General features: G+C 57.1%; 7 protein-coding genes across 21 annotated transcripts; 3 read left to right on the forward strand and 4 right to left on the reverse strand.

Annotated features, from left to right (window-relative positions):
* Window positions 1-1065: 1065 nt before the first annotated feature.
* PFKL (phosphofructokinase, liver type) lies at window positions 1066-22730 on the forward strand. Of its 3 annotated transcripts, XM_087818454.1 has the most exons (22): window positions 1066-1179; window positions 5187-5260; window positions 9791-9868; window positions 10490-10679; window positions 11414-11579; window positions 12037-12081; window positions 12316-12424; window positions 12664-12759; window positions 13347-13439; window positions 15239-15364; window positions 16285-16349; window positions 16681-16744; window positions 18030-18176; window positions 18474-18544; window positions 19037-19124; window positions 19384-19536; window positions 19974-20138; window positions 20517-20578; window positions 20798-20909; window positions 21570-21669; window positions 21757-21862; window positions 22185-22730. In XM_087818454.1, the coding sequence occupies exons 1-22, from the start codon at window positions 1095-1097 to the stop codon at window positions 22330-22332; spliced, it is 2343 nt and encodes a 780-aa protein (XP_087674580.1). In that variant the 5' UTR covers window positions 1066-1094; the 3' UTR covers window positions 22333-22730. The 3 variants fall into 3 exon arrangements, with proteins under 3 accessions (XP_087674580.1, XP_087674579.1, XP_087674581.1); XM_087818453.1 differs by having other exon boundaries at window positions 21570-21862; XM_087818455.1 differs by lacking the exon at window positions 19974-20138.
* A 1466-nt stretch (window positions 22731-24196) lies between these two features.
* CFAP410 (cilia and flagella associated protein 410) lies at window positions 24197-31999 on the reverse strand. Its single transcript, XM_016213523.2, has 7 exons — window positions 31878-31999; window positions 30506-30524; window positions 29120-29166; window positions 27961-28190; window positions 26945-27107; window positions 26218-26302; window positions 24197-25597 (listed from the first exon to the last, which is right to left on the reverse strand). Exons 1-7 carry the CDS (start codon window positions 31952-31954, stop codon window positions 25469-25471), a joined length of 750 nt encoding a protein of 249 aa, XP_016069009.2. The 5' UTR covers window positions 31955-31999; the 3' UTR covers window positions 24197-25468.
* Window positions 32000-41874: 9875 nt separating this feature from the next.
* Window positions 41875-81557, forward strand: TRPM2 (transient receptor potential cation channel subfamily M member 2). Of its 5 annotated transcripts, none has more exons than XM_087817946.1 (32): window positions 41875-42227; window positions 43003-43091; window positions 45509-45674; window positions 46932-47112; window positions 47724-47890; window positions 48827-49007; window positions 50271-50332; window positions 51411-51611; window positions 54102-54204; window positions 57336-57457; window positions 57697-58050; window positions 60347-60484; window positions 61685-61814; window positions 61997-62142; window positions 62928-63040; window positions 63533-63746; window positions 64406-64524; window positions 65003-65135; window positions 65492-65663; window positions 69288-69471; window positions 70755-70936; window positions 71205-71337; window positions 73338-73485; window positions 73907-73994; window positions 74632-74789; window positions 75509-75585; window positions 75883-75984; window positions 76849-76935; window positions 77481-77586; window positions 78344-78445; window positions 80641-80757; window positions 81215-81557. In XM_087817946.1, exons 1-32 carry the CDS (start codon window positions 42063-42065, stop codon window positions 81338-81340), a joined length of 4566 nt encoding a protein of 1521 aa, XP_087674072.1. In that variant the 5' UTR covers window positions 41875-42062; the 3' UTR covers window positions 81341-81557. The 5 variants fall into 5 exon arrangements, with proteins under 5 accessions (XP_087674072.1, XP_016068973.2, XP_087674074.1 ...); XM_016213487.2 differs by having other exon boundaries at window positions 73398-73485; XM_087817948.1 differs by lacking the exon at window positions 75883-75984 and having other exon boundaries at window positions 57697-57870; window positions 57928-58050; window positions 73398-73485.
* Window positions 81558-90171: 8614 nt separating this feature from the next.
* On the forward strand, window positions 90172-95163 carry LRRC3 (leucine rich repeat containing 3). The gene is made up of 2 exons (XM_087817949.1): window positions 90172-90257; window positions 91067-95163. Exon 2 carries the CDS (start codon window positions 91202-91204, stop codon window positions 91973-91975), a length of 774 nt encoding a protein of 257 aa, XP_087674075.1. The 5' UTR covers window positions 90172-90257; window positions 91067-91201; the 3' UTR covers window positions 91976-95163.
* Window positions 95164-99593: 4430 nt separating this feature from the next.
* On the reverse strand, window positions 99594-133187 carry TSPEAR (thrombospondin type laminin G domain and EAR repeats). Its single transcript, XM_016213520.2, has 11 exons — window positions 132968-133187; window positions 119292-119530; window positions 116977-117067; window positions 115537-115690; window positions 114126-114257; window positions 113220-113446; window positions 111416-111602; window positions 110077-110306; window positions 105121-105308; window positions 102494-102595; window positions 99594-99815 (listed from the first exon to the last, which is right to left on the reverse strand). Exons 1-11 carry the CDS (start codon window positions 133064-133066, stop codon window positions 99662-99664), a joined length of 1803 nt encoding a protein of 600 aa, XP_016069006.2. The 5' UTR covers window positions 133067-133187; the 3' UTR covers window positions 99594-99661.
* Window positions 121103-121843, reverse strand: LOC148092966 (uncharacterized). Its single transcript, XM_087818013.1, has 2 exons — window positions 121221-121843; window positions 121103-121157 (listed from the first exon to the last, which is right to left on the reverse strand). The coding sequence occupies exons 1-2, from the start codon at window positions 121841-121843 to the stop codon at window positions 121103-121105; spliced, it is 678 nt and encodes a 225-aa protein (XP_087674139.1).
* LOC107537452 (uncharacterized) lies at window positions 129218-130033 on the reverse strand. 9 transcript variants are annotated; one of them, XM_087818010.1, is made up of 3 exons: window positions 129868-130033; window positions 129590-129747; window positions 129218-129511 (listed from the first exon to the last, which is right to left on the reverse strand). In XM_087818010.1, exons 1-3 carry the CDS (start codon window positions 130031-130033, stop codon window positions 129218-129220), a joined length of 618 nt encoding a protein of 205 aa, XP_087674136.1. The 9 variants fall into 9 exon arrangements, with proteins under 9 accessions (XP_087674136.1, XP_087674135.1, XP_087674134.1 ...); XM_087818009.1 differs by having other exon boundaries at window positions 129218-129285; window positions 129394-129721; window positions 129800-130033; XM_087818008.1 differs by having other exon boundaries at window positions 129218-129435; window positions 129490-129691; window positions 129755-130033.
* Window positions 133188-136047: the final 2860 nt, after the last annotated feature.

Consider the following 136047-nt stretch of genomic DNA (forward strand, 5'->3'; position numbering starts at 1 on the left):
GAGCTACTTGTTCACTGTCCATCTCTGATCCAGACCCTGTCACCAGGGGCAGGTACATGTTGCTGACGGTGCGGAGCCCCGGCTGAGCAAAGCCAGGCACAGGGGCCACTGGCAGACACTTCTAGAATAAGTGAGAAAGACTGAGAGTGAAGCTAACGTCCGTATTCAAGGAACATTTGAAAAATGTTATAGCCACAGACTGGGGTGTTAGCCAGACAATAAGAATTGACACACACAAGCCTGATGGGTAAACATACATTATTACATTATATTTATTTATATAATACCTATGTGTGCACACACAGTGTGTATATATACATGTAGAGAGAGGTGTGTATAGCCTACCTATGTGTAAAGAAAATGTGTGTGTATGTATACATTTATATATACATAAATATAGAAACAAAGACGTATGTACTTTGTCTACTGATTTATAGAAGAAAAACTGTATAGTTAGTATATACAGGGTGGGGCAAATATACAGGGTTAGTATATACAGTGGTGAGTGCTGGAAAGCTTATTCTCGTATATTTATTATTGTATTGTTTTCCATAGGAACAGCCGTAAGCCTCCTTTCGCCCCACTCCGCATATGGAAAGGAGGGAGAGTGCATGTAAAGAGCATGTCTGTGTGCACATGTGTGTATGTGTACGCCTGTATACACACGTGTGTATGCCTGGGCGTCGGGCTGCGCCAGGGCCCAGCCGTTTCTAGCCCTGAAGAGCTCTGCTAGGCTGGGTGTGAGCTCAGAGCGCCTGGGAGATGGTGAAGCGGGCCTTCGATAAACGGGCGCCTTCGTCAGGCCGAACGGGTTTAGGACCTTAGAGCTGGCCGCGGTCCCCCGGGGCCGCAGAGCCCGCTAGTGCGGCGCTGCCCGGCGAGCTGCGGGTTCAGGCGCCCGGGCCCCGGGGACAGCTGCGGGGACTGTCCGAGCGGGGGCGCTGGACCCCTCTCGGCGCTCCGCCCGCGTGGGCAGCGGTGACCTCACGCGGGGGCGGGGCCGGCCGGGCGGGGGCGGGGCGCGGAGCTTGCGGCTCGGGAGCGGGCGCGGGCGCGGCGCAGGCGGAGAGCGAGCCACCAGCCTCGGCGGCGCCATGGCCACCGTGGACCTGGAGAAGCTGCGGATGTGCGGGGCCGGCAAGGCCATCGGCGTGCTGACCAGCGGCGGCGACGCGCAAGGTGGGCGGGACGCGGGACCTGTCGCGGGGCTGCGGGTGGGGCGGCCCCCCGTCCCCGGGCCCTTGCGCGCGACCTCGCCACCTTTGGCCGGGACCCGGGGTCAGCGCTCCCGGCCGCGCGGCGCCTCCCGGCCCCGGGCCTGCCCGGGGCGCCCGGGCGCTCGCCTACGTGCCGCGCGCCACGGCGTCCGCGCCCCGCCCCGCCCTCGCGCGCCCGCGGAGGTGTGTCTGCGCGCAGCGGTGGCGGGGACGCCGCGCGCGGGGCCGGCGCCCCTCCTGCCGACGCGGAGGCTCCCCGCGCGCTTTGCGGGCGGCACCTTTCAGGAGACCCGTTTCCCCAAGGCCGCGCTCGGCCGTGCGGGTCCCCGCACACCTTGAGAGCCAGGCCCTTCCTGCTTCTGAACCGCACGACCTGGGGACACTTTGACTCTCCCAAGCATGGCCTCCAGGGCGGCTCTGACGCCGCGCCCTCCCCCCAGCCTGGCTGGCTGGCAGGGGTGGGGTGGCACACCTACCCAGAACAGCCAGCCTCTCAGTCTAATGTTGAGGCCTAGTGAGGACGAGGGTACCTTGGGGGGGGGGGTGCGCTGTCTGGGGCTTGGGGAGTTTCCTTTTGCCCAGACTTGTTCTCATACCCTGTACAGGGGAAGCCCAAGGTGGTGGCCTGCCAGGGTCCTGCTGTTGGGCCTGGCAGAGCTGAGCAAGTGCCCTGCCTGGGGGTCTGTCCCAGCAGCCCCCCTCCTGGCAGGTTGGTCTTGTCCTGACTTTGGTTTTTCAGCGCCTCTGACCTGGGATGGCCAGTTTGGCACCTGCTGTGCTGGGCCATAGGGCTACACCCTGAACCCCAAGAGAGACCTCATGGAGATCAGGAAGCAGGACTGGAAGGGATGCCAGCACCTTCAGGCTGCACAGCTGGGCTTGGTCTGCCTCCCTCCAGGTCGGAGAGCGCAGACCCACACCTCCCCTCTTTGCCGCGGACCTGACTCTCATTCCCCACTCAGGGAAGGCAGAAAGAGTTGCCTCTGTGTCCTGGGCCTCCCTGCCGATTCAGGTTGAACCCTCAGGGCCAGGCTGGCTGGCAGTCAGCGTGCCCTTCTGCATGTCCACAGCGCCTCATGGCCAGAGCGCCTTCTACCTGTTTCTTTCTAGAGTGTGGCCAGTGAGCTCTGGCTGGGGTGAGGGGGCTTAGAGGGTGGCCCTGGGGGAGCATCACCCTGTGAGATTAGACTCTGAGAAAGGACACACCCTGAGAGGGCTGGACCCACCTCGCCAGCCAGGCACAGAGAGGCCCGTGAGGCCCCCAACTCCCATGGCTCGTGTAGGCAGAGCGGTCTCCACCCCAGGCTCCTGCCTGCACAGTGGAGACAACAGCAGCCGAGGGGGGGTTGAAGGGTAAATGGTGCGCGTTTAGATAGGGGTGTAAAGCCTGAGTTGTGGCCCTGGTGCCTCCCACAGAATGGGCAGCGCTTCCTGCTCACGGCTGGAGTGTGACCTGCAGTGCACCTGCTGGCTGACCGCATGCCTTTGTCTACAAGCGTCACCACTCCCCCAGAGCCCTGGCAGCCTCTGCTCCTCTCCTGTGCTCCCTCCAACCTGCAGGCATGGCAGCTGTGGTTTCTGGTTGGAGCTGCAGAAACGTGCCCAGTTCAGGGCTCTGCCAATGTGGCGAGGAAGGTGCAGGGCCAGTGGGTACAGTGCAGACCATAGCAGTTTAGGTCAGTAAGTGTGCCCCCCGCTAGCTCCCATCATGACTCCTGTGACCCAGCTCCAGACGTGGGTGCTCAGGTTACCCTCAGGCGCCCCCATGTCCTTCCAAGTAAAGGCCGACCTCATAGCGACCTGATAGTACCAGGTATCTGCCTTCCTGGGTCCCATGTGTGCCCTCTTCTGTCTGCTCTTCTTTGTTCTTTGTGTGCCCTCCCCGGCTGGTTGGCGCTGGGCTGACAGCAGCTGGGTGAGTGGGAGCCCAGGTGTGCACTCACCTCTCAGGTGCTACAGTCTAGTCTGCTTGTTGGAATGTGTGCAAACCAGCCAAGTTCACAGAGTGGAGGGCCAGACCTGGGGCCTGGCTGAGCCGGCGTTGACCAGCCGTGTGACCTGACTCAAGCACTTCCCTTGGGCCTCGGTTTCCCCTTTTGTAAACAGGCAGGAGGAGGCAAGACAGGCCACCTGGCAGGTTCCTTCCAGTAGCCTGGAAGCGGCCTCCTCTGCCAGCTTGAGGGCCTCTCCTGACCACAGCAAGTGTCAGTATGTAAGGGACAGCAGTTGTTCAAGGATGTCTGAGGACTTTGTACAGAAGTAACCAGAGACTTGTAAAATAGCCCAGCCCACCCACCATTCCACCATTCCTCGGTCGCCTCCTGTGGGTGCCCCCTCCCGGACCTAAGGAACAGTCAGGACCCGTCTTTTCCTGGTGGATCAGTAGGACACTGATGTCCTCCTGTATTTGCAGGTGGGGATTTACCTTCCTAACCCCCTGCCCCGTCTTCTGTGTCCCAGCCGGGCTCTGTGTCTACATGACACCTGGCAATGTAGTGTCGTGCTAAGGCTGGCGTCATCTCATGATCACCTTCTTCCACGTTTTTTTCCTGGGAGCGGACTGTGATAAAGTCACAAATGCATCCGCCTCACTTGGTTTGGTTGCATCGGGGGTTTCTTCCAACAGGAAGTCAGGGGATGCGCCTCCCTGGTCGTCTCGGAGGGTTCCGAGTCGCATGCTCCGTCCGCTGGCACACGCAGCTGCTCTCCTGCCCACTCTTCTCGCTGGCCCAGGGTTGGTTTTGAGGATGAAAAGCAGATTAAAGGGTCATTAAATGCCTTTTTAAGAAGGCTACTTACAGCCCTGGCCAGTGTGGTTCAGTGGTTACCTTCGGCCCATGCACCGAAGGGTCCTGAGTTCCATTCCCGGTCGAGGGCATGTACCTGGGTTGTGGGTTTGCTCCCTGCCCCAGGTCGAGAAGTGTGTGGGAGGCAACCAGTTGATGAGTCTTTCTCACATCGATATTTCTCCCTCCTCCCTCCCTCTTTCTCTGAAGAGCAATGGAAAAAAATATCCTGGAGTCAGGATTAACCAAAAAAACCCAAAACACAAGAAAAGCCTACTTAGAGCAGCTGTACAAGATAATCCATGCCCTCAGGCTGCCGGCTCCCTGGCATCCAGCTCTGGGCTGAAGTTCAAGAGTTTGCACGTAACGCTGCTTGGTGTTCTCCTGTGAAGGGCTGAAAGTGTTACCCTAACCCTGGGGTCCCTTGGGTCCACCGGGCTGGCTAGTGAGGTGGCCTTGGCCCCAGGTTGGCCAAGTCAGGGGCGGGTGACTGGAGAGACAGCCGGAATGGACGGTGGTCCTCGCCTCCACCCACTCTCCTCGCCCTGCCCCCAGCTGCTGGCCTCCCCCTGCCTGTCAGAGGTGGGGCTCGGACCTTAAGCCTGCAATGGGCCCAAAGTGGCCTCACCAGCGAGGGTGGCTGGGGGGGGCAGGTCCCCCAGAGTGAACCACCTGCTGCCAGGTCACGGCCACTGGGACGATGACTGAGGTGGAGAGCGGGAAGCTTTACTCCTGCCCCGTCTTCCTCAGTGCCCCCCACCCACACCACAGGGGGCGCTGCCCTCTTCCTGCCTCACAGAGCTCACCGTGGGGGGCGTGGGGCCGGGCTGATGGTCCCAGGGCCAGCGGGCACCGTGCTCAGGGCGCTCCCTGAGCTGTCCCCAGGGTTGTGGTCGGGAAGCACAGTGGCGGCTGTAGGGGAGCAGGGATGGGGTGCGGCCTGAAGCGATGGGATGTTTGCACACCCTGGTGTCCGCACTCAGCCTGAGTCAGGCCCGGTGGGAGTTCCCTGGTTTAACTCTGGGCGGCTTATTTCGACCGCTCAGAAGCTGAAATGACTGGGGTGCACCCTGTGATCTGGGGCTGGGCCCCCCACGCCTGGCTTGGCGCCCCCTGAAGAGGGTGGTCTCGGGTCCCGACACCGTGCACCTCCGCTAACGGCGTTGCCCTGACTCCCTCACAGGTATGAATGCCGCCGTCAGGGCCGTGACGCGAATGGGCATCTACGTGGGAGCCAAGGTCTTCCTCATCTACGAGGTAAGGCTGGGCCGGGAGGGAGACGCCTGCCCTGTCCCACCCACAGTGGTCGCTTGTTCAACTTGAGGCTCAGGCCAGAGGGAAGGGAGGGTGACAGGGAGGAGGAATGGGAGGGGGCCAGGCCCCTGCTCTGGGGTGTGGGTGAAGAGCCTTTCCCCCATTTGGGGTCCTGTGGGGTGGGCCATGTCCCTGGGGAGATAGGAGCGCATAAAGCTGCTGTCCTCTGAGGCGGGGACCTCAGCCCAACCTGTCGTCCTCCAGCCTGGTCCCCCTTCAACCCCAGCCCTCCTGTACCCCTTACACACACAAACCCTGGGTGACTCCCCCAGTAACAACAGCAAACAGCCCCCTTTGGAGTTGGTGTCCCCTTTGCCTCCCCCAGCCCCCAATCCCCGTGTCACATTTGGAGCAGGTGCACACACGAATTCCTCCACTGTTTTGTGGTTTTCTGGAGGTGTTGTTACTTTGTTTTCACTTTTTAGGCAAGAAGTAGCGACCCACAGCCTCTCTGCTCTCCATACCTCCCTCCTCGCCCCGTAGGCTGTCCCTGTCCCTGCCCCTGCCCCTGGCCCCAGGCTGGGCCGGGCCACACCCAGCCCTTGGCCGCAGGAAGGAATGAGCAGCAGTTTGTGGGCCTCTGCCTCCTGCAGGGCTCCGACCCTCAGACCAGGACTGGGTGGCTGGGACCCTGCAAGGCCCCAGGTTTTCTTTGGGGGGCAGATGTCCTGAGAGTCTCAGCTGCTGGGCAGGTGGGGCCCATGCCCTGATAATGGTCTAGAATCTTCTGGAGGACGGGAGATTCTCCAGGGGGTGGCCTGGGTGTGTGGCCTCTGGACAGGGAGAGGTGGGTCCAGGCCCTGCCTGAGGCTGTCCACAGGTGACAGACGCATTCCTTCACCTCCTTGACCCTCAGTGTCTCTTCTGTTAAGTAAGGGTGCCAATCCCATTTTGTGGGGATGTTAGGGCACAAAAGCCAGGGCAGTGTTGTGAGTTAAAGCACTTTCACAGCCGACACCGAGGAGGGCTCAGTGAGTGGGAATGGTTTTTGTTCACCCGGGAGCCAAAGCTGGACGTATGGGCTCAGAGTTGATATAGGAGAGCTGCCAGCGGTGCACTTGGCCTGCAGCCAGTTCTGGGGCTGCCTGGGGGCCTACCCGGGGGCCTACCCTGGGGATGGGGAAGGGAGAGGTACACAAAGTGGGGGGTGGTGTGCAGAGACATTTTAGAAGGTTCCCAGGCTAGGAGAGGAGGGTTGTATCTGTGAGACTTTTTTAAACTAATTTATTTTTCAATTACAGTTGACTTACAATATTGTATTAGTTTTAGGTGTACAACCCAGTGATTAGACGTTTATATAACTTACCCAGTGATCACCCCAGTGAAGCTAGTAGCCATCTGACACCGTACATAGTTATTACAATATTACTGCCTGCTGAGTCTGCCCTTGAGTGTGTCTCTCGCGGAGGTGGTTGGGTGGTGCCTTGGCGTGGTCCAAAGCTGTCCACTGGGTGCGCTAGCCCTGGGGCATCCTGGGAGGTGCAGGCCAGGGTCAGCTGCTGCTTGTGTCCTGCCGGGAAACACCCAGCATGGGCTAGTAAATAATCTGCACATGGCTGCCACTCGTGCTGGGGCTAGGAGGTGCCCAAGTGTGGCCAAGCTGTGAACCAAGGCTGGCTACTGCTAGTGCCCAGTGTGGGGCCACTTAGTGAGAAGTATGGGGCGCCACGGGGCCAGATGCTTGTTTAAGAGATTTTAAGAAAGTCTGCAACATGAGGCAAGACAGGCTGTTTGTATGGAAAAGTCACCGGAAATGGCTTGGATGGACCCGAAAGTTGGCTGGGGTGGGGTCTCAGGGAATCGCCAGGGAGGGGCGAACAGTATTAACCAGGTTATGGAGACTCCGGCATGGTGCTCTCCCGTTGGCTCTGTGGGAGTGGGGTGGGCGCCCGGCAGAGGAGCAGTGGCCTCTGCCAGCACTTCTGTCTGGGAGAAAGGTGCCCCTCTAGCTCTCACCCTGATGCCAGACAACTCAGTTCCTCCCTGTGTGTCCCCGGCGCCTGTGGAGCTGCTGGCCCAGCGCAGGAGCTCAGGGGGAGCGCATCCGAGTAGGTCCTTGCACCGCCGGCCTTTCAAGAGGATGCCTGGGACTCTAGCAGCCTCCGTCTCGCTCAGCCACAGTCCCCGCTGGTTTCCACAGCCCGAAGTTATGGGGACTTCTCTTCCCAGCACGGGGTCGTCGGGCGAGGGGATCTGGTATGAGGCTGGGACCCCTCCCTCCTCAGGGACCTCCTAGGCCGGGATATCCCTCCTGATTGTTAACTGCCGCGCCTGGGCGTGGGGCAGTCCTCCTACCGGTCTTGACGTGGCTTCTTTCTGTCCTTAGTTGTAGGACTTGTGTTCAGCGCGGTGTCAGGCGGTTCTGAGTGGCGGCTGTCCTGTAGCTCGGCTGTGATTCTGACGTGGTCGTGGGAGGGGGCGAGCACCGCGGTTCCCTGCGCGGCCGCCCTGACCAGAAGCTGCCGTCTCTCCTCTGCGTTCTGAATTCAGCAGAAGTGACAATCTGACTTACAGGCTGCATCAAAAGGAGCCTAAAGCTTTCTCTCTGGCCTCTTAGAAGGGATGTTTTGTGGGGAGCCGCCCCCCCGGGACGGGTCCCACTGCTCTGACACTGCTGTGCTGTGAGGGTAGCCCAGGCCGACCGGGCAGGGGAAGACCGATGTCTCGGCTCCAGCAGAGCTGGGTCTGTGGGACTTTGGTTGGAGCTGGCGCGCCGTGGGGCAGGGCCAGGCTGGCGCTGTGCGCGGGCTCCGTGCCTGGTCCTGGGTTTTGCAGACTGAGACCCGCCTGTTTTGTAGCTGCTTGCTTCCGGCAGTGCCTGCCGTGGGTTTTCAGGTCATTTTCCTGTTTTTTTACTAAGAGCTGGTGGTGGCAGGGCTGGCTTGTATCCTGGTGGCCACATTCCTGACCGGAGGGTGGAGGAGGGAAGGAGGGAGGGAAGGGAAAGACATAGCAAGGCTTGAGCCGCTCTGAAGGTAGCTTGGTGGTCCCCAGCCTGGGGGGCTCACTCCTCCTGTGGGCCTGAGAACCTTCTCCTAATTCTGATTTCTGATGGAATGGGCACCTGCCCTGCTAACTCGGGCTGGGCTGTGGGGCTGGTGAGGGAACCTGTTAGGTCCTGAGTTGAAGAAACATTCCTCCCTGGGACCTCACTGCGCCCTCTCATGTGTAGTGCCCCACCTCTACCCCCAGGGGTGAGAGCATTTGCCCTACCCGCCTCCAGGGCCTTGCTCCCAGGACCTTACAGACCTGGGTGACAGAACAGGGGTGGGACAGCCCAAAGGAAGGAGGCAAAGGGGGAGTAGCTGCCCTGAGCTAAGCTGGGCTCTAGCCCCAAGAAGGCACAGTGGCTCATCCATTAGTTCACTGGAGAGGCTGGAGGACTGCCTGGAGGAGGCAGCCCTGCTCATCTCAGCACAGTGGTGCTACATCTTTTCACCATTTATGAAGTGCACCTCTTCTCTATCCAGACTATATAAAGAATTCCTACTGCTAAGGAAGGAGTTAGTGACATGGTAGAGGAAATGGACAGGACACCTGACCAGGCATTTCTCATAGAGGCCCCCCAGATGACCAGTGGCTTATGTCATAGAAAACCAGCATTTGGTCACCAAGGAAATTCAACACACAGCCACCTGTAGGGACCCACATGCAGCCACCGGGGTGAAGACTGGCACAGCCTGGTGCTGTGGGGCAGAGCACCTGGAAGCCCGGCTGCATGGCTGGTGTGTGAGGAAGTTGACAAAGCACAGTGGGGGCCATGTGAGCCGCTGGTGGCTGCTCAGCACCCAGCACTCAGGAGCCCTCTTGCAGGAGACGTGTGTGTTCTTAGCAGCCTTATTTCTAATAGCCTCAAGCTGGAGGCCTCCCACAAGTCCATCATTGGTGGACAGATCATGCCTGTGGGGTGCGCATGGAGGCCCTGGGGACAGCAGCAAGCTGAGACACGGCTGTGCACAGCCACGTGGGGTCTCGCAGACACCAGGTTGAACGAAAGCCAGACTCAGAGCAGACACTGCTGTCATTTCTGCATCTGATCGATGTCCTTAGGAGGCAGGACAGTGGGTTCCTCTGGGAGGGAGGGTCCTGGAAGGGCAGAAGGCTGTTGGGCACCAGGCTTCTGTTTCTGATCTGGGCACGGTGACCTGGTGTGGCCTGAGGAACAAGCGGGACACCTGTGATGGACACATTGCCCTGTGAGTGACACTCTGTAACAAATAGATTTGCCAGCCCTGCAGAGGGGTTTCCGGAAGGCCCGTCTGGGTGCCCTGGCCTCTTTCCCCCAACAGCCTGTGACTCTTGGCCAACCCCGACTTCACCATCTAAGGCACTGGGGGCCTCTGTTGTCAGGATCCAGGAGCCTGCATCCTGCCGGATGGGGTTTTGGCCAGGCTCCCAGTGCCCTGCTTGCAGACGAGGGTTCTGTCCGGCTGCTGTGGGTGCCCATCTCATGCCTGTGCTCTTCGGTTTCAGGGCTACGAGGGCCTCGTGGAAGGAGGCGAGAACATCAAGCCAGCCAATTGGCTCAGCGTCTCTAACATCATCCAGCTGGTAAGGCCTGTGGTGAGCCCTTTCTGCCTGTGAGCATGTGTGTGCGCACAGAGACACACAGACACTTGGAGACACACAGACGCAGATAGAGACAGAAAGAGACAGACACACATAGATGCACACAGAGACACAGCGAGACAGACACGTGGAGACCCACAGACACAGATGCACGCAGACACTATGCACGGAAGCATACCCCGTCCTGTGCAGGCTCGGCTCTAGGCCCACCGCGTCACCTGGGTATGTGGGGTTGTGGCATTGCAATGGCCCCGGACGTCTCCACTACAAGGGCTCAGTCTGGCCTGTGCACACACACGTGTGCCCTCGTCTGTGTGTGTGTATGTGTGTGCACACCCATGCAGCCCCTTAGTTTTCAGAACCTGCTCATGTCGTTACCTTGTTTGAACTTCCCAAGACTGACAGGTAGTCACTGTCCTCATCGTATATTCCGAGAGAGAGGCCAGGGAGGGTGACACCTGCCCAGGCTCTGGAGGAGGCCCTGGACTTCACCCTCTCAGTCCTGCAGGGCCCACCAGTCCCCTGCTGCCCAGTAGCAGGTCCCCTCAGTGTCCTTGTGGGGACACTGCCTTGTCAGCCAAGGCCTCTGTCTTCTTTGCGCAGGGCGGCACTGTCATCGGCAGTGCCCGCTGCAAGGCCTTCACCACGCGGGAAGGACGCCTGGCAGCGGCCTACAACCTGGTCCATCGTGGCATCACCAACTTGTGTGTCATTGGCGGGGATGGCAGCCTCACGGGCGCCAACATCTTCCGCAGCGAGTGGGGCAGCCTGCTGGAGGAGCTGGTGAAGGAAGGTGGGTTAGCAGCCAGAGCCGGCTTGGAGTGGGCGTGGGTGGGGCGCTCAGAGGCCACGGCTCCTGCCTCGCCGTGCTAGGCGGTGGGAATGGGCAGAACGAGGGGAGGCGGGGAGACCCTGCCTGGCCCCTGGCTGGGAGGAGTGGGCCTCGCCCAGCCTGAGGTCACACGATTCCCGGCAGCTGCAGAAGCTGTCCGCTGGGTTTGGCTGGTAGTGACGCCAGTGTTTGAGCTGGAGCCCCTGGAACCCAGCATCAGGGACCCCCAGGCAGGGTGGGCAGCAGTCCCAGCTGACTCACTCCACGCCGTGTGGACAGTCTTGTCTGTGATTGATTCCTGGATGTGGTTTATAGGCTTTGGCATAGTTCGCAGAAGTGTAATCCTTAACATTTGATAACACGCAAGATACATAGTCCCAAGGTTGCCGGTCGGAAAGTGACCTCTTGGTGTTCAGTGTGTGCTGCTCATGTGGGGCCTGGAAATGAGGGGCACAGTTCAGTCTCTAAGACTGCCCTGGAGGCCTCCTGCTTGGGGTGCTGAGGCTACACTTAGCTTTAGGGGTTCAGCGGCCCTCTCACCCCTCAGGAGTCCTGCTGCAGGGCCTGGGTAGAGGGAAGCTGAGCCTTGGGACCTTCCTGGGCTGCTCTCCCAGGTTGCTGGGGGTGAGAGATGAGGTCTCTTGCCCCCTGTCATGGCCAATGGGGCCTCAGCTGCCCCCACTGCTCCTTCCCAGGCAAGATCTCGGAGAGCACGGCTCAGACTTACTCTCACCTGAACATCGCGGGGCTAGTGGGCTCCATTGATAATGACTTCTGTGGCACCGACATGACCATCGGCACGGACTCGGCCCTGCACCGCATCATGGAGGTCATTGATGCCATCACCACCACCGCCCAGAGGTGAGCGAGGCCTCAGCCCCTGCCAGCCCCACCCTGCCACCAGGTGGGTGAGCTGGGGATCCTGTTCCCCTGGCGAGGCTAGAGGCTGCCACTCTCGAGGGTGGGATGGTGCATCCCACAGGGGGGCCATCAGACTGCTGCTGGCTGGTGATGGCCAGGCCCAGGCCAGGTAAATGGCCTTTAGCCTTAGGAGAAGTCAGTGAAATGAAGCCTGGAAACCCAAGGTCACATTTTGCTCTGACACTTGCCCACCTTGGGAATAGGAAGGGCGGTCTGTCCTTCCTCTACTCAGTGTTTAGCGTGGCCTGGGCACTCCTGGGACAGAGCTGGGCTGTGGGTAGTGTGGCCTGGCCCCGTGGCTCGGGGGAGGTGGTTCTGCAGGCCTGTGAGGTCGGGCCTCGCAGTTCAGCTCCTGGAGGCCCGACACTGACGCCTTTTGCCTTCTCCGTGTCCACAGCCACCAGAGGACCTTTGTGCTGGAGGTGATGGGGCGGCACTGCGGGTAAGGGGGCTCCCTGGTCAGCTGGGGTGTGTGGGGGCTACAGGGGAGCAGGAGCCAGGGTGTGGCACCTCCATGGCACTGGGCACTGTGGGTGTGAGAGCAGGGGGTGGGGTGGGAGTCCGTCTCTGGGGCTGGATGCAGGGAGGACAAGGGAGGTGAGACTCAGGTGACCCGGGTCTGGGGTCCGGGGTGCTGGGTCCAGCCCTGAGCAGGTGGCCCCTCCCGCTCCAATAGGTACCTGGCCCTGGTGTCCGCCCTGGCCTCGGGGGCCGACTGGCTGTTCATCCCTGAGGCGCCCCCCGAGGACGGCTGGGAGAACTTCATGTGCGAGAGGCTTGGGGAAGTGAGTGGAAGGGTCTTCTCACCTGTGCCGTTTGCCCCGTCCCTGGCCTGAGGGCCCCCTTCTTCCCTGCTGCCCCCCAATTCCCAGGCCTGTGGCTAAGATCCCCCCCACTCTCCCCCCAGCCCCAGGAGGGCCATGGGTCCCTGTTGGCCCCTCCTCACTTGGGGGAGGGCTGGTGGGCGGCGGCTGTGTCAGGGCGCGTGTCTGAGGTTGCTCAGCCCTGGGTGTCTCTGACCCAGACCCGAAGCCGAGGGTCCCGGCTGAACATCATCATCATCGCCGAGGGCGCCATCGACCGCAATGGGAAGCCCATCACCTCCCGCTACGTGAAGGACGTGAGTGCAGGAGGGGCCCCCCAAGCTGCCTGGGTGGTGTGGGTGGGATGGGGTGGGGCCTTGGTGGGTCTGGCTCCCTTTATCTTCTGTCCCCAAGCATTCTTGCTGGGCTCCTTCCTCGCGCACAGGAGGCTCCAGGAGGGCTTCCTCGGTGACAGCCAGATGCGGGGCATGTGCGCTTGGGGCTCCCGGAGACGCTCTGGCCCCGGAGGTCAAGGCCCATCTGGAATTCCATGTCCACACAGTCACACAGAAACATACATAAACATACACTCTGTATACAGAAACACATCCACACTCACACGGAAACACACATGTTCACATACACAGAAACACCATCTACACACTCACATGGAAACACACATGGAAACCCACACTCGGGTACACAGAAACACATCCACACATTTACATGCTGTGGGCATGAGCCCTGAGCTGGCTCTATGGGACCGTGGGGCACTGACACCCCGGAATCCTCAAGGCCTGGCAGGGAGGGGTGAAGACCGGGGTTTGGGGCCTGTAGGGTGGTAGGGGGAGGGTGGGGGTGGGCAGTGAACCCAAGGACCCACTCATTCTTTCCCCATGAACAGCTGGTGGTCCAGAGGCTGGGCTTTGACACTCGTGTGACTGTGCTGGGCCATGTGCAGAGGGGAGGGACCCCCTCGGCATTCGACCGCATCCTGGTAGGTGGGGTGTTGCTCTGGTCCCTGTGTGTGTGTGTGTGTGTGTGTGTGGTGAGCGTGCCTGCATGTGTGGTGTGAATGAGCATCCCCTCCTGTGGGTGAGACTCAGTTATGGCCCCTCCGTTTCTCTGTGGGGGTGGGAAACGCAGACCTGGGGACCTGTGCCTCCTGGCCAGCCCCTATCCCTGCCCCATGAGTCAGCATCTCCCTACCCTCCTGGCAATGGCTGTGGCAGATCCATGAAAGGAGGGCAGGGTGAGCAGGGGCAAGGCCTGTGGCTCGGCCCTCGTGGGGCCCGATGCCTGGTGGTTCCAAGTCTGGCCTATAGCCCAGGCACCCCAGTCCTTATGCAGGGGGCAGCCAGGCACTGGGTGGGGGCGTGCTGGATTCTGGCCTGAGAGTGCCATTGTCATTCTGTTTACTGCTGGGTCTCACCTTGCCCCCTGCAAAATGGGAATCGTGTTGCAGACAAATGGAGACAAGGTCTTGGACCAGGGAGGGCCCATGGGTGGTAATGTGCCTGCATGTTAGGGCTGGTAACCCTGGGGGTTGGGGGCTGGAGACAGCCCGGGCAACTGTGCCTGAGTGAGGCCAAATGATCTGCTCAACCCTCAGTGAGCTGAAGCTGCTGTACTGCACTAAGCCTTACCAGGAGGCAGCCCACGGTCTCCTCAGTCCCCCACAGAGCAGTGGGGACATTGGCCTCACAGAGGGGCCTTTCCCACCTGGCTAGGCACCTCTGCATCCTATGTGAGGCCTTGGGCGCGCTCAGGACAGCCTCCTGAGCGTCCTGAGACAGGGCCCAGCACTGACCCTCCACCAAGCCTCGGCAGCAGAGATGTGCCAGGGTGGTCTGGGGTCTCCTGGGCTTGCAAGAGAGCAGGCTGGCTGCTATTTCATGGATGCTGGTGGAAGACGCGAGATGCCTGGGTCAGTTGTTAAAGCCAGAGCAGCAGCATTTTGTGCTGGTCCCTGAGCCCAGTTCCCACAGGGTAACACCTGCACACACAGTGTGTCAAGTTACAGGGGAGAAACCTGAGCTCAGGGAACCCCTGTCTTTGCTAATGAGCTACCACCAGTGCTCCTTGGGGGACAGGAACTTTCTTTTATGGCTGTTACTAAAACTAACCTGAGCAGTGGTGACTCGCTCACGAGGTGTGCAGAAAGCCACGGAGTTCCGGGGCACTGTCTGAGGGTGCATCCGGAGGCAGGGGCCCCACCTGCCACATCCCACTGAGCAGAGCTCAGCGACCTCGGGCCTTGCTTTCTTGCACACCTGTCCCTGCTGGCTGTGCCAAGACCTGCATTTGTGATTTGTCCCCAAGGAGGGCAGTCCCTAAATGAGCTGGCCCAGCCCGCCAGCCCACATCCATCATTTGCTCACATGCCAGGAAAGCCCTGACATGAAGGAGCCCCAATTGAGATCATAGTGGAAAGAACCCTGAGAACCTGGTTCTGATCCAGGTTGAGGGACCGTGGGTGAGGCCTGTCACTGCAGCCCGGAGGTCCGGGGCCGGGCCACACTGTCCCAGCAGGGCTGCGCGAGACCCCATGAAGTGGTGCCTGGATGGGCTGTTGTGAGTGGTGGTCATATTAAGTCACTGTTTCTGTCGCCATTTGTTCTGGAAGCTTTGACCAGCGTACGTGTGGGGAGCTCTGAAAGTTGAGGGTTCGCATGTGGAATGGGGGCTGGCTCAGTGCGGCCCCAGAGCAGGGAAGGGCCAGGAGAAAGCGTGCGTGCGCCTGTATGCGTGTGTGCGCACTCCGGGGGGTCGGCTGAGCCCTTCTCTCCCACTCAGAGCAGCAAGATGGGCATGGAGGCGGTGATCGCGCTGCTGGAGGCCACGCCCGACACGCCGGCCTGCGTGGTCAGCCTGTCGGGGAACCAGTCCGTGCGGCTGCCCCTCATGGAGTGCGTGCAGGTGGTGAGTATGTGGCCTTGCCTGCCGAGGGCAGTGCCCTGGGGGCCTCTGTGGCTCTCCCCTGCCCCCAAACCACCTGTCCTTCCAGGCGTCTCAGGGCTGCCAGCGGGCTGTCTGCACAGACCCCTCTCCCAGCCTCACCTCCTGTGTTATGTGTCCCGACCATATGGGTGTGTTGCTTCCCCCGTCCCCCCAGGCTCACCTCGGTATCTGAAGCCTGCAGTCCTGGGGAGGGGAGTGAGCATGTATGTACCCAATGTGGGGCGAGCTCCGAGAGAGGAGCTAAGCTAAGGTCAGCTCCCCAGAGCCAGTGGCTATGGACCTGCCTTGCAAACTGGGTGGTGGTGGTAGAATTTGGGGCAAAGATGGGAGGGAGGGGGAGGAGGGGTGGCTGGAGCCACTGCGTAAATTCTGGCAGATGGCGTGGGGGTCATTCGACGTGGCTGGAGCAGGGGCCCCTGGAAGGGGGCGTGGGAGGTGAGAGCAGAAAGGCTGAGAGGCTGGGTGTGGGGATACTTGCCCTGACTCCACAGGTTTGGGGAACCCTGCAGCTGGGGAAGGCTGGGTGGGTAGGCAGGAGGGAGTGGGAGATTGGGCCTCCCTGATGCTTATCTTGGGAGAACCTCCTGCCCTGACTTCCACCAGCCCTGCTTCTGGGTAGGCTGGGTGTTGGCTGTGGGTCTGGGGACCAGATGGGCCTCAGCCTCTGTTCCCAAGGCCCTGGTGGGGGCTGAGGAGTGAGGGTGGCTGGGGAGGACTATTGGCCAGGCCTGGTGGGGCCTGCTCAGCCTTAGCCAGCTTTCCTGATTGCTGGCCTTGACAGTGACCGCTGCTGAACAGGTCTGGGACAGGCCCACTGAGGCAGGTGGCTGCTGTGTGCTCCAGGCCTCCCCTTTCAGTCTGCGCTTCTTGTTTTCTTTAAGACAAAGGACGTGCAGAAGGCCATGGATGAGAAGAGGTTTGACGAGGCCATCCAGCTCCGTGGCAGGTGAGGGCCTCATGGGCTCGGGGTCCTTGGCAGACTCCTGGCAGCTTGCACACGGCTGAGACCCTTCCTTCCACGTGTGTGTGGCTGAGCAGTCCTCAGTTAGGTGCGGGGCCTCAGTTGGCGCAATGAAAGAGGGGAGGTGGGGTGCACCATGTCCAGCTCCTTCGTGGCTGAACAGTGGGCCACGCGCTGAGCTTAGTTGTGTGTCCATGGGCTGTGGCTGTGGGCTAGGGAGTGGGTTGGGAGTGGGCTGTGGTTTTCGGCTGTGGCCATGGGTTGGAAGTAGGCTGTGGGCTTGGGCTGCATGATGCATGACTGGCTTTCGTTCCAGGAGCTTTGAGAACAATTGGAACATTTATAAGCTGCTTGCACACCAGAAGGTCTCCAAAGAGAAGGTGAGGTCTTGTGAGCAGCAGAGCCCACGGGTTTAGGGTCAGTCCATGGGGTCTGCCTGCTGCCACCCACCCGGGGAGCAGGGAGTTTCAGCGGCCCCCCCTCCTGTGTGGGGTCTGAGCTGTGCGTTGTTGCTGGACCAGTGGGTGTCAAACAGCCAGGGTCTGGGCCTGGAGGTTATGGTGGCCAATCGCCTTTTAGACAGTTGCAAGAAATAAAGTCAGGCCTGTAGATTAGTTCAGGAGAAAAGAGAACCGACGTTTATGAGCCATTTAAAGACAGCAAAACCCTAGGAAATGGTTTAGCTGTCTTCAAGGTAAGGGCGATGATAGCAGGATTTGTTACTGAAGTCCTGGAAAGGGTCCCATTAACAGTGTTGGATGGTGGGGTCCTGGATCTGCTGCCTCTGGAGCCATGGCTGTGGGGGTGGAAGCTGCCTCTTGGTAGAGGCTGTGGTGGTGTTAAATGCCTATTGCTCTTGTCACTGTCCTCACCATTTTGAGGAGACCCCTGCAGTGTGTCTGTAGCCTGGGAGTGGTCATCACCCTCTCAGCATCACCTTTTGTGGTCCCTCTCACCAGCCCCCATTTTATTCCGCGCACAGCAGAGTGGTCTGCACACCCGCTTCCAGAACTGGCTGGGGTGTGCCCGCCTCTGGAGCAGTAGGGGATGTTACCAGGATCCGCTGGGACCACACTGCCTGGCAAACTCCTGGCCACGTGTGGCCATAGAGCACGTGGCATGAGGCCGGGTTCCAGGGACACAGTGTGCGAGATGGATGTGAAATAGCCTGTTAGCAATTTCCTACATTGATTCCAGGTGGAGGTGATGATATTTTGGTTATGTCAGGTTAAATTAACCCGAGAAGTGTTAATTGCTGCTTAATGTGGCTGTTAGGAAACTTATGATAGCAGTGGCCTTTCTCTCTGGTTCTGAACCACTCACCAAGGACTTTGGGGTGCCGGATGCTGACCCCTGAGTGTGGGGTGATTGCCGAGGCTCCAGGCAGGAGTGGACTCTGGCCTGAACCTGCCCTGCTGCCCCCGCAGGGGCACTGGGCCGCAGCAGCCACATCCTGCTAAGCCTGTGGCCAGTCCCAGCAGCGTGTGAACGGGGCCTGCACTGCAGCCCATTTGCTCTCCCCCAGAAGCTTGTGACATCACGAGGACAGATACTTGTCACTCCTGGAGGAGTCGGGCCGGTGGGAGGACCTGTCATTGACTTGTCTGGTCAGCGGTCTCTCCCCAGCCCCGTGCTCACGTTCCTGCCCCTGTCCCTTCTCTGAAGACCCAGTTCTCCCTGGCCATCCTGAACGTGGGGGCCCCGGCGGCGGGCATGAACGCGGCTGTGCGCTCGGCAGTGCGCTCCGGCATTTCCCAGGGCCACACGGTGTATGTGGTGCATGACGGCTTTGAAGGCCTGGCCAAGGGTCAGGTGGGTGCCGGGCAGCAGGGCGTGCTGGTCACTGGCTGATTTATTTCTCCCACCCCCCAGCTTACAAACAGACCAGGGGCTCATGTGGCAACACAGGGAATGGCCAGTTAAGACCATAAAGAAAACGGATCAGAGGAGGAGGGAGGGGGGTAGCTCCCGGGGAGGGGGGCAGTCCACGTTAGCCGCCCAGCCCAAGCACCTGGGACCCTGCTGTTGCCCTGTGGGCATGCTGTCCCTGAGCACAGGCCCGTTACCTGAGGAGGAATCGGCCAGCACCTCTGCCCCGTGTCCCTGCAGGTGCAAGAAGTGGGCTGGCACGATGTGGCCGGCTGGCTGGGACGTGGAGGCTCCATGCTGGGGACCAAGAGGTGAGTGGCTGGCAGCTGGCTGCTGTGGGCAGCTGAGAGATCCAGAGCGTAAGCTCAGCGAGGGGAATGGGGGGCTGCAAGGGGAAACCCAAACTGGGTCCTGGGCTAGGTCCCCCTTCTGGCTGGTGATCTGCCAGAGCGGGCTACAGACCCTCCTGCTTGAGCTTCCTGGCTGAGGGTTCACCTGGAGTCACCTGCATAGGGGAGGCTGCTAGGTGGCCCCACGCCTGCCAAGAGCTCATACAGGCCACAGGGGTGAGGGGCTCCTCCATCGCCTGGCAAGGGCACTGAGTGGGTGCCTGGCTGCCCCCCACCGGCAGGCCCCACATGCCTCAGGCACTGAGCCTCTGCTGCTGCCTGTAACCAGGAATTGTGCCCGCATAGGGCCTGCATTGTCCCGCAGTCAGGTGCAGGTCAGGCAGTGTGCGCGCTTCCTTCCAGCCTGCTGGTCTGTGCAGACGCTGAGCGTTCATCTCACTGTCTCCCTTGCAGGACGCTGCCCAAGGGCTACATGGAGAAAATTGTGGAAAACATACGCAAGTATAACATCCACGCGCTGCTGGTCATCGGAGGCTTCGAGGTGAGGCCACGGCAGAGGACCAAGGCTGTGGAGGGGACCTGAGAGCATCTCCCTCTCTTTGGGGGCTGAGGTGGCCCTTCCAGAAACCCTGTGTGCAGGGAGGTTATTGGCAGGGTCCAAGGAAAGTGATGCTTGGTTTTGGGAGGGTTTTTACCTCCTCCTGAGGCTTCGTGGTTCAGATTAAAGCTGGCAGCCCAGGCGCTGGGGGCGGGGGCGGAGCAGGGCAGCTCTGGCCCTGAGCCCCTGCCCGCCCCCACAGGCCTACGAGGGGGTGCTGCAGCTGGTGGAGGCCCGCGGCTCCTACGAGGAGCTGTGCATCGTCATGTGCGTCATCCCGGCCACCATCAGCAACAACGTGCCGGGCACGGACTTCAGCCTGGGCTCCGACACCGCCGTCAACGCTGCCATGGAGGTAGGGCCTCATGGTCCAGACCCCAATGACCCAGTTATTTTATTTCCTTTTGCTCAGTCTTCTATTTAATGTTGTAATTGATGATTATATGTCACATTGTCATTAGCATCTGAAGAGCACATGCCACCTGATTCCTTCTTCACAATGACCTACACTGGCAGCAGGGACCCTCCTGTTTACAGATCAGGGAGATTCTCTTAGCAGTGTCCCCGGCCTTCACCATTGTCCCCTGGGGGCAGAATCACTCCTGTTGAGGGCAATTCTGTGTGGCCTGTGGGGAGCTCATGGTGAGGGCTGCAACGCCCTGGGCAGGTGGGCGTGGGAGTGTCGTGGCCTCCTGCCCGCCCTCAGTCAACTTTGGGGAGAGAGCTGGTCTCCGCAGCATAGCGGGTCCCGTGGCCCATTGGGGAGGACCCTGACCACCCCTGGGCCCCCAGAGCTGTGACCGAATCAAGCAGTCGGCCTCAGGAACCAAGCGCCGCGTGTTCATCGTGGAGACGATGGGGGGCTACTGCGGCTACCTGGCCACTGTGACTGGCATCGCCGTGGGGGCTGATGCCGCCTACATCTTCGAGGACCCTTTTAACATCCAGGACTTAAAGGTGAGCTGAGCCCTCAACCTCCTCCTGCTGCGGGGCTGAGTAGGCCCCCTCCTGGCACAGAGCCTGGGCCTGGCCAGGGAGCCACGGCTCAGAGGGCTGGGTGCTCGCTGCCTGAGAGGGGACCTGGCCATGACCCCTGTGCCCCTTTCCTCCCGCAGACTCCCACTCTGTGTCCATGGCCTCATGGTCCAACTGATACCTCTCCACTCCCTCCTGCCACCTGCAGGCCCCCATGCCCCCCAGCAGCCCTTGGCCCCATTGGCTCCATCTATCTGTTAGTCTGGAATATTCCTGCCCAGACAGCCTGCCTCTGGCTGCAGCGGGGGCAGTGCTGGCTTCAGCCCCGACCCTGGCTTACCGTGTCCCCTGCTCCTGCAGGCCAACGTGGAACACATGACGGAGAAGATGAAGACGGAGATCCAGAGGGGCCTGGTGCTGCGGTGAGGCTGCGGGTGGGCCCGGGCGGGCGGGAGGGTCTGCCCCAGCCTTGGAGGGGGCTTCCAGACCCTGGGCAGTGGGTCAGAACAAGGTGGAGGGGCTTGGAGAGGGGTAGGTTGGGTCAGCGTTCCTGAGAGGCCTGTGGCCTGGCCCAGCGGACTCAGCATCAGGGGAGGCCTGAGGCAGCTCCCACTTCACAGTTTCCCTCTTTCTCTTCCCAGAAACGAGAAATGCCACGAGCACTACACCACGGAGTTTCTGTACAACCTCTACTCCTCCGAGGGGAAGGGCGTTTTCGACTGCAGGACCAATGTCCTGGGCCACCTGCAGCAGGTATGGCATGGGGGAGCGTGGTCCCTGGCCCCCTGCCTGTCTGCACCTGGCGGGGAGCCTAGGACACCGCAGATGAGGACCCTCTCTGTGCACATCTCTGTGGGGCGCCGGGTGTGGTCATTGGCTGCTTCATCCTCGCACCCCTGGGCAAAGTGCTCATTGTCCCATCACTCAGGTGGGGAGACTGTGCTCCTGTCTGCTGGGGCCTCCCCACTGGCTAGGAAGGCGTGGGGCCAGGACCCCTTTGGTCACCTCTACCCGCCATGTCCCCACTGTCTCAGCCTCCTAGTGGCCCTGCAAGGAGCTAGAGCTGTGGGGTTTCCCAGCCCGATGTGAGGGCTGTGTGCTCCCCGAGGACTCACCTCTCCTGGGGGGTTCCTTGCTCACTGGAGTGGGACCTGCCTGCCAGATGCATAGGCCCACAGGGGCCACCCCATCTGGTGACAGTTAACCCACTGCCTGGCCTCTGGAAGTGGCTTTTAGGTCAGATTTGAGGTGGAGGTAGGGGCCAGGGGTGCTGCAGGCAGAGGGGATTGGGTGTCAGAAACTGCTTGGAGAGCTCACCGCGGGGCCGGGTTTTGGGACTAGTGGGAACCGGGCCTGCCTCGGCTGGGTCTCCTCCCTACAGGCTGGACCGTAGCCTCACCTACTGTGTTTCAGGGCGGGGCTCCAACCCCATTCGACCGGAACTATGGGACCAAGCTGGGGGTGAAGGCCCTGCTCTGGGTATCTGAGAAGCTTCGGGCTGTCTACCGCAATGGTATGTGGGGTGGCGGTGCGGCTCGGCCTGGCCTTGCCCTCTGCCATGGCCCTGGGGGTGGGCTGCAACACGTGCCTGTGTCTACAGGGAGGGTGTTCGCCAATGCCCCCGACTCTGCCTGTGTGATTGGCCTTCGGAAGAAGGTGGTGGCTTTCAGCCCTGTCACTGAGCTCAAGAAGGACACTGACTTTGAGTGAGTCCCTTGGAACTGAGGGTGGACTGCTGGGCCCAGACCTCCCGGGCGGGCGTGCTGGGACGGGAGAGGTAAGGGGCCAGCTGGACCATCAGATCTGAGTGCACACGCTCCCCATACTGTCCCTGGTGAGTGTGCTGAGCCCGTCCTGGCTGCAGGCCCCGGAGGGACGGGGGACCCCGGACACCACTACTGTGGGCCACTCATGTCAAGGGCCCGGTAGGGTCCAGGGTTCAGAGGAGGGGGTGCGGTCTCAGGTGGGGGCTGTGGCCAAGGTGGTGCCCTGAGCCCTGCCCTGCCCCGCCCTGCCCGCCCTGCCCAGGCACCGCATGCCCCGGGAGCAGTGGTGGCTGAACCTGCGGCTGATGCTGAAGATGCTGGCGCACTACCACATCAGCATGGCTGACTACGTGTCCGGGGAGCTGGAGCACGTCACCCGCCGTACCCTGAGCATTGACAAGGGCTTCTGAGGCTACCCCACCACCCTCTCGGCCGCCCGGCCCCTTTGCCCAGTTGCTGCCGCCTGGAGCCTGCGGGCAGGAAGGCAGGTGGTGGGCAGGCTGGTTCCCTCTCAGCTCTGCCCTGGGTTCTCATGGCCCCAGCCTCCAGAACAGAGCACCCTGGGCACCCACCTTCCGTCCCAGGGAGTATGAAGCATCCACTGCCTTTCCTCCTTGGACCCCCACATCGTCCTGAGTCTCTCCCCATGCTGGCCATTCACCCTCACCAACCCTTGGGGTCTAGCATCCTAGTCTTTGTGCCAAGGGGTATGTCCCCAGGGGCCTTGCTGTGACCCTGCTCCTGTGCACTGGACACTAGCTGAGCAGAGCTTGTCATCTTTTATAGAAATAAAATCACCCCAACAGTGGAGTGCTATCGGTCTCTAGAAAGCTGGGCCCATGGGACTTGGCAGGGAGGTTGGGCTTTCCGGTGGTTGCAAAGGGGTTGGTTCTGGTGCTGTCCTCTGGCTCCGGGGCCAGGGGGTCTCAGAGACATGCACTCTGAGCCACACTCACTTCCCAGGGCCAGTAGGCCCCTCTCTGCTGATAGGGGGACCTAAGCCTCCACTGGCCATCCTGAACCTCTCCAGACTGTCCTTAGGGGTGACCTGAGCCCCTCCAGGATGTCCTGAGGGGTGACCTGTGACTCCTCAGCCCTGTCCTAAGAGGTGACAAGCCTGGCCTCCCCCAGGATAAGGCTTTTTAGTCTGGTTCTGGGCTCCAAGTCTGACCTTGAATGGTCCCCCAGCCTTAGCCTGGGCTGGGGTCTCTGAAGCAGAGCCAAGGGTCCTGGGGCAGGTGGCTGATATGAGCGAGATTGCTGGGAGACCCTGGTGGGGGTGGGCATCGAGAAGGGAAGCAGCCAGAAACTTCACCACCACGGGCCATGGCCAATCCTCCAGAAGTTCTGGGGCAGCGAGAGCTTTGATCCACAGCATGGTATGGACGGGCACCCAAAGGGATGAGCTGAACTGGACAACACGGAGGTAAGCTTGGTGGGACCTGTCACTCCTGAGCTTGCTGCACTGCCCAGGTCTCTTCCCACAGCGGCTACCTGGGCACTTAGTCCAGGGCTGCTCAGCCTGGACTCCTGCCCTCAGTGCTGCAGAGGCTCAGGGTGAGGTTCTGGGACTTGTAATGTTTTGTGGGGAGGCCCTGGGCTTGGGAGGTTCACAGGCCACATGGGGCGGGGGTCCTGGGCAGAGGTCTTCTGGCTGGGCCAGGCTCGGTGGCTGTAGGGACAGGGTTGGGCCCTTCATCCCTCAGGCTGCCTTCATGTCCTGACAGACCTTGTCTGGGAGCCTCGGTCACTCTATGAGGACAGCAGGCGTGGTGTCCCTGTGCCAGGGGCCCACACCAGCCTCACCTGAGGGCTCCTTGGTGCTCACCTCTGGAGCTGGGCCCTCGGTCTGCTCTGCCTGCTGTGAGTGGGGGCTGTTCTGAGCAGGCTGTGAAGCATCCTGGGTCTGTCCTGTCCTGTGTAATCGGGGGCTAACAGGACACACACAGGGTGTAATGCCAAGCCCTGCAGTGTTCAGGGTCACTTGGGAAGTTCAGCATGAGGACTGTCAGGTGTCCCTGTTGAAGACCAGAGGGTAAACATGCCCCCAGCATGAGGGCTTTGGAGGCCACTGAGTGAGCAGGTGGTGGGGAGTGCGGCCCAGTGAGCTGTCAGGGCCTCTGATCTGGTGGGGGACCCTGGTGGGGGGCGGTGAGGAGCCCAGGGGCTGAGGCGGGCAGCTCACCCTGGGGAGTCCAATTCCAGGGTCCCTGAGTGAGAAGCTCCAGGCTGTGGGGCAGGCGGGAGGGAATTGGTGTGAGCCCTGCATGGTGAGTGGGGCAAGGGAGGGCGTTCGTAATTCATACAAACACCCCTAGCGTGTTCCATCCAAGGCACAGATTTATTGAGAGCATTGTCCCACAGTGACGAGAAGGGACACGTGAGGGCCCTGCAGCCACCCTTCGCAGACCACCCCACGCAGTGAGCCCTTGGCCCCCACTGCTCAGAGCTCACCTCCTTGTCCTGACAAACTACAGAAGAGCCCACGGATGAGGCACTGCCTCTGCTCGGGCTTCCCTGATCCCGCGTCCGGAGGTCTTCAGCTGCCTGGAAAGAGCTGGCTCCACGGTGCAGCTTCATGAAGGAGCCGTGGTCTTCTGGACGCTGTCCCTCCATCACTGGTGTCACATGCTGCGTCACCTCCTTGGTTTGTGTGGCTCACACACAAGCTGGCGCCCTCAGCTCTCTTGAGGATGTGGACACTCCCCCCGCAGAGGGCAGAAAGGGGCAGAGGGAAGAGCCTGTCTTCTCTCCAGTCGTAGCCATTTCCATAGCAGTGAGAAAGGACTGTCTCTCGTGGCTGGGGGGTCACGCTGCTCCCCTTCCACGTGGAGGCTTCCTCGGCTTTGGGGGCACTAGTAAGGCCCCCACTGGATACTGTGCACCACGGCAAGGCTGCGACTCCTCCCAGAGGAAGAACACGTTTCAGATGCAGTTTCCAGAAGGCTGTCCTGCCCCACTCGGCTGCTTCACCTGTGGCCACACCTGGACCCCCCAGACAGCTGCTGTGGGCCTGTCCCAGGCCTCCCACGCAGGGTCCACACAAACCTCTGTGGATGCTCACCCGAGGAGGGAGGCTGTGATTCTGGAAGGCTCCTGTGGCCCAGGAATCCACCCCATGGCCGAGTCAAGCTGACTGGGGAAGACGCGTGAGCAACGGCTCTCACCTTCACAAAGAACGCGAGGCCGTGTCTGTCATTTAGGAAACCTGCTTCCAGGTCAACTTTGGGAAATGTTTATTAGGGAGAAGGGTGGAGTCAAGGTGGGCCTCCCACACTGGAGGGCTTGGGAATGGGGTCTGCCCAGCCAGCGCCAGACGCCCCTCCTGCCCTCACCGGGTGCCATCGGAAGTAAGAGCTCAGCCTTCCAGGGTGGGCTGAGGCTTCCTGAGGACACAGCCCCACGTGCTGGGGCTCAGCCTGGGATCCAGCAGTGGCCATGGCCGTGGCCATGGCAATCAGTCTCACCTCCTAGGTGCTCAGGAAGATGCTGGGACTTCAGCACAGGGTCCCGTGGAGGGCCTGGCAGTGAGGGGTCCCCATTGGGTCACTCCATGTCCTGCAGCTCCTGCTTGTGCAGGGCCTGCAGCCGGCTGACCACAGTCTGGTGCACAGCTTCCAGCCCCTCCGTGTCCAAGTCCCGCAGCAGCAGCAGGATGGCAGTCAGGACGTTGTTCTGGGGGCAGAGAGAGGCAATGGCTGAGTGCCACGCCCAGCAAGGCCAGGCTGCCCACACCACTGCGTGCCCAGAGCCCTGGCCAGCAGCATGCCACGTCACGGGGGATCGGCCTTCCCGGAAACCAACAGGCCACACGGATGGAGACTCGTGCAGCCTTGGGTCCCAGCTCTGGTGTGGCACTCACTACCTGGGGACTCCTCTCATGCTCACATCCTGGAGGCCGAGTGGCTGAGCAACTGGCCCTCAGTCAGTGGCCAAGCAGGAATGAGGAGCATCTGAGCGGCCCAACATGTCATTCTTACGGAGAAGGCTCTGGAGCCACGGGGCCTGCTTCCCGGTCACTGTGAGGTGACATGGCACCGCCCCAGCCAGGACCAGGAGTCACCACATCTGACGATAGGCAGGAGGCCTCTGCACATCAGCAAACCTCAAAGGCTCTCCCTGCAGCCTCAGGCCCCACAGTCTCCACACGCAGGCAGCGGACACACAGGGCGGCTCCCCACCCCCTGGGGCCTGGCTTTGTTAGTCCTTGCAGTGTCTACAGTCCCCCGTCCCACTCCCACCACAATTTCCACACCCTGGGCAGAAGCAGCCATTGGCCACCACGTCACACTCACCCTGTTCTTGCGACTGCTCGCAGCCTCCCTCTGGGAAAAGGAAGGAAACCGGGCCGGGGGCTTCAGGCCGAGCTGTCCCTGGACGCTGTGGGGGGGGATGACGGCAGTGCGTGTGGCTGAGCAGCTCAGGCCCCATCTCTGCAGGGCCAGTTCCCAGAGCCTTGGACCACAGTGAGGAAGACGCCTGACAGCAGTTCCCCACCCCCAGTATGAAGGGAAACGCCCACCACATGACATCACTTCTGGAGGGACAGGAGCACCGCTTGGGAAGGTGGGAAGGTGCTCCAGCACCTATTTCTCTCTGGTTCCCTGGGGGCTGCCTTGCTCCACCCAGGGTCAAGGGTGGGGCTACTAGACACCAGTGATGCATGTGAGAGGCAAGGACAAAGCAGCCCCGCTGGAGACAGCCGTCTCTACAACATTCACAACAATCAGCTCCCTCAGTGGCTGCTTCCCCTTCCCTGGAGGCTCCTCCAGTGGGCATTCCCTCCACCAGCTGGCCCCCAGGTGCCACTGATCCACTTCACCAATTCCCACCTCCAGGCCACCCGAGCACAGGGCTGGTCCCGCACTTTCACACACGTGCCTTGAATGCCCTTTTGGCCATTGAGGGCCAGGTGAGAAAGAGCCACCCAGGGCAACTCGCTTGCCTCCCTCCCCAGAGAGGGAGTGGCAGCGCGCTGACTGTCCCCAAGAGGGCGAACCCAGGACAGGCCCACTGGCGCACCTCGCCGCCTCCTCGCTGTAGCTCAGCAGGTCTCCTTGGGTCTCGGCGGTGGCATTCAGGGCATAGGACAGCTCAGGCCTGCCGTTCCCCATGCCCTCTCTGCTGGGGGCCGTGACCTCCTCTCCCTCCATCAACGCTCGGGACAGCTCCTCCTCAGTCACAGCTTTGAGGGGAAGGAGGGGCAAAAGCATCAGAGAGGCCTCCATGCACCGTGTCACTCAGCACAGTCTGCTGTAGAGAAAAGTGTGTCTGTCCACGCCAGCAGCCATCCCCAGCCTCTCATGAGCTAGATGCACAGCAGATGGCTAATGACTGCTTGGGAATCTGACTTTCAGCATTTCCCAAAAGCAAATACTCATTTAAAAAACCTCAAATTAAATTTTAAAAAGGAACAGCATACACTGCACTTACTCCATTTGACTTAATTGCCCTGGAGTTTATTTATATTAAAATTGTGCATTTGGGAGAAAATTGTGCACATAAGACAAGGCTCAGGAGCCAGCACATGGAGAATTCCAGACAAGCCAGAAACAGGGCCCAGCCCCTGGGAACAGGAGGAATCCGGAGGCGGGAGCACAAGCGCACAGCGCCCTCAGCACAGGGCAGCGGCTTGCCTGTGGGTCAGGAAGGAGGTGCAGGTGGAACCCACACCCCCAGCAGGTAGAGGCCACACCAGGTAAGCCGAAGCTAGGAGCACAGGGGCATTTCCACCAGCAGCGACACCATTCGGCCCACCCGGACCTCCTCACGTGCTTGCCAGGGCACATGGATGAGGGAGTGGGGCAAAGTAGCCTTAACAGAAAAAAAAGAAACAGCCCAGTGTGTGCTGACAGTGTGGACAAACGAGTTGTGTGAGGTTCACCCAAGATCCTATGCTCTGCACGTGGGGCTGCACCCCTGTAATGGATCCCAGGGACACTGAAAGAAGCACAAACCCGGGGTTCCTTCTGGGAGACTCGGGGGGGGGGCAGAGGAGGGAGGGCCCCCACTGGGGTGGGCTTGGTGAGGACACCTACTCTGGTTGTCCAGCTTCTGCAGATTCGGCAGGTTGCGCAGGACGGTCATGCGGTAGAGGTGGGGGTCGGCCCCGCAGCAGGGGTTCTCGGCCAGCCACAGCACCCGCAGGCGCGGCAGGCCCTTCAGGTAGGAGAGCTCGGCCAGGCTGGCAATGCGGTTCCTCCGCAGGTAGAGCTCGCTCAGCTGCTGGCACCGGCTCATGGGCTCCAGGGTGGACACGCTGTTGACGCTGCAGAGACCGTGCCGTAAGCATCTGTTAGTATTACCTTGTGTCACAGAGAGGGAAACCGAGGCACAGGGGTCTGAACTTTGCCCTGGACACAGCTGTGAGCCCATTTGCTCATTCATTCCATGAGAAGGCACTGACCAGAGGCTAGGCCAGGGCTACGGATGCCGTGAGCACAGAGTGGGTAGGATGGGCATCCACCAGGTGACCAAGGAAGGCGCAGAGGATGAGCAGAGGGTTATCGAGGGATAAGTAGGGCGGCCAGCCGTGTGATGAGGAAGTTAAGTCACAGGTCTGCACAGGACCCAGGGCCTATAGTTCCAGAACCTTCTGAACTGCCATACAGGGAGTCTGCCTTCCCTGCAGAACCCAGATCCCTGTCAGGTTTGACACATGGGGACCTATAGAAAGCTCGCCAGCACCAGAGCAGCAGGGATCCCCAGCATCGGCTGCTACCCTGCATCTAGAGTGGGCAGGAGGGCATTTGGGGCACACCCTCCAAGCTCCCCAGCTGCCTGGAATACGGATGATTTGGTTCACTCAGGGCTTCCTCAGTCTGTTAAAATGCCAGTGACTCAAAAAGACACACCTTATCAATCAATGACAGAGTATGTGATATAAAGAAACTAGGAGAGTTCCCAGCGGTGATGGAACCAGGTCAGGAAAGGATGGGGCACTAGGGGCTGTTGGGGGCAGATGTGGCCGCAGTGACGGTAGCTGCTCATCACTGGGGGCTGCTCCCACTGACCCGCAGTGGAGGTGGGCAGGGGCGCAGCAGGGGGGAGGCCCAGGTGAAGCTCCAGAAAGGAGGGTGGAGCTGGGGCAGAGCCGAGGAGCCAGCGGCCCTCAGATTTTCCTGGGGAATTTACAGGTTATCTCAGTTCCCCTCCTCTTTCAGGCCCCAGTGACTGAGACAGCAGGCATTCTGGTACCTGAGGGTGATCACTTCCAGGCTGGGCATTTCCCGGCATATGGAGATCTGGGGAAGAAAAGGACATGGCTGTGGACACTGCCGGGCACTGGCTGGCGTCGTGGCATTGCTCCCATGAGCCTGGGTTGGAGCCACAGTCAGCTCCACCCCTTGGGCTTAAGTGGAGTGGCCTCCCCACTCTCCTCCCCTCGCTCTAGCGACACACGAGAGCACGCGAGCTTTGTGTTCCACTCCACTCTGCAGCCTAGATAGTCCCTCGGCCTGGAGGAGAAGTGCTCTCTCTAAAACTCAAACAGCCATCAAACACTGCTGGCTGCCAAGATGGAGCAGTCCTAATTTTAGAAGCCCTCTAAGGACACCAGGTAGGGGGACTTCAATGCCCCCCTATGCTGGACAAAGAACCTTTCCTCTTGCTGTCCCTGACGTACAGGAAAAGGAATGAAGCCCCTTCTTGCCAACATGGCTGGGCCAAAAGAGAGAGTTGAAAATGGGTTCTCAGATTGTATTAACACTGTTTATTCAGTGCGAAACAGCAGCAAGGGGCTCAGGCAGGTCCCTCAACCTGTCAGGTTGTTGAGTGGTGCAGAGCCCAGGTATCTAGGTGTCTGCCATTCACCGGGCATGAAGCCAGATGGTCCCTGATCACAGCAAGCTCACCATCTGGTCAAGATGAGTCAGTGCAATGGATTTGTTTTTTGCTACAATGGTGGTGGTTTTTTCCACTAAATATATAGCTCTTCAGCTACCGCACGAGGTGGAATCAACTTTTCTGGATAGCCCAGTGGCTCAGCAGCATTCAAACTTTGTTTTTAAGGAAATGTACAGTACAAGTTACAAAAGCAGGTAAGAACTGAATGGCACTCAAACTCTGTGCAAGTTGGGGGCATTCATTCTAGGACTGAGAGAAAAAAGAAGAAATCTGTTCACAGACCCACAGCTCACTCAGCTCTGTGCACTGTCCTCCCAGGCCCCATCTCTTCCTGCCATTATGGGGGGCATGAAATGGATGTGACCCAGAGGAGGAGCTGAAGTGAGGAACCTCCTCCTTGGTGACATGAAGTCCAGGAGCCCACAGAGACCCCTAGCCGAATGTAAGTCTCAAGTAAACCCAGCCCCCTGATTCCTCCCCAGGCCAGAGCAGGACTGCAGTGGGATCTGCTCCCTCTTCCGTGAGATCCGCATGGACACAGGAGCCTTTCAGCGACATGTTTAAAGTGGATGTGTTTTTGTTTTTTTTTTTACATCAGTGATTCTACCTTACAACAACTGCTAAATGAACAAAGTACCAAGCCAGGGCCTGCATGAATGGGTGCAGTTCTGCCAATTTAACAATTCCCTTGTGCAAGAGACTAAAACTCTGGGGATCAGGGATTAGCGTAATACTTACATCTGTGAGGCGGCTGCCCCTGGGGAAAGAAAAGACATATGTACTTTAATTTTGTTAAAGGTTAATACAAAAAAAATTAAAAAATAACTCCAAAAATTAACAACAAATGCCTACAAATTTTAAGATCCTATGATTTCAATGACAAAGTAAAAGCTTGCTCAGATAACTGTAAAAATTGTTTCATGGTTGATTTTCAACAAAACCATACATATATTTGGTGCCTGAGGGCTGCTTCTCAGACTCAGGAGTGGTAGCGGCTGTTCCATTTGGGGGACACAAGATCGACTCCTTCTCAAGGCTGTGGCAGCAGAATCATTTCCCTCGCCAACGTAAACAAACAAGGGAGTCTTTATAAGACGCCAAGTTCAAAGGCTAAACATGCAACTTATGAAGCACTTTAGAAAGCCTGAAATAGGGTTGCTGTTTCTCCCTGCTTAGAGAAGGTATGACGACCCCGTGCAGAACAGAGAAATGCATGATTGGAAACGAATGATGGGATGCTGTGGCCAGAGTACCAGGTGTGCCAGAGCGAGGAGAAAAGCTTTTTAATGGACAAACAGAGCTCCTACCCTGCAGGCAATCCACTGCGGGAGGAAGGTCTGCTCTTGGCTGAGCTCTCTACTCCCCACCTGAAGTGTCCAGTTCACAGTCACGTGTGAAGCCTCACTCAGTCCCCAGTGGACACCTGTACCTCTTTCAGGAGTTCATGAAGCACTTCTGGTCCTGCCTGGGCCCAGTTAGACCACCCTGCCTTGGAGTCTGCACTAACCCCACAGCACCTATATCCCCTGGTCACCTCCCAGACACTGAGTGACCTGGGGACAGTTCCTCTCCCGCAGGGCCAGTTACAGAAATGATTGTTAAATCAGCACTGAAGAGTCCCCTAGAAATGGTTTTAATCACCTTGATCTCCCGCCTCGTTAGCAGACTTGGTTCCCAATGACTGGCAGCGTCAGAAATCAGACCCACTAAAGCCATCTAGAAGCCCCACCGAGTCTGCAAGGTGACTCTAATTGTTCCCAGCCAGGACAGCAGGCGTGGAGCCTGGGTCTGAAACACCACCCCTGGGAAGGGTGGGGTGTGGGTGTGAGAATTCTGGAATGACCTTTGCCAATGGCCACCTGGGCTCGTGGCAGCGCCTCCCCGAGGCCGTGGGCCCTTGGGCCCGGAAGGCCAGCCTGGGACAGGAGCCAGGGAGGCTGGAGGCGCCTCCGCCGTGCCCACCGGCTCCTTCAGCGGCCGTTCTCGGCCCCGTCCCAGGGCGGAGGTGCCAGGAGGGGTGGCCCCCGCCCGGGGAGGCGGTGGCGGGCGGGGTCCCCGCTCCAGGGCAGGGGTGCGGGCAGCGGGGAGGCCCCCGGCTTCTGAGTCTCACCAGCAGTTGAGCTTCCTCACGCTGTGCAGCTCCGAGGCCTTGGCCCTGGACAGGACCATCTTGCGCGTCAGCTTCATGGCGATGGGCTCCCGGGACCCCAGCCGCCAGCCGGGCCCAGGACCCGCCAGCCACCCGGGAGGATTTCGGCTCCGCCGCGGCGCGTCTCTAAGGGGCGGGGCCCACGTCGTCAGGGGCGGGTACGGCGAGCACATTGGCCTCTCGGTGAGGGGCGGGGCGGCGCAAGCGCAGTGGGGCCGCCTGGGACGCCGCTCCCCGCAGTGGCTCCGCCCTCTCCCGTCCCTTGCGCCGTACGCTGGGTCCTGCGCAGGCGCGGTGTGGGAACGCCGGGCTCTGACGTCATTTCGCGGCGACCGGAGACGATCACCCTTTTGCGGTTCCGAGTCCCAGCCCGGGGTCCTGCGCTGCAGCCCCGACCTCCGGGCCTCCAGTCGCGAGCCCCGACCTCCGAGCCCCCAGCCCCCAGTCCCCACCCCAAGCCCCGCGTCCTGAACCCCAGCCCCAATTTCCAGGCCCCAGCCCCGACCCCGCTCCCGAGCCCCTGCCATCAGCTCAGCTCCCCTCCCAGCCCTGAGCGTGAGAGACGTTTCCTTAACTCTCCTGAATTACAACCATTTACACTGTTGAAATAAGAAAGAACAGCCCTAGGGCTGTCTGTGTGGATGTCCTCTCGCCCCCTTTCAGCATTTAAGAACATGAGGTAGGTGCCACAGACATGGGGCCAGCCCTAGCAGAGACCTAGCAAGTATTGAAACCTTTTAGAAATGAAAGGTTACCTGGGCTGCACGTTACATTAAAACAAGCATTTGGGGTGCCAGATGAGTTAGGGGTGACCACACCAGACTCGGAGACCTCTTTTCCACTAGGCCCCTGTCCTGGCTTTGGCCTGCGGGTCAGAGCTCTCAGGCAGACGCTGGCATTCCCCGTGGCTTCCTGGGGCCCTGTCCCAGGTTTTGGTGGGAGAGGACGGCTCTTGCGTTGGAAGCTGCAGTCACAGAAGGCCAGGGTGTTGGTGGTGGCCTGCAGGGGCACTGTGGGTCCATCACAGGGAGGAAATAACCCAGGAATATGATGGCCTGGAGGCTGGAGAATGAGGAATGGAGGTGGAGATGAGTGGTTGTTGGGTCAGTGTAAGTTTTGGGAGGATAGGGCGTCTCAGAGCAGCGCGTTCCAAGTTCTTAGCAGGCAGGCGGGCAGAGAACTATCTCACTAATGAGGTTTGAGTGAAGAAAAATACTGATGCTGGGCTCAGCTGCATGTAGAGTGGCGGGAAGCTTCCAGCAGGCCAGGCTGTATGAGCTTGCAGAGGGTCTGTGGCTGTCCCAACTGGGGAACCACGCCAAGTTGACAGGGACAAAGCAGGGGCTGCCAAGAACAGTGGAGAGCACCAAGAGGTGGTGCAGAAGCATCCGGAAAGACTGTTCAAGGTGCAGATAAGGATGCTGCTGGCAGATGGAAGAAAGCAAGCATGTGTGGGAGTTGGTTCTGGGGGAGACAGAGCAGACGTGACAGGATGAATGCCGCTGGGCTGGTGGCCGATGGGAAGAGGGCTTTAGGGCTGTTGGTCCCAGGCTTGACCCACCTGACTGAGATGGCCTCTCCTCCTTCTACATGGACTAGTGTGGCTCAGGCAAAGGGACGAGTCAGGTTCAGAGCAAGCCATGCCAGGGACGCCTGTGGCCTGGGGCCCAGCTCTCTAGCCTTGCCAGTCATGAGAAGTGGCGTCTGCCCCCTGTCCGTTAACAGTGCCCAGGGGGTGGGCCTCCCTGCGAGAGGGCTGTGCCTGGAGGGTTTTGCTTAGGTGATGGGGTTGAGGGGGAGACATGTGGAGACCTTGTAGGTCAAGGACTTGAATTCAGGGTATGTGATTTTCCGGCACAGGAATCACTAGGGAGCAGGGACGGCTTCCCCTGAGTCCGGTGGCCTGAGCTTATGGCAGGAAACATCTCTTCTCAGCTGAAGTTGGGGAAGGGCTGATATCAGGTCTCACAGAGGTGGGCAGGACACAGATTTGCTCACATGGGCTGGTTGAGAGGGTGGTTGGGTATGAATTAGTTTGAGGTCCTGGTGATTCAGGTGACATTTGTAAAGTGAGGATTCTGCACAGTAAGTGTGCTGGTTTGGGTTGTGTGCTGTTCCTTTCCCAGGACTCCCTGTGTAGCTACAGGTGGACTTGTCCCAAAGAGAAACTGGGCTGCGCTTTGGAAGGTGGAAGAGGAGGAGCAGCAGCCGTCACTCCCCGAAGGTCGTCCTGGTCAGATGGAAGAGACAGAGATGGGCAGTGGGGTTTCCCTGTGGCATGTGTTCTTCTCAACAGCGGCCTGCCTGGGGGGACTGCTCAGTGATTCCCTTTCCCAATTTCTCCTTTTGGATGTGTAAAGTCCCTAGCTTCTCCCACAGTTGTGTAAAATCAAATTACTATATTTTGTATTTCATAATTTTCAGAGGGTTTTGATTCTCTAAATGAACCCTGAGAGACAGAAGTACAACCACACTTCCTTAAATCAAAACAGAAACCTCAGCTCATGTAATGGAGAAGCCAGGAGTATGGCTTAAACGCATGGCTTGATCCAAGGTCTCAATCTTCCTTATCAGGCTGCACTTCTAACCACCCCAAGCCCTCCAATTGCCTCATCCTGCTGCTCCAGGACGCATCCTAACAGCGTCAAGTCCAGCGGAAAGAATGGTTCTCTCAGTGAGTCAGGTGCAGGTTTGGGGATTGGCCTGACTTGGGTCCCATGCCAGCTAGAACCTGTGGCTGTGGCTGGTTGCACAGTGCCCGACTGCTGGCCTGAGAGTGGAGAAGACCCAGAGGAACATCCAAGAAGAAGGGGAGACCACGGCTGCTTCTGGGCCTTAGCCGACATGGGAAAGGTGACCACTATACCCTTTCCTTGTGTCCCCTACTCAAACTGCATTATTTCAGTGGAGACTTCCCTCTCCCAGCGGTTGCTCTGGGGCTTCTATTCACAGAATTCCCATGTGGACTGTGCCCTTGGGTTGTCACTGTGGCCCTGATGGTCTCTGCTCTCTTTTTATTTTTTAAAAAATATATCTTTATTGATTTCAGAGGAAAGGAGGGAGAGAGAGAGAAAAAAACATCAATGATGTGAGTCATTGATCAGCTGCCTCCTGCACGCCCCCAACTGGGGATTGAACCCACAACCCAGGCATGTGCCTTGACTGGGTATCCAACCATGATCTCCTGGATCCTAGGCCGACTCTCAACCACTGAGCCATGCCCGGCTGGGCTCTGCTCTCTTTTTAAAAAATAATTTAGCATCTCTAAAGGCCTTGCTGTCTAAATCCAGTTCTAATCCAGCGGAGTCATGAGCTTCGTTTCTGCCAACAACAGGTGCCCAGACCTGTGTGGCTCCCCCAAACCTCCTGAGCAGCATTTCCTATACATGTACCTATAACGTCTCCCCCTTACTGGCTCTTTGAAGCCCTTGGGACTTCAGGGAAGTGGGAGGTGCTTCCTGTTGCCAGATGACCTGCAGGGTTCTGGGCCCCTGTGCAGTTTTGGTGATGGTGCTGCTCCAGCAGGGGTGACATGGACCCGGGGAAGGGGCCTGCTCTCCTCCCTGCTGCCCAAGGGCATGCCCCTCTGCTGATCACTGGTAGGGGCACAGCCCACCGGCCACCTGGCCTTGGGGAGCACCTGCTTGGCGGGTCATTGCCTGAAGCTGCTGGTCTGAAGAGAGCAGAACTCTGCTTTCTGCAGTGGGGCGGGTCCAACACTCCCAGGGGTTAAAGTACTGGGAAGGGGGTTTCCAGCAGTCATGACCAGGGGTGCTGGTGCTGGGAGAGGGCTCCACTTGGGCCCAGCTGGCAAGGGTGTTCTGACCACACAATGCCCACTCACCTCGGCCCAGGCCCTGCCCTGGGCCTCCTGTTTGCTCTACCCCCAACCCCCACCCAAGGTGGCCTTGTTCAGGCCACAGCATCTCATCTTTCCAACTGTACAGGTGGGTTACCAGTGGCTGTATCATGAACAGCCCCAGACTTGGCAGCTCAGGACAATGGACATTTATCATCTCAGTTTCTGAGGGTCAGCAGTCTGGGAGTGGCCGGGCTACCCACTATGGGCTGGGCTGCCATGTCTGATACCCTGAATGTGGTCTTCCAAGCCCATTCAGGCAGCTGTGCCCAGGAGGTTGTATTCTCACCATGGGGCTCCCAGGGTGAGTGATGAGGTGGGTAGGGGGAGAGACAGAGAGAGGGTGGGTTCCCTTTGTGGCCCTCTGGCAGGTTCCTTAGTTGTCCTGAACCACAGCTCTCAGCAAACAGGTTGAGGTTTCCTGCCACATCTGGCCTTGACTGAAGACATGGGGAGGCCAGCATGATGCCTGGCAGGGAGAATGGGCGCAGGGACCCCCTCCAAGGACCTTGAGGCTGGTGCTGTGAGCTCAGGAAGGACGGACATACTTATAGAAGAGAAGAGCGACCTGCATTTACTGATTTCATTCAATGTCCTGAGACGAGGGGTCATTTCCAGCTCCATTCTCATCACTGTCGCTATGGAAAGGCCCCCTGTTAGAGAGTCCTGGGCAGGCATGCAGCAAGGAGTGTCCCAGTAGCTCCACCATGAGCTGGAGTCCACACTCCTGTGCAGCCCCTTTGCTCCCATTTGCTTTTCCATTCCACAGGAAGTCTATTGCGAGAAGATCATTCTGGAATGCAGGCGACCTGTTGACTTCAGAGATTAAGAAAAACAAGGGTGTTCCCCAGCAGGAAGCCCACTTCTCTTGAGCCCTCTCTAGACCAGGAGTCAGCAAAGCAGCCCACAGGCCAGCCCCAGCCATTGCCTGTGTTTGTAAATAAAGTGTTATTGGCACACAGCCACACCCACCTATGTGCTGCTAATGGCTGCTTTCTGGCTGCAGCCAGACTTGAGCAGTTGGGACCATGGACCTCCAAAGCCTGAATGTTTACCACCCGGCCTCTTACAGGAAAGTCTACAGCCTCTGCGCTGGCTCTGGTGCCCCTTGGCCCTCCCGCCCTCTGCGCTGCTCCTGCGTATTACTCATGACCAGAGCATGTCGATGCCATGCGGGCAGATTGCCCATCTTACTAATTGCGGTTTCCCTCTGGCTGCCAGAGCGAGGGGCCTTTTATCTTGGGCAAGATGTCCCTACTGCGAAAAGGCCCTCTGCTTCGCACTGCCTTTATCTGAACTCGAACCAGCCCTCAATCAAGACCAGAGCAGGCTGCTTTTGCAGTCGTGCCTTTTATTTTTATGGGAAGGACGTTTCATAATTGCAGTGGTGTCCTGGCAGGCGGAACAAGGCCTTCTTGTGCAATGTGTGGTTCTCCAGAAAAGGAAGGGGACAGCATGGGCACAGATGTTTTGTCAGAAGCCTGTTTCCTGAACCACTTCACCTCAAATGAGGTTCCCATGGGGGCTTGGGAAAGGGTTGGGGAAAAAGCCAGCCCGTGCGCCCGTCCATCTCAGTCTCATGAAATAATAACAGCCCCCAGCATGCTTTCTGTCAGTGAGATGGCCCCCCAGGGAGGGGGAATTGGAGGAGGGTCTGGACGCGGCTGCTAACACCCCGCTGCCCACACTGGCAGGCCTCAGACCCCTCTCCGGCTCGCGGCAGCAGCAGCAAGCTCTCTCCGGCAGCCGGCGACCAGCTGGTGCTCAGTAGCGCCGGCTCTGCGAGTGCAGCAGCGATGGGCACAGGGCTGTGCCCTGCAGTGTGGTCCAGACGAGGAGCACACTGCGGCTGCCCATTCTGTCCTGTGGTGCTCACTGCTTTGCAGGAGGGGCTCCAGCTGCCTTCGTGCCTCTCAGTGTCTGAATAAATGATCAAGTGCTGCCCTGCACAGGGGCTTGGTGGGCCCTGGCACCTTCCCCACAGCTGCTGATCTCCGGATGGTGGGTTAGTGAGACAGGGAACATCTGCCGGCTCACGGACCCGGGTACTGCTAGCCGGCTCCTTTGGGGGGGGGGGGCAGGGGAAGGATAGGGGCCTTCAGAGGAGGGTGCTCTGGGTAAGGTCTGGGCACTGGGTCAGCGAACCCAGGGGAGGAAATGGGGGGCAGCTGGTCAGCCAGGAGTCAGCTGGCAGCCCTCAGGTCCTGATTGGAGAAGCCACAGGACACTTCACTTCCCTAGGCCCTGAGTAGGCCCGTGGGGAATTCGAGCTGGCAGCCAGGAAGGAGAGGGCAGAGGGCGTCTGTGGGGTGAGAATTTTGGTTTGGACCTTTAGGGAAAGCTGGACCAACTTTTCAGGACTCAGTCCCTGCCAGTCCTCCCGACAAGGGGCTACCGGGGCGGGCACCTGCCATAGTGGAGTGGGGGCCGCTGCAGAGCCTGCGGGGGAGGGGTCGTGGGAGTGGCTCACCCAGCCCCGGGTCTCGTGCCCCTCTCGCTGGCACCCCCTCCCCTTCCCTGCCCTCCCCGCCCCTCTTCGTGGGCTTAGGGCTTGAGGAGAATCGCTTTTAACTGAGAATCTCGCCATGAGCCGCCTGGGAGGCAAACGCCCGCTCGGGCGCCGGCCCGGGGGTCTCGGGGGAGGCCGGACTCCGCAGGCCAGGCGGCGGGGGTAGGCCGGGCTCGCGCCGGCGCGTCCTTGGCGCTCCCCGCGGTGCGGGCCGCTGCGGGCCGCGCTCTCCAGCCGAGTGACGCAGGGCGCGCTGCGGGCCACGCGGTAGGTGCGGGGCGGGCGCGGGGCGCACGCTCGGCCGGGCTGCGGGCGGCCGTCCTGCACCGCGGGGCGGGCAACGCGGGCACCGGCGCTCCGGGCAGGTACGCGCTCTGGCGGGGCGGACACCACCGGGGTGCGGGGACCGGCTCCGCGCGGCCGCGGCGCGGGCGGGGGAGAGCGCGCCCGGGTCCCGGGGCGCGGGCTGGGGTGCGAGCGCCACGGGTGCGGGGACTTTGGCTCTGGCCAGCAAGGGCTTGACCCGGGGCGTGGCTGGGACTCTGGGGAGAGTGCGGGCTCGCGGGGCGGGTGCGGCCGGGGCGCCGGGTCGTGGGTGCTGCGGCGGGACGGGCACGGCCTGGCCCGGTGTGCGGTGCCTCCACCGGGGAGATAAGACTTCGCGGACCTTGGGGCCCGGACGAGACCACAGGACCCACTTCCTTCCCCCGGGTGTGTGGCTGTTTGTAGTCTCGAAGTTGCTTCCACAGCCGGGAGTTCAGGGCACCTGGGGAGGCGGTGGCGGGCGCGCTGCGAGCCACTGGCCGGTGTGCCAGGGCCAGCCCCCCCCAAAGCCCGTGGCTCTGTTTCCTGGTGAGTCCTCTCGGCCGAGGAGGGTGGGGCACAAGGAGCCCCTGCCTCTGAGTTCCCACGGGCCTGGGCCCATGTGGCAGCTGCAAAAAGTTGTGCCTGGGAGTTTGCTTCTTTTGGTCTTGGCGCCTGCTCCCGGGGGTGGGGTGGTTCGCGCGGGGATGGGTCTTCCAGCCCCCCACACCTGGAGCAGCGCGCCTGGCACAGGAACCCAGGCCCTGGGCTGAGCCCCGCGTGGACTGCCCCTGCCCCCGTGCTGTTCCTGTGGGTCCCCTCCGGACCCCTGTCCTTCGGAGATTGCTCCTGCAGAGCTCAGATTTAGACACTCCCCCCGCCTGGGCCTTGGGTGGCAGCAGCTCCACACCCTCGTCAGGTGCCCTGTGCCAGGTGACATTCATGGGCGTGCATTTTGTATGCCAGGTTCTTCCTGTGTGTCTGTCCATCTGTCATCTGTCATCTGTCGGTCCTCTGGGAAGTCTTTGGTTTCAGCGTGCTCTCAACACTGTGCTGATGGGCAGCTGCCTGGGAAACGAGAGCGTGAACGAGGGCTTCTTAAGTCTTTTAAGACAAGGTCCTTCATGGCACATACTTACGTCTGCCACCCGGCCCACTTCATTCCTGCCATCCAGCGGCCTTGTCCTGTGCAGGGCCCACCCTGGCCGGGGGTGGGGGTGGGGGGCTGGGAACTGTCTCTAGTCCAGGCTCCTGAGAGCAGCTGTCTGTCCGCCTGTGAGACCCCGGTGCCTTCTTGTCCTGTCAGCTGGAAACCTCTCTGGCTCATCTGCGCTACTCGGCAGCTGGCTGTGGGGCAGGTGGGCTGCTGCATAGGGTAGCAGGTGGCCCTGTGAGGGCCACGCAGGGGTAGGGTGTCATCTCCACGCGAGTGCTGGGCCAGGACCCCAGTGGGACTGCCGAGCCTGCACCGGTTGCTGTGGTTCTGTCCCTTACGGCTGCTTAACAGACACCACAGCAGCTCACACACAGCAGAAGTTTATTCTCACAGCTCTGGAGGCTGGAGGTTCAAGATCAGGTGTTGGCAGGGTTGGTGAGGGCTCGCTTCTGGGGTGCAGACGTCTACTATGACTTCACATGACAGAGGGTGGCAGGGAGCTCACTGGGGTCTCCTTTATAAGGGCACTGAGCCCATCATGAGGGCTCCATCCTCACGACCTGGTCACCTCTCGAAGGCTCAGCCTCCACATACCATCACCTTGGGGTTAGGGCTTCAACACCTTGAGGGGACAGGTTCAGACCATAGCATTTCACTCCTGTTCCCCCAAAACCCATGTTCTTCTCACATGCAAAATACATTCACTCCGTCCCAGTGGCCCCCAAAGTCTTAACGCATCCCAGCATCAACTCTAAAGTCCAGATTCCCATCTAAACTTTATCTAAATCAGATGTGAGTGAGACTCAGGCAGATTCCTCCCGAGGCACGTTCCTCTCCAGCTGTGAGCTGTGAGCCTGTGAAACCAGATGAGTCATGTGCTTCCAAAACACAGCCATGGGACAGACAAAGGACAGACACTGGGGTGGGGTCCTGCCCAGGCTGGAACTGCAGGTCTGGGTCGCCTGTCCCCATGGCTCCACTGGGCATTGGCCTTGCAATGTCCCTCTGCCTGGGTCACGCTCCTTAAGATCTGGGTGCCCCCATCCTTCAAAACCTGGGTGAAAGGAGCCACCCCCAGGCTTGTGCACTCTTCACACAGCAAGGTAGGCTTTTTCTAGTGTCATCTTCCAAATCTCCCTGCCTCTGCCCATCATCCAGGTCCAAAGCCGTGTCCACATGTACACAGTTTGTCGCAGCAGCAGCCACTCCTGGTCCCAGCATTCTGTATTTTCATGGTGCCTTCATGGGAGGGAAGTGAACCTCCTCTGGGCAGGTCTGGGTCTGGGTCTGGGCGTGAGCCTGGCCAAGGGGCAGGGGGGTCGGGGGGGGATGCAGAGGTGAGGGTTGGCCTGAGCCCTGCATGTCACTGAGAGCGTTTGCCCAAGGTCAGGGGCCAGGTGGCTGCACTGCGAGTGCCCAGCGCAGAGCTGAGCCAGGTGAGGGCTGGGAGGGTCCCTCGCTTCCTGACAGGCCCCTCGCACCTCCCAGAGCATAGCAACCGCACGTAGAAGCTGGATGAGTGGGCGGGGAGGCTGACCATGAGTGACCATTGCGTGTGATGGAAGGTGATGAGGCGGGAAGGACTTCCAGGTGGGAGAGGGAGGTGCTGGGTGGGAGAGTGACTCCATGGATGACATCCTGGGGTGACGCCATGGGGAGACACTGCAGGGTGAGTTGGTAGTGACACTGTGGGACATGACCTCAGGCATCGTGGCTTCAGGGAAATCGTCGCACTGCTCACTGCAGCCTCGGTGATGGAGACGGCGGTGTCAGCACCGGGAGCAAAGGATCTGAGGGAAAGAGACTTGTCTTTTTAGGGACTTGTCTCGTGGGTGGACAGCTGTGCCACAATCCGAAACCACTTTGTGCTTAGTAGGCTCTTTTTTCTGTTTGGAAAATGGAAGTGGTGAACAGACGTCAGGAAGTGGGAGACAGGATGTGGTGTGTGTGCCGCACATGACCGGCACCTTCCCTCCTGGCTCCTGGCTCCTGGGTGTTGCTGGACGTGCTGAGCGGCAGGGGTGAGGAAGGAGCTCTTTCTCTGGCCCTTTGCAGTGACCTGAGGTTGTCACCATTACGAATGGGGGCCTGAGGCCTGGGGATACGCCTGTGATTCTAAACTGCGCGGGGACCCTAGCTGAGGGACAGAGTTTGGGCACACCCGGAGCCTGGGGGTCCCCTCAGGACACCTGCCTCTTCCCCCTGTGGTCTGTTTCAGCCCCCTCCCTGGTGTGTTTCCAGAACCCTCCGCCTCGCCAGTCGGAGCAGAGCCTGTCCTGGGAGGTGGGAGACTGTGGAGGCTGGAGCAGGGCCCTCAGAATGGAGCCCTTGGCCCCGACGAAAGGTGGCTCCAAGCAGGAGGAGGGTTTTGGGGTACAGTCCAGGAGGGTGACAGACCTGGGCCTGGGCCCCAACCTCCGGCAAAGCAACAGCAACCTCTGCAGAAGCTGGCGGTCGCAGTACCTCTTCAGCAGCTGTGAGAAGGTAGGCTGCCGGTGGCCGGGGGCCCACCAGAGCGCCCCTGGGGACCAGCGACCACAGAGGGGGCACATCCTGCTGGGCAGACTCCTGCCCTGGGGGTTGCAGCCGGGAAAGCCCTGGAGGAGAGAGAACCAGAGAGAGCAGAGGTGCGGTGTCTGTCCCCACATGCCACCCCCCAGGGGTTGCACAGTCACTTCCTGTTCTTGGTCCGATCAGGAAGCCCGGGGTAGACACTGCTGTCCTGGGCAGACTCACGGAAGGTTGTCACCCTGACCTCGTTGTGCAGTGACTTCCTGTCCTCTCTCTGACTAGGCAGCCCCAAGCACAAGTCCTGGGCGGGCTCCGTGGAAGGCCCTGGCTGAGACCGTGTGCACCGAGCACATGTGAATGTCACAGTCCCTGTCAGGTGGGAGCGAGGGCGTCTCAGCCTGCCATCCTGCCAGGGCCAGGGCCAGTGTCTAGACCCTCACCTGCCACCTTTCCACCACACCGAGGTGTTCCCAGGAGGGCAGTGCTGACGTGTAGACTGTAAAGTGCTGTACGAATTCAGATCGGGCCCAAGAGGAAGGGCTCGCACAGGCTCCCTCCTCCAGCCGAGTGCACACCTGAGCGCCTTCCAGGCAGCTCCAGCCCGGGTGTGGGGGCTCCGTCTCCCTTTCCCGGGAAGAGCCCCTGAGCTTGTTGGGGACACAGCTGGGCCTCAGGGAGGCCTGGGGTGCGCAGGTGTGGGTACTGTGGTTAGGCGCCCGGGGAACTCCAAGTGCCGTGTTACCCCCAGCAGGAAAACCTCAGCTCCTGGATTCCTGAGAACATCAAGAAGAAGGAATGCATGTACTTCGTGGAAAGCTCCAAGCTGTCGGATGCCGGGTAAGGGCCCCTTTCTCTGTCCCCACACCGAGAGGCTGGTGAGAGCAAGACCGACCAGGGCTTCGGCCGGGGCAGTCCCAGGTCTGCCCAGGCCTGAGGTGCCAGGAGCCTTCCATCTACCCCGCGACCTGGCCGGGGAAGGAGGCTCGCCCCACCCAGCCTTGCAGACACTTAAGGGGACTTGTTCAGGGTCCAAACCTGGCCGCCCTGCAGCAGTGCTTGGCCCTGCGCAGTGGCCCGGGCTCCATGCTGCCCACCTGGAGGGCAGTGCATGCCCCTCGGGAACAGCGTCACCTGGAGAGCTCCTGTGTACCCTTGGGCCTGAGGCAGGTTCTGCCTCTGCTGTGGAGCCCTCCTTGGCCGCTCCCCCGGAGTAGCCTCTTCCTCCCACCACACGCGGTGCAGTTCCCTTTTCTGAGTTCTGACCTCTGACAAAGGCAGAGCCACATTTTACTTCCCGGGACGGGCGAATGGTCAGCATCCAGCTCACATTTGCTGAGCAATAGGGGAGGAGGTGCGTCCTGTGTGGAGAAGACAGGAGAGGATCCTGACCGGGAACCCGACGCGAATGATGACGGTCATTGCTGAGATGCCGAGATATGCCCAGGGAGTTGTCACGAAAAGTGTCCTGTGGATGTGTGGGGGTTCACACCCTCATTTCTCACACATGGTCCTAGGACAGACTTCGAGTTAGAGAAAGTTGCCACCAAGCTCCGGCTGATGGCTTTGTGGTTGGCGACCTTGAATATCCTTGCTGCGTGATCTGAGTTTTAGGACTACCGCATGTCCTGACAATATACTGAGGACTTTGCATTGAGTTCCGCAGCCTTCGTTATTTTAAAATAGGTTTATAAAAATAGTCTTGGAGGGAACTGGTGATACACAAGCTTCCCACATAGGATTCACTGGTTTCAAAACGTTTTGAAGACTGTAACCTGGTTTCTAGTTTGTGGGGTTTAGGGTGCCATGGGTTGGACCCTGGGCCCTTCTTTCCTCCGACCTCTGAACCAGTGGAGAAATGCAGACAGGGGCTGGCGAGGGCTGGGGGGAGGCAGGTTGGATCTGAGGCAGAAATGGGGCTTTGTGCTCCTTTAGTGCTCCTGTCCACTTTCAACAGATCACGCTCAGTATGCTTTTGGTTCTGAAAACTTCCAGAAGCCCCTTTATTAGCGTGGGGTTCAATGCAAGGACCTGCTACAGGGAGATAACAGAGTGGCCTGTTGGTTCAGGTGTTACCCGAGAAGGTGTGCGTGTTTGTTGCGTGTGTGTGTGTGGGTGTGAGACTGCCTGTAGCAGCTTCATCAGACTACAGAAAGGGCCCGATGGGGGGAAGGTGCTGCCTCCCACGGGGCGCTGGCAGACGTGTTCTCATTTATGCCCATCTAGGCCAAGCGTTGGGAACAATTCTCTGGCTAATTTCTGGGTCAGCGGTTTCCGTTCAGTTTCCTGCCACATGTCAGGCTTGGAAACGCCTCATAGATTTAGGCTCTAATCTCATCAGGGGACAATGGTTTAGAGGAGGGAAGGGAGGCAGCGTGTCCCAGGCTGCCTGTTAGAAGCGTGAGAATATTAGGGGCAGCCTTGGGCCAGGATGTGAGAGCTCGGGCCCTTGTCCCGGCAGCTCTCTTCTCTGCCTGGGCCATGAGTTGGGGAGGCCACACAAGGTCCTTAGGTGTTCCCTAAGGCCCCTGCAAGTCTGAACGTTCCTCTGTCTGCTGGAGGGGTCGTAGGGGAGGGTCAGATGGGTCTGTCTGTGCTCACAGCCCCGGACCCATGAGCAGCAGAAACACGGGCAGCAAGGGACCTACTTCATGAGCAGGTGACAGCCTGCGGGGACCAGGTGCACTTGGGCTCGGGGCGTGCTGTGGGCCTCAACCCATCCTTGGTTCTCTGCGTGGTTAGTGAATCTGCATTAATAAAGTAACTTTGGAAATTATTACCCATCTGCAAGCTCATTTGGCCTCCACAGCTGTTGCAGGGTTGCAGGGGATGTATTAGCGTTCCCATTTAATGATGGAGAACCTGGAATTCAAAGCACCTAAGATCACACACTTAGAAACCCGTTGTCTGTCCGCTGGCCCCGTAGTCTGTCCGCTGTATCATCTGGCTCAGGTTTTAGACTTTCTTTTTCCTTCATTTTTCTTTTTTGTCTCATCTATCTCTAGTCTTTTTGGTCATTTGTTAACTATCAGAAAGTAGGAATCTAAAGTAGATTTCCAGTTAAACGAGGTGTAGTTGGCTGGGTGGCTCAGGGCTGCCTCCTTACTGCCCCCCCGTGGCCGTCGCTGACACCGTGGCCGTGGCCGTGCCTGGTTACTGCTGGGTGGGGGTGGGAGTCCTGGCTCTCCACTGCCCCCCCCCCCCCCCCCCGCGTCCTCGGGCACCTCGGGTCCTGTGGTGACGGTGGGTCTCTGCAGGAAGGTGGTGTGTGAGTGCGGCTACACGCGCGAGCAGCACTTGGAGGAGGCCATCAGGCCCCACGCCTTCCAGGGCGAGTGGGACCCAAAAAAACACGTGCAGGAGATGCCCACAGATGCCTTTGGCGACATCGTCTTCACGGGCCTGAGCCAGAAGGTGGGAAAGGTTGGTTTCATCACCCCGCTTCCTTACTGAAGATCAGAGCCCCCCAGCGGTGACCCACAGTGGCCAGACTTCTGGGGTGGGAGGGGGAGGCTGGCTGAAACCCTGGGGCACAGAACCGTCCCAGTGTAAGGGACGGGGCGGGGCTTCGCATCTCTAACGGGACACACGCTGCTCTCGGTGTCCTTGGGTGCCACACAGCAGGCCCGGCTGCAGCCAGCCGAGGGGTGTGAGTAAATCCTCGCTGGGAGGCTCTGGACATTTTGTCAGGCCTGGGAGGGAGCAGAGGAGCATGCTGGGCTCAGGTACAGGTGCTGGAAGACTGGGGGGAGGAGCTGGGAAGGGACCCCAGACCTGCGGAATCGGGAGCCCACTCACCCACATTTTAACCAGCCGTCTGGAGGCTTCTGTCGCAGCTCCTGGGCACCACTGTCCTGTGGGGTCTAGTGGAACCCTTGGTTCTGTGCTGGGTTCTGGAACCCTGAGTCTCATACTAGTTGAGTGACATCTTTCCCTCAACTCCTCTGAGTGGCTGAGGCCCTGCCCTTGTGGCCAGGGAGGTGGAACTAAGAGGGTCACCAGCCTCAGAGCCACCCTGCCTCGGCACCCTCACGTGTGGGTGCTCTCCAAGCCCCTGGCCCTTTGAGCTGATTCCAGGCTGGTTGGGCCTCTAGCTCTACCGGGAGGAGGAGCCCCCGAGGAGTGTGGGGGCGGGGGTCCTCTGCAGCATGGGGGCTCAGAGCAAGAGCCAAGTGTCTGGACTAGAGTCTGAGGACAGCTGACCTCATGTGACAGCCAGGGTGTGGGGACCCAGGACAGGGGTGCTGGCGTGAGGAAGGTGGCACAGAGTGAAGAGAAGGAAAGACACCCCAGTGCCACATAAGAGGAGTCGGTGGCAGGCACAGCTCTTACAATAAGATTGGGCTCAGGCTGAGGAGCTCCCAAAACAGAGGAAGGAGAGGGAGCCATGGCTCCAACCTGGGGAGCTGGGCCAGGGGGTGTGAGGATGAGAGGCTGGCTCCTCGGGCTCCTGCCATTCCCACCGGCCTCTCTCCTGGCCTCTGCCTTCCTCTTTTCTCTCTACCCCTGTCCTGCCTGGGTATGGCCACTTGTACTCACTGGACCTAGAGCCAGGATGTGAGGTGCCCCCTGCCAGGCCGGGTCTCTCAGGCATGGCCAGGTCTGGGGATTCTGGGGGCTCGGGTGGTGCCTGCTGACCCAGGGGCTCCTCTCCTCTGCTGTCTCTTGACTCCCCTGCAGTACGTCCGCCTCTCCCAGGACACTCCCTCCAGCGTGACCTACCAACTCATGACCCAGCACTGGGGCCTGGATGTCCCCAACCTCCTCATCTCGGTCACGGGTGGGGCCAAGGACTTCAATATGAAGCCCCGGCTGAAGAGCGTCTTCCGCAGAGGCCTGGTCAAGGTGGCCCAGACCACAGGTAGGACCAGGACACTGGGCCCAGAGCACAGGTGGGCCCGGGACGCAAGGCCCAGAGCACAGGTGGGCCCGGGACATAAAGCCCTGAGCACAGGTAGGCCCAGGACACGAGGCTCAGATGACAGGTAGGCCTGCGAGCGATGGGTGGGCTGAGGAGACAGGGCCAGGTGAGTGGGTCCCTGCGAGGCAGAGTAGGGCTTGGGACTGGTTGGCCATCAGGAGTCACCGAGGCCGCACCTGGCCAGGTGGAGAAGTCGGGGCAGACTCGCCCCGCCTGGCCTGCCTGCAGCTCTCCCCGCACCCTGCCGCCGCCCGGGCTTACTCAGTGGGCGGACGCGGCTCCACTCAGCCCCCTGCTGGTGATGCCCTGCTGGGCACGGGGAGGAGGCCTGGACACCCTGAGCCTCCACTGCCACTGTTAACCCTGGGTGTCAGTGAGGGTTTCTCTGTTAACTAATCTCTGAGACTGACACCTGAAAACGGGCTTGAAAGCCCTGCTGATCCGGGGAGCGAGCGTGGGAAGCACACAGGGCCCTAGGTGTCAGGTGCATGTGCGGCGCCAGGGCACACACCGGGACCGTGAGTCCACCCGCTCTACACTCCTTTCCTCAGGGGCTTGGATTATCACCGGGGGGTCCCACACCGGCGTGATGAAGCAGGTGGGCGAGGCCGTGCGTGACTTCAGCCTGAGCAGCAGCTACAATGAAGGAGAAGTCGTCACCATCGGGATTGCCACGTGGGGCACCGTGCACAACCGAGAGGGCCTGATCCACCCCGCGGTGAGCTGCTTGGCCGTCCCGGGGTGGGCAGGCTCAGAGGAGGTGCTGTTAGGATGCCATGGGTACCGCAGTGGACAGACCATCCTCTGGGCACCAGCCTAAATGCATGGTGGAGGGAAGAGGCTGGACAGAGATGAAGGAGACCTGGGCTCAAGTCCCCCACTCCGCAGACCTGGTGACCCAGGACAAGTAGCTAACTTGGCTGGACTCGTTTCCTCTCTTAAAATTACAGGATAGGTTCATATAAAAGTCCCTGACTTGTCCCCACTGGCCACCTTGATGACCTCTTGAATGTGAACTGGACTTAGCAGAAGTAGCATGGCCGAGATCACACCGTGATGAGCACCTGCCATTCTCTGTGGACAACAGGGATGTGTGTGCCGGTCCAGCAGCCACCCCTTCTGGATTCATGTCCCAGGGCTGCCGTCATTAATGATTACAAATGTGCTGGCTTAAAACATCAGAAATGCCTTCTCCCCCAGTTCTGGAGACCAGAACTCTGAGATCAGTATCACTTGGCGAAAATCAAGATGCTGGCAGAGCCTTGATTCCTCCAAAGGCTCTAGGGAGAAGCCATTCCTTTCTCTTCCAGCTCCTGGTGGCTGCCGGCTTTCCTTGGCTTGGGGCCGCATCACTCCAGTCTCTGCCTCTGTGGTCACATGGCCGCTCCCCTTCTGTGGGCAAATCTCCCTCTGCTTCTCTCTTAGAAGGACACTTATGGTGGCATTTAGGACCCAGCTGGATAATCCAGGGTAATCTTCCCATGTTAAGATCCTTAACTTAGTGAAAAATGCAGAGATTTTTCCGCACATTCACAGGTTCTAGGGAGTATGACATGGCTCTGGGGATCATTACCAAGCGCCAGGCTCCCATTTCCAGAATTCACGATACAGAACTTCCTGTCCACGTGTGTGACTTTTCCCTGGTCACCCCCAGGGCAGCTTCCCTGCCGAGTACATCATGGATGAGGAAGGCCAGGGTCACCTGACCTGCCTGGACAGCAACCACTCCCACTTCATCCTCGTGGATGACGGGACCCACGGCCGCTATGGGGTAGAGATTTCCCTGAGGTCCAAGCTGGAGAAGTTCATTTCGGAACAGACAAAGGAAAGAGGAGGTGAGGGAGCTCGCTTCTGAGGGTCCCCGGGGTGGAGAGGGCAGCAGGCTGGTCACGGTGACAGGGATCCAGCTGGCCATGGCCAGGACATGCCACAGGTAGGGTGCCTGGGGCGCAGTCAGAACACATTTGGATTTTTTACGCTTGGTCAGGGAGGTCGTCTTCTCGTGCTCCATGCAGCCCGGGGTGGAAAGTCAGGGCAGACCCTGGCTTCTCTCTCATCCTCAGGTCAGAGGTCATCCTGTGGTCACTTGCAAACCTCAGGTCAGAAATAAGAAAGTGTAACATGGGGCCTGACATCCTTTCCCTTGTGGGTGGGATGGGACGGATTCTAGGACAGTGGAGGTCCGAACACAGGGTTTTTGCACCTGCTATGAGGAGGGGGGTGGGCGGGACCTGAGCTCGCAGAGGTTCCAGCTCTGTACCTGGGCTCATCGGGCACCTGGAGAGCAGAGGTTTTCAAGCTTCCCTCCTTATTGGAGGCCCTTGGACGGCCTGTCAGTCACCCCCACCCCTGGGCCTACCCCTGGTCTCTGGCCTGGTCTCTGACTCAGGTCTGGGTAGGTGGAGCTTTTTCTAAGCTCCCTGGTAACACTGACTTGCTGGTTGGGAACCGCACTTTGAGCACCCTGCTTTGACCCAGAGTCTGCGGTGGGAGTGCTAGGGCCATGTGAGTGTGTGGGGACAGTGAGACTGTGTCGGCACCTAGAGAGAAGTTTGCTGCCCGGGAAAGATATTTCTAAAGTCTCACAAGACCCCTGGCTGCAGGCAGGATGAAAGGCTCACAGTGGGGACGAACATCTGGGCAGAGGACTGGGGTTTGGTCCCATGCTGTGCTCCTGGGCCACACAGTGTGCTATGCCCACCTGCTTGAGGTGCCCCAAGGCGTGCCCAGACTTGAGGCGCCATGAATGGGCTGCAGAGAAAAGCAGGGAGGTCATATGGCCTGCCAGGCAGAGAAGACCGGCTGGGGGACCCTGAGTGTTGCTCTGCCGCTCACAGTCCTTGCCTTCCTCTCCCACTGAGAAAGGGAGCAGGGGTGACAAGTGGGAGGAGAGGAGCCATCCCAGGCTCTGAATTTGCTCACTTACGGAGATAAAGCAGGTGATGTGTAACTCCAGACCGTCAGCCTTTGAAAGCAGCTTGGCACCCAGGGCAGGTCTCCCAACTGATGCTTCCTTGAGCTTAGGCTGGAGCCGCGGGCATCCCAGGTGGAGGCTCTGAGCCCCACGTTCCCTGACCGGGCTCTCTGCTTCATCCTAGGCGTGGCCATCAAGATCCCCATTGTCTGTGTGGTGCTGGAGGGGGGACCTGGCACGCTGGATGTAAGTACTGGCCAGGGGGATGGGGGCCCTAGGGGGTTAGGTCCTGCTGCAGGTGGGACACTGACCCAAAGCGCTGTGACCACCATTCATTGGGCCATTGGCAAGAGAGGGCAAGGAGCTTGTCCCCATGAGATGGAGACAGGGTGGTCCACCACATGGCAGGGCCCACTCCAGGGGAGGGGGGAGGGCCACTAGCTTTGTCCCTGGGCGATTGACCAGTAAGACGACTCCAGAGGGGACTGCAGCAAGGAGGGAGCAGATGGCCCCCTGCTTCCAGGACCCCGGGGCCGCCCGTGGGAGGTTTCTGTAGCTCTGCACCCACACTCAGCCCCGTGGGACCAGCAGCTGAACCTAACGCAGGTCCCTCAGTGATTTTAATACGTTGCCCACAGACTGTTATTCAGAACCCACTCTACGGTGGATGGCTCATCTCGTTCGTGAGCCTCTGCTGTAGGAATGTGCATGACATCACAGCCTGCCAATTTGGGGCAGGAGCATAGAAAATGCCACTTATGTTTAGTAATCCAGGAGGTGAAAATGAAACTCTGGGGTGTCCGGGGGAGAGGGAGACACATCTGGTCCCCACTCCCTCCATACTTGGGCTCCTCCTCACGGTTCTCCCACAGACGACACCCAGACTGTGTCTCACACGCAGGGTACAGCATCTGCTCATGTGCAGGCATTGTTCCTCTGGGGTCATGGGCCTTTCCTGAAGTTGAGATCACCCTGGGTCCCCCAGGGTCTTCCCTCGCCACTCTGGTCTCACCCTGGGCTTTAAGGAGGGAGTGAATCTCTGGCCCAGGCAGTGCCTTCTTTCTGGAGATGCTCTCGTGTCCTCTGATTGTGCTGAGCGATGGGCCTGGAGGAGATGGTGCATCGGGCGTACACCCCTTAGCATCGGGATTGGCCTCCCCTTCCCGCTGAGCAGTGGATGCTGCTGCGCTAATCAGCATTTCAGTGAATTTCCGATAACCCGTTAGCCTTGCCGCTGAGCACTGTCGGAGGTTTCCCCATTTCAGGAAGGGGTGAGAGCGGGTGAGGGTTCAGGTCCTGCTCACGGTTGGCCCCTGCCTTGCAGACCATCTACAACGCCATCACCCACGGCACCCCGTGTGTGGTGGTGGAGGGCTCGGGCCGCGTGGCCGACGTCATCGCCCAGGTGGCCAGCCTGCCCATCTCCGAGATCACCATCTCCCTGATTCAGCAGAAGCTTGCTGTGTTCTTCCAGGAGATGTTCGAGACCTTCACCGAGGGCAGGATCGTGGAGTGGACCAAGAAGGTGAGGCAACAGGCGCGCGGGTCACCGGGGGCGGCTGACTCCCAGGTGCCGGGAGCCTGGTAGACAGGACCAGGACACGGGGGACCCAAGACACAGAGGCCGCAGGGGCCTGGGGTGGGCACTGGAGTGATCTGCAGAGGGTGGGGGCAGGCAGAGGGCCCAGGGCAGGCAGACAACCTCACTGTTCTGCCAAGAGAGGGTGTGTCTTGAACCTGTCACCTGCAGAACTTCAGGCCTGGGCTGGGATACTAAGGTTTGAGAGCGCAGCTGTCCCAGGAAGAAGAGCGGCTGGATTGGAGGCCAGGGGGCTGGTTCTATGGCCGGGACGGGGGCAGAGGGGCGGAGAGCCGAGATTAGGGCAGCCAGGGTGCTGCCTGGCGATGGCAGCAGGCGGCAGGGTCTGGCCCAGCCTCAGACCCTGGGGAACTCAAGCATCCCACGAAGCCCGTGGCCAGCTGGGTGAGCTCAGAGGAGAGCTCCCTGCACCCCGATCCTCTGGTCAAGCTAACTACTGTCTCGGGGCTGGGGGTCAGCCATCCTGAGCTCACATAGTCCCTGTTTCCAGGCAGGATTCTCAGGGGGGTACTCAGCACCTCTCTAATCCTTGTCTCCCCAACAACACGTTGGGGCTGCAAAGCCATCGGGGTCTGTATCTTTTATCCAGCTCTGTGAACCATGAACCAGGCTGTAAAAATTCCTGGAGATTCAGTTTTAAGTGCCTGATGTGTACTTTCCAGGGCAAGTCTGTGGAGCAGCTCAGCCCCAACTATGTCTGATTTCAGGCCATATGGGTGGTCCATGCCCACCAGCCAAAGACCATGGGGACGCATCATAGGTGACCAGGTGTGGGGAGGACGCTCCCCTGGGGAGCCATAGTGTGGGGGGGTGCCGAGGGTCTGCGCCGTGCGGGGGCGGAGGCTCGAAGGCAGTGAGCTCACTGCGGAGGGGAGCCGAGGCCCTTCTGTGGGTGTTCGTGGTGGCACAGGGACCTGTCCTTGCCGGTGCCTCTTGTGGTCTCAGGGTGACCTTGTCAGACAGGGGTGTCCTGTGAGAATGCTTTTGCTGTGTGGTCAGGTCAGTTTGTGAAGATGCTAAAGTCTGGCTGTGTCAGCTCCGCTCCCCACGGAGCTGTTAGGAATCGGTGGGCAGGCCCCGGGGCCTTTCCCCGATTAGTTTATAAACTACTCAGGCAGCTCTCAGAACTGAATCTCACCCCTGGTCCAGGGGAGCCTGTGCTTTTCCACTCCTCATCGCCGAGTCAAAGCCCCGAGAACGGCACTCATGCAGTGCAGTGTCAGCCATGTCGGGGGATCCCTCGCTGTTACTCTGGTTCGAAGGAGGGGACCCCTAGCTTCGTGGTCATGAGCAGTGATTCATTCAGCGAACCCCAGAGTGTGGGTCTGCACTGCAGCGGGCGGCGGGGCGAGCAGATGGCCTTCTCCCCCAGATGCTGCCTTTGGCCTGTGTGGACACCTGCCACGGGGTCACATCGCAGGGCTCACCAAGTAGCTGTGTCAGGACACACTTGCCCTCCCTCAGCGCCGCTGTTCTTGTCTGTGAAATAGGGACAGTGGTACTTGAACTTGGAGGACGGGACAGGAACTCCAAAAAGAGCGCCGTCTGTCATGTGGACCAAAGGCTGGGAGGCCAGGGATTATTCTGGAATTGATGTGAAAGCTGCACCCTGAGGGGTGGGGAGGGGGGGGCTCTTAGGGGTGGAGGTGGGGTGTTCGAGGGTGCCTTCTAGGTAGGGAGTGGCCCATCCGAAAGCATGAGCAGGGGGAAGGAAGGGAGGCTGGGTGTGGCTGGCCTGAGGGCCTCGGGTGGCATCTGAAGCTTTGGGAGCCACGAAGGACCTGTGGAACATGAACCCTGGTCTCAGGGTGAAGGGGTTATGGGGAGCAGCAACTGGTAGCCGGCAGGAAATGATGTAATAGACACACAGACAAGTGATAGGCACACAGAGAAACAGATAGATCCATAGAAAGGTAAACAGGTAGATAGTGTGGGCAGGTAGGTAGATGTGTGGACAGGCAGGGAGCTAGGCAGGTAGGCGGGCAGGTAGGTAGGGCGGGGAGAGAGGTGTGGATTCATGGAGAGATAGGTAGGCGGGTGATGGGATCGGGTGGATGGGTGGGTGGATAGGTAGGTAGGTAGGTAGCAGGTAGGGTGAGGAATGGAGGACCGGCGGAGGTTTTAAGCAACGCCGAGCGTTCAGCAGACACTACCTCATGGGCGGGGTGAGCATGCTTTACACCCAGGTTGTGTTTCCTACACCACAGACCACGCGCAGACATCACGTGCTTTGTCCCTAAGCGTCTTCATCTTCACTGTCCGGGGCACAGGGAGTCGAGGTGGTGGTCCTGGCCACCCGGGGGGGCGGGACTCATGCCCGCGGCTCTGGCTCCGTGTCTGGGGCCTCAGTTCTCTGGGTGCCCTTGGAGGAGGCCCCCGTGTCTGAGGACCTCACTTGGGGGATGTCTGTTGCAGATCCAAGACATTGTGCGGAGGCGGCAGCTGCTGACCATCTTCCGGGAAGGCAAGGACGGCCAGCAGGACGTGGACGTGGCCATCCTGCAGGCCTTGCTGAAAGGTGAGGGTCAGGCAAAGCGGGGACCCAGGGAGAGGCCGGAACAAGGGTGCTCAGGACCCTGAGTTCTAGTTGGTCAGACACACTGGTCAGAGAGTGGCTGGCAGGTGGGTGCCCATTGCCAGTGCTGGGGTACAGGTGTCTTTCTCAACTTGTCTTTTTAACGGAAATCTGAGTGTGATCCACACTAATTTATCCCTTTGTGGTCATCATAGTTTCTAATAAAAATTTCAGGGTTAAAAGAAAGAACCTGGGGACTCCTACTTCTGACGCCCCACACTCGGTCAGATGCTTGAACTCTGTTTCCCCTGCAGTAGAGTCAAACACGGGGTCCTTGTGATGACAGAGCTCCGGGCAGTCTCCATGGTCTGCCCTCTGCCCTCTGGCCACTCTTTCCGGGCCCACACTTCCCTCTTCTCTCTTCTCCCTCTGCTGGGGAGGCGAGGACTTCCCTGTCCTTCCCTGGCTTCCACGTGACTGTGCCGGGCACAGGGCCCCCAGGCAGACCCTGACACAGAGCGGGAAGCTTCCACGATAGTGTCCAACGTGGCCTTTATTTCTGTACACCCACTCCATGCCCCTGTCACTGACAAAAGGACCGAGTATTGCCCACAAAACCTCACCTCACTGATGAGATGGTTAAAACTTAGACTAGAGACTTCTGTTTAAAGGCCTCTGTCTCGGAAGATTTTTGCTGGAACAGAGAAGAGCCTGGAAGAGCTGGTAGAACAGAATCAGAGCCGCTCCCTCCTGGTGGCAACAGACCAATGTGTGGGGCTGGGGTACGGAGCCGTGACTTGCCACCTATCTGGTGGATCAGGAGTCTAAGGGTGTCCCCATCACAGACGGGCAGTGGAAGCGTCTGTCTCTTCCCTGTCTTCTCTGAAGTGGCTGAAGGACCAAGAAGAGGGCCACCGAGCAGCTCATGTCTGGGGAAATCCAAGGCTGCTGTGGCCCTCAAAGGCCATGACAAAGGGCCCTTGGGAACACTGAGTCTGACCATCAGTGCACAGCACTAGGAGAGGAAGGACTCTCCTTGTGGCCCAAGATGGGCCCCAGACATGGGGCACCAAGTTCCGGCAGCCTGTGCTCTCAGTGTGACGTTCGGAGCCAGCAAAGCTAACGCCGTGGCGGTGGCCCCTTCAGTGCAGGCGCTGAGTGCAGGGCTGGGAGCCAGCCTCTGGGCATTGGGGTTTCCATCTCCATCTTGGTGGTGGTTATGCGGTGCCAACGGCAGTAAAAAGCCAGCGAGCTGTGCATTTAAGATCTGCGCCCTGCAGAATTCCACTACCCTCAAGGCTGGCTAACCTGCAGGGTGACTTTGGCATAGCTCTGTGTTGTCGGCTTCTCTTTCTGCTGAGCTGGATTCTGTCCTGCGTGGTGGTCTGTCATCCAGCCATCTGTTGACGGACATTGTGGTTGCCTCCAGTTTGGGGTTATTAGGAACACAGCTGTGTGTTTTCATTTCTCTTGGGTCCACCTCTAGGCATGGGTGGCTGGTTCTTTAGGGTGAGTGTATATCTAACTTTAAGAAACTGCCAGATCGTTTTCCAAAAAATCGTACAGCTTTACCCCTCTGCGGCCTCGCCAGGGTGCGGCATCGTCAGTCTCAGGCCGTAGCCGTCCCAGTGGGTGGGAGGCGACGTCTCCCTGTGGCCCCTGATGACTAATGATGTGAGCATCTTTTCCTGGGCTTTCTGGCCATTCAGACATCATCTTGGTGGCGTGTCTTTCCGATTGTTGGTTCATGTTTACCTGGTTATTTGTCCTTTTACTTTTGCATTGTAAGAGTTTTGATAGATTCTGATACAAATCCTTCCTCAGATGTATGTGCTGGGATATTTTCTCTCAGCTCCTGGTCTGCGTTTATATTTCCTTCAAGGTGTCTTTGAAGAGCAGAGGCTTAATTTTAATGCATTTTAACTTTTAAAAAAATCTTCACTCAAGGATATGTTTTATTAAATTTTTTAAATTTTATTTTAGAGAGAGAGGAAGGGAGAGGGAGAGAGAGAAAAACATCGATGTGAGGGAGAGACATCGACTGGTTGCCTCCTGTATGCTTCCCAACCGGGATCGAACCCACAACCTAGGTATGTGCCGTGACCAGGAATTGAACTCGCAAACTTTCTGGTGCACAGAATGATGCTCCAACCGAGCCACCAGGCCAGGGCAACTTTTAATGCATTTTAATTTATCAGTTTGCTCCTTTATGGTTTATGTTCTTTGTGCCCCGAGAAATCTTCACCCAGCCCACAGTTGCAAACATTTCCTTCTGTCCATTGTGGCAGCTCTGTGGGCACAGCTCTCATGCTTAAGTCTACGATCCACCTCAGTTGGCTTTGTGTGTGGCGTGAGGTAAGGGTCAGAGTTCTTTCCTTTTCTTCCACAAGCAACAACCTAAAATGTTAAACCAGAAAGAGAGAACATAAACTAGTTGGACAAAATACTTGTACTGACACCCTGGATGAGGTGGTAGTTTTGCAACCGAGACACAAAAGGAAAGTGACCTCTCCATGGTGGTGACATTTGAATGTTCACGTAAAAGTACCTGCCTTTGGAGACTGGGGACTGTGTGTTTTTCAAACTCAGGGCGTGACCAGGAGGTGGGGTTGGGCAGGGGGGCCGGAACAGCCAGAAAGGTGATGGAACCCCAAGATTCCCTGATTCTAACACTGAGAGGAAAAGCTTTTATAAAGGCATGTGCGCGGGTGGGGGTGATGACTTTGCAACAGAGTATGGTACTTATTTTTTTAAATTTATTTTTATTGTTGAGAGTATTACAGATATCCCCCATATTCCCCCTTTTAACCCCTCTACCCAGCTCCGCCCCCTCCCCACGAGTGGATAAAAAGCTGTGGTACATTTGCTCTGTGGAATACTATGCGGCTGTTAAAAAGGGATCTCTTACCCTTTGAGACAACGTGGATAGACCTGGAGAGTATTATGCTACGTAAAAGAAGCCAGTCAGAGAAAGACAAATATCACATGAGCACTGTACTTGTTGAATTAAAATTCCTGAGAGCTGAGGCTGGGGACGAGCCTGCCTCTCTGGCTTTGTTAGACCACAGGGATGCTGGTGGCAGCGGCTCTGAGATGCAGGTTGAAGCAGGGGATGCTGGGTTTCTGACCTGCAGCCTCTCGGAGCCATGACTACTTTGGCCACGAGAACTGGGACCACCAGCTGAAACTGGCAGTGGCGTGGAATCGCGTGGATATCGCCCGGAGTGAGATCTTCACAGTCGAGCGGCAGTGGAAGGTATGGGCTCTCCAGGCTGCCCGGGGGGCGGCGGGGCATCGCTGGGCCCACACGAGTCATGCCACGGGAGCAGGATGGCCTGGGTCAAGATCCGGCCCTTCCCTTGGTGGACGGTGGCCTGGCCCAGTTGCCTTCTCTCCAAATTGGAGACAACAGTCGCTCCCGTCCGGGGGTGTTGAGGCCGGGGTCACGGGAGGCGATGACCAGATGCAGCCCCACCCCCACGCGCTCTCTCTCAGCCTTCAGAGCTGCACCCCATGATGACGGCCGCCCTCATCTCCAACAAGCCCGAGTTTGTGAAGCTGTTCCTGGAGAACGGCCTGCGGCTGAAGGAGTTTGTCACGTGGGACACCCTGCTCTACCTGCACAAGAACCTGGACCCCTCCTGCCTGTTCCACTGCAAGCTGCAGAAGGTGCTTGCGGAGGAGCCCGAGCACGTGGTCTGTGCACCTGCAGTGCCCGCCGTGCAGATGCACCACGTGGCCCAGGTGCTGCGGGAGCTGCTGGGCGACTCCACGCAGCCGCTGTACCCGCGGCCCCGTTCCAGCGACCGGCCGCGGCTCCTTCTGCCCGTGCCCCACATCAAGCTCAACGTGCGTTCTGGTAACGTGGCCCCTGCTCGGCGTGGCCTGTGCGCTGGGCCACTGCCGTGTCCTTTCTAAAAAAAAAAAAAAATTAGCTTGTATTTGTATTAGAAAAGAAATACACTCCCTGCCTTAGGCCGTTCAGCGGCCACAGCAAAGTACAACAGACTGGAGGTTCCACAGCACAAGTTTATTCTCTCACAGCTCCGGAGGCTGGGAGCCGAGACCGTGGCGCCAGGGGGTTGGTCTAAGAAAGACTTTCCTTCCTGGCTGCAGACGGCCTTTGTTCTGCTTGTGCCACGTAGACAGAGCGGCCTATGTGTTGCTTCCTCTTATAAGGACTCTAATCCTGTTGGGCCAGGGCCCCACCCGTATGACCTCATTTAAACTCAACCAGCTCCTAAGACCCTGTCTCACTGGGAGTTGGGGCTTCAACATGTGAATTTGGGAAGGGACATAATTTGGCCCATAACTCTCTCTTTGTAAAAATTTCGAACGAGACGAAAGGTTATGCGAGGTAGATGACCCTCATCAGCCCTGTACCCCCCCGTCCTGCTCACCAGGTGTAATTGTTTTTTGTGTAGTCGGGTCAGAATATTCCGCCCATGCCTGTGTGAGGTGCCAGCATGCGTGTCTCATCCCTGTCTCACGGGAATCCCGCAGCATCTGTGTTAAGCGCGGCGCTGGTGCAGGAGTCAGGGAGTGTTTGTCTCCTGATTCATGAAGGTTTCACGAGCGAAGCCTCGATGCCAAGTTTTGTCAGTTGCCCTTTGAGAAGCTGAACTGCGCTTTGACTTTGGAGAACTATTTTAATAGATTTCCTGATAGTGAAATGTTTTTGTTGCTGTTTTGACTCTCACCTTGATTGCAGTGCAAGACGTGTTTAATAGGACGTTGGATTCTGTTTCTAATGTTTTCAGGGTTTTTGCATCAGAATGTTTAAGGCTTTGGCTGTAGTTTTGTCAGGTTCTGGTGCCGATTTTACGTTAGTCTTGTAAAATTCATTGGGAAGCCTTCCATCTTTCCCTGCTCTGGAACAGTTTATGTGGCTGGAACTCACTGCTTTTTACCAGCTCAGCAGACTCCCCTGTGAGTCCGTCAGGGCCTGGGGCCTTTTTGGGTAGTAGCTCTTCTGATAACATCCTCAGTTTCTTTCCTGATAATTTATTTGTTTAGGTTTCTTGTCTGTTCTAAGGTCAGATTGGGTTTTGTTTTTCTTTTCTGCTAGAAAATGACCCACTTCTTTCCAGTTTTCATATCTGTTCATAGTCCCAGGCAAGCTATGCCTGACCCCTGAGAAAGACGAGGCTGTGGCTCAGTTTTACATGTCCACGGTTCTGCTATTCTTGATTCCAGTGTATTTAAGGTACCCGGTGGAAGGTGCTTGAAAAGTGGAAGCTCACACTTAAGCATGTCTATAATGTAAAAGATAAACTAATTTTTTTAAATAAAGATAAGCCTTCAGAAAATTTCCAAACCCACTTAAAGAAAGTGCAGTTTTGTGTGTGAGACAGAAAATGTGTTCTCTACCTCTGGCAATTGTTTCTGGACTGCGTATGTGTTTGCTTACTGACTGGCCAGGAAGCCTGGTTCCTGTGTCACTATGTAGGTTGAATGTGTCTGCAGCCCAGGTGCCCTCCTGTTCACGTGTCTGCTCAGCAGCTCTTTTTCTGCACCGTTTCTCTTTTACAAGACACTGTGTAGATCCCTGAGGAGCTCACAGCCATGACTCTGCTAACAGACTCCTTGTTAGAATTTTTATTCGTAGAAAAGGGCTTTGATGCTGTCAGATAGGAGTGAGGAACCCTGAGCTGCCTGGAGTGTAACACGATCTACAAGTGGTGCAGGAGCTGACTGGTATCTCACTTTCTGGATGTTTCTATGTGTGTCCAGAGTGATAGTTTTAGAATCCCAGTGTTCATGAGAACAGTCTAGGGTGTCGTTGAAAATGCAGGTCACGCCCTGGCCGGTGTGGCTTAGCAGTTGAGCATTGACCTATGAACCAGAGGTCATGGTTCAATTCCTGGTCAGGGCACATGCCCAGGTTGCAGGCTTGATCTCCCGTAGGGGGCGTGTAGGAGGCAGCCGATCAATGATTCTCTCTCATCATTGATGTTTCTGTTTCTCCCTCTCCCTTCCTCTCTCTGAAATCAATAAAAATATTTTTAAAAAGAGGCTCGCCCTTCAGGGACAGAGGTTGAGAAGATGTGGACTGTGCTCAGGACCTTCACCCCACCAGGCCCCCTGGGGAAGCTGATGCTGGTGGGGACCTCAGCGGGGGTTCTGACTGTGTGCTGCTCACCAGGTGCAGGGAGTGAGTCTCCGGTCTCTCTACAAACGCTCATCAGGCCACATCACCTTCACCATGGACCCAGTCCGCGATCTTCTCATCTGGGCCGTCGTTCAGAACCGCCGGGAGCTGGCAGAAATCATCTGGGCTCAGGTAACCAGATAAGTGGCTATGGATGGACCAGTGACAGGGCTCCAGCAGAGAACCTGGCCAGCGGGCCCAGGGCCGGCAGCAGGTGGGGTGATGCACAGCTGTGGAGTGAGGACAGTGGGCGTCACAGCACCTGAAGGGACTCAGGGAGCCCGGTGTTGAGAACAGAGGGCTTGGCTCCAGGCAAGGAAAGAATTTTTCAAAAGGTGAGCCGCACAAACTCCTCTGGTCTGTGCAGGGAGGAGGCTGGCCAGGAAGAGCCGGCCTCTGGGGCCCACGTGGGTTCTGGGGCTCAGCGTGTGAGCTGTGGCCGTTCTGTCCCGTGGAGGCGCAGGGCAGGTTTCATCCTGGAGGGCCGCATCTCTCTCCTTTGGCTGTTGGGGATCCCAGTGGAGACCATCTCTGCCTTAGATGAGGGCAGGCCCCGATGCCCCTGCTCTGAGCCTGGTTCCAGCTGATTCACCTGTTAAAGGAAAAGTAAAATTTTATAATTTTTTTCAGAGAGGCCCCTGTTTTAGTACTGGCATTTCCAAACTGCTCTTGAGGAGTTGGCTCCCTCCCGAGTGTCCCCAGCAGCGAGGCATTGGCGGGGGTTCTGGGAGGTTCTCTCCTGGGGGCATGGTGGGTCAGCGGCTGGGCCGGGCCTGACTGTGGCCTCGGGGTGCTCTGTGGGACTCAGACTCAGGCTCGGGCACCAGCCCCTTGTGCTGGGCCAATGCAGCTCCTAGACCCAGCACCTCCGGGCTGTGCTTTGAGAGCCTTCCTTGAGATTTTCTTAGTCCCACTCTGGTGCTTCGCACTGGCGGTGCCACTGAGGCAGGGAGCCCTGAGCCGGGACGGAGAGTCCCATGGGCCTGGCCTGCTTCTCCCCATTGGTGCTCTCTGACCCTCAGCCCCACACCCGGGGCTGACCAGATGCTCCGGGAACTCTGGGCCTCGTGCCAGCGGGGCTGTGCTAACACCCTGGGGCCAGGCTGTGTTTTGGGTGGGCAAGCGGGCCTTCTGGCAAGCAGACCGCTCCCACTGCCAGTACCGGGCGAACATGCTGCTGCGGTTGACCCCAGTGGTTTGCATCGAGGGGCCGCAACAAGTAGTGCCCAGCGGCCCATGCTGTTCAGGGTCCCTGCTTCCACCGCCGCTGGGCAGTGTGTCGGGCTCCTGGGCAGGACCATGCGGGTCCTCACTGTGGCTCCCCCGCCCCAGAGCCAGGACTGCATCGCTGCGGCCTTGGCCTGCACCAAGATCCTCAAGGAGCTCTCCAAAGAGGAGGAAGACACAGACAGCTCTGAGGACATGCTGGCGCTCGCCGACCAGTTCGAGCACAGAGCCATTGGTGAGCTCTGCGGGGCTGTGGCCTCCGGCTCGCCCAGCTCCCCGGGTCCCCCTGGGGTCCTCGCCTTGGTTTCAGCCCCGCTCCTGTCCAGGCTATGCCATCTGGAGGGGCTCTGTGACCCTGTCCCCATCGTCAGTGATGAGGACACTGCTGCTGTGACCTAGATCTTCTGCCTCCGCCAGGGGTCTTCACCGAGTGCTACCGGAAGGACGAAGAGAGAGCACAGAAGCTGCTCATCCGTGTGTCAGAGGCCTGGGGGAGGACCACCTGCCTGCAGCTGGCCCTGGAGGCCAAGGACATGAAGTTCGTGTCCCACGGGGGCATCCAGGTGACCTTCTGAGGACCTGCTTCCAGACATAGCCACCCACGGTGCTGTCGGGGGGATGCAGCCTCCACTCGAGTAGATGGCACATGTGTTCACAAGTTTCAGGTCCTCGGGGCCCAGGGACGGTGCCTGACAGTCAGTCACGTGCTGCAGACCCCGCTGGCCCTCCCTCCTCCCTGTTTACAGAGGAGAAAATCAATGCTAAGTGAGAGCGGGTGGTGGGTCACCAGGGCCATCGGTCACCTCCACACGGAGTGTTCCTGCCTGGGAACCCCCCTCCAGGAGGCCCCAGGAGCCAAGCGTCAGCCTCCTACCTGGGCCCTTGGGGAGAGGGTGGCGTGCTGTGGGCAGGGAGGTCCTCTACGTGCGTTGGTGCCTGTGAAACAGCATTTCCTTGAGCGTGGCTCTGTGCTGTCACCGTGTCCATGGAGTGTTATGTGTCATGCCGTGCTGGGACACGGTGGGGAGAAGTCCTGTCTCCCCCCCCCCCACGATGCTCAGAGGGGCCAGCTGGTGAGAGCCAGGGAAGATGGGCCCTGAGCCAGAAGCCCGGATGTGACACCCCTCTTCCCCGTTACCTTTGGGAGAGCCCAGCCTGTCCCACCTGGAGCCTCTCAGTTGGCGGGTGGTGGGGCCTGCCCTGTGCCACCCACTGAATCGCATGGTTGAGGGGCCCGGAGGGTGCTGTGCTTAGCGTGTGGACTCACCCTCAGGGGTGGGGCACAGGGTGGCCGAGGTCAGGGTAGGGTGCGGGGCCCACTGTCCTGAAGCTGGCCTCCTGTCTGCAGGCCTTCCTGACCAAGGTGTGGTGGGGCCAGCTGTCTGTGGACAACGGGCTCTGGCGGGTGATCCTGTGCATGCTGGTCTTTCCGCTGCTCTCCACTGGCCTCGTCTCCTTCAGGTGCCGCTGGTTGCGGGGCTGCGGGGCTGCGGGCGAGGCCCAGGGGCTCAGGACCTTTCATCCCAAATGCCCTTGCAGGGGGCAAGTTGCACCTATCCTCAGAGCTGTGACTGGATCCTAGAATGGTGGGGATGCATCTGGGCAGGAGGCAGAGGGAGGGGCCCCACTTGTGTGAAGTCCCCACCCTGCTCGAACACTTATCGTCCCCAAGCATTCACCTTCCCTGAGCATCCATCTGCCCTGAGCTCCCACCTGCCCCGAGTGCTCTGGTGGCCTGAGGATTTGTCATGGCCCTGGCGGAACCAGGCTGCAGGCTCTGTGGGGTCCTTGCTCTGCGGGGTGTCTGGTGGGACCCTCTGTTGTAGCTGCATATGTGGGCTATAGGGGGGTGCCTCCATTCCCTGCCACATGGTGTGAGCACATGCGGGCACCCCCAAGCACACGGGCTTGGTTCCCGTTGGCCGGGCCCCTCACAGCCTCGCTGTCACCCAGGGACCGGAGGCTGCGTGCGGTGCGGGGCCTGGCGCGGGTCCGCGCCTTCTTCAACGCGCCAGTGGTCGTCTTCCACCTGAACATCCTGTCCTACTTCTCCTTCCTCTGCCTCTTCGCCTACGTGCTCATGGTGGACTTTCAGCCCTCGCCCTCCTGGTGCGAGCGCCTCATCTACCTCTGGCTCTTCTCCCTGGTCTGCGAGGAGCTGCGGCAGGTACGTCCCGCCCTTCCTCGCAGCCCTCGGGGACCCCGTCCGCCGGTCCCCTCCCACCTGCCACAGGCTCGGTCGTTGTCTCACGTGGCCCGTGGCCCATTTTGCTCACACTGTGTAACCGCCACAGCCCGTCAGGACCTGGAGCAGTGGCAGGAGGTGCGGGCAGGTGGTGTGGCCGCCCTGTCTGCGGCCTCCCCCCTGAACTCCTCCCCCCACAGCCTCCTGCAGCCACGAGGGGCCAAGCTCCAGCCGCACGGGGTGGCCCCAGAACTGAGGGCACGGCCCTCTCCCTGAGTCAGTCTGGTGGTGCCGTGAAGAGACCTGGTTGTTCCCATGGGGCCACCTGCCTCACCCTGCAGCCGCCTAGGTCTGGGCTCTGGTACCCAGAGGGGCGCAGGGGGCCCCTGACAGGCTCCCATGGTCGCTCCAGAGGCTACCCCTCTTCTTGGAGCTGCTGCAGGAAGCTGGAGGGCGGGGTGAGCCGGCTCCTGACAGTGGGGCAGGCTGGGCTCAGGGCAGCCGGAGGAGGTGGTGACCCGGGTGGCGGAAACCCCTCCCCTCCCCAGCTAGCCTTGCTCTCCAGGAAGGAGCCGGTGTTTTGCATGGGGTAAGGCTAGAGTGACAGCAGGCCAGGCCTCCCCTAACGCGTCCCCTCGCAGCTCCTCTACCACCCCGACGAGTATGGGCTGGTGAAGATGGCGCTCCTGTACTTCAGTGATTTCTGGAACAAGCTGGACATCGCCGCCATCCTGCTCTTCATAGCAGGGCTGACCTGCAGGTGGGCATGAGACGCTTTCTCCCCTCGGGGCGCCCACAGGGTTCGGGACTGGGATCAAAACCGGCCACCTCGCGGGCTCAGCTACCTCTGTCACCCTGCCCACCCTGGGGACTGTGGGAGCAGAGGATGGCTCCTCATGTGCACAGGTGGGGTGGCTCCATTCTGCTGTGCCCTTGGCCTCTCCACTGCCCATGAAGGCCATGTGTGTCTGCCACCGTGCCACGGCCCACTTTCTCCGTCCTGCACAGCCTGGCTACCTGCCGGGGCTGGACTTCCAGAGCTTTCTGGAGAATGCCCCCCACACCTCCACTGGGGACTCTGCCCCCCGAGCTCACACCTAATTTTTAGTACCTTGGGGCCCAGGAGTCACCAGAGCCCTTTGCCTCCAGGGCACAGATGGGTTTGGGCAGGTGGGCGTGTGGCTGGGGACAGGCCCTGGGAGCAGCAGGCTGAGGTGCCCGCCTCTGCCCCGGGCCAGGCTGATCCCGGGACTGCTGTACCCCGGGCGCATCGTCCTGTCTCTGGACTTCATCATGTTCTGCCTCCGGCTGATGCATATATTCACCGTCAGTAAGACCCTGGGGCCCAAGATAATCATCGTGAAGCGGATGGTAAGGGGCGAGGGGCCCTGGCGCAGGTTGCAAGTGAGGTGCACCAGGGCTTAAGCACACCCCTCAGTTCCCACGTCCCTGCTTGCTCCTGGCTCCCACCTCCTGTCTCAGGTCTTTTCCTATATGTCACCCCTTCCAGGCACCCTGATCTGCACAGTGCATTCCTGGTCCCTGTTACAGCTCCTTTTGCTCCCCTCTGTGGGCCACGGTCACATCCAGCCCCTCCTACACATTGCGGGGTGCTCAGGACCCCACTGGGACACGGGGGCAGCCCCAGGGGCGCAGCCGGGAGGGCGGGGTCCGCCTGCGCCGGGGAGGGGGCGCGAGCGGCTACAGCCGGTGCCCTGTCTCCGCAGATGAAGGACGTCTTCTTCTTCCTCTTCCTGCTGGCCGTGTGGGTTGTGTCCTTCGGGGTGGCCAAGCAGGCCATCCTCATTCACAACGAGAGCCGCGTGGACTGGATCTTCCGGGGGGTCGTGTACCAGTCGTACCTCACCATCTTCGGGCAGATCCCAGCCTACATCGACGGTAGGCCGGGGCCCCGGCGGCTTGGCAAAGGGGCCCCCACTCCAGCAGGGGCCCTGCGAGCCCCGGGATGAGGAGGGGGCCCTGGGCGCTTCCCACCTGCTCGCGTTGCCCGGGCGGGAGCTCCCAGAGTTCCCCCGGCAAGAGGGCAGGTGCACACGCTGTCCGGTGGGGGGCATCAGCTGGGGCGCGGCCGCTGAGCTGTCCTCGAGCTCCGCCCGAGATCTGGGTGGGCTGAGCGTGGGGCGCTGGGGCACCAGCGACACCACCTCCCCAACATTGGTGCTTCCCCCAGTCAGACGTGGCTTCCCCCTTCCCTAGGTGGAGAGAACGCTTTGCATACTGAGTTTTTTCTTTATTTACTAATTTCAGAATCTAAAATTTAGTATCTACTTTTAGAATATTTGCACCCCCCCCAAAAGACGCCCACTATGAATTAGCAGTCACCACCCATTCCCTCCTCCGCTCAGCCACCGGCAACCTCTGTTCCACGTTCCGTCTCTACGGAGAGAACGTCCTTTGTGGACACTGCGTATAAATTGGCTAATGTGATACGTAGTCAGTCTTTTGTGTCTTGCTTTTACTGAGCAGAATGTTTTCAAGATTCGTCCATATCATAGCCTGTATCAATATTTCATTTCTTTTTTGTGACTGAATAATATTCCATTGTGTGGATAGACCACCTTTTGTGTCTTCCTCAGTGAGTGAACACTCGAGTTGTTTCCACTTTTTGGCTGCTATGAACAATGTACCTATGAATAGTTATTTATGAGTTTTGGGGTGGACATATTTTTATTTCTCCCGGATATATACCTACCAGTGAAACTGCTGGGTTAGATGGTAACTCCATGCTTGACTTTTTGAGAAAACTCCATTCCACAGCAGCTGCGCCATGTTTATCCCACCAGCAGTGCATGAGGGGTCCAGTTTCTCCGCATCTCCACCTGCACTTGTTACTGGCTGCCTTTTTTTGCTTCTAGCCGTTCCAGTGGGGTGAAGTTCAGTTCATCAGTCTTTTTTTATCATTTGTGCTTTTGGTGTCATATCTAAAAACCCACTGCCTAACCCAAGTCTGTGAAGATTTATGCCTGTGTTGTTATTGTTAGAGTTTTATAGCTTTAGCTCTTACTTGGGACCTTTGATCTACTTGAATTATTTTTGTATGTAGTGTTCTTTGGCATGCAGAGATCCAGTTATTTCTGGATATTTGTTGAAAAAATTATTCTTTCCCTGTCGAATTATCGTGGCATCTTTGCTAAAATCAATCAACCATTAATGAAAGAGTTTATCTCTAGGCTCTCAATTCTGTTCCATTGATCGGTATGTCTGACCTCGTGCCAGTACCACACTGTCTTGGTTACTGTAGCTTTGTAGTAGGTTTTAAATTCTGAAAGTCTGAGTCCTTCAACTTTGTTCTTTTTCAAGATTGTTTTGGGTCCCTTGGATCCACATGAATTTTTGGATCAGCTGATCCATTTTTCAAACAAACAAACAAACAAGGCATCTGGGATTTTGATTGTGAACATGGAATGTCTTTCCACTTATTTGATCTTAATTTCTGTCAATAACATTTTGTAGTTTTCAGCGTATAAGTTGTACTACTTTTATTAAATTTATTCCTAAGTGTTTTACTCTTTTTCATACTATTGTAAATAGAATTGTTTTATTAATTTTGTTTGGGATTGTTTACTGCTACTGTATAGAAGTATACCATATTTTGTATCCTGAGGCCTTGCCCAACTTCTTTTTAGTGCCAGTAGATTTTTTAATGAATTCCTTGGGATTTGCTCTATAGAAGATCATGTCATCTGCAAACAGAGAGACCTTTACTTGTCCTTTCCAATCTGGATGCCTTTTATTTATTTTTCTTGCCTAATTATCCTGCTAGAATCTCTGGTACAATGTTGAATAGAAGGATCTTAGGAGGTGGGAAGCTTTCAGTCTTTCACTATTAAGTATGATGTGGTGGGTTTTCTGTAAATGTCCTTGATCTTGTTCAAGAAGTGCCCCTCTATTCTGGTTTCTTGAGGGTTTTTATTATGAAAGGCTGTTAGATTTTGTCAAATGCTTTTCCCGTATCTATTGAAGTGTTCATATGGCTTCTGTTCTTTATGCTATTAATACGGTGGCATTATATTAATTGATTTTCAGATGTTAAACCAGCTGTGCATTCCTGGGATGTGTCTCACTTGGTCACAGTGTATAATTCTCTTTATATGTTGCTGGGCTCAGTTTCCTTTAAACAGGATTTTTGCATTTATATCCACAAAGGGTATTAGTCTGTAGTTTTCTTGTAATGTTTTGCCTTCTTTTGGTATCAGGTGATGCTGGCCTCACAGAGTGACTTAGGAAGTATTCCCTCCTTTTTTATATTTTGGAAAAGTGTGTGAAATACTGGTTTTAATTCTTCTTTAAACATTTGGTAGATTTTCCCAGTGAAGCCATCTGGGCGTGAACTTTTAAAATTACTAATTCAATCTTTTTACCTGTTATAGGTCTATTTGTACTTTCTATTTCTTCTCCAGTCACTTTTGGAGGTTTATGTCTCTCTAGGAATTTGTCTGTTTTTCTGTTACCGAATTTGTTAGCATACCGTTTTTTGTAGTATTTCTTTATACTACAAAAAGAAAGATTGGTAGTAATGTTCCCTCTTTCGTTTATGGTTTTAGTAACTTGAGCCATTTCTTTTTCCCCCCTTGATCAGTATAGATAAAGGGTTGTAATTCTATCGATCATTTTCAAGAACCAGATTTTGGGTTTATTCATTTTCTTTGTTTTTTAAAAACACATGTATTTTATTTTATTTATTTGCTTTCTGATCTTTCTTACTTTCTCCCGCTTGCTTTGGGTTTAGCCGGCTTTTCTCTTTTTAGCTCACTGAAGTGGAAGGCTGTGTTATTAGTTCAAGCTTTTCTTTTTAGTGTAGATATTTGTCACTGTTACAGTGAGTCTCCATCTCAGAAAACTAGTAACACTTTCAAAAAATATAATTACCACACAGTGCATACTCGTTGAAAAATTTTTAAATTTAAGGTAAGTATAAAGAAAAATGTGCTCCCTAATCTTACACCCCAGAGTTAACCGCGGTTAACGACTTGGTATGTTTCCTTAGGCCTGTCGCGCACGAGCTGAATCCCAGTGATGTTTTGTTATCTGGCCTCCTTTCTCTGCCGGTGTGGGGGCTGCGTTTGGTCTGTGGTCACCTGCTTGCCTCTCAGTACATCGCCTCTGCAGCATTTTGTCGTCTCCTGTCTCTTTCTCTTTTCAATAGTTGTTCGTTTTTCCCTGTTGAATTCTCTCCACTGCATGGGGCTCTCAGGCTGGGAACCTGTGTGTCAGCAATGACAGCAGCCTTCCTGGAGCCGGCCCCTGCCCGGGGCCTCGGAAAGGGCTGGTGGGGACGGCTGGGTCCTGGGCAGGATCACGTGCCAGCCTGGAGAGGAGGCTGGTTCCTGGGGCTTCCCTTGGCAGCCACACTCCCCTGCCCTCAGAGGATGCTTGGGGGTGGATGACCACCTCTTTTTGGGCTTTAGGGCTAAGCTGCCAGCTGAGGTCACCCAGATGCGCAGGTGTCCAGGCCTTGTGACTGCATGGTTTTCTTTGCCCCCTGCCCCATCCCCATGCTAGGTGTGGACTTCAACCCGGACCAGTGTAGCCCCAATGGCACCGACCCCTACAAGCCCAAGTGCCCTGAGAGCGATGCCACCCGACGCCAGCCCATCTTCCCCGAGTGGCTGACGGTCATCCTGCTCTGCCTGTATCTGCTCTTCACGAACATCCTGCTGCTCAACCTGCTCATCGCCATGTTCAAGTGAGCGCCGTGGGGGGCTCGCTCAGGCCGCACAGCTCACTGTCCTCCTGTCACCGCCGCCAACGGTGTGGGTGGAGCCTGAGCCCAGACCCGAGACCCTGGTGCTCTGGGGCGTCTTGTTCAACCCAGGCTGGAACGTACCAGCCACTCTCCCTGGTCACTGCTGCATCTGTCCAGAGCTCTGCTGTCGCGGGACCAGCGGCTCTGGTCATTTCAGCCCATGGACCATGCTGCAGGAGGCCGCGGGGGTCTGGGGGTGGGCAAAATCTCACTCTTCCCTGCTCCTGGGGTCTGTGGTGCTGTAGGAGTGGACTCCAGGTTCACGGTCAAGGAATCTCTGGGAGTCTCATGGAGAAGTCAGGCTCCCTGTAGGGGCTGGGGTAGGGGGGCAGCGGGATTCGCATGCAGGGCTCTTGGGAAATACATTCAGCTTCGCTCAGCCTCTGTCCTCTCGGAGAAAATACTATTTTGCAGGTTGTCTGTGTGCATGAAATAGGATCCTGAGGGTAGGAGCTTTCTGTGCAGGCCTCCCTCCCGCTTTGCAGATGAGGGAACCAGCTGGACAGGCAGTGGCCTGCCTGAGGTCACCCCTCACTGTGGAGAAACGCATGTCAGCACTTAGTAAAATGCTGCTCTCCCGGGCCCACGGGGCCTGTGGCCCTTGTGAAAATCTGTACATTCCTGGTTTGGGTGGGTGCCTCTCTCGTCCCCTTTTACCAGCTAACTTGCTGAGGTCGCCACTTTTTGATTTCCTGTGACAGACCCTGGAACTCTGATACAGAGGTCAGAGGGGACCACCGGGCAGGGTTCTGTCCCTGTAGTGAGTAAACCAAGCGTGTTTCTGCCCTGCTGGCCTCCCCGGGGCCTCTGGCCTCCGGATCCGCCAGGCCCGCCTGCAGGACCGCGGGCATGCAGAGAACAGACATGCCAGCCTGTTGAAGACACGGTCCCTCTGTTTGTCAGGTCCAGACAAACACTCCTTTCAGAGTTCAATGCCAGGACATGTCCATCTCCCCTCACGCGTGTGCTTTGTTTTATCACCGACCGGGCGTGTAAGCGCCACGTGCAGGTGCCCCTTCTTCCTTCCCACCACGGCTCTCAGGCTCGGAATCTGGGTCCGGCTAGTCAGTTGCCTTTTTCTGCCTCTAGAATCTCCCTCCTGGGACGTGTGTCTGTCTATGGGCGGCCCCCGGCCCCCAGGGCAGGGAGTGGGTGGGTAAGCGCTCTGGCCGTCCGTCCATTGCCATTCTCGCGTAACCAGCATGCTCCTCGCCTCCCGCCAGCTACACGTTCCAGCAGGTGCAGGAGCACACGGACCAGATCTGGAAGTTCCAGCGCCACGACCTGATCGAGGAGTACCAGGGCCGGCCCCCCGCGCCCCCCCCCTTCATCCTGCTCAGCCACCTGCATCTCTTCATCAAGAGGGTCATCCTGAAGATTCCCGCCAAGCGGCACAAGCAGCTCAGTAAGCCGGGCCCTCCCAAGTATGTGTGCTCTCAGCAGTCTCTGGGACCAGGGGTGGGCCCGGGGGGGGGGGGGGGCTGTGGTGGCTCCTTCTAGAACCCTGGAAGCTTGGGGAGGAGGCAGACAGTCCAGTCCCCTTGGGGCTGGGCGTGGATGAGCTCCTGCCACTGCTCAGGGGGCAGAGCCCCTCAGGAGGGCCCTCGAGTGGGCCGGAGCCTCCTCGCGTGTTCTCCGTGCACAGAGTCTGGGTCCCTCCATCTGCCCCCCAGAAAACAGGCTGGAGAAGAATGAAGAGGCGGCGCTCCTGGCCTGGGAGATGTACCTGAAGGAGAACTACCTGCAGAACCAGCAGGCCCAGCAGAAGCAGAGGCCGGAGCAGAAGATCCAAGACATTAGCAACAGGTCCGGAGGCCCAGGCGGCCCCCTCGGTGAAACGACGCAGCCCCATTCAGTTCTAAGACATACTAGAGACATAGCCCACCTGGGGGAGGCCCAGCAACTGGTCACCTGGGACGGGAGACCTCAGTGCCATGGTCCCAGCAATGCTACCAACACGGGGCCCGTGTCTTCCAGCTGACCCACAGCCCTCCCTCTGGGTCCTGGGAAGGCCGCCTGTGCTGTGGGTGAGGCTGACCCTGGAAGGCAGGGGCAGGTGGGCTGGCAGAGGGGCAGGTGGGCCCCTGCAGGAGGCCAACTGGAGGACTGGGAGGGCGGACAGTGAGCGGCTCCCGCAGGGCTGGGGTAGCCCGCCCAGCGCTCAGGCCCACTCAGCACCGTCCTCAGCTCCTCCCACCCCACTTCCTTCCAGGGTTTGAGGTTGGTGTTGGGGGAGAAATCTCTCAGCTCCCTTCTCTCCACCCCACCCCTCAGCCCTGTGGGCACTGGAGGACCTGGCTGCCCTGGACACAGACATGGAAGAGTTGGGTCCTGCTGCTTGTGTGTGTCTCACTATGGGCCAGGAGAAGGGAGGGAACATGGGGACATGTAGCTCTGGCAGCTCCTGCACCCGGCACAGAGGTTCCCGCAGGCCATGAAGAGGGTGTCCTTGGGGAGCAGCCAAGAGGGTGGGCTCCCTACCTCTCCTTAGAGATGGCGTCTGCCTTTCTCCACCTCTCTCAGCTCACCTGTGAAATGGTGACAGCGACAGTGCCCGTGGCCTGGAGTGGCTTCCAGAGCACAGGGGAGCATGTGTGAGGCCTGAGCACTGCCTGAGCTGAGACTGCCGGGCACCCATCCGCACTGGCTGTGTGTGTGGCTTTATGGCACATGGCACATGAGTGATGACGATGGTGCTCCCGCAGGGCACCTTCTCTCCCTGGGTCCACTCCCTGGTGAGGGATCCGAGGCCCAGAGGCAGCACGGTCCCCTGCTGAGCCGACCCTCCTGCACCCACACCCTGGGGCACCGGTGTGTTGGTGATGGGGTGGGGTCTCGGACAAGCTCCATCTGCAACTGGAGACAGTCCCGGCTCATCATAGTGACTGAGTCACGCAGCCAAACACACACTGTCGCCTTCTCCCCAGTCGCCAAGCAGCATATTCACCAGGCTGGCTGGGACGGGCACGGGAAATTAAGCAATACATAACAAGGGCGAAAGTTACCTCCCGGCCTTCAGTGGATATTGTCTTCCCTTTCCCTAGATAACCGTTCAGAGTGGGCTGCAGCCCAGCTCAGCATTCATTGCTGTTAAAATGGTTGCCCACGTTATCACAGACCAGTCTATGGTTGGCACCACAGGAGACAGGACGTGAAGACACCTGGCCATAGACAGGGGCTGGGTGGATTGGGCTTGGAATTATTATTATTATTATTTTGTTATTCCTCACCTGAGGGTATTTTTTCCATTGCTTTTCAGAGAGCATTTAGAAGGGAGGGAAGGAGGGAGGGGGAGAGAGAAACGTTGATGTGATAGACATTGATTGGTTGCCTCCTTCACGCGACTCAGCCAGGGGTGGGGAGTGAACCCTCAACCCAGGTACATGCCCTTGACCAGACACGAATCTGCAATCCTTCGGTCCGCAGGCCAGTGCTCTAAACACAGAGCCACACCGGCCAGGGTACCATGGAGTTATTTTAACCATAAACACAGCCAGCCAAAGTTGGGTGAGATTCCCACATTATAGCAAATCCGAGCAGTCATTCCCCAAATGACAGCACTGCCCCTCTTCCCTGCAAACCCCAGTGGTGCCCAGCGGTAGTTTGCTGGTGAGGGGCTCAGGCATGTGCGCACTCACGCCTGCCTCTCTCGCCCAGGATGCTCTGTGAGTGGTCAGTGGTGGCGGGAGCCTGGGGCATCCGCTGGCTGAGGTATTTCCGTCCTTGGGCACTAGGCAGCATCCGGTCTATACAGCAACGTGAACTGTAAATACTTTCAAATTAAGCGGAAGATGCCTGAAATTAAGGCTGGCGGAGCCCGGGCTGTTTCCTCCTATCCCCGCGGGCTCAGCTGTGCACTCTTCCAGGGTGGACTCCATGGTCGACCTGCTGGAAATGGACCGTCTGAAGGGCTCGGGCTCCATGGAGCAGAGATTGGCCTCCCTGGAGAAGCAGGTGGGTCTCGGGCTGGGGCCTGCATTCGTGGGCACAGATCTGATGGGCCTGGCTGGTCCCTATGCCATGTGATGGCTTTGAGAAGGAGTACACTGGGGAACAACCCAGAGAAGGAGTTTGCCGGGGCACCTACTGGGAAGAGGCTCCTTTTTTGTCCCCTGGAAAATCCCATCAGGGTTCCCTGGCCGAGCTCCAGCACCCTGCACTGCGAGGCACCACTCTCGTGCCCTCCTCTGGCCTCCTGCGACCTGTCCCGAGTCAGTTGCGGGTGCCCTCAGCCCTCCCACAGCCCTGGCTGCCCTCAGCCCTCCTGGCAGAGCCCTGCTCGTTTCCGCGGCTGCTTAGGGAGCAGGCAGCCAGAGGGGCGGGCCTGCTGTGTGGGGCTGGAGTTGACCAGATCTATTTGGGACATAATTTCCAGGTGGCCCAGACAACCAGAGCGCTGCACTGGATCATAAAGACCCTGAGAGGCGGCGGCTTTGGCTCGGAGGGGGACGCCCCTGTCCTAGGTGAGTGGGTGGCCGTGTGCTTTTGAGTCCAGGGACGGGAGGAGAGGCGGCGGGAGGGCTCTTGCTGGGCCTGGAGGAAGCTGTCGCACAGTGCGCGTGCGGCCGAGTCTCCTCTGACCTGACCAGGTTGGGGACTTTCCAGGAGGAGGCCTGGCCCAGGGGGGCCCGTCCTCCTGTGCATCATACTCCAGAGGGGGGCAGCTCCAGGCGATACCTGAGACCCAGCCACATGGCCTGGGTGACAGAAAGCAAAGCCTCTGTTCCCGAATTTGTGACCAGCTAGAAACCAGGCATGAGGAGCCCTCCTGGGGCTGCTGGCCCCCAAGGAACAGAGGTGCCTCCTTCATTACACGGTTTTCCTGAGGGCTTGAGTCCAGCTAGTTACCAGGACCCCCACTAGTAGCTGCACACGGAGCGTGCCGGCGGGGGGCATGCTGCCGGACCCTGACCCCTGTCCTCCCAGGGCCACGGTGCTGGGGGCCCCTGGGAGGATGTCCCTTCAGGGCTGGTGTTCGGCCTAGGCTAGGGGAAGGGGAGGCAGCCCAGTTTGGGGAAAGGACTGTAGAGGATGCCCTGTTCTATGGGCCAGATGCCTGGGCCTGGCGAGCTTTGCCCACGCTCGTGTGGCTGTCCCCAGCATCCCAGAAGGTCTCAGAGGGGCAGGACCCAGAGCTGGACAGCAGGCAGAAGGAGGAGGACCTGGGTGACACCCACCATGTGAATGCCCGGCACCTCCTCTACCCCAACTCCCCCATCATGCGTTTCCCCGTGCCCAACGAGAAGGTGCCCTGGGAGGTGAGTGCCGGTCCTGGCTGCATCCCTGCCAGCCTGGGGTGGCCGGTGTTCTGGGAGGGAGCTGTCTTGCCCTGAACCCTCAGATATAGCCGGGCACCGGGGTGGGCTGGCCCACTGTGGCCTCACAGGGACACAGTGGACTAATGAGGACACTGAGTCGTGCAGGTCCACACAGCTAGAGGTGGCGGAGCTGAGACCTGAGCCCAGAGCGATCGGTGGGCCTCTGATCCACACAGAGCGCCAACTGCCCATCACCTCTAGTGACCCCACTTGTCCCAGGTCCCACTGTTCCCAGTGCATGATCAGTGCCCCTTTCAGAGTGCCAGGTGGGTGAAAGCATTGGAGAGAGAGGGAGGGAGAGCAAGGGAGACATAGGTGATGGCATCCACCCCACCCCCAGACTTTGTGTCTGGCCTTTCTGGAACATTCCGGGCTGTTGCTCCCCTCGCCTCCTCCCGTCCCTGTCAGTGGGAATCCTCACCTCTCAAGTCCAGCATAGACCCCACCCGACCTGGGGAGGTTCCCCCAGACCGCCCGTTCCGGGGCCAGCCCCAGGCGTAGGGTCCGCCCCAGCTCAGGGCTGCCATGGGCGCCTTGGGGTGTCCTTGGGGTCCCTGGCTGTGAGCACTCAGAAGAGAAGCGCTGCCTGCAGTTGTCTAGGTGTCGGCCTTGAGCTTTGGGGGGCTGACAGTCTGAGGAGAGCCCCTTGTTTTGTGCAGACAGAGTTCCTCATCTATAATCCTCCCTTTTACTCGGCTGAGAGGAAGGACAAGGACTTGGTGGACCCCTTGGGAAAGTGAGTGGGCTCCTTCTCGGCCCTCCCACCCCTTTCTCACCCCCCCCCCCCGGGTGCTCCAGGGTGGCCGCCAGGACCCCCCCAGGGCGAGGGGCTGCTTCCTGCCTGGATAGGTTGCTGTGCTGTTCCCAAGGGCTGGGAACATGCTGGGAGGGGCATGTGGCCGGGGGTGCCTGCCGCCCTGGGAGGGGCCTCCTGTCCTCTGCTGGGTGCCTGTCCGAGGTGTGGTCGCCCCAGCCCTCTGCCCCCACCTTCTCGCCTTCTCTGATCGGGACCTGACTGCTCGTTTCCTCCCAGCGCCCTGGACCCTCTGACTGGGGTCACCTACAACGCCGTGGATGGGCCCAGGGACCGCCGGAGCTTCCACGGCAGCTACATGGTTCAGGACGGGTTCCCTCTGTGAGTGCGGCCCTGTCCTGCCCACATTGCCGCCCTCATTGGGGGCCTTTGGGGTTTTGCTTCTGGGATCAGGTTTTCTCTCTCGGGCAAACCAGGCAGCGGGAGCTTGGCGAAGGCTGACCATATGCCAGCCTGTGCCAGTCCCGAGCTCCTGGGTCAAAGGAGCCACCTGCCCTGGGCCTGAGGAGGAGGAAGGGGCTGGCTGGGGTCCATCAGAATCAGAGGGGGACAGATGGCCAGGGACATGGGGAACCCCAAGGAGTAGGCGGAGCAAAGGGCCTGAGGGAGGGGGAAGTGGCGGGCCCCCTGGAATGTTCTGGAAAGGGGTGCCAGGATCTAGAGGATGGGCTAGACTCATGGGCTGGGACAGCAGGTCAGACGCGGATGATGAATTTCTCCGTGCTGTTTTAGTGGTGGATTCACATGAACCAACTCCAGTGTCCAGAATTTGTTATTCCTAAGAGGACCTGGCAGGGCGAAAGGAGGCGGTCCTGCCCGGCGGGGAACACTATCCCCGTGTTAGTGTCCTGGGCTCGGGGAGCAGAGACGAGCCCATGTGCTCGGAACCGGTCTTCCCCCTCCGGATCCAAGCTGGTGTCTGTGGCCACAGCCATTGGATGCCTCTGGGTGCCTGGTCCTGAACCTGCACTGCCCTCCCCCCCCAGACGGGGTGTGGCACGATGGGGCAGTCCTGTGCTCTCTGGGGGACACGAAGGCCACTTTAACCCCTTCTGCATCTACAGTGGGGCCAGACTTTTGCTCCCAACTGACCCCATAGTAACCTGAGGCCCCCACCTTGGGTTCCCAATGGACTGGTTCTCCGAGTGGCAGGTGGCAGGCTGAACAGACCCCTCTCCATCCCAGGAACCCCATGGGCCGCACAGGGCTGAGAGGGCGTGGGGGCCTCAGATGCTTTGGACCCAACCACACACTGCAACCCGTGGTCACTCGGTGAGTATGCCAGTGACAATGACATGAAGTCACCCATTCATCTGAGGGACTCACCTCTGGGCCCCGCCCCATGCGCCCAGATTGCCCAGGGGACAGCTCTTATTTGGTACATGGCAGCAGCCTCCAGGTAGGGTCTGGGTAAACAAGATGCACCCCAAAACACAGGGCAGGAAGGTCTGTGCCCCCCTGGAAAAGCCCAGGCCCATTCCCCATCCCCACAGAGGCTCCCTTCCCTGCGGTCCCCTCCCTTAGAGCCCTGTGGGAAGAGAGCCAAAGTAACCAGGGCACCCTAACCCACATAAACTGAAAATACGGGGAACTCATAGGTGTGGACCAGGCAGGTCCCTAAAAAACATTCTCCCAGGAGTTGGCCGCCCTAGTGCTCCCAGTGGTCATGCGAGTGGGGAGGGCACCCTGATGGTTCTGACCGGAGCAGGTCCTCAGGAAGGGGGACAGGGCTGGGCCCCAGGGAGACGGCTTGGCCTGTGGTGCTGGCAGTGGGCTGACAGGCCCCGGCGGGAGGTGTGAGCTGGGTCCCTCTGCAGGTGGAGGAGGAACCAGGACGGAGCCATTTGCTGGCGGAGCATAAAGAAAGTGCTGGAGGTGCTGGTGGTGGAGGACGAACTCTCAGAATGCTGCGCCTTGCCCGGGGTGAGCCACCCGGCCGTCTGTCCATCCCTCGGTCATTTGTCCTTCTGCCATTCCATCCACTGGCTGAACGGCACCCACCTGTGGCCTCTGCCCTGGGCTGTTCTGGGTTCTGTCCCTGGTTCTTATGACAAAGCCAGGTACTGGGAATGTTCTGGAAGACCTGGTACCGCAGGTCTTCAGGCCCCAACGCAGATTCCGGGGTGCTGGGCAGCTCTGGCCCCTGCAGCCGTGAACCCTGCAGCTAGTGGGGGGGGGGGCTGCAGGGTTCTTCTAAGTCCGAGGCAGAATGGACATGGCATGGACTGTGAGGGACTTTGAATAACATACAGGGTGCCCTAGATACAGGGGTTGGGGTGGGGCCGTGTCCATAGGCAGGTGGCCTTAGGAATGACTGGAACCCAGGGTGGGGAGCAGAGGTAAGAGATGGGGTCTGAGGAACGCGAACAGTAAAAACACGGCCCAGGTGGTGGCCAGCTGGTGGAGGTCAGGGCGCTGGCACCTCCCAGGAGCTGAGAAGCACTGGCGCCCGCGTGCACCCCTCCAAGGCTGTGCCTTTGGCCTCACAGCCCTGCTGTGGAGCCGGCTGATGCGGGCAGTGGGCTCTGGGCAGTGTCACTCTGGCCCTGAGACAGGCTGCCAGACGCTTGTCGGCCTACGGCTCTGGGGGTCTGGCTGGCTGCCCAGCAGGGCTTGTGGCCAGTGGAGGTGGGTCCCTGGATGGCCTTGGGGACCAGCGTCCGCCTCCCTCTCTGCTCAGGGCTCCTGTGAACCGGGAGAGACGCTGCCTCGGAAGCTGAAGCAGGTCCTCCAGAGGGAGTTCTGGCCTGGCTTCGAGAACCTGCTGATGCAGGGCACGGAGGTAGGTGGTCCTGCTGTGTGTCCTGAGCCCCCGCAGTGCGCTGGCCGTGAGGGCTGCAGGGTGAGCCGGGGACACAGGAACCGCTCCGTCCCGCATCTCCAAGCTCCCGGTGGAAGGAGCTGGGGCCAGGGCACGTGGCCGCAGCTTGGGGCCTCCTCGCCTTCCCTCTCTGTCCCGATTGTCCTCTCTCTAAATCAAGGGGGCAGGCCTGGGGTCCACCCTGTCTTCCCACACTCACCGTTGCCCTGAGCACAGCTGGCTCTCAGGAGGACCCTCAGCATCGGTGCCTCCCAGGGCAGAGGGGTTTGGGGATGCCAGTCCCCGGCTGCCAAGCCCTGTCGGGGACATGAAGCTGGGTCCCCACACGTTTGTCAGGCCTGCTTGCCTTATTGAATCCTTTCTCAATTACAAAAGCAACACGTGTTTGCTATGACACCCGAGGGCAGCAGGGTAGACAGTGAACATCGAGGCCGCCTCTACCCCAGCCTGGTGCGCAGGGCGCAGGCGCCTGGTCACTTCCTCTCGCGCTGTGCGGCGTGGCCCTGGCTCTGCCCGCGCTCAGGCTCACACACGCTCCCCCAGCAAGAGGCCCCGGGTCAGGCTCAGGCTCAGGCTCAGGCTCGCACAGGCTCCCTCAGCAGGAGGCCCTGGCTCAGGCCCCGGCTCAGGCTCAGGCTCAAGGCTCAGGCTCAAGGCTCAGGCTCAGGCTCAGGCTCAGGCTCAGGCTCAGGCCCCGGCTCAGGCCCAGGCCCAGGCTCAGGCTCGCACAGGCTCCCTCAGCAGGAGGCCCTGGCTCAGGCCCCGGCTCAGGCTCAGGCTCAGGCTCAGGCTCAGGCTCAGGCTCAGGCTCAGGCTCAGGCTCAGGCTCAGGCTCACACAGGCTCCCTCAGCAGGAGGCCCCGGCTCAGGCTCAGGCTCAAGGCTCAGGCTCAAGGCTCAGGCTCAGGCTCAAGGCTCAAGGCTCAGGCCCAGGCTCAGGCTCAGGCTCAGGCTCAGGCCCAGGCTCAGGCTCAGGCTCAGGCTCAGGCTCAGGCTCACACAGGCTCCCTCAGCAGGAGGCCCCGGCTCAGGCTCAGGCTCAAGGCTCAGGCCCCGGCCCCGGCTCAGGCTCAGGCTCAAGGCTCAGGCTCAGGCTCAGGCTCAGGCTCAGGCTCAGGTTCAAGGCTCAGGCTCAGGCCCCGGCTCAGGCTCAGGCTCAGGCTCAGGCTCAGGCTCAGGCTCGCACACGCTCCCTCAGCAAGAGGCCGCGCCGCCTCCTTTCTCTCCTCCTTGCTGTCCACGTCATTGGCCTTGGTCATATTTTTAGGTCCACATTTACAAATTTCCCTCTTTCTCAAGACTATATAATGTTCTGTAGACTGTATGTATTTTGTGCCGTGATTTGTTTAAACAGTCCTCTAGGTGGCATCTAAGCTGCCCCCGTCCTGTTCCTGCCAAATGTGCGGATGTAACCGGTGATTGCTAGAAATTTCAGTTTTAACCTGCAAACCTGGCAGGTCCACATGGCTTGTCCCATGTCCCACGGTTTGTCCCTCTGGGACACTGCCATCTCCCTTTTCCTTACTTTGTAAAAATAATTAGTTTATTGATCAAGGTGATATTCGAACAGCATAAAATTAACCATTTTAAAGCAAACAGTTCAGTGGCATTTAGTCCACTGTCGGTGTTGTGTGACCGTCACCTCTATCTAATTCCAAAACATTTCCGTCACCCCAAAAGGAGACGCTGCACCCCATCTGCAGCCACTTCTTCCCCTCCGCCAGCCCCGGGCCACCACTGATCTGCTCTCTGTCTCTGGGTTCGCCTGTTCTGGACGTTTATCTTAAGTGGAACGCACAGCCCGTGGCCTTTAGTGTCTGGCGTTTTTCACTTGTCTGATGTTTTCAAGGTCCGCCTTCATTTTTAATCCCTCTGTGGACAGTCCAGGTGGGTCTGGATGCCAGGCAGAGGCCAGGAGGGAGATGAGGGAGCCTGTGGGCCCCACAGTGTGCTGGTCAAGGCTGAAGCAGTGTAGGGAAGCAGCTGGGCAGACAGGGAGAGAGCCAGGCCAGGGGCTTGCGTGCTGTGGGCAGCTGTGCTCAGCATGTCCCAGGCCCGGACAGGGCTTGGGGACAGCGAGGTCCCTTGCTCTAGAAGAAAGCCGGCAGGGCTTAGGGTCCGATGGGTGGACCGGCTCACCCTGTGCTGCCTCCCAGGTGTACAAAGGCTACGTGGACGACCCTCGGAACACGGACAACGCCTGGATCGAGACAGTGGCCATCAGCATCCACTTCCCAGACCAGACAGACGTGGAGCTGAAGAGGCTGAATTCTGTATGGGGCTCGGGTTGGGGGAGGTGTGGGGCCTGCAGGGAGGGGGCTGATGGGCTCTGGGGCCAGGGCCAGAGCTGGCCAGGGACCCTGAGATGGGGCCCCCCTTTGGCCCCCAGCTTGCAGCGGGGGAGGCTGGTTTATATACCTTTTGGGGATACTGTCCCCTGTACTCACATGTCCCTAATCCAGAACTGGGACCAACAGGTCCAGGGCATAAACCCAGGACCTTATCTGCAGGACAGAACACTTCAGCGTAAACTGCCTGCCCTGTTTTCACTCGAGGGCTTTCAGGGCCCTGTGGATGTTTTCTGAGTTGGGCCTGAAGTAGGCGGTTTTGATCCCCTGTGATGAAAGCCCAGGCGAGACCACAGCAAGGCCCGGAGATGGGGGGGCATGTGATGCTTGGGGTGCTGGATGGAGGCGCAGCTCCAGGTCAGCATTGCTTCTGTCCTTGCAGCACCTGCATGCCTGCGACCCAGGGGTGTCCGTCCGATGGCAGGTCGTGGACAAGCGCATCCCACTACACGCCAACCACAAGGCCATTCTCCAGAAGGTGGCCACTCTGTTTGGGGCTTACTACTGACCGCAGGCTCAGGCAGGGCTGGTCAGTCCTCGGCCCCTGGAGACTTCGGCTGCACGGATGCAGCTGTGGACCTCGGCAGACGAGGGCACTGGGTGATGTGGTTTGGGGATCTGCCACCCCTCACTGCCAACTTGAATCACCCACCAGACGAGTTTGTAACCAGAAGGCGGTGGCCAGGCGCCCTGAGAGGGGAGCCAAGGCAGGGGACAGGCTGGCTCTGGTCACACTGCATTTCCTCAGGGTTGTGGTGGCCACGGGACCCCACCAGCCATCACTGCCTCTCCTGAGCCGGCAGGTGGCAGGTCCAGGGACTGGGTCTCCTGGCAGCTTTGGCTCTGGCCAGAGTCAAGTCCTTCCTGCTGATGCTGTCGTGAGGAGCAGGTCCCCCACCAGAGGTGCATCGGCCTGAGGCTTGTGTTTCCTAGAGAGTTGGGGTTCCCCTGTGGCCCCCTTCTCAGGCTTTGCCTTCAAGATTGCCTCCACCATAACCTGACTCAGACCTTCCCCTGGCCTGGGTGGGCACCGTGGGAACCCCAGTCCACAGCTGGGTCACCATCAAAGCTGAGTAGGGGCAGGAGGCCGGTGAGTGCAGGCCTTCCCCAGAGACACAGAGGGTCCCTGCCTGTGCCGGCCTCAGGGTCCCCCCACAGGGCTCTCCTGCACACGGCGCTCCCTCTGTGCCCAGGGAGGGTGGGCAGTGGGTGTGGGTGGGGGCACCCTCTTTAGTGTCAGCAAGTCACAAACCATCAGCATAAACCATCAGGAGCACCAGGAATGTTGGGAAACTGGACGTTACATCTGCTGTCCCATAGCACCTGGCCGGCTCTTCTGTGCTTCCTGCAAATAAAAATACAGACGGGCGGTGGTCGGGGCTGTGTCTTGGCCGCTGAAACCTCTGCCAACCCAGGGCCAAGCTTCCCGTGGCCCGAGGGCACCTCCTGTGGCCGTCTCCCCATGGCCACACTGCAGGCGCCTGAGGTCCAAACTCACGATCTGCCCCCAGTCCCCCACTCCCTCTTCTTCATTCTCCCCGGCCCAGGCCCCAGCATTGTCCTTGAGCCCCTCAAGCTGCGACTCAGCGTCCCTGTGCCCTTGCCCTGGCTCCCCCCACCCTGCAGGCTCTCAGACACCGTGGGGCCTGGGTTTTTATCTAGAATCATATACCCAGCCAAACTAGAATTCGGGTGGCAGCACCAAATAAAGATATTTTAGACTAGTAAGGACACGGAAAGTGTGTTACTCACGTGTCCTTTCTGAAAGAATTTCCTAAACATGAACTTTGGAAACTCAAACACACCGACTCAGCTCCGGCTGGCAGGGTGGCTCAAACCACAGCCACTGATGCTCTCACAGTCCTGGGGGCTCAGACAGGGTGCCAGCAGACTGGATGCCAGCAGGGCTGGTTTCTGGTGAGGCCGCTGTCCCCGTGTCCTCACACAGCCTTCCTCGTGTGCTCTCCTCTCATAAGGACACTGCCCCTACCCCTTCATGACCTCATCTAACCTCAGTCACTTCCTCGGCGGGCCCGCCTCGAATTCAGCCACGCTGGGAGTCAGGCCTCAACATAAGGACGTTTCGGAGGGACGCGGACACTCGGCCACTGCGCCGCACGTCCGCGCACAGACCGAGCTCCGTGGTCAGCAAAGGAATCGCTAACGTGGCTAAGTCTTGGCACCGCTGAGGCATAACCGAAAAAGAAAGCTTACTGCCAGCTGAGACTGGCGGTCCCGCCTGGCCCACGGGCCGCGGGCCGCGGAAGAGAGGACGCTGACCGCTGGCCGCTGCCCCGCGTGGTGGGGGCACGGAGTGGCCTGTCCTGCAGGCCTGGGCGGCCACCGGGGCAGGAACGGGGGCACCGAAACATCCCAGGGTTAAAGGGAGCAAGAACGGGATCGGGAAGGGGAAATGCCAGCAGAGGCCGGTTGAATGGCATGAAGTGGTGGGAGGGAGTCACAGGACGTTGGGGGCTGTGACACGTCACCCGAGATTCTCATGCTGAGATAAAAAATAACGGCCAATTCCTCTCGTTCTCTATTTTTCTTTATCACCTAAGAGGCAGTAGCTGGCAATGCGGGGAAGTCGCTCTGGGCAAATGCTTGCAAAGAGGAGAGCAAGTGTGTAAAGCAGACCAGCCAGGCTCGGGCTCAAACCTGCTCTGTTAGGGGCAAAGGGAAGTATTTGGCAGAGGTAGAAATTCATGAAGAAGGTACCACGTTTATAGGTTTTTAAATATAAGAAGCAAAATTAATAGAAATTCAATGGAGAAACTGACAAATTCATAGTAATCTACTTTCAGAAATCAAAGAATCCAGAAGCAGAAGGAAAATTGGGCAGAATTTGAATTACGCAATTAACATGACTGAGGTGACTCTGCCTGTGTATCTGTGCGGTGTGTGTATATGTACACCTGTATGTATGTGTGTACATGTGTGAGTGTGAGTGTGTGTGTGTGCAGGGAGAGCCTGCAGAGGGGACAGGCCTGGAAATCCCCAGGACAAACACTAGAGGAGGTAAAGGCAGGGCTCTGCTCTCTGCAGGGAAACTCGGCAGCCAGGGGGGCAGTTGGTTCTGAAGGGGCCTGGGGCAGGTCCCGGGGGCTGGGCGCAAGCAGAGAGCCACTGCTCAGCCCCTGTGCTCTTGGGAAGCGGGGAAAGGGAACCACTGCGGGCCTTCTTTTAGGTTTTTGGTCTGGGTTTTCAAGAGCAGACAGAGAGAACCAGGAATTCCAGGAGATCCAGGAATTCAAAGAGATTTAGGAATTTTCTGAATGTAGGGGAAAGCTCAGTGCCCAGCAGGCCTGGGGCTCTGCCTGAGGGTCCCTATAGGCAGGTGGGGCCGGTCGGAGGCCGGGGCAGCAGAGGGCTGAGCCAGGGAGGCTGGAAGGGCAGTGTGGGAGAGCAGCCGGCACAGGCCTGGACAGCTGGCTGTGGCCCAAGGCAGGGCCCACCCAGACCACTGCTCGGTCTCTGAGGGGAGGGCAGGGTTTGGGCCTCACCGGATGTTTTGTTCGTCTGCTTGATTTCATCTGGCCCTGGTGATGCTGCAGGCTCGGCCCCTCTCTACTCCCCAGAGAGAAGCACTCAGACCTCACCCTGCACAGCAGCCTCCCTGATGGAGAGGCAGTTAACCAGCCACAGCGCTGCGTTCGATCCCTGGGGCCACGGAGCCCTGTGCTGGGTGCATAAATAGGTGAGATAATCAGCCCAATTACAGTAATAAGGGCGGCCCAGCGGGCAGACCACATGGCCGGGACGGCATTAGAAGGCTTCTGGTGTGTTTGGGAACATTAGCTCATGGGCCGAGCGGACAGTGAGCCAGGCAGGCTCTCACAGGGCCCCGTGGCCCGGGCCTGGCCCACGGCCAGAGCCTCCGGTGGAAGCTCTGACACCATCGCTGGTGAGGCAGGGCACAGAACCGAGGACCGGAGGACAGCTCAACACGGACACGGCTCTTCTCGAGCGCCGGAACTGATCGATCGGCACGCATCGATGTCGGAACACGTGGCCGGCCCTGTGCACAGTGCACCTGCTCGGCACGGTGCTCGGGGCACAGTCAGGAGCTCACGTTTGCGGCCGCACACATTTTGAATGTGAGCAGCTTGATGGATTCTTTTACTTATGTTAACGAGCAGCACCCAGATCAAGATACGGAACACCCGGCCCCGGGAGCCCCCTCACGCCCCATCCCCATCCTGCCCTCCACGGCCCACAGGTGTTGCCTGTTCTTGAACTTCCCATAAACAGAAACGCACAGTGGGAGCGCTGCGCGTCTGGCCCCCCCACTCACCTGCACCCACACTGTCGTTTTCTTGGTGGTCACCACATAATTGGTTTAATTTAAATATCAAAAATAGTCCATAATTTGGGGGCTCCCTTTGGCACCTCTTCAATTGCCCAAACAATAGCATGCCAACAGCTTCCCGGCGCACAATATTTTAATCTCTTTAAAAGGCAGTTGGCTGTTGAAGGCAGAAACGATAATGTATTGCGGGGGTTCCTCCACGGGGACGTAAACTGACCCCAGCACGGCCCCGAGGGGCCGGCACGTGGCCGCAGGGCGGTCACACTGGTGGAGTGGTCGAGGGTGACCTGGCGAAGGACTGCGATGAGAAGCGGCGGCCGGACGCTGTCCCCTAAAGCAGGCACTGAAATGACACAGTGACAGTCACAGACAGGAGACAACTAAGGAGGGAAAATTCAATCCAAAGGAAGCCAGGAAAGGAGGGCAAGAGCCAGAAGGGGAAGGAACAGAGGCTGACAGACTGAAGCCTAACTGCCCCGATTATCCCTTCAAATGGGAGCTACGGAAGCAGGACGCCGTCCCGGTCAAACGCTGTAACCTAAACTGCCGGCCTTCCTCACGCCCCGGGCTTCTCCACTACTGCCCTGTCCGCTCCAGGGTCCCACCTGCGTTTAGCTCGCCCTCCTTCGTCCGTTGACCTTTCCAGCACGTGGCGGTGACTCAGGCCCTTCTCGTCTTCTGCTACCCCTTCGGTTTCGAAGAGCACCGATCGTTCGCTTCCCCAAGACCTTTCAGTGTGAGTGTGTCTGGAGCGTTCTCGCGATTGCAGATTGTGCATTTGGGGCAAGAACACCGCGGAAGTAATGCTGTGCCTTTCTCAGTCCGCTGTATCAGGTGGCTGCAGGATGTCTGTCTGCCTTATTACTGACGATATTAACCTTGGTCACAAAGTAATGTGGTTTCTCCACTGAAAAGCTATTATTTCCCCTTTGTAGTTAATAAACACATTAAGGAAGACACTTGGATGCTTTGGAAATCCTGAAAAAAAGCTAAGATGCTTGAGGTTAAAAGTAAAAGGATGGAAGAAGGTAGCTGTGGTAATCTCAGGAACAGACAGCTGGAATGGCTGTTAGTGTCAGACAAAGCGGAGTTCAAGACAAAGAATCTGGGTATAAGAAGGGTCATTTCACAATGATAAGATGGCCACTTAATCAAGGGGGCAATCTGAATATAGGGTTTCAAAATGCACAAGCAAAAAACAGAACTGCAAGGAGAAACAGATAAATCTACAATCATAGTCAGAGACTTCAACACCCCTTTTTCAGTAGGTAACAGAGCAAGTGGACAGAAAGTCACAATATAGAACAATTGAATATCACGCCATCAGCTGACTTGACCTCATTGACATTTCACTGAACAACAGTAGAATTCACATTTAGGTGCACACATAACAATTATTAACACAGGCCATAGTCTGGGCCATTAAATCAGTCTTAACAAATTTAAAAGAGTCCAAAACATATAAAGTATGTTCTCTGACAACAATAGATTTAAATTAATCAAAAACAGAAAGATCTCTGGAAAATACCCACATATCTGAAAACAAAATAACACACTTCTAAATCCATGCATTAAAAAATGAAATCAAAAGGCAAATCAGAAAATATTTTTAACTTAATGATTATGAAAATACAACATAACAGGATTTCTGGGATGCATCTAAAGCAGGACTTAGAGGGAAATTTATAGCCTGTACTAAAGAAGAAGTCCTCAAATTAGTGACCTAGCTTCCACCTTAAGAAACCAGGAAGAGAAAATTAAACCCAATGTAAGCAAAATAAAGAATACAGATCATAGTGGAAGTTGATTGAAAATGGAAAACAATAGAGAAATCAATGAAACAAAAAATTGGTTCTTTGAAAATATCAATAAAATTGACAAACTTCTACCCTGACTGACCAGTGAAAGAAAAGAGAGAAGACACAATATCAGGAATGAGAAAGGTGACATCATTTTACATTGAAAGATTAATAACAGAATATTATGAACAACTTTATGCTGATAAATTCAACAATTCCTTAAGAGATACAAACTACCAACATTCAATCAAGGAAAAAAATAACCTCAGAAGCTCCATGTCTACTAAATAATTTAACAACATATAAAATGATACTATACCATGTCAGTTTGAGTTAGGCAAAGATTTTTTGTGATTTATCCCAAGTACACAAGGTTGACTTAACACTTGGAAATCAATCAGTATAATCTACCATATTAACAGATTTAAGAAAAAGATTTTCAACAGATACAGAAAACATTTCACAAAGTCCAATATCCATTTCTGATAGAAACTCTCAAAAACTAATGATAGAGGACACTTCCTCACACTGACAAGGACAGCTACAAAAATCTTACAGCCATCATTGTTCTTAATGATGAAAGACTGCATACTTTCCCCCTGAGATCAGGAGCAACGATATCTGCTCCCACCCTTGGTCAATATTAAACTAGAGTCTCTAGTCAATGTAATTGGGCATGAAAATGAATTTAAAATACATCCAGACTGGAGAGAAAGAAGTCATAATCATTTTATTTACAGAGAAGGCGACTGTATATGTAGAAAATCCTAAGGTGTCTATTAAAAAGTTACTAGCACTAATAAGTGAGGTTAGCAAAATTAAGATCAGAATACAAGAATCAATTTTGCTTCTATATATTAGTCATTAAAAACCAGAAACTGAAACAAAAACGCCATTTACAATAAATAAAACTTCAGAGATAAAGCTGACAAAAGATGTGCAAAATCTGTAAACCAGAAACTACAAAACACAGATGAAAGAAATAAAAGAAGCTCTAAATAAATGAAAAGATATACCACGTTCATGGATTGGAGACTCAATATTGTCAAGATGATGTTAATTTTCTCAAACTGACCCCTAAAGTCAATGCAATCCCAAACTAAATCCCACTAGGCTTTTTTAGTAGAAGTTGGCAAGATGAGGAAAAGCAAAGGGTCTTGAATGACAAGAAAAACTTTATGAAAGAACAAAGTTGGAAAATTTACACCTCCTGATTTCAAGAATTATTATAAAGCCCCAGCAATGAACACAGCCTGGAACATTTGCATAAAAATAGGCAAATTGACCAACTGAACACAGAGAGTACAGAAATAGACTCATGCTTATATGGATCACTGATTTCTAACAAAGGTGCAAAGGTAATTCAGTAGAGAAAGACTAATTTTTTCAGCAAACAGTCCTGGAACACTTGATATCCATATGCACAAAAAATAAACGTGGAATAATATTTCACACCATATTTCAAAACTAATTCAAATTGGATATTAAAACCAAATGCAAAACCTAAACTATAAAATCCTTGTGACTTTGATTTGGCAAAGATTTCTTACATATGACACAAAAAGCATGATCCATATAAGAAAAAACTGTTAAGTTGGACTTCCATCAAAATTTAAAACTTCTCTTTGAAAAGCTTTTAAGAGCATGGAAAGACAATCCACAGACTCACAGAAAATATTTACAAATCTGGTAAAAGACTTGTATCCAGAATATATAAAGAACTCTCAAAACTCAACAATAAGAAAATAATTCCCCCGGCTGGTGCGGCTCAGCTGTTGAGCATTGACCTAGGATCTAGGAGATCGCGCAGTTCGATTCCCGGTCAGGGCACATGGCCAGGTTGCGGGCTCCATCTCCAGTAGGGGGTGTGCAGGAAGCAGCCAATCAATGACTCTCATCATTAATGTTTCTCTCTCTCTCTCTCCCTCTCCCCTCCTCTCTCTGAAATCAATAAAGACATATTTTAGAAAAAAAGACAATTCCATGAAAGGTGGGTAAAACAGAGCTCTTCCCTAAAGAAGAGAGATGGCAAATAAACAGATGAAAAGATGCTCCCCATGGTTAGCCACCGGGGAAGTACAAATGAAGACCACAGTGAGATGCCACTGCACACCTACTAGAATGTCTGAAATGACAAGGCTGACCATGCCAAGAGCCGGGGAGGGTGTGAGCCTGCACTCTGGGCAGGAAGGGAAAGCCCTGCCATCATTCTGTCAGTTTCTTCCAAATTAAACATACAGCCACGGGTGACCCAGCCATTCCACTCCTAGATATTTACCCCAGAGAAAGAAGTATTTGCCCAAAGGTTGTACACAATGTTTGTATCGCTTTGTCATAGGAGACAACTGGAAGCAACGCGAATGTCCCTGAACAGGCACAGGGACGTGCAAACTGGAACATTCATGGGAAGGGTGACCAGTCAGCACTAAGGGGAACAACTTGATAAACACGGGTGAACGCAAGGTAATCGTGCTGCGTGGGAAAGCTGGGCACGAAGGTACGTGCCTGTGAGTCCGTTTGCGTGAAGTATGGGAAATGCCGGCTGAGCCAGTGGCAGGGCAGTGCCTGCCCCGCGATGGGGGTGCGGCGGGGAGGGAGTGCCAATGGGGGCTGGGGTGTGGACTGCGTGGATCGCCGCGGGGGTTTCAAGAGTGGGCGCACGTGTCAAAACTCACCAAATTTAAATATGTCAATTAGACCACAACAAGGCTGCTTTTAAAAGGCCTAGGGCGGCGCGGGCCTAGCTTGGATGCCCGCGCCTCCCCTTCCCCACTCTCCAGGCCAACAGGCGCGGACCCGACCACTAGAGGGCGGGGTGGAGTAAGAGCCCTGGGGCAGGAGGGGACTCGGGTGGGCGGAGACTAATCGCACCAACCAGCTCCCGGGGACGCTGCGAGGGGCGCACAGCCCGGGCTTCGCGCCCACCCGCGGGTCTCCAGGCCCCCCGCGCCCCGATGCCCGCGCCGGGAGGGGATCCGCCTCCCGCGCCTACTGGGGTGGACCCGGGGGGCGGGGCTCGGAGTGCTCCCCGGCCCGCCCGCCCTCAGGCCCCGCCCCCGCCCCGCCCACAGCCCCGAGACACACCCACCCAGAAGCCCACTGGCCACGCCCAAGACCCGCCCCGGGCCCCGCCCCCGCCCCCAGCCCCCCGCCCCCGTCATCCTGGCCCCGCCCCAGGCCCCGCCCGCGGAGCGGCGGCCGAGCCCAGCAGACGGGGGCGCGGGCCTCGGGGGCGCGGGCGCGCCGGGGTGTGGCCCGGGCAGGGCTCGCGCCCCTGAGATCCTCGCTCGGAGCAGCCTCGGCCCGCGGCCCCGCAGGTAAAGCCCCCGCCCCTCCCGGGAGTGCGGACACCGAGTCCCTGTCCGTTGCTCACGCGTGGCTCCCAGGGTCCTAGGGGTCCCGGGGGTCCTGGGGGTCCTGGGGGTCCCGGGGTCCCGCGGCCCGAGCCCCGCCGCCCAGGCCCCGCGCGGCCCCGCCACTGCTGCACGCGGCGCGCGCCCGGGGCTGGCTTCTCTCTCTTCCCATTTTCCTTCCTTTTCGAGCATAATTAAAATAAAAGGCGCCGACTCCAGGGCAGGTGCGGGGTGGCTCTTCCTATCAGCGCCCACAGAGAGGCGCTTTCTTTATTTTTGTAATTTTTAAGGGTTGTCAAAATCCGCAAAGTGAGCTTCCTCCGGCGGCTGGGCCCCGAGTGATGGGCGCCCCGCTGGCTCCCAGGGGCCGCGGAGGGGATGGGGAGGCGCTGCATCCGGTCTTCCTGGGGCTTCCTGGGTCCCAGCCTCGGGCCGGGAGCGGGCGCACCCCAGGCTGGCCTCTCCCGGTGCTGCCCAGGCCCCTGGCCCCTGGGTGTGTAGAGGGTGTGTCCAGGGTAGGCGACAGGGTTGTCCCACCATTTTGATGGGAAGCCTCCCCCCAACCCCTGGTCAGCAGAACCTGCCCTTGCTCCTCTGGTGGCATCGGGAGTCCCCCGAAATAAGTTACAGAGACCCCCACCGGTCAGAGGCTTCCATTTGCCTGGGTTATCTCCCAAAAGTCAGAGTGTGCCCGGGGTCCAGAGCTGAACCGCTGTGGACGTGCCGTTTGCTCCTGTGTTAGAGCTGAAAGAGATCCCTGTTTTCCCCGGCAGGCCAGGACCAGAAGTTCATGTCTGTACCCGAGGGTCACTCCGGCAGCAGCGGCCAGGGGAGTGGGGAAGAGCATAGACCCACAGCACTGAGCCAGAGGAGCCTGCGGTCTGTGTCTGTCCCCAGGTGCGGTCAGGATGGGCCCCAAGGGCAAGCAGAGCCTCTGGCCCGGGCCGGCCCCCGTGGGAGGGCCATGCCTCCTCCTCTTCCTCTGCCTGCGCTTGGGCACCTCCTGCCCGCAGAGCTGCCGGTGCCCCGACCACGATGGGGCCGTGGCCGTCCACTGTAGTGCAAGCGGCTTGCAGGAGATCCCCAAGGACATCCCCGCCAACGCCGTGTTCCTGAAGCTCGATGCCAACAAAATCGCCCGCGTCCCCAACGGAGCCTTCCAGCACCTGAGCCAGCTGAGAGAGCTGGACTTGTCTCAGAACGCCATCGAGACCATTGGCCCTGCCGCCTTCTCCGGCCTGGCCGGGGGCCTGCGGCTGCTGGACCTGTCCCACAACCGCATCCGCAGGATCCCCAAGGACGCCCTGGGCAAGCTCAGCGCCAAGATCCGCCTGTCCCACAACCCCCTGCACTGCGAGTGTGCCCTGCAGGAGGCCCTGTGGGAGCTGAAGCTGGACCCCGACTCGGTGGACGAGATCGCCTGCCACACCTCAGTTCAGGAGGAGTACGTGGGGAAGCCGCTGATCCAGGCCCTGGACGCTGGCGTCAGCTTCTGCAGCACCCACCACAAGACCACCGACGTGGCCATGCTGGTCACCATGTTTGGCTGGTTTGCCATGGTGATCACCTACATTGTGTACTATGTGCGCCAGAACCAGGAGGATGCCAGGAGGCACCTGGAGTACCTAAAATCTCTGCCCAGCACCCCAGTGTCTAAGGACCCCCTCAGCCCTGCACCCTAGTGCCCACTGAGTGCCATCACTCTGTGGCAGGTGGTGACTGACTCGTGCTTTGAGATTCCCCCAGCCAGGTGGCAGTCACAGCTCCTTCTGTGCAGTGCACACTCTGGCCAAACACTTCCCTGAATTGCACTGAGTCACTCAGCACCCTTGGAGTCAGGCAGTGTCACCATCAGACCCTCCAGCGGAGGAAGAGACTGGAGCTTAGAGAATGGACTGACTTGCCCTTGGTGACACAGTCAGGAAACGATCCAATTGGGGCTTAAAATCAGGCCTATTACGATGTCCCTTCTACTCTGCGAGCCTCTCCCCGTGGTGCCCACGGGAGCGAATGCATTCAGAAAAGGAAGGACTTGTGTCCGTGAGTGTGAGTGTCCCCGGTGGGGAGGTTTGGGGTGCAGATTCATCTGTGGAGGTCACAGGTGACCCTACACTGAGGACCTGACTCACCACTGTCCCCCTGGTATGTCCTGAGCACATTTGACCACAGGACTCTTTCCAGAGCAAAGTTGTAGAGGCCAGGTTTTCCAGAAAGTGCAGTGAATGAAAGGCGTTACTCACACTAACCCCTGACCAACCGTGTTCGTTCTCAGAGTGTTGGTGAGGAGTCACACTTGTACCCAAATTTCAGCCGAGTGAGAGGGGGAAACCCCGAAACCTGATACCAAAACACCATGGAGAGAGACGGGAGAACACGTCCTGCCTGCCCGATTCCCACAGCTCTGTGTGGTCCGTGGGAAGGCCCGTCACCTCTGGTCGCCACCGTGCCTTGCTTTTCTACTCACCAACACGTAAAGCAGCTCCTGTCAAAGGACAGGACTGATGCTTGATGTTTCAAGGCCAGTAAGCGGGACTCCTCTTTTTCTCCAACCTCCAACAACAGGTCCCCTCTCCACGTTTGCTGCCTGGGCTCTCAGAGCTAACCGAGTGCTCGATTTTCTCACCTATATAACTTCATGTCCAGGGTAGACGTTACCTCCACCTATATGACTCTGGCTCATCTTTCCAGTTTTATCTGTCGCTGTCTTTTGTATGAGCACTTATATTTTACACTACTTCCGATGTTGTCGGGGGAAGCAAATAGGGATACATTGCTATGAACTGCAGGTACAAAGGACAGAAGCCTCGTCGAGCAGAAGCTCAGAGACGATGAACATGGCGGGTTTGTACTTGGAAAGTACCGAGTGACTGGAGGTGGGAAACGGATGTGGGGTCACATGTACGCGTTGATCCGGAGACCCAGCGGCTGCACCAGAGACCCACAAGGCTCGTCCAAACACGGCTGTGATTTCTCAGTCACCGTGCATTAAAAAGAAACCAACAGGTTCCAAATGCCCTCCCGCACCCTAAGGCGCTGCGCCTGTGTTCACGGGGTGGGGGGCGGGGGGCGCAGCACATGCCTCGTGAACAGAGGGGCTCTTCTCTGCCAACCGCCCAGACCAGGAGCATGGGCATGGGAGGCGGGCTCCTTGGGTGATTTGGGTCCCCTTCCCCATCCCCATGTGCACATGGTGGGGACAGGGATCCCACCACACCACCCAGTGGGCTTCCCTGATGGGTGTTACCCTGAGTCGGGAGAGAGCAGAACAAGGCCCAGGGTAGAGGGAGAGTGTCAGGGTCCTGCCATGACCTCGTGTCCTGTGGGTGCCGGTGACCTCAGCACTTTGGGGGGCCCTCTCCTTGCTGCTAGGGACTCCATTTGCTCTTGTGCCAAAGTCAGCCCAGAGCCTGGACACCACCACAGGTGGCCCTTAATGGGGCACATGGAGAGTAGGTGGGGCTTTTCCCCTCCCTGCCCCTTTGCTGGCCCCCAGCCTAAGGCCACCTTCCCCTTGGTGTGGACCCTGCGGGGATGGGGGGTGACAGGGACCTGGAGCTCTAGAGGGCCCTCTCCCTCTCATCCTGAGCCCAGTCGGGCTGCCCATCCTCCTGGCCTTTGGGGATTCCTTGCCCCTTATGGAGTCTCCCAGGGGAGGACACCTCCCTCGGAGGAAGACCATCAGGACCTCAGCTCCAAGACCCCCAGCTCTTTCCTGCCCATGGGAGCTCCCAACCCTGGTGCCTGAGAACCCTTTTGGGGTACAGCCCTCTCCTCTTTTCTGCTCTCCCGCCTCCTCCCCTCTTTTAGCCTCTCCTCCCCTCCCTTCCCCTCCTTTCCCTCCCCTCCTCTTCCCTCCCCTCTCCTTTAGATGACACCCTGCCTGAACCCACTGCATTCTTTGCTGCCGTATGTGACTTTGGACCCCTGGATGCCCCTGTGAGCCCTCGGGCTGACTCAGCCCTCACCACTCCCCACTGCACCACTGGATCCAGCATTTGACCCCATCTTAAATCTGCAGAGCTCAAGGTCAAGCTGGCACCATCAAGGGGACCAGTGTTAACAGAGGGCAGTGGGGTCAGTGCCCCTGCTGTCTTTGCCATCCAGGTAACAGGCCCTTCCTTCACAGGGCCTAGGGGTCCAGGTGGGACTACTTTGGGGTTCCTCATGGGGCAGAGGGGCGTAGTGAGCAGATAGGCCCCAGCAATTGCCCCACCTCGGGGTGGGGGTGGTCCTCTCTTCCTTCCCACAGGAGTTGGGGGGCTCTTGCTTCTAAGGAGGCCTCAGGGCCAGAGGGGAGGGGAGAGGCAGTGAGGGGCTCAAGGGCCCTCCCCTCAGGGACCTGGTCTCCCTGCCTAGAAGCTCATGACTCCCGGTCCCTTGGCACCCCGGCCTCACCAGCCTCACCATGGATGTTCCTCATAGAACCCAGAGCCCCACCCCTGGCCCCAACCCTAGGAGGGCCTGCCCCATGCTCACAGCCTCCTGACACCCCAGCCTTCCCTTCTCGTTGGGTTTTAGGCCCCCAGTGGCCCACCCAGGCTCTCCCTTGGGTGGCCCAGCAGTGGAAGATGAACTAAAGCACTCCTGGGCCCCTGCCGGGGCGCCGGGCACCGGCCCGCCTGCTGGCTTGCCGCCCTCCAGGCGCTCCCAGGCGCTCCCCGGCTCCGGTGCAGCGGGTCCTCAAGGAGCGTTTGCAAGAGACTTTGATCCTGGACTGAGTCACCCGGGGAGGCAGGGCTGCTGGGTGGTAAGGTGGAATGTTCTGGGCTCGAGGCAGCCCCGGCCATGGCAGCAGCCTGGAGTGGCTCCTGCAGTCGTCCTCGGGGACGTTCCTGCTATAGCCTGACTCTGCCGTCCTCTCAATAAACCCCTTGTGCTTACATCGGTCAAGTGGATTCTGTTGTTTGCATGTCTGTGGCCCCAGCCCCACCCCAACCCAGACCTCTCACTGCAGACCTGGCGCTGCAGCGGAGCCAGACCGGCCAGAGCCCGTGGCGTGGGGCGCTGGGTCAGGGAGACCAGGCCGCACACCCTGTGGCCTGAGGCGAGGAGTCGGCGGCCGCGCTCGGGCTCAGGGTGGCCCAGGGCCGCCTTCCACCGGGGAGAGGGCAGCAGCCGCGAAGCCACTGGACAGCACGCACGGGCTGGGCTCGCTCATAGGGGCCTCAGCTAATTCCCGCAGTGGCCGGGCAGGGTAGAGAATATTTCTGTTCCAGACAAGAAACCCAGGATTGCGAGGTCTGGAGGGGAAATGACGAACGCAGGAGTCAGCTTGTTTGGGGCAGAGCTGGGCTGGAATCCTTCTGACGCCCGGGCCTGGAAGTCCTCACTCTGGGAAACACGAGCGTTGTCAACACAAAGACATGAGTCCCCGGTTCAGCCCCGGGCTGAAGAGGGGCCAGTGCTGGCGGCAGAGCAGCCCGGATTCGCAGTCCAGGCTGGGACACCGGATCCCAGCACCTAGGGCACTGCATCTGTAACCATGGCAACACCACTGGCAGGAGAGGGAGTGGACAAGGGCCGGCTGTCAGGCCCCACTCCCGGGCGTGGCTGCCAGTGTTGGCCTGCTGTTCTGGGCAGAGAGGTGGGAAGGCAGCGTCCCCGGGCGACAGGCCTTCCGGGCTCACCTTTTTTTTTTTTTTTTCTTTTAAATATATCTTTATTGATTTCCGAGAGAGGAAAGGAGAGGGAGAGAGAGAGAGAAACATCAATGATGAGAGAGTCACTGATCGAGCCCGCAACCCGGGCATGTGCCCTGACCGGGAATCGAACCCCGATTGCCTGGATCCTAGGTCGACGCTCAGCTGCTGAGCCACGCCCGGCCGGGCACCGGGCTCGCCTTTCCTGCAAGCTCAGCCGCTCTTGGGGAGGAGGCATCAGAGGAAGGGCCACAGAGGCTGCGGAGGGAGAAACTGCCAGGGAGCAGGTGGAGAGTGGCCACCAGGCTGGGGAGCTGATTCCGAGGCGATGTTAGCAGCCAGCTCTTACAGATGGGGAAACCAAGGCACAGGGAGGTTAGATGACTTGTCCAAGGTCCTGGGAGCCGGTGAATGCTGAGCAGGGGTGTGACCAGCTGCCAGGCAGCAGTGGACGGCACACACGTCTGGTGGCCACCCACAAAGCCACAGCCCCCAGACAGGAAGTCGGAGCAATTAAGATGCGGAGATATGTGGGGGTCGGGTTCCCACTGGTTTGTTAGCGCTCCTCGGACCTGAGCGCTGACCGTTTGAATGAATCGGGCCCTGGATGTGCCTATAGTGTCATCGGTCTGTGCTGGGGTCTCAGCCCGACTTACATTTCAATGTAACATCATGTGTTCAACAGGTGCAGGACTATCCATCTACCCCCTACAGCATCCCGTTCAATTTCCTCCCTTTCCATTTACCTCCATTGTTTTTATCGTTAGAAACTCTTCCTCCAAATAGAAAAAAAAATCTGTTCTAGAATATTTTGCTTTCCAATACCTGTAACTTTAACTTTACCAAATTATGCCAATACCAGGTTGAATTGTTTAATTCTAGTGTAATTTAATACCTGGAGGCCAAGTTTTCCCTCTTTTTTTCAAAGTATTTTTTTGCCTGTTGATTCTTTGAGATGCTCTGTGGATCACTTCATCAGTTAAAAAGGCGAGCTTTGGGATTTTGATTGGCACTGTATGTACGTGCATGTGTGCGTGCATGTACCATGTGCTTGCATGTGTGGGAAGTGTGTGCGTGCACGTGTATGGGTGTGCATGTGTGCATACGTGTGGGTGTGTTCATGTGTATGTGCACGTGTGTGCATGCCTATGGGTATGCATGTGTGAGATGTGTGTGTGTATGTGTGGCGGAGAGCGGGGGGTGTTGGTGGTGACAAAGTTAAGGGTGCTACAGGAAAAGTCCAGCAACCCTGACACCAGGAGCGATAACCGAGGTTAGAACAAGGTAACCTTGTCAGCACCCCTGCTGCCTGACCTGGCTGATTGTGGGACAGGCAAAGCCCAGGCTTGGCAAGACCGATGGAACAGGTGCAGCTCCGCACATCTGGCAGCCCGTGGCCTCGGTCAGGGTTTGGGAGGGAGCCCTGGAAGTCAGGAGCAGGTGCAGAGGCCGCCTTGGATGATACTTCTCCAGGCAGCGAAGAAGCAGCCCCAGAGAAATGCAACTTGTACCAACCTGCCCTTAGAGGGTTACAGCGCAGTGGGGACTATTGAAAAGAGCCCCACAGATCAACAAAGGCCACTGGCTCTGCAGGGTAGGGACTGTGGCCACAGGAAGCACAGCACGCTTGTCAAAAGGACAGGAATGCGGCACATAAACCGTGTGCAAATTCTCACCACACTGCAGGCCGCCTTGCCAGCGCTTATCAGCAGGACAAAGACCAGGCCTGACTTGAAAAGATGTAAATATTTTAACGTTCTCTGCATGTCCCCCTCTTGTTTGCATTCATAATTTAAACATGCCTTGATTTATGGTTTTTGTTTCCACCCAGTAGAACAGAGATCGGATTTGTGCCAAGGACGTGATGGCACCATTTGATTGCTGAGCAAGTCCTGGGCAGGGAAGCAGCAGCTCCATGTGTGTGCTGGTGGCCTGTGTGTCTGCCTCCTTCCTCCCTGGGGGCCAGTCTCCTCTCCCCCATGGTGAGCCAGACCCTGGAGTTACACCCTCAGGCCAGAGAGAAAACTGGACATCCGGTTACCCCAGGGAGAGAGAAGCTGTGAAGGGTGGATGCGTGAAGGTCATGTACAGTGCCCATTTCGCCCTCACCCAGGGGTAAACTGAGGCTCAGGGGTTGGGAAGCGGCAGGTGGGATTAAACTCCTGATGCCCGAGTGCCTTGGCTTATTGGAGCCCTGTGCTCCCCAGGAAGTAGAACCTCTGGCAAGTGCAGAGAGAGAAGAGACATAAGGAACTGGCTCAGGTGACTGTGGAGACTGGTGGGCCCCAAGTCTGCAGAGTGGCTGGGGGGAGGGAGAGGTCCATGCCCATGGAATTACCCAGGGGGATGCCAGAGCCTGGGACTTCTCTCTCACCGGTCCCCTGCCTGTCCCCAGAACCCCCCTCCCTCCACCCCAAACTGCCCCTTGCTCTCCCCAGACACATGAAGTACTTACTGGCCTGAAGGAGGGTCTAGAAAAATCTCAGCCTTTGGGAATCAAAGGGGCGCTGCTTAGAGTGTGGAAACCCCAGGCTGATTGGACTGCGGAGGAGCAGGCTCAGCACAGGCCTCCGTCCCGGCTGCAGGGCCTACCCGTCCTGTGTGGCACTGCCCATGGGAGCCGCTCGGGCTGGCTGCAGCTGCCACTGTGTCCCTGGCTGTGTGATCTTGGGCAAAAGTCACTGAGAGTTTTAAGGCAGAAACAGCAGCGCGTTCAACAAGCGTGCGGCCTTCCTGCCACTGGGCCCCGGCCCCAGCAGCCCACTCTGCGGGGCAGTCACCCTCCTGGAGCGGGCCGGGCTGGCGTGGGCAATGGAACTGGTGGTCTCCCGGCTCTGTGTGGACCCACGGGCCTTCTCAGCAACGCCTCTGGCATGGAGCGTTTCCCTTCGACCCCAAGGCCTGCCCCTGTGGGTGGTGCTGGCACCTTCCCACCCCTTCCAGGTTCCCAGGGTGGGGTCATGCTCACCCCAGCAGCAGGCCCCGGGAGGCAGGAGGCCTCCTCCTGGTGTAGGGTCCGGGCATTAGGGAGGAGCTGAGCGAGAGCTGGCCCCAAGGAGGCAGCCCTGGTCCATCCTGCACACCCACCAGCTGCACCCGTGGGTAAACTGAGGCCAGAGGAAGAAGCTCTCTGCATAGGAGAAGTGTCCTCCATCTGCATTGGTGACTAGGGACCTGAGGGCACATCTCAATTTGGTGGCAGAGCAAGGGCCCGGACATGCTCACGGAGAGCTGAGGCCGTGCCAAAAACACGCAGAGGCAGCCGGGCTTTTTCTAAAAAGTGTCATAAATATATTTCTGAGTTGACAAAATACAATAAATAGCTGGTATGAATCTGTAAAACAGCACCAAGCCTGTCCCCGTCAGGCTCGCCAACCCGGGTGGAGTCGCTGGGCCGCAGGTCGCCACCGCAGGGAAGGTGGCCAGGCTTTTGCTTATGAGGTAAAAAAATGTATGAACTTTTCCTTTAAGGCAAAGTCCCTGCAGGGCCCCCGACACACAGGGCAGCTCTGGTTTTCACCTGAACACCCATGAGCCACCCAAATCAGGCCACGATGGCTACCAGGCCAGACAGGTGACAGGTGTCCCCAACTGGAGGAGGGGAAGGACAGCGAGATGGCAGCTCCGGAGGTGATGCTGTCCGGGCTCATCCCCTCAGAGGTGCCAGGGCTTCTCGGGCGGGACTCCGGGGTGCAGTGAGGCGAGTCCTGTTCCGGGGGCCCAGGCCCTTCATCCCGTCCTGAGCTTCAGCACTCGGGAGAGGGGCTCCTTGGCGCTGGAGTAGACGAGGTAGGAGCCAGCCGTGGTGCGGAAGGTCTCCCAGTCCCTGCAGCCGAAGGTCGGGAGGCTGTGCACAGCCACGAAGCCCTCGTAGCCCTGCCACCTGTGGGAGAGCCGGGTCAGCCTCGGGGACGGGGGACAGCCGAGGCCTGGGCCGGGCTGCCTGCAGGGAGGGGGAGCGGCCTGCACGTCCAGGCTGGCACCCCCGGGGCTCCCGCCCACCCAGCGCACAGCCTGGCCTTCTGTTCTCTGCCCAGGTCCCCACCCGCCTCTCCCCTGCCAGGCACGGAGGGGCCATGTGTCCTGGCCTCACAGCCTCCCGGGTCATGACCTCAGGGAGCTAGACTAGGAGCCTGCAAAGAGGGAAACTGAGGCCTGGAAGGACGAATCTGCCCTGTCCACGGCCCTGCGGCTCCTCATATCCACCCAGGAACCTAGCCCCAGCCCAGAGCACCCTCGGGGCAGCCCCAAGGCCAGGGTGGGGGTGGGAGGAGGGGGGAGGGGGATATGGCAGGGAAGGGTCCTGGAGGTTTCAATGGGTTAACTGTAGGGGCCGAGCCAACATCCTCCCCACTCCTGGGTCACAGCTGACACCGAGGCACATGGCCTCACACACACCTGTCACCACAGGGGTGTGGCACCCCTGCTTCTTGGTGAAGGAAGTACGCTCCCGGGACACTGTCCTGCAACACCCTGCTCCCCAAGTTTGGATCCCGAACCCGGCCCGTGGCCCGCTGCCCACACAATCAGTGGTTTCTGGGTTTTGCCGTCAAAAGGGATTTATCGACAGGTGGTTCCAACTTTTGTAAAGAGTGGAGTTCCCACAGCAGGGTGCCTGGATGAGCAGTTTTAATTTTATTATTTTTCCGACTACTTTCCCAAAAGGCCGGGGCAATGCCTGTCTTGATGGGAAAGGGCCAGGGCCCCACCCCCACTTCCTCGCGCCACTCCCAGTGGGATGGAGGAAAGAAAATGCGTCATCCTCGTGCTCTGAAAAAAATAACTGCCAATATGTTTATTCACACCTTTCATTTTTTCCTTCTGAAAATTCCTGTTCGTATGCTTTGCCCATTTTTTCTGAATTAAAAAAATACCTTATTACTTTGTAGGGGTTCTTTTTCTGTGGTACGTGTGGTAAATAGTTTGTTTTTTGATTTTGAGTATGATTTTTTTCCATTTAAAACTCTTAAATGTAGGTAGTCATCCAGGTGACCTATTTCCAGCCGTGTTTAAGGACATCTCCATGTTCTTGTATAACTTCAAGGTGGTAAAAAATCATCTCAACTTTTTTCCTAATATTTCTGTTATTTAATTTTTAAATATTTAGATGATTAATCCTTCTAAAACTTATTTTCTATATAATATGAACCAGGAATATAGCTCTGTTTTCCTCCAGGTGGACAGAAAAATTATATACAAATTATTTTACTAAGTAATGCATCATTTTCTTGTTGAATTGAAATACAACATTTATCACATTAAATGGCCATACATGGTTGGCTTTCGTCCTGGATTGTATTCTATTCCACCTATCGGTTCGTTTATTTCTGTAAAAACCACACTGCTTTCCTCCACATGCAATATATTAGAAAAATCTAAAGAAAATTTATTTTTAATATTTTCAATTGATTTTTAGAGAGAGAGAAAGGGAGAGGGAGAGAAACGTCGATGTGAGGAGGGAACATTGATCAGCCACCTCCTGCACGCCCCCTCCAGGGAATTGAGCCCTCAACCCGGGCATGTGTCCTGACTGAGAATTGAACCGGCAACCAGGACGATGCCCGACCTACTGAGCCGCACTGGCCAGGGCAAGAAAATTTATTTTTCTAGTAAAACTTAGATAACCAAAATTGTCTCAAGAAGAGATGGAAAACCTGATTACACCAAGGACCACGGGAGAAACTGGACATACTGCTCAAGAGACACTGAAACAGGGACTTGGCCTGGATGGCTTTAGCGCTGAATTGGACCTAATCGTAAAAGAAATAGAAAATCCTGCCACGGAAACCCTTCCAGCCCGGAGGCGTGGGTGGAGAGCTCTGTGGTGCGCACCTATTAAGGTTAGGCTCCACTTCAAACTGGAAAAGGCACTAAAGGTACAGCCCCCAAAGAAAACCACAGAGCAATTTCACGTCTTATTAAAGAGGCAAAACTCTTAAATCACTCAGAAAAATTGGTAGCCAGTGGCATATTAAGTAATTACATATTATCAAGTGGCATCCGTCCCAGGGATTCGAGGAAACATCGCGTAAGTCTTTCATTACATCAGTAGATTAATGGACAAGAGCCACGCTGAGCGCCGAGGAATGAAGAAGCTGAAGGGACCAGGGGCCTCTCTGGCTGCTCCGGGTCTGTTCAAACCCTGTGACGCTGAGCCTGCTTACAATACGTGGCAACACCCAGGAGAGAACTTAAGGAAGGTGCCACGGTGCCCGAGTGAGGGCGCAAGCTGCTGCTGAGGGACCCGTGAGAATGGAGAGACCTGCCAGAGTCCTGCGGGCAAACAGCTAATAGAATCAAGCGTCGATTAACTCTCAGATCCCCGTGTCTGCATATCACACCCGGCCAGGCTCAAAGTTGTGAGTATTAGCACGACTACGGGTCATCTGGTGACCCCAGGGGCATGACCCGGACTTGGCCAGCACTCAGGTGCGCCCAGCACCAGCTGATCCATGGGGCTCAAGGCCTGGGACCCACTCTGAGCCCGGTCACTGGGGGGAAGGGGAGTCTACCCCGGTGAACCAGGCGGGGGGAAGGGCAGAGCCTTCCGCAGCTCTTTACCTGTAAATAATACTGTTTACCAAGAAGGTGTTTCCGTCAAAGGAGTTGGCAACCACCAAGAAGTAATCTTCTCCCACTGAAAAGAACTCCCAGTCCAGAGCACTGTGGGAGCAAGGGGACAGACATTAGGGGGGGCAATGTTAGGGGACAGATATTAGGGGCCAACATTAGGGGGCAGACATTAGGACATGGAGCCCAAGGTACCACCAGAGCTCGGACACTGGTTTCCAGCCAGTTCTAATCCCAAACCCGCAGAGGAGGGGCCGGGCTGAGGGGTGTGATTTTCCCAGACAGGGAGTTCAGTCATTTGCTTAAAACTTTTTAAAAAGTTTTTAATTGGGGTAAAATACATATAACATAAAATTTTAACAATTTTTTTTTAAATCTTCACCTAAGGACATGCTGAAAGAGAGGAAGGGAGAGAGAGAGAAACATCAGTGTGAGAGAAACATGGATCGGTTGCCTTTCACACCCTCCCTGCCCAGGGATCAAACACACAACCGAGGTAGGTGGCCTGACTGAGAACTGAACCGGCAGCCTTTTGGTGCATGGGCGATGCTCAACCAACCGAGCCACTCCAGCTGGGCTCATTTAACCATTTTTAAGTGCACAGCTCAGTGGCATTAAGCCCATTCACACTCTTGTGCATCCATCACCAGCACCCATCTCTAGAACTTTCCACCTTCCCCAATTGAAACCCTGTCCCCATTAAATTCCAACCCCCTCCGTCTCCCCCAGCCCCCGGCACCCGCCATCTACTTTCTGCCTCTATGGATTCGACTCCTAAGTATTGGTCCTTTGGTGTCTGGCTTACTCCACTCGGCATCTTGTCCTCAGGTTTCCCCGTGTACCAGCCTGCGTCAGAATTCCACCCCTTTTCAAGGCTGAATACTATTCCACTGTGCCGATGGGCTACCGTTGCTGTTCCCTTCATCCGTCGATAGGCACTTGGGCCGCACGTGTGAATGGTGCTGCTGTGAAATGCGTGCAAAGTCTTTCGCTTTGAAGAGGTTGAAATCATTGGAGAAGCGCCAAGCTCAGGGTCTTTCCCACGGGCTGGCAGCACCCTGGCAGGAAACTTGAGGACGCGGGCTGTGAGGTCACCCAGGTACCATCCCTCCCTTCCTGCTGCTTCCAGGAGCCCATGTAGAAATGGCTCCTACACCTGGAGACGGTGTTTCTTGCTGCAAACCCACACGCTGCTTTCCGCCTTAGACAAAAAGCTCCTGAATCACTAAGGGTGAGTCTGTACGCAGACTCGGTCCGTTCCGGGGGATCTGACAAGTAGCCTCCTGGAAGAACTCCCCAGCATCCCGTCCCTCGAGGAGGCCCCCCTGGGCCGTCAGCCCCGGACCCCACCATCACCTCTCTGATGACTGCAGGCCCTGTGCCCACTTTGCAGATGAGGAGACTGAGGCTGCAGCCATGCAGCCAGTCAGTTGGATTCCAAGGCCCGGCTGGTGAGTCTGTGTCCAATCGCCTTGGGCTGTGTCCTGCTTGGGCAACAGAGGGCCTTCTATCTGGGTGGAGACTCACCGCAGGTTCCCTTTCTGTGGAGACTGAGGTCACTGACATACAGCAGGGGGCCCAGGCACGTCCCCAGGAATGAGGGGGCCTAGGAGGTACCTGGGGACAGTCAGGGGAGGCTGAGGTCAGCAGGGACCCTGGGGTTCCTCACTCCTTCCTTCTTCTATTGGCTGGGATCACTTCTCGGCCACTGCCGGCCATGGCCGCTTGTGATTTGGCCCCAAAGTGGTGTCCCCAGCTCTGCTCACCGAGGAGTGGCTTGTGAGGTGCTCCCCTGGGAGGGGACAGTGGTGTCGTTCGTGTGTTGTTCCTCCAAACATAACTGGGTTCCGAAACCAGGACCCGCGGGGAAGGCGCAGGCGGCGAAGACTTCCGCGGCCCGCATCTTGCCGGGGACGCTGTGTGGCGCGGCGTCCTGCTCTCCTCTGAGGCAACGCGACGGCAGTTACCCGGCTGTCATTTAAAGGTTTTCTTTATGCTTTAGAACCACTGCACATGGTCAAAAGGTGGAAATAACCCACAGGTCCATCAGCGGACAATCGGGGGAGTGGACTGTGGTCTGTCCATACAGTGTGTGTCACTGGCTGACACGTGTTCCCCCATATGAGTGTCCACCACAGGGGATCCGCAGGGACAGGAAGCCGACTGTGGTGCCAGGGGCTGGGAGCCATGGGGAAGGGTGACAGTTAAAGGTAGGGGGGTTTCTTTCCCAGGCGATGAAATGTTCTAAAATTACCGGTGGTGATGGTTGCACATGTCTGTGAATTTAATAAAACCACTGAATTGTAACAAACCAACCACGCCCTGTTTCAAAGGAATTAGAGCCAAGATTATAAACATGAGCCACAGAATCACTCGGCTGGTCCTGGAGAAGGGGTGCAGCCTGTAGGAGCGAGGCCACGTCACATCCTCGAGGGATGCAGCAGCCTTCCGTGTGGTAGCCACCGCGTGTGGCTCTGGGGACCGTGCCCGAGGCTTGAGCACGCTGCCTTCTCAGGGTGGGCTCCGTGGGGAGCAGGGGGGAAGATGGCAGTGAGCCGGCCGGACGCGGTGCCCAGCCCGCCTCGCTTACCCTCCAGCCATTACCAGCTCAGCCATACCTGCAGGTGGGGATCTCCTGGAACTTGACGAATGTCTGCGCTGTGACATTCAGCTCGTAGATGACGGAGTTGATGACGTAGGAGTCGTTTTGCACTTGCATTTCCACATCGTAGCTGTGACTGTTGGCGACAGCGAGAAAGATCCTGTCTCCAATGTGGAAAACTTCCCAGTCCGCGGCGCCAAACGTCTGGGAGCGGGTGAGAAGAGGGCGGAACGCACTGGTGAACAGGGACGGCGGGAACAGCCACGCTATGCTGCGCATGTATGCTCACACACACTCACACTCACACACACACTCAGCTCCGCAGGCCTGGCCAGGTCCCGCTCCCCGGCCTGGCTTTGCTCATTTCCCAGGCCCATCGACTGTCACTCCCTTTTCGAACATGAGAGGCAGCTGTGCCTGTACCTGAACGGCGCCATCTGGGGTGGCCGCTTCTTAGCTATATGTGCTGCCCACTCCCCCAGTGCTGCCCTTCCTTCAAGGTCCAGCTGCTGTAACACCTCTTCCAGGGAGCCCTCCCTGCTTCCTCCTGTCTGGCCCTGAACTCTGAAGCAACCTCTGGGTACGTCTTGTGTTTCTTCCTATGAGCTGTTCCTGCCTGAAGTTCACCTTTGGTTCTACCTACAGCCCCATCTCTGGGTCCCTGTGCACGCTGTTGCTCCACAAATCACTTGTGACCCATGAGGCTGAGGTGTGCAGGGTCAGGAGGGCTGGACTTTTGCATGAATGGCCAGCTGTGGAGCCTTTTCCCCAGACCTCGAGCCGCATGAGCTGATTTGCATGTGGGGCCCATGAGGAGGAAGCTTATGTGCAGTTCACGGCCAGCATCTCAGGTGTGATGGTGGTGCCAGTGCATGGGGAGGAGAGGACCAGAGAATCCAGATCCAGGCCCTGGCCTGAGCCCTGAAGAGAGGGCAGGGCAGAAACAGAAGGAGACATTTTCCTGGGAACAAGGGGCAGGCGCAGGGAGAGACCCAGTAGGCGACCACACAGGATAACAGACCAGGGCGAGAGGGGGCAACCTTGGCAGTGCACTGTAGCAAGAGACAGTGTTTTTCCCCCATGCCCAGCAGAGGGCGACGTTGCCTGCCTTGGCCCAGCCTGCCTGGCTGCAAGCTGAGAACATTCCTGGGGTCCCCTAACCTGGGCTCAGAGCCAGGAGCTCTAGAAACAGGTCTGGATCCATCCTGAAGAGAGGAACAAAGTAAGGTTAAGCCAAAAGAATGACGCACTAGGACAAGGACAGGGGATCAGGACACTGGTGGCCACTGATCCCTTACAGGGGCCAGGAGCTTAGCTAAGGCCTTTCTGGATCAGTGTGTCTCACTTGGCTCCGTGAGGTGGCACCATTCTTTCCCTGGGGCACCCCATAACTCCTGAGCAGGCTTGGACACGGGGGCCTGCAGGGGCCTTCAGCATCATCGCCCTGCGGCTGCTTCAAAGAGGCGACTGTTAAAGACGCACATGGGGCAGAGAGTCACACACCTGCCAGCTGTGACTTCACAGAACCGAACAGGAGATGTCAGACTGTTAGGTCCTATCTCCTCTGACCCGTACTGGGGAAACCATGTCAATGGGAAGCCACACATGTGTGCACACAGGTAAATGCACAGCCTGTGTGCACATACCCACATGTACATATGCGCACACATACCTGTGTACACACACTCCTGCATGCACACGCACCTGTGTACACACACTCCTGCATGCACACGCACCTGTGTACACACACTCCTGCATGCACATATGCACACGGGCACTCCCACACAGCACAGGGGCCAGGAGCCATATGATAAGGTCTCCCCCAGGTCGCCAGGGCCTCCTTGAACTCCGTGTCACTCAACTCAGACTGCTCACTTGTCCTGAGCCCCAGCATGAAGGGCATGCAGAAGTGGGGGCCTGGAGGGTACCGGGGCTTTGGCAACACAGGGAGAAGAGGCCCAAGGTGAGGAAGAAGGTATGGCTGGCAGAAGGGAAGCAGGGAGGAGTGTCCAGGTGAGCGTGGCTCAGGGGGGCTGTGGTCCTGCCTCTGCTCTATGCGCCCAGCCAGGTTTGAGCCAATACAGCAAATGTGAGGCGCTTCCTTCCATGTGAATTTCAGAGAAACAGCCATTTCTCGGTCTTTGTGTGTCCATGCAACACTCAGGACATGCTTTTACTAAAAAAGTATTCATTGTTTCTCTGGAATTCAAGTTGGGTACTCTGGCTTGGCTGAGACCCACATGGGGCCTGGCTGGGTCACCATCACTGGCTGTCTGTGACCCCCTCATCCCCACATTGTGGCTGCCAGAAACCCCCAGAGAGTGGGGACAATACCTGCACCCTCAGCCAGAGAGGCTGGGCTCTCCCCACTGGCAAGTGAGTCTGTGACTGCCTGGGGCTGCGCTGTCCTCAGCTCGGGGTGGAGTGGCCAGGGGCCACTGTCAGGCCACTCCCGGGTTCTAAGCAAATTAGGACTCAAAGCAGAGAGAAGAAATCCCCACATCAAATGGAACCTGCCAAACCCTGCTTGGCACCGGAGCCCAGGCAGCCAGGCACCTGCTGGGCTGGGCAGGCCCTCCCCTCCTTCCAAACGGAATTCCCCTGGAGCCCTGCCCTGCCAGCCCTGGCATGGTGCCCAGGGCTCCAGAGCACCTCTCAGGGATGAAGGTGCAGTCAGGAGTCCCTGGAGTCCCCGACAGCTTGCCTTGAGGGTGGGTGGGCTCCCGGGATCATCGGACCAGTGTGGGCAAGCAGGCCCTTGGGTTCTGGCTTTGATGGAGCAAAGAATCAAGGTCGGGGAGTGGCTGGGGAGAGGGCGGGGGAGGCGGGGGCACTACCAGGGGAACACAGGCGGCCCCCAGAGGGCCTGAGGTGAGGCCGCCATCCTCACTGCAGGCAGCGAACTGAGGTGGGTGAGGGTCTCATCCCAGGAGGCTGTGGAGGGCAGCACCCCCCCAGCCACCTTCTGGGTGCCCCTCCGAGCTCCTCCCCGAGCCCTGGCCCAGCGAGCCCTCCAAACCCTGCTGCTGGGCCCCTGAGGCTCCTGCTCCACGGAGCCAACGGAAGTCACAGGGCAAGCACCTCGCCTCATGACCACCCAGCTGGGTCATCGAGCCTGGCCCCTCCCAGGTCATTCTGGACAGTGTGACCACGGGAGGGGTGCTCTCTCACACCACCCTCCTTATGGAGGTGGATTCAAAAAATATATATGTTTTTATTGATTTCAGAGAGAGGAAGGGAGAGAGAGAGAGATGAGAGTCACTGATCAGCCGCCTCCTGCACAGCCCCTGCTGGGGGTCGAGCCCGCAGCCCGGCGTGTGCCCCGACCCAGGATCAAACCCCGACTTCCTGATTCACAGGTCGACAACCACTGAGCCACGCTGGCCAGGGCCAGAGGCGGATCTTAACCCAACATTCTCGCCTCTTTCTCTTCATTTGTTTCTGGACATTTAGGTCCCTGGTGGAGACTGTTTCCAACAAGCCCACAGCTTCCCTGCCGCCCACACACCCACTGGCCACTGCGTGCAGAGCCTCCATGCAGCCCACCCACCTGCCCCATTCCACGCTCCCTCCACCACTGACCGTCCCCCGGGCCCTGGCGCTCAGCCACCCTTCTGCCCGAAACCTGCCCTGCTCTGGGTCCTCACGTCTGCCAGTGACATGTCCATCAGCCCCACCACCCAGGAGGGGAGCCCTGAACCCTGAACCCGGAACCTTGGTCAGCTGTGCCCCTCTCCCCTCCCTTACCTTTTCCCTCCTCACCCCACCCCCTCTACCTGGGTCTACATTTGATAATGTGGCCACAGCCCCACAGCCAGTCACTTTAGGGAGCAGACGCCCCAGCAGTGGACGCTAGGTTTCCATGTTCGGAGCCCCTCCTGGACATGCCCCGCTCGGAAGGCCCTAGAATTCCTGGTGGGAAGGTGGGCAGCCTCCATTCACACCTGGGCCAAAAGCCCTGTGTGGCCCGGATTCCTCGGGAGCAGAAGCTCCACGCCACCCAGACCCACCCGGCACTCCTCCCGACGAGGTCAGTGTGCACAGCTTGGTAAACATCGCCACGTCCCACTCCCGCAAGCCCTCAGAAAGGGCCCCCACAGTGCCAGCGCCTCTCCCAGTGATGCCAGCACCTCTCCCCGCGCACACGCTCCCTGAGCACCCAGCCTCTCCTGCTTCAAAGCTCACGGTCGTGAAAGACATTGCAAAGCTCCAAACAAAACAGTAAACACATCGAGGCATCTCCAAGGCCCGAAAGGACCGGAACACAGTAGGGAAAATGCTGGCAGAGCATGAAAGTGGAATTCTGTGGGTTCTGAGGAATTGTCGAGGGAGGGACAGATGCACCTGTCGGAGAAGGTGGCCTTCAGGCGGGGCGCGAAGCAGCCACCTGCCCAGGGCTCCAGCGGATGCCTGCGGACCTTGGGCGACCGCAGTGCCCCACAGTCCTGGCCTCTGGGACAGTGCCGCCCTCGGGGCTGGAGACCTCTGTCACGGCCACTGTGGTCCTGTTCCCAGCCACCCTGCTCCTTGACGTTCCTCTCATGCCCCTTGGCCAGCTCTCCTTAGGGTCCCATCGCGGGAACGAGCCTTCACCTCCGTGCAGCTAGCCCATTTCTGCCCCTCTGCCCACAGCCTCCCTTCTGACGGTGCCCATGCCCAGCTCTGGGCACAGACCGGAGCTGGCTCTCAGTCCAGGCACCGGGGCCTCCCAGGACGCCTCTGTGACAGAGGGACGGCACACCCCTCCGCTTCACCTCATGTCAGGGCTCCCCGGGCTCTTTTGGGGGTAACAGAGGCTGCTGTGGGAAACATGACTCAGCCTGAGCCTTGCATGGGGGAGGCGCTTGGGCTGGAGGCTCGAGGGTGAAGGTCCCGACCCGGGCACTGGTCCTGGCCGGGGTCCCCGACCCTGCACGACCGGGCGCTGGAGCGGGCTCGGGGCAGTGCGGTGGGGCGCGGGGCGCCTCCTTACCAGGAAAGACTGGAAGAGCCGGAAGGAGCCGACCAGCCAGATGTACAGGTGCGAGTGCACCTTCGTGGACGTGCCGTTGAAGGCGTTGGCCACCGCCAGGAAGGAGTAGTGCCCCACGGTGAAGAACTCCCAGTCGTAGGCGCCCGAGGTGGCGATGGTCTGGTTGGCCTCGAACAGGCGCGTCCTCGGGTTCCACTTGTAGATGACGCTGTCGATGTTGTGGTTGTCTCCTGGAAGTCAAGCTGCTGTGTTGAGGGAGGGGAGGCGGACTTCCGTGGCCTCACGGCAGCCTTGGCAGAACCCCAGCCCGCCCTGGACCCTGTCCCGGGGCCCCCCCGGGCCTGTCCAGTCCGGCCAGGCCTGGGGCCAATCTGGACGTGGCCCTGCTCACCCCACACTCTCCTGCCCCCTCTCACTCTCCAGAGATGACGCCCTTCAGGTGACCACACCTCCTGCCGCCGCCCAGGTGAAAACCCTCAGTGGGCTCCCCCTTTGGATGGCCCTAAACCCTCACAGGGTCTTGGAGGGGGGACACTCCCCCCCCCCGCCTCTCCCCAGCCTCAACTGCCACACGCAGAGTCCCCTTGGCTCCCACTCTCTCCCACAGGCTGGGCTCCCTGGAGCCCCTCAGGCCAGCCTCTCCTGGAACACTCACTTCCACGGAGGGCTCTGGTGAGCGGGCTCCTGGGTCACCCTGCCCATCAGCAGGTGCGCGGGGCTCCCCCACAGAGCTGCCTGGTGGGTCTTGGACTCAAGTAAACACGGAGCCGTGGAGCCCACTGAGGCCTGAGCTAGGGACACTCTGCAGGACCCGCTGCCACCCTGGACCTGTCCGGCCCTTGAGTCACAGGCCGGGGGAGGGCTCGCCAAGGTGGCCGGGGGCAGCCCCTCTCAGCCTGTCTCCCCACCATGCCCACGTGTCACAGGAGGACAACCTGTTCTCGGAAACGAGGCCCACATCCTTCCAGAGACTCCCCCAGCCTGTCCACACCAGCGTCCTGCTCCCTGACCCTGGGCTTGCTGGTCAGAGAGCTCAGCTTCCCACCTACGTCAGCCAGATCCTCCCACGGGAGGTGAGTTCTACTTAGTTACTTAATTAGTTAGTTAGCTAGTTAGTTAGCTTCAAATGAGGCTGCCTGTGCCTCCAGGTGGCCCCCGTTTCTGTGGCGACTCTCCTGGGAGCAGGTACAGACCTCCCCGCCTCCCCACCTGAACAGATGGGGAGGTGCTCGGGCGTGTCTCCCCTGGAGGGGCTGGCTGATTTATTGTCATTCCTAATGAGATGAAGGGTCGCCTTGGAGCGAGTCCAGCCGGCCCAGGTTGAAGGTCACAGCCCTACCTTCCCTGTGGTTGGCCACGGCCAGGAAGTGCTCCCCGGCCACCTCGAAGGCCTCCCAGTCCCGGGCGCTGTGGGTGGCCACCCTCTGGTAGGGCCTGAACTGCAGCTTTCTCGGGCTCCATTTGTAAATGACGGAGAACTCCTGGCCCTTTTCGTTGGGGTCAAAGTTGGCCACAGCCAAGAAGATCTGCAAGAGAGGAGCCAGGACGCTCGGTTCGCATGCGCGCGGCCTTTCTGGTGTGAAAGGTCGCTGAGTGTCGGCGTCTCTGTGAGAAAGGGGGGACGGAGGCCGAGCCTCCCCCCGCCCCCGGTACTGATGGCTCAGCGGCCTGGGAGCCTGACAGCCTCCAGATTTGCTCATTGCGTTTAAAACAGCTAAGTGTGCCCTGGCCGGTGCTACTCAGTGGTTGGACTGTCAGCCCAAGCACCAAGGGGCCGCGGGTTCAATTCCTGGCCAAGGGCACACACCTGGGTTGCAGGTTCCATCCCCGGCCCTGGTCAGGGTGTGTGCAGGAGGGAACCAATGTGTGTCTCTCTCCCCCTCTCTCCTTCCCTTCCACGCTCTCTAAAAAGCAATGGAAAAAAATATCCTTGGGTCAGGATTCACAACAACAAGAAAAAACAAAACCCTAAACGTGTCCATGTTCATTTCCGCCATTTCTATCTCCCAAAGCCAACAAGAGCTTCATGCACAAAAATGGTCTTCGTGACCGGGTGAGCAGGAAAAGTCTTAATGCCCTACTCTCCCACAGCGAGTGGGTGTTTGTCACGCAGCTGAGTCCGACATGGAAGCCCCTACGTGGGACGTGACCCACGAGCATGACCGAGAGCGTCTGTGGCTATGACAGGGGCCCGAAGCTCGGCGGTCGGGCGTGCGCACCGGGGCTAGAGGCCAGAATGCCCAAGTGAAGGCCGCATCTGCTTAGGTGACCGGACAGACGTTCCCCTTGGTTTTGTGAATTTCCCGATTTTTCTTTGATGGAAAGTTATTATTTTTTTATAACAGAACATAAGCACCTTTAAAACATCGACAACCAAATAACCAGAGAGTGAGCCATTCATTCACCACATTGGATCTGGCACAAAATCCGATGCAGCTGCAAGTGACAGGAGGGCAGAGGGGTGTCTCTTTGCTCACAGTTCTACCCCTAGTGGGTGGGCTGAGGTGGGGGCAGGGCTGTACCTGGCACAGGTGTGTAGGTGAGTGAACGATTTCAGGACAGGCATGGGAAAGTGTCCCCAAGACACTGCCGCTTTGAGGTGAGGGCATAGAAGGAGCTGGGGAGAACATTCATCTGGATGGGAGTGGGTCAGCCCCCTTAGACCCTCTCGGACCCTCTCAGACCCTCCAGGCACAGGCCGTCTGCTCAGCGCTGCCCTGAACGGAAAGAGGGGCTGCCCGCAGGGGGTCTCTGCCTCCTAGGCCTGTTTGTGGAGGAGGCAGGATCGGGCGGGGAGATCTGTCGCCATTCTGAAATGACTTCTGCCTTGTTGACGGGTCCAAGTCAAATGACCTCCACAAGGTTTTAAGTTAGTAAAGGTGGGTCTCCACAGACCTGGGTGGCATCTTAGAGAAGAACTTTCCTCTCTTGTGTTGGAAGCCGAACAGACGTCCCCAACACCCGGGCCTGGATTTAGAGACGCAGCGAAGGGCCTGACCATGACTGGCGCTTAGAGCCCCACCAAGGCTTTGGAGCCTCGAAAAACGCGCTTTCCTGGAGAAGCTACGTGGGGAGCCCAGCCTTCGGGCTCTGCAGCTGTTTCCAACTTAAAAGGACTGGGAACCCCATGCACGCAGACTTGCCTTCTTCCCGATGGTGAAGTGCCTCCAGGACTGTGCTTGGTGTGTGCGGATGTCCTGGTACGAGGCGAACGCCCCATCGGTCCACTTGTAGATGGCGGATGTGGCCTTGCGATTGGCGGTGGCTATGAAGAGCCCGGCCTCGGGGATGACAAAGACCTCGATGCCCAGCGTCTCCGAGTTCGTGAACAGGCGCTGGTGCTCCTCCACGTAGTCCAGCTTCTCCTTGGCTTGTGAGAGAGACGTTAAGACCCGGTCAACGCTTCCCAGAATGGAAACCAGGAGGGACAGTGTTGGGAGCACCGCCCCTCAGGCCCTGAGCTGTGACCCTGGAGCATTAGCATGGGCAAGGGCAATGTGCTCGGAGTGCCTGTTAACCCCAGAGGCCTGTCAAGAAGCCCACTGGGCCTGCGTGGGTTTCAGGGACCACTGAGCCCCCAGTGGTGCTAACCCAGGGGAATCAATGTGTCGGGTCCTAATGAGACATTTCCCACACTCACTGCTGTTATAAAAGGCGGGGCCCTAATATGGACTAGAGGGGAGTCAGGAGCTCCCAGCAGCAGACACCCAGGGCTGCCTCACTCACCCTTCCCACAGTAGGATAGGAGCAAGGGCCAGCTGCAGCAAAAATGCCCCCAGGCCCTGGCATCGTCACAGGCTGTGAGGAGGGTGGGCAGCCCCCCCTTTCCCCGCCCCCCCAGCCCAGGGAGCCTCGTGCTCTTCCCGGGACCGGGACAAGGTGATGAGCCCCTTCAGACCACGTGTGGTGCCCAGGAGGGCACGTGGTTCCAGATGAAATATGGGGCTTGCTCTGAGTGGGGGTGCCTCCTGTCCTTAGATAATGCTGACTCTGAGCAGAGCCCCTAACTCTCCAGAGCCCCTGGAGCCACAACGTCCCGTCTACCTCACCTGCCAACACGGAGACCCACTCGCTCCCGACGCACAGGTACAGCCCTTTCCGCCCGGCGTCAAACCAGAACTGGGCATCCTCCACCTTGGTGCACGGAGGCCGAGATCCCAGGGTCACCTTCATGTCGGTTTCTGGGGGAGACAGGGAGGATGAGCGTCCAGTGGAAACGGGCTCCCTGGAGGAAGCAGCCCTGCCTTCGTTTGAAGCTGCACTTCGAGGACTCACTCGGGGTCTTACATGGGCCTCAGGGGGCAAGTAAGAGCCCAGGGCACATGCCCTGCCCCGGGGCGTGTGCCTGGCGGGACGCCGGGACGCTCCTGGGGCTCCGGGAGGCAGTGTGCCCACCCTGCCTGGATCTGAGCTCTCCTGAAAATCCTTGGTGACTGCCGCACGCCTGGCTCACCTCCCGTGTCTGCGGCCAATTGGCACGAGTTTATCTAAACTTCCGCTTGGCTTCGCTCTGTGGCATTTTGAGCCCATCCCTTCTCAGAACTATGCCTGCGCCTCAGGTCGAGCACACATCCTAATGATGCCACTTGGCCACTTCAGAGCCCAGGCCCGAGGCCAGGCTGTGACACGGAGCACACCTTTGACCCCTCAAAGCACCGGGCAGAGGCCCGGGGGCTGAATCCTGCCCCCTGAGGAGCACTCCCTCTGGTTACAGGGGCCCATGAGGCCTGAAGAAGACACCCAGAGGCCTCCTGCTCGGGGACTTGGAGACACAGTTCCAGGACTGGATCTCAGTGTCACCCTGCTCAAGGTCGGGGGGCACCCCCAGTGAAGCTGGGGAGAGGATGGGGTTGTCTCCCCACCTCGCCGAGTGGTAGGGGGTAAGGCATGTGAATGAGGGGGTGGATCCTCCTGGCAGGGGCTGTGGTTTAAATAAACAGTCTACGTTGTACTTTTACACTGGGAAGGTGTAAACAGAAACTAAAGAAGCAAAGCTGGGCCCCGGCCGGTGTGGCTCAGTGGTTGAGTCGACCCATGAACCAGGAGGTCACTGGTTCGATTCCCGGTCAGGGCACCTGCCCGGGTTGGGGCTCGATCCCCAGCAGGGGGCGTGCAGGAGGCAGCCCATCGATGCTGAAGTTTCTCTCTCATCAATGTTTCCGTCTCTTTCTCCCTCCCCCTTCCTCTCTCTCTAGATCAATAAAAACATATTTTTCTAAAAAATAAAAATAAAAACGTAAAGCTGGGGACCCTCCGATCAGGGGGTTCACAGGAAATAGAAATGTACCTTGCGAAGGTGGGGTCCCCCCGGGGGCAGGGGCCGAGGTTGGGATGTCTATTGAGGAGAGATGGGGAGAAAGGGCCCCGAACGCTGCTCTGGGGCAAAACAGGCAGCAGGGGGAAGTGGCGGCTGGAGGGGAAGAAGACTGCGTGGGGGGCGGGCGGCCCTGGCTCACTAACCAAAGGGGTATTTCAGCAGCTCGTTATCTTCGGGCTTCCCCGTGAGCCCCTGCAGGATGGGGGGGACGGACAGCACCAGCTCAGCGTTCCTGCAGGGGCACAGCCTTGGAGTGGCGTCTGAGCCGGGCAGCAGGACCAGCTGCCTCACCAGGCCCTGCAGAGAGAGGGGTAGCGTGTTCAGACCTGGGGCGGGTGGAAATCCGGGGGGGCGGGGGGGACAAGCCATCTTTAGAGCTTGGAGAGAAGAGTCTGCATGTAGGTTATGGGGGAGCGTTGGGAGCATCAGTGGAGAACTGGACACCCTGCTAAGGTTGCTAAACCAGGAAGGTATATTTTCCTGTGGACTAACCTAGAGCCACTGGCCAATTTTACTTATCCATCCATCCATCCATCCATCCATCCACCCACCCACCCATCCACCCACCCACCCATTCATTTGTCTATTTATCCATCCATCCATCCATCCACCCACCCATCCATTCATTTGTCTATTTATCCACTCATTCACTCATCAATCCATCCATCCATCCATCCATCCATCCATCCATCCATCCATCCATCCATCCATCCATCCACCCATCCATTCATTTGTCTATTTATCCACTCATCCATCCATCCATCCATCCATCCATCCATCCATCCATCCACCCACCCACCCATCTACCCACCCATCCATTCATTTGTCTATTTATCCATCCATCCATCCATCCATCCATCCATCCATCCATCCATCCATCCATCCATCCATCCACACATCCACCCACCCATCCATTCATTTGTCTATTTATCCACTCATCCATCCTTCCATCCATCCATCCATCCACCCACCCACCCATTTATTTGTTTATTTATCCACTCATCCATCCATCCATCCATCCATCCATCCATCCATCCATCCATCCATCCATCCACCCACCCACACAAGCCATCAGTCAATATTCACAGTGCCTCTGTTATACATCAGCCATGGTTCTACACGCTGGACACACAAGGAACAAAAGCCCCTACCTCATGGAACAAGGCGCCCCCACCTCCACTCTAGGGGAGAGACAGACAGTGAGAAAACACGCCGCCAGTCTGAGGGTGGTCAGGGCCACAATGAAGGGACAACCAGGGGTGGGGTCTGGGAGGGCTGGATGTGGGGTCATCTTCTGAGTGGTGGGAAGGGCCTGCATGGTAAGAGGACAAGGGGCAAGGTGTCGCTGGCACAGGGTGTGAGCCATGGCAGGAAAGGGCACATGTCTGCCAGGAAGAGGGAGCAGCTAGTGCAAAGGCCCCGTGTCAGGTGTGCCTGGCGTGCGTGGGACTCCACTGAGCCTCGTGATCCTCAATGCCGTCTGATACACATGACAGTCTGTTGAGCCAGAGCATCGGGGCAGCAGATCTACGGTGACAGCCCCGCTGCAGACACTGGCGGGGGGGCAGCCCCTCTCTACTTACTGTGAACAGGCCTTTGGCTCTCCTCCGGCTGCCGATGAAGAAGCGGGCTCCTTGCACGGACAGGGTGGCTGGGAAGGGCACGTCCGCCGTTCTGCAAACAGTGGGTGAGGGTTTTAGGCCAGGGGAGAGCTGCAGCGTAGGTCATTTGTGTGGCAAAGGACAGGGCAGTGCTACATGTGGGACGTGTCAGTGTCCTGGAGGGGCCGTAACAGAGTGCCACAGCCTGGGTGGCTTAAACCACGGACATTCATTCCCTCACAGTTCTGGGGCCACAAGTCTAAAACTGAGGTGCTGACAGGACCGTGCTCCTGCAGACAACTCCAGGGGAGGGTCCTCCCTGCCTCCTCCTGCGCCTGGGGGCTCCTGGGGGCTCCTGGATTGTGGCTGCATCACTTGCTCTCTGCCCCCATCATCACATGGTCTCTCTGAGCCTCTTCTCTTCTTACGAAGACACCTGTCAAGGGGTCAGGGCTGCCCTCTCCAGGGTGACCTCAATGGACTAGGTCACACCGGCAAAGGTAGTGTCCCTAAACAAGGTCCCTTCCCTGGGTCCTAGGGGACATGAATTTGGGGGGTAGCCTTGGCCCCAGGACAGAGATCTTCTGCAAAAGCACCTGCTGCCAAGGTGGTCAGTGGCTCTTTGCCATTTCATGGCACCTCCAGGGGCTTCTGCCAGCCGGGGTTTCCAGCCTGTTCACCCTCCGCTGAGCCTGGGGGGACAGGTGGTGTCAGGGTGAGGGTGGTGGAAAATGTGGCCGAGTTGGGTCTTGATGTGCACGTGGGGGCCAGACTCTGGGGAAAGGTGAGAAGGTCGGCGCCCTGCTGGAGAGGACGGTGTGGCCGGAGCTCCCGGGGCAGGGAAGCCAGGCCTGTGCTTTCTCCCCATGGCCCCGTGTCTCCCAGGCCACGATGCCACGTCCCCTTGTAAAAGCAGCTGCTCTTTCCAGTCTTTGCCATCTGGCTGCCGCTGGCGTGGCACCATCAGCCCAGTGCCCCAAGTTTCCAGGTCACCTGAGCTCTGGCCTGTGCCCTCCACGGTGCCTGCAGGGCCTGCGGAGCCCTGGGCCTGAATCCACCCTCGGTCACCGAGACTCCCGCCTGGTGCCCGGCCCCCAGCTTGGCCTCCGCGCCCTCCCTCACGGAGCTGTCCCTCGACCACCTCTAGGCACTGACCAGCTATCACCCCTGTAAAGGCTCCAATGTACTCGAGGGCTTGGAGGGGGAGAGGTGGTGAGTAAGACATATTTAAACCAAGTGTATAAATGTTATGGTTTCTTTTTATTATGGAAAAAGTTTCATAATAACAGAGCAGCGTGAGATTCTACCTTTGAAGGTAATATTTGGTATAATGATGGATTTGAAGGTAACTGGGCCACTTGGGATTAAGAAGTCTCCAGCCCCACTCAGCAAGGATGGGTGCTGAGCGCCCACACGATCAGCAGCTGGCCAGGCCACAGGGACTCCCTGTTCCCTGGCCCACAACGAGGCGCTGGCAAGGACAAGAAAGGAACTCAGGCTTCCCGGTGCCCAGGGCTGTATCAGAGTTACTAAGGATTCCTCTGCATCTTTATCTGGAGTTTTAGTGGATATTTACCCCTCGCCTGGCCAGTGCAGCTCAGTGATTAAGTGTGGGCCTAGGAACCAGGAGGACACGGTTCGATTCCCAGTCAGGGCACATGCCCAGGTTTCTGGCTCGGTCCCCCGCAGGGGGTGTGCAGGAGGCAGCCGGTCAGTGACTCTCTCTCATCATTAATGTTTCTCTCTCTCTCCCTCTCCCTTCCTTTCTCTGAAATCAATAAAAGCATATTTTAAATATATATATATTTACTCCTTCATCTCAGATGAAACTGTCAGAGAGGTTAAATGACCTGTTGAAAGTCACACGGTAAGATCTGGGCCGCAGCCGGGCCATAGCTCCCGCTTGCCTCTGGTGCTGAGTTCTCCACGACCTTCCTCCGGCCTATTCATCGTGGTAACAGCACCCACGGGCACATTCCTCCGGGGAGCCCAGCCCGGATTCACTCTTCAGCCCCAGCCCGGGCCGGCCATCAGCTCCCCGCCCCACTGCCCTCCGCTCCCAGACTGGTGCCTGCCCCTGTCCTGGTCCCACCGTGCCCCGCAGGAGGCAGGCCTGCTGCCCACCTGCTGGTGACCCAGGCTTGTGGCGCAGTGCATGTTCCTAACGATGGTTCCTCCACCAGCCTGACCCCGCTGGGCCCTCACTGCTCAACTCAAGCTGCCCCCGGGCGTCCACTCCAGACTCAGCGTCAGGCAGCACACGGCACCTGCGGCCCCCCCCGGCGCCCGGTACCTACATGTCCACGGGGGCGCCGCAGTCCGTGGTGAGGGAGAAGGAGTCTTCAGACACAGCCAAGACCAGCGTGTGCCACTGGCTGTCCGTCAGGGCTGGGCTGCGGAAGGACACGCGGGTCTGCCAGGCGCCTGCCGAGTCCTCGCTGAGGAACAGGAAGTGCACCCGCGTGGGCGAGTACCGCAGGCCCAGCAGCAGCGCGTCGGGCCCCTCGGCCACCACCGTGAACAGGTACTCATTGCTCTGCAAGACAGGGCGGCGGAGGGCGGGAGGGCGGGGGTGAGGGCGGGCAGGGCCTCCTGCCATAACCTTGTCTGTGATAAAACCCAGAGCTCCGCTCACACCCATGACAGTGGCTGGTATCAGGAAAACGGAAAAGAGCAAGTGTTGGCAAGTATGTGGAGAAACGTGGGCCCTCGAACCCTTTGGTGGGATGTCGAACGGTGCAGGCCCTGTAAAAACACAGTATGGCGTTTCCTCCCAAAATTAAAAACGGAAGTACCGTATGATCCAGCAAGTCCACCCTTTGCTATGAATCCGAAGGGATTGACAGCAGGTGTCAAAGGATGAGCGTGAACAAGGCGGCCCGGCCACTCGATGGACCGCGTTCAGCCTTAGAAGGAAGTTCCCACATCAGCCTGGATGAACCTTGAGGACATTACGCTGCGGGAAACAAGCCAGTCACAGGACAACCGCTGTGTGATTTCACTACCCGAGGCCCCTCGAGCAGTCGCGTTCGTAGAGGGGGAGTGTAGAAGGGGGGCGCCAGGGGCTGGGGCAGGGGCAGGGAGTTAGTGCTTAATGGGGACAGGGTTTCACTCTGGGGAGATGGAAAGTTCTGGAGACGGGCGTTGGCGATGGCTGCACAGCAGTGTGAATGTGCTTAATGCCACTGAGCTGTAACTTAAAAATGATTAAAATGGTAAACTTCAGGTTATGTGTATTTTACCACAATTTAAAAACCACGCACCTCTTTACCACGATGGAGACCCCAAACCCCCAGCAACCCCAGCCCCGTGAGCTGTGTGGACACAGTGTACACATGGCTGTAAGTAATTGCAGTGGAGAGCCCTTAACTCCTAGCCGCACACAAGGGGAAGGGTCAGAACTGGAAGTGATGGAGCCCGAGTGCCCAGCAGGTCTGTAACATAATTACAGAGGGTCACTTTTTAGGAAGTCTTTGCCCGTGGGACATTGTGACCCAATTTCATGCAACTAGTATTCTAAAGAAGTTCAAAGCCTCCACGTTCCTCGTACTTAATGTAATGCCTGATTCAGCAAAATCCACTCGGCTCAGAATGGGTCCCACGGCCTCTGGGTCCTTCACTGACCTCCCTGGCCGGGGTGCGAGTCCCCAGAGGACTTGCCAATACGCTTTGTGAGCTCTCAGTCCCTCATCCCTAGAAGCACTCACGGCTGGAGGAGACCACTGTCTGGTAAAAACCCTGTCCCCCCACCCCCACCCCCATGACCATGATGAAATCAGATGAAGGAAGCGATCAGGTGATGAGTCAGTTTATTGGGGTGCCCGAGGAAGTGCTGACAGACTGAGAGTCAAGTGACTGGACAGAGAAATTGGGAGGGAAGGACAGGTGACCCAGAAGCAGGTGGAGGAGCCTCCTGGGAGACAAGAGCCCGGGGGAGCAGTGAGGTCCAGGGTTCCTGAGAGCAGAGGTCAGGTGAGGACAGTGGAGACCTGGAGAGACCCTGTCCTGAGACGGGGCAGCCACCTGATCCAGGTCAGGGCCAGACTGAGGGGTGGCTGGGAGAACCAGGTGAGACCTGAGCCCAGCTGGCCCCGGGGGATGCGCTCGGTCAGCAGCAGGACTTCTGGGCTGCGACAGGGACACAGCAGGCTGGGCGGCAGCAGCTGGGCTAACAGCAGGAAGGGGCACAGCAGGAGGAGGCGGGCACGCAGCAGGCGGGCCTGCACACGGGGCGGCAGATGAGGGACACGCAGGAGGAGGGTCTGCAGCAGGGTGAGGGGCAGGGGGTGGGCTGGCAGCATGAGGGGGCTGGGCAGGGGGTGGCCCCAGAGCAGATAGGCACACAGCACACAGGCTTGCAGCAGACAGGGGTACAGCAGACGGGCTTGCAGCAGACAGGGGTGCAGCAGACGGGCTTGCAGCAGACAGGTGTGCAACAGACGGGCTTGCAGCAGGCGGGTGTACAACAGACAGGCACACAGCAGGCCTGTTGGCAGGGGGAGGAGGTACAGCAGGAGGGCTGGCAGCTAGACTGCTGGCAGGAGGGGCTGGACACACAGCTCACTGGGGTGCAGGCCAGGGTCAGGCAGGGGGTCTGGGTGCAGCAGCTGGGGGCACAGCAGGTGGGGACACAGCAGCTGGGGACACAGCAGGTGGGCTGGCAGCAGCTGGGGGCACAGCAGGTGGGCTGGCAGCAGCTGGGGGCGCAGCAGGAGGGCTCACAGCAGTTCTCTAGACAGTCGTCCACCTGCCAGGAGGAGTCTGTGCAAGAGTCACAGGACCCGGGCAGGCAGGCGCGGCTGCCATAGCTCAGGTCATTGGAGCAGACGGACAGGGTGGACGCGGCCATGGCGGGCAGTGGGGCTGGAGGAGGGTGTGAGCGTGTGAGCGTGTGAGTGAGTGTGAGTGTGTGAGGTGCTCGGGGCTGTTGGCTTTTATACCCTCCTGGGTGTTTGTTGTCCCAGCAGGAGGCTCCCCACGCCCTCCTTTCCTTGTTGATATTTTGAGCTGAGTCCTGGGAGCCCTTATGACTTCTGGTTTATTTACAGGAAGGAGTTTGCTGCTTGTAAAATGCCGATCGTGGCTGAAGACTGGGTTGACCCCCTGACCTGTTTGGTTTCCTAAGCAAACACCACTGGAAAAATCTGGAGTCGTGGAGCCCTGGCAGCCTGCCCCTGCCCAGCTGTGCCCCACTCCCCAGGTGGTCTCCGTGACATTGCAGGTGAAGGTGTGAAGCCCAGAGTCAGTGACAGGGCAGCAGATGGCTGGAACTGGGACCCCCCGCTCCTTTGCCGCAGGACATCCCCACAAACAGAGGGCCGAGCGTGGACGTACCAGCCACGGAGAGAAGCCGCAGACGGAAGACAGACAAGAAGGGTCTCAAACACAGCGCAGGATGACAAACGGCCTGGGCTGTTCCAGCCCCTTTCTCTTTCCAAAGAATTTGAGATTCAGCTTGTTGATAACAAAACAAAACAAAATCCTGCTGGAATCTCTATTGGGATTGTCGTGAGTCTATGGATCAGTTTGGTGGTAACGGACATAACAACGTCTCAACCTGTGAACATGGTCTAATTCACTCACTTGTCTTCTTTGATTTATTTCACCAGTGTTTTTATAGTTCTCATTATGTACATATTTTATTAGATTTACACTGGTTTTCATTTTTTATTTTGTTGTAAGTCATACTTTTAAACAAAAATTTTGAAATCCAATTTTTATTGCTATTATACGGAGCTGGGCAAAAGTAGGTTAAGTTACCAGCCATCATTACCTAAAATATAAATCATAAGTAAGGACACAAAGTAATAACAATAACAATAATGAGACAAATAATACAAATAAATAATACAGTTGTTATTACTAAATAAATGATACAAGAATAAATTCTGTTTCATGTACTCATAACTTAAACCTACTTTTGCCTACCCCTGTACACAGAACTACAAATAATTTTTATTAAGTTTGCATTCTTTTTTTTAATTAAAATTATTATTTTAATCCTTACCTGAGAATATTTTTTCCACTGTTTTTCAGAGAAAGTGGAGGGGTGAGGGTGGGAACACATCAATGTGAGAGAGACATTGACTGGTCACCCACTGGTTGCCTCCTACACGTGTCCCAACTGGGGTCAGGGACCGAGCCTGCAACGCAGGTTCATTGGCCTGAATCGAATGTGGGACCCTTCAGTCCATGGGCCTACACTCTAACCAGTGAGGAAAACTGGCCAGGGCTTAAGTTTGCATTCTTGAACCTTGCGAAACTCTCTTCTATTTTTAGGAAGCTTTTTGAAGATTCTTGAGGGTTTCCTATGTGGACAATCATGTCCTCTGTGAATAGAGATGGTTTTATTTCTTCATTTCCAATGCATGTGCCTTTTATTTCTTTCTCTTGTCTCACTGATGCTCAACAGGTGTGGTGGGAGAGGACATCTGTGTCTCGTTTCTAGTCTTAGGGAGCAGTTTCACAATGGAATATGGTGTTGGCTGTGAGATTTTCATAGGTGCCTTCTATCGGGTTAAGGAGTTTTTGTTTTTTTCCTAGGTCACTGGAAACTTCTCTTAAAGATTGAAGAGGGAACACACACTCACTCATTCTATGAGGCCAGTGTTAACCTTGATACCAAAGCCAGACCAAGACACTACAAGAGAAGAAAACTACAGACCAATATCCCTTATGAACACTGATATAAAAACTCTCAACAACATACTAGCAAACCAAATTCAGCAGCTTGTTAAAAGGTTTATACACCATGACCAAGAGGGATCTATTGCTGAAATTCAAAGATGGTTCTACATATGATAATTGATCAATGTAATATACCACGTTAATAGAATGAGGGGAAAAATACATGGTCCTCTCAACTGATGCAAAGAAACTATGCGCAACATAAATATTTAACAAAATTCAAAATCCTTTCATGATAAAAATACTCAACAAACTAGGAATGGAAGGGGACAACATACATATGAATATATATGAAAAAACCCCCAGCAAATATCATACTCAATTTTGGAAGACTGAAAGCTTTTCCTCTAAGAACAGGAACAAGGCAAGGATGCCCACTTCTGTTCTCCATAGTAACAGAAACTCTGGGAGAGCAGATAGACAATGAAAGAAATAAAAAGTCACCTAAATTGGAAAGAAGTAAAATCATCCCTGTTCACAGATGCTATGATATTAAATGTAGAAAACCCTAAAGAGTCCACAAAAAGATATTAGAACTAATAAATGAATTCAGCAAAACAGCAGGATACAAAGTTAACAAAATTCAGTTGCATTTTTGTACACTAATAATGAACAGCCCAAAAAGACAATTATGAAAATAATTTCATTTACAATAGTATCAAAAAGAATAAAATGCTTACAGATTAACTTAAATAAGGAGGTGAAAGACTTTTACAATGTAAACTACAAAACATCGTTGAAAGAAATTTAAAAAGATATAAGTAAATGGAATGACAGCCCATGTTCATGGATTGGAAGACTTAATAGTGTTAAGATTTTAATACTACCCAAAGCAATCTACATATTTAATGCAATCACTATCAAATTCTCAATGGTTTTGGGGTTGTTGTGTTTTTGTGAGTTTTTTTGCAGAAATATAAAAATCCATCCTAAAATTCATGTGGTATCTTAAGGGACCCTGAATGGCCAAAACAATCCTTTAAAAGAACAAAGCTGGAGGGATCACACTTCCTGATTTCAAAACTTACTACAAAGCTGCAGTAATCAAAAGAGGGTGGTACCGGCATGAAGACATATAGACCAATGGAATAGAATAGAGTCCAGAAATAAACCCTCACATGATCGGTCAAATCATTTTTGACAAGGGCACCAAGTCCATTCGATGGAAAAAAGACAGTCTTTTCAACAAACGGTTTGGGGCAAATTGGATATCCACATGCAAAAGAATGAAGTTAACTCATAACTAACACCATACACAAGAATTAAGTCAAAATGGATCTACAACCTAAGTGCAAGACCTAAAGCTATAAAGCTCTTAGAAGAAAACAGGACAAAATCTTCACGGCATTGAGTTTGGCAGTGATTTCTTGGATATGACTCCAAAGGCAGGGACAACATAGGAAACATACACATATTGGACTTTGTGAAAATTTTTAAGTGTTTTTGCATCAAAAGACAATATCAACAGAGAAAAAAGGTAACCCAAGGAAATGAGAAAAACATTTGAAAATCATGTATCCGATAAGGAATTAATATATAGAATGCATAAAGAATTCCTAAAAAGTGAATAAAATTTTTAAAAATTCAAAAATGGTCAAAGGACTTGAGTGGACATTTTTCCAAAGAAGATACACAAATGACCAACAAGCCCATGAAAAGATGCTCAACATAACTAACCACTGGAGCAAAGCAAACCAAAACTATGAGATACCACCTTACATCCATGAAGGTAGCTACTATATATAAAAAACAAACCAACAGAGTTAACAAGTGTTGGTGAGAATGTGGAGAACTTGGAACCCTTGGGCACTATTGGTATGAACATGAAATGGTACAGCTACTGTGGAAATCAGCATGATGGTTCCCCCTAAAATTAGAGGTAAAATTATCATATGACCCTGTCATTCTACTGGATGTATGCTCAAAAGAATTAAAAGCAGGGTTGTGTAGAGATATTTGCTAACCCATGTTCATAGCAGCATTATTTACAATAGCTAAAATGTGAAAGCAACCCAGTGTCCATTGATGGATGAATGGACAAGCAAAATGTATATACACACAATGGATTATTATTCACCCTTAAAAAGGAAACAAAAAAAGGATGAATTATGAGGACATTATGGTAAGTGAAATAAGCCATCACTAAAAGACAATTTCTATATGATTCCACTTAGAGGATGTACTTTAGAAACAGAAAGTAGAATGGTGATTCCCAGGGGCTGGAGGGAGGAGAGAAAAGGAAGTTGTTTAATGTGCATAGAGTTTCAGTTTTTTTCAAGATGAAAAGAGTTCTGCATGTGGAGGGTAGTGGTGGCTGTACAATATTACAAATGTACTTAATACCAGAGAACTATACACTTAAAAAGTGTTAAGATGGTAAATTTTATATATTTGAATTTTATATTTTACCTTATTAAAAAATTCATAAAAAAGAGAAATAAACTGTCAAGCCATGAAAAGACATGGAAAAACCTTAAATGCATTTTACTAAGTGAAAGAACCGATCTGAAAGTATTCATACTGCATGGTTCCAACCATGTGATCTTCCGGAAAAGGCAAAGCTATGGAGATGGTAAAAAGGTCACTGGTTGCCAGGGTTTAGCAGGGGAGAAGGAAGGGGTGGATAGGTGGAGCACAGAGGATTTGGGGAGCAGGGAAACTATTCTGTGTGAACTATAATGGTCCATATATGTCATACCTTTATCAAAACCCTAAGAATGTACAAGAGAAAACTCTAATGGAAACTGTGGACTTTGAGTGAAATTGATGTTAATATACATTTATTGATTATAACAAACCACATTTGTAACAAATGTATCAACATTGCATGATGTTCATCGTAGGAGATGCTGTGTGTGTGTGAGGGTGCAGGTTATGTGGGAACCTAAAACTGCTCTAAGAAGCAAAGTCTATTAAATTGACATAGGACAGTTAAGATAATCTGTTTTCTCTTGAGTGAAACTCAGTACTTTATGTCTTCAAGGAATGAAGCCATGTCATCTTAATGGTCCAATTTTGAGGGGTAGAATTGTTTGCTGCAGTCCCTTTTAATTCTTTAATATCTGTAGGGTCTGTAGTAATGCCACCTCTTCCATTCCTGATACTGCATCTTCGTTAACTTTCCCTTACACAGTCTAGCTAGAGTTTATCAAGTTTATTTACCATTTCAGAAAACAAGCTTTTGTTTCATTGATTATCACTACCGTTTTACTGTTTTCAATTTCATTGATTGATGCTTTCATCTTTATTATGTCATATTTCATTGCTTGCTTTGGGTTTAACTTACTCTTATCTTTCCCATGAAAAAAACTTAACTTCTTTCTTTCTTTATATTTAAAGTGCACTTCCTATAGGCAGCAGAATGGAGCTTGTCTTTTTATCCAGCCTGACAGTCTCTTTTCTCTTCTTCCCTTTCTCTCTTATTCTTTGGAGACTCTAACTACACATACCTGAGATCATCTGAAGTCATCCTCCAGCTCAAGAATGCTTTGTCCGTTTCCTTTTTCCTCTCTGAGTTTCATTTAGTTGCTATTGCTCTGCCTTCCAGTTCACTTGTCGTTTCTTCTGCAGCATCTATTCTGCTGTTAACCTCATTTCATGTAATATTCACTCAGACATTGTAGCTTTCTTCTCTAGGTGTTCTTGTGTCCTTTCAAATCCTCTTCAACTTTCCTGAGCATGCTCGCTTAGCCTTTTCTCTAGCTTCTTGGACATCTGGAACACAGTCGTAACTCTTACTAATTCTATCATCTGCTACATCTCTGGTTTGGTTTTAATGGATTAATTTCATCCTTATTATGGGTTATGTTTTCCTGCCTCTTTGCATCCCTAAAATTTTTGAAAGGATGTCTGAAACTGTGAATGCTACCTTGTTGAGTGCTGGGTATTTTGTATTCAAATGAATGTTCTTGACCTCTGTTCTAGATGTAGTTAAGTTTCTTGGAAATGGCTCATTCTTTAAAGTTTGCATATTAGCTTTGTCAGGTGGGACTGGACCAGTGGCTATGCTGCTGCTAATTTTACCCACAACTGAGGCAATATCCTCTGAGTGGTCTACCCAGTGTCTTGAGAATTATGATCATGTTCCAACTGGCAAGTGGGAATAGGCACTACTTTAGGCATATTTGATTTCTGGGATCATGCCATCTAATTTTGTTGATTTCCCCAATCTCAGTCTCACGTGGATTTGCTGAACATTACTTAGCTGACACTTGAGGGAGACCCTTTGAGGACCAAGAGTTACTCGGGCACTCTGGCCCTAAACACTGACTGCCTGGGGCTCCCCCAACTCCCAAAGCCATCTCTGACTCGGGTGCATAGAGCTCCATGTGGGTTTTCCAGTTTTGCACTAGGACCTAGAAATGTCCTCCAGGTGGCAAGTGGGGCCAATTATGAGACTCACTTTGTTTATTTCCCTTGGTAAGGGGTTCCTGTTCTGTGATCCTCAAATACAGTATCTGAATACCATTGCTCCACGATTTTGCTAATCTTTCGGTTTGGCCATGGAGGGAATGTCATCCAATTCCTCTGGCTCCATCAGGATTGGACCAGCTTCTCCCTCTTTCACTCCACCAGCTCTCTGCTAACAGTGTAGACCTGTGGGTGAATGACAGGGGTGGCCCCAAGCCCACAGAGTCTGTGCTGCGGGAGTCCCCAGGTGTTTCCTGATAGGCAAATCTGGAGGCGTGAAGTTGTCCAGATGAGACAGTGGGTGGAAATGTTCCATGGTGCCTGAGAAGTCCCTAGACCAGGGATGGGGAACTTTTTTTCTGCCAAGGGCTATATAGATATTTATAACATCATTTTGGGGCGATACAAAATTCACAACTTAAAAATTAGCCTGCTATATTTCGTCAAACATTTAATTAACTCACCCCCTAATGTGATGGTTGGAACTGCCTCTCTTCGGCAGGGCCAGACCAAATGATTTCGCCAGCCATATACAGCCACAGGCCGGATGTTGCCCACTCCTGCCCTAGAACATGACTTTTCTGCCGGTGACCAGCCTCAAGGAAGCCCCAGGCACAGGCCCAGTAGGCACTGATCTTTCTGAGCCAGGGCAAGAGTCCCACCTGGTGCCCCACTAGGAGGAGTTGGCCACTGCTCTTTGGGATTTCTAAATCACTCATTCTTAGAAATACTCGTGGCTGGAGGAGACCACTGTCTGGTAAAAACCATGTGCCCAGCCCCCATGAAATCAAATGAAGGAAGCCATCAGGTGATGAGTGAGTTTATTGGGTGCCCAAGGAGGTGCTGACAGGCTGAGAATGGAGGTCAAGAGACTCAACAGGGAACTAGGAGGGAAAGACAGGTGACTCAGAGGCAGGTGGAGGAGCCTCCTGGGAGGCAAGAGCCGGGGGAGCAGTGAGGTCCAGGGTTCCTTGAAGCAGAGGTCAGGTGAGGACAGTAGAGATCTGGGGGGACCCCGTCTTGAGTGGGGCACCTACCTAACATGGCTCAGGATCAGACTGAGGGGTAGCTAGGAGAACCAGAGCCACAAGGAGAGACCTGAGCCCAGCTGGCCAGCACGGCTGGGTCAGCAGCAGGATTTCTGGGCCGAGGTAGGGACACAGCAGGCTGGGCGGGAGCACACAGGACGGCAGAGCAGGGACACGCAGGAGGCCGGGCGGCAGCAGCTGGGCTGACAGGGGGCAGGGGCACAGCAGGAGGAAACAGGCACGCAGCAGGCGGGCCTGCACACGGGGCGGCAGATGAGGGACACGCAGGAGGAGGGCCTGCAGCAGCTTGATGGGGCTGGGCAGGGGGTAGGCCCAGAACAGACAGGCACACAGCACACAGGCTTGCAACAGACAGGTGTGCAGCAGACGGGCTTGCAGCAGACAGGGGTACAGCACACAGGCTTGCAGCAAACGGGTGTGCAGCAGACGGGCTTGCAGCAGAGGGACACACAGCAGCCCTGCTGGCAGGGGGAGGAGGTGCAGCAGGAGGGCTGGCAGCAGCTGGGGACACAGCAGGTGGGCTGGCAGCAGCTGGGGGCACAGCAGGAGGGCTGGCAGCAGCTGGGGACACAGCAGGAGGGCTGGCAGCAGCTGGGGACACAGCAGGTGGGGACACAGCAGCTGGGGGCACAGCAGGAGGGCTCACAGCAGCTGGGGACACAGCAGGAGGGCTGGCAGCAGCTGGGGACACAGCAGGTGGGGACACAGCAGCTGGGGGCGCAGCAGGAGGGCTGGCAGCAGCTGGGGGCGCAGCAGGAGGGCTCACAGCAGCTCTCTGGACAGTCGTCCACCTGCCAGGAGGAGTCTGTGCGGGAGTCGCAGGACCCGGGCAGGCAGGCGCGGCTGCCATAGCTCAGGTCGCTGGAGCAGACGGACAGGGTGGACGCGGCCATGGCGGGCGGTGGGGTGCAGGGGAGCTGGGAGGAGTGAGCGGATGTTGAGCGAGTGTGAGTGTGTGTAAGGTGTCCTGGGACTACAGGGCTTTTATATCTGGTGCCTGGCCTATGTTGTCCCCACAGAAGGCTTACATGCCCCCTTCCCTGTTGGTGTCAGTGCAGGGCTCAGAAGCCTCATTAGATGAGTCAGTTGCCTGTGGTGACCTTGAGGACGGCCCGACCCATGTTTGGCCCTTGAGGAAGCTGGTGCTCTGGCCATGCTGCCGTCACACTGTGTCCTCCTGTAGGTCTTGATGGGTCGGCAAGAAGTGTGGCCATGATTCTCTCCAACAGATGGTTGTGGTGGTCACTGGTAGGGCTGCTCTGGTTGTGTCAGGTCCCATGAATTATGTTAGAGCGAGGTGCAGACCTGCTTGCAGTGTTCCTGGAGAGGAGCATGGGGGATGGCCTGTCTCCTCGGCGGGGAGGCCACGTGCCGGGCAGGAGCAGAGGGCCTGGGCGGTGAGGCCCTCAGGGCACTGGATTCTGGTTTGCCCAGCTTTCACACCCACCCCTAGGTGAGGCATGGGGTGGAGTGGACATTGGGCTGGAGTGGTCCCAGGGCACAGGCAGGCACTCCTGGGAGTTCGGAGGGCAGCCAGGACAGCATCTTTCTCATCTCTGCTCATACATCTGCCTGGTGTCCACCTGGGGAGAGGGGCCTTATCCTTACCCTTACCCAGCTTCCCTCCATGAAAGCATCTTTCAGGAGACTGAAAATCCACCAGTCTTATTCAGATTTAATCAGATTCACACACACTTGTGTGTATGCATGTGTGTGTGTATTTCTACTCAGTATTTTCACTTTTGAAGATCGTATAACCACCTCCACCCTCAGACACAGAATTGTACTGTCACCATAAGGCTCCCACATCCACAACTTAACACCACACCCACTCACACTCTCACCCCTAACCCCTGACAACCACGTATCTCTCCCCCATCTCTACTCTTTGTTATACCGAGAACGTTTATAAATGGAGTCATACACTGTCATTTTTTCAGAGGAACTTTTTCACAAAGCACAATTCCCTTGCTATCCATGCAGCTGCTGTGATGTCACCAATTTGGTCCTTTCTATTGGGGATGCTGTTCTATGGTGTGGATGTCCCAGTTTGCTTAACCTTCACCTGTCGAAGGACAGCTGGGTGTGGGAACGTCTTTAACTGCACATTCAATTTCTTCAATAGTTATAGGGCTACTCAGGTTCTCTATTTCTTCTTGAGTGAGTTTTGCTAGTTCGTGTTTGTCAAGGGATTTGTCCATTTCATTTAGGTTGTAAAATGTATGGTCCTAAACTTGTTCATAATGTTCTCTTATTACACTTCCAGTGTCTGTAAGGTCTCTAATGATGTCACATGATATTGGGGACCAGTGTCTTCTCTCTTTGTTTTGCTGGTCAGTATGGATAAAAATTTATCAGTTTTATTGATCTTCTCAAGGAAAGAGCTTTGTGGATTTTTTTCCCCTCTTTTTTTTTTTTTTTTTCCCCTCCTGTTTTCCATTTCATTGCTTTCCACACTGATCTTTGGTCTTGTCTTTCTTCTCTGAGCTTTATTTGCATCCTAGTTTATTAAGGTAGAAGTTGAGGTCATTTATTTGAGAACTTTCTTGTTTTCTAAATTATCTATTGCTCATTGTTGGGGGGCAGGTGAGAGCTAAAGTGTGCAGAGCTTGTTATGGGGTGATGAATGTGTTCTAAATTCACTGTGGTGAGGGTTGCTCCTGTCAGTTGAACATACTGAATTGTGGCTGTAAAAGGGTGAATTGTGTGGTATCTTTCTCATATCTCAATAAGGCTGTGAAAAGTGACTGGGCATGACAGGAAATTAAGAGAAGCAGAGCCGGCTTCTGTGGGATCCACATGCTGGAGTGGTCCACAGTATGGAATCCTTGCTTCCAAATATTGGAGTCACATTCAAGAAAGTATCTGACAAAACAGAGATTTTATCTGGGAATTGGAATTCATAGGAAAAAAGAAGAATATGGTCTTCCATGGCTCAGTGGTTGAGCGTCAACGCATGAATCAGGAGATCAGAGTTTGATTCCTGGTCAGGGCACATGCCCAGGTTGTGGGCTTGATCCCCAGTAGGAGGCATGCAAGAAGCAATCAATGACTCTCTCGTCATTGATGTTTCTGTCTCTCTCTCTCCCCCTCTCCCTTCCTCTCTTTGAAATCAATAAAAACTTAAAATAAAATAAAAAGAAATTATAGGACTGAAGTTGCAACAGCTGGAATAGAAAACTCAGCAGCTGGGTTTGACAACAGGTTTGATGACATGAAAGGAGAAAGGTTAGTGAGCAGAAGTCCCGGGAAAGATGGGACAGAATCACAGTCCACAGACAAAACCCACAAGGATCACGGTTATGGGAGGGCAGGGACGCGCTCTTGTAAACAGACGGGGTTTGTTACACACCTACGAAGTGCGTTGTCTTGGAACCTGCAGGGAATGGTGGCAGGCACCATGTCCCCCCTTCAGGGGCTCCCAGCCCAGCAGGTAGGATGCACTATTAGCTGGATCTGGGGTGCATGGACTGCAAGCCACAGGTAATCAGGCCCCAGAAGGGTAAGTTTTGTCATTTTACTGTTTGTCTTTCCTGCTAAAGGGTGTCAAACTAAAAGCTCTAAGCAGTATCCCTAGCCTTTGACAGGTTAGCACCCCAGAAAAATTATAATTTCAAGAACTGCTAGTACAAACCCCAAGCAAATGGCCCTGCCTGCACACTCGCAGTGATGGGGACCTCACTACCCACCAGGGCTGGCACTCCTGCCCGCCAAGGTCTAGGAGACCTGGATGGGTGCCTCTCTGCAGCCCAAGCCGGCCATGCCCTTTGCACTCTGGCATGAGGACACTGGGTCCTTCGAACACAAGGATGAGACATGTCACTGACCTTGGGGGGCAGATCGGGAGCTTTCAAGGTTACAACGATGGAAAATTCTTCAGGGAAGAGGTCACATCTGACGAAAATCCTCGACGCGGGGAAGCTCATGGCGCCGGGGGCAGCAGCTGAGAGCTGGAGTCCCAGCGCGCCTTGAACCCGCGTCACGCTGATTCCGCTCTCAGCGCCATTCGGAGGGACCGCCTCCGCCAGGATGTCCAGGGGGCGCAGATCTGTGTCAAGGAAACCACAGGCGGGTTATGCCAGGTCGTTTACGGGGCATCCATGGGGCTGGCTGGGTCTCAGCATGGTGTGGCATCCTCGCCAGGGCCCCGAGAGCTGGTGTCACCATTATTCTGGCTAACCACCCACCTGAGCCCGCCTGTGACCTCTCTTACCTGTCCCCACAGCTGTGCTGGCTGTATTGAAGGACAAGCCCCAGCCCTGTCCCTGGGAGTGCACGGTCCCTGCAAGAGACAGGCTCATGCCCATAAAGCACCTGGGGACTGAGAGTTCAAGCAAGGCACCCCCGGTGCTCTCAGCAGTGCCACCATCATCAACCAGACACGTGGACATGACAGTGGTCCCTGCAGCCGAGACAGAGCGAGGAGACACAGCCATGCCAGGCTCCGTCCTGGCGGTTTATGGAGACTGCCTGGCTCTGTCCTCATGGATGCTCCTGGGGTGGGTGCTCTTTTCCTGTCTGTACAGGGCGACACCATCCCCTGCTGGCAGTGACGGGCAGTATTTGTCAGTTCCCGTGTTCCCTGCAGGCCATCGGAGTTCCTCTTACCCATGCCCAACCCAGGCCAGTGTCTCAGGGGATGGGATTGCGTTCCTGCGCCCAGGCAACCCTCCTAAGGCCTCTCCTTTGTAAATGTGGGCAAGGACACAGGTGACTGATGGCAGAGGACACCTCCGTCCATCTCTCTGCACACGGCCACCCGCTGCGGTTATGGTGGACCAGACATCAAGAGCTGGGCAGACACGTGTCCCTAATAAATCACAACGGCCCACGGGATGACCCAGAAATCCCAGGGACATCTTCCCTTAGGGGTCGAACCAGTGACCTTTCTTTTTTTTTTTAATTTTTTTTTTTTTAATATGAATAATTTTCATTTTTGTTTAAAGTATTACAGATGTCCCTTTTTCTCCCCAATGACCCGTTTCCCCCCCACCCCCCAGTGACCTTTCTTGAAGCAACAAGGGCTATTGCCCGTGGGGCCTGTGGACAGTCTTGGGTTCACTTCCAGCCATTTCTGCAGGAAGCAGAGTCAGGCAGCAGTGCCAACGAGAACGGTGGGTAGCAATTGATGCTGGACAGAGGGCTTTGAGGCCCGAGGTCTGCGCTATGGGCCACAGGGAGGGATTGAAATCTCCAGCAGGCAGGAGTTGCTCCCAAACTCATGTTGCCTCGCCAAGACTAGATTGGGAAGGCAGTGCCCATCCCTCACGATGCAGTCAACCCTGTGCTGCGCCACTTTTAGGGAATTTCTAACTTCCCACCTGAGTTTGCGGGAGGGCCTGCGTTTGGCAGCGGAAGGCAGGCTGCCCGGCTGGCGAGGCAGGCCTCTCAAGTACGATCCACGTGGCTCATAAAAGAGCTGAGGTTAAGCTCACGTTCCGTAAATAAGCAACAGGCTGCCGGGCGCCCTGATCGGCTGACGCAGGAAATCCACACACAGCCCGGGAATGAGTCCAGCTGCGGGCCCCGCGCTTGCCAGCTCAGAGCCGGGACCTTCCTTTCCGCCCTTGTCAAATGCTGTCCATTAGGTACAGTGACCAGCTGGCCTCAGGGGCACATGGACATTCAGGAGAAAAGAGGCAGAGTGACAGCGTGCAGGCCGCGGGAGGGGGGGGGGGGGAAGCTCTTCCAGGGCAGGATGCTCTGTGGCCCTCGGGGCCTCGGGGCCGCACCCACAGAACATGTCTCCAGTGATCCAAAGCGCCTCCTCCCGGACTCACCTCTGCCAGGAGCCAAGAGGTGGGAGAGGCGAAGGGGCGGCGACCTTGCAATGAAAACACGGCTCTCTCCTGCCAGGCCTGACTCCCCTGCCACCCAGTCAGCTCCCCATGTCCCTCACCTGCCGTCCTCCTGGCACGTGAGCCGTAAACAGAGGGCCAGTCCCGCTGCAAGGGCCTTGGCTGAGTGTGGAAGGCCACAGCCCGGCCCCGAGGGCGTCACCTGCCTCCAGTCCCATTGCGTGCGAGCTCCCAGCTCATCGACTCCACGGCCCTGAGAACGCAGGACGAACCCAGGAATTGTGGCATCAGAGCGGGAGGGGCTGGGAGATCGGCTCATTCAGAGACTGGGGCCATCGACACGGAAGGGCTTTGGGACACGCTAAAGGAGAGGGTGACGTATAGTAGTGAGAGCCTCTGTCAGAGAAGGAAGGTGTGAGACCAACCATCTCAGCTGCCACCGGAGGAACTTGAAAAAGACGCGCACGTGAAACCCAGAGCGAGCAGAGGACAGACAAGGGCAGGGATCAAGGTCACTGGGAACAAACGTCAATGAAATCAAAGCTGGTTCTTTGAGATGATTGGTAAAATTGATAAACTTCAGCCAGGCTGACCAGAGAAAAAAAAGAATTTATCAATATCAAGAAAAAATAAGGGATGTTACTAAACATTTTCAGAAAGTAAAACATGGGAACACTGCAGTGACTGTGGCCGCAGGCACAGTCCTTAGACGGGCGCCGAAGCCGCTGAGCAGAGGTTTCAGTAGAAACAGGATATCTGCAAAGTCTTTAAACAATCTTCCCCAGGATGTATTCATTACAAAGGGGAAGAGGGTCACATTCCCAGGGATGAGACACGTGGACATCCTGCACCCCTGCTTTGCTGGACACATGACTTCCGTGAGATGCCGCCCCAAACATAGCAGCCCCAGGTTAACTGCGAGAACAGGTCAGAAAATGCGCCTGGCCAGGGCTCCTCTGAAGTGCCAGGGTCACAGAGCGCAAGGAAACCGAGCGATCGTCCCCGACGGGAGCGGAAGGAGGCCTGACCAATGCCGTGTGGGGTTAGGGACCAGACGGAGGATGTTATCAGTTTATCAATAGCAAGAAAAAATAGGGGATATTACTAAG

The sequence above is a fragment of the Miniopterus natalensis genome, chromosome 6 (assembly GCF_054644295.1).
Source record: "Miniopterus natalensis isolate mMinNat1 chromosome 6, mMinNat1.hap1, whole genome shotgun sequence".
In the NCBI taxonomy this organism is placed as follows: domain Eukaryota; kingdom Metazoa; phylum Chordata; class Mammalia; order Chiroptera; family Miniopteridae; genus Miniopterus; species Miniopterus natalensis.

Coding starts and splice junctions, on each gene's coding strand:
- LRRC3 (XM_087817949.1), top strand. CDS start 91,202: ATGGGCCCCAAGGGCAAGCAGAGCCTCTGGCCCGGGCCGGCCCCCGTG.
- PFKL (XM_087818453.1), top strand. CDS start 1,095: ATGGCCACCGTGGACCTGGAGAAGCTGCGGATGTGCGGGGCCGGCAAG. Junction 12,082..12,315: donor GTGATGGGGCGGCACTGCGG/GTAAGGGGGCTC, acceptor CCGCTCCAATAG/GTACCTGGCCCTGGTGTCCG. Junction 19,537..19,973: donor CCGTCAACGCTGCCATGGAG/GTAGGGCCTCAT, acceptor CTGGGCCCCCAG/AGCTGTGACCGAATCAAGCA.
- LOC148092966 (XM_087818013.1), bottom strand. CDS start 121,843: ATGGCCGCGTCCACCCTGTCCGTCTGCTCCAATGACCTGAGCTATGGC. Junction 121,158..121,220: donor TCCCTCATCTGCCGCCCCGT/GTGCAGGCCCGC, acceptor CTGTTAGCCCAG/CTGCTGCCGCCCAGCCTGCT.
- TSPEAR (XM_016213520.2), bottom strand. CDS start 133,066: ATGAGCTTCCCCGCGTCGAGGATTTTCGTCAGATGTGACCTCTTCCCT. Junction 117,068..119,291: donor TGCGGCGCCCCCGTGGACAT/GTAGGTACCGGG, acceptor CACTGTTTGCAG/AACGGCGGACGTGCCCTTCC. Junction 110,307..111,415: donor CGTGGCCAACCACAGGGAAG/GTAGGGCTGTGA, acceptor CTTGACTTCCAG/GAGACAACCACAACATCGAC.
- TRPM2 (XM_087817946.1), top strand. CDS start 42,063: ATGGAGCCCTTGGCCCCGACGAAAGGTGGCTCCAAGCAGGAGGAGGGT. Junction 65,664..69,287: donor GATCCCAGCCTACATCGACG/GTAGGCCGGGGC, acceptor TCCCCATGCTAG/GTGTGGACTTCAACCCGGAC. Junction 80,758..81,214: donor AGCTGAAGAGGCTGAATTCT/GTATGGGGCTCG, acceptor CTGTCCTTGCAG/CACCTGCATGCCTGCGACCC.
- LOC107537452 (XM_087818003.1), bottom strand. CDS start 130,033: ATGGCCGCGTCCACCCTGTCCGTCTGCTCCAGCGACCTGA. Junction 129,946..129,993: donor CGTCTGCTCCAGCGACCTGA/GCTATGGCAGCC, acceptor ACTCCCGCACAG/ACTCCTCCTGGCAGGTGGAC.
- CFAP410 (XM_016213523.2), bottom strand. CDS start 31,954: ATGAAGCTGACGCGCAAGATGGTCCTGTCCAGGGCCAAGGCCTCGGAG. Junction 28,191..29,119: donor CTGGAAGTGATCACCCTCAG/GTACCAGAATGC, acceptor CGGTCTCTGCAG/CGTCAACAGCGTGTCCACCC. Junction 27,108..27,960: donor GCAGAAGCTGGACAACCAGA/GTAGGTGTCCTC, acceptor TTCCCCTCAAAG/CTGTGACTGAGGAGGAGCTG.